Source organism: Lampetra planeri, chromosome 51 (assembly GCF_965212315.1).
Source record: "Lampetra planeri chromosome 51, kcLamPlan1.2.h2, whole genome shotgun sequence".
Lineage (NCBI taxonomy): Eukaryota > Metazoa > Chordata > Hyperoartia > Petromyzontiformes > Petromyzontidae > Lampetra > Lampetra planeri.
In genome coordinates, this window is record NC_136157.1 from 3,580,996 (window position 1) to 3,717,444 (window position 136,449).

At 46.9% G+C, this 136,449-nt stretch overlaps 2 protein-coding genes and 1 long non-coding RNA gene across 7 annotated transcripts in view; 1 reads left to right on the forward strand and 2 right to left on the reverse strand.

Moving 5' to 3' along the window:
* Nucleotides 1-12,250, reverse strand: part of LOC144734426 (guanine nucleotide exchange factor DBS-like) — a 209,555-nt gene extending 197,305 nt beyond the window's left edge. The window contains exon 1 of the mRNA XM_078616610.1: nucleotides 11,968-12,250. Within this exon, the coding sequence (XP_078472736.1) occupies nucleotides 11,968-12,028 (61 nt within the window). The 5' untranslated portion in view covers nucleotides 12,029-12,250. The remainder of the gene's footprint in view (nucleotides 1-11,967) is intronic.
* A 10,242-nt stretch (nucleotides 12,251-22,492) lies between these two features.
* Nucleotides 22,493-37,243, reverse strand: LOC144734453 (uncharacterized). The gene is made up of 3 exons (XR_013588518.1): nucleotides 36,875-37,243; nucleotides 36,276-36,465; nucleotides 22,493-23,818 (listed from the first exon to the last, which is right to left on the reverse strand). It is a non-coding gene; the product is annotated as an uncharacterized LOC144734453 (long non-coding RNA).
* Nucleotides 37,244-40,194: 2,951 nt separating this feature from the next.
* On the forward strand, nucleotides 40,195-121,605 carry LOC144734428 (ras-related protein Rap-2b-like). 5 transcript variants are annotated; one of them, XM_078616615.1, is made up of 4 exons: nucleotides 40,195-40,466; nucleotides 67,537-67,910; nucleotides 93,395-93,761; nucleotides 117,279-121,605. In XM_078616615.1, the coding sequence occupies exons 2-3, from the start codon at nucleotides 67,638-67,640 to the stop codon at nucleotides 93,680-93,682; spliced, it is 561 nt and encodes a 186-aa protein (XP_078472741.1). In that variant the 5' UTR covers nucleotides 40,195-40,466; nucleotides 67,537-67,637; the 3' UTR covers nucleotides 93,683-93,761; nucleotides 117,279-121,605. The 5 variants fall into 5 exon arrangements, with proteins under 5 accessions (XP_078472741.1, XP_078472738.1, XP_078472742.1 ...); XM_078616612.1 differs by lacking the exon at nucleotides 40,195-40,466 and adding an exon at nucleotides 63,282-63,660; XM_078616616.1 differs by lacking the exon at nucleotides 40,195-40,466 and adding an exon at nucleotides 63,282-63,660 and having other exon boundaries at nucleotides 93,395-93,613.
* Nucleotides 121,606-136,449: the final 14,844 nt, after the last annotated feature.

Consider the following 136,449-nt stretch of genomic DNA (forward strand, 5'->3'; position numbering starts at 1 on the left):
GGGTACGGGTACCCGTTTGCGATCCTGGTGCGGCCGGCTACGGGTAAGGAATCAAAACCCGTTTGCGACCTCTGCTCCCTGGCTACTAGAACGGGAAGCTCTGCACTCTTGGCTGGGAATGCCCTCTGGACCAGTTGGCACGTGACGACCTAAACACGGAAAAGACGCGCGCAGTGAGCAGCATCTCTCGCGTCGGTCGACTTCAGGGCTTTGTGTTCTTATTTATTTAATTATTACACGCTTTCTATAAACTCACTCTGTTGTTGTTGTCGTATCCTCAAATCTTGTAACTCAATTTTAACCCACTTCCCAATGTGGTATCGACTGCAAACTTGGTATACTTTTGTCATACTGATGACAATACTATATTCTATCATTAAAATAAAATAAAAAATATTTTTTAACATAATTTTTTTTAATGTTGTGTAATGTTGTGGCTTGGGTCTAAGTGTCCACGCTCAACTAACGTTGGCTGTAAATCACCACGGTCATTTACGTTATGACAAAACTCGGGGCCACTTCCTGGAGTCGTGGAGTTCTGCCATTACGAGTACGGTACATTTCATTAAAGCGTGTTTGTAAAAAAACTATTTTTAAATATTACTTATTTCTTTTCTAATGATTTAACGTTACAAAAGTAACCTGTTTTAGCTTGGGGTAGTATAAACTGACTCGAATATTTGTTAAATCGAGTTAAATTCATGATTTTTCTGCTTCCCTCCAGCTAGAGTTACCACCTTTTTCCACAGTCCAAATCCAGACACAATTCTCACTCAGCCTCGATCTATTATAACTCTGCAGTTCACTGTAATATAGTTCAACACAATACCACCAAATCTGGGGGCAAATCAATTCCCGTTATCCGTACACAGCAGCCCCTACCTCCAGCTGTTCGAGAGAAGGGAGGATGTAACAATAAGGAAGATGGAGCGACAATAACCGAACTGTTATCTCATCATCATATTAGAGTAAGCACACAACACGTACAATTCGAGTACGACGTTTCGCCGGTCATTACAACCAGCATCATCAGGCGGACAGCCTTACTAATTGGCTGTGTCGGCAAAACGTCGTCCTCGAATTGTAAATCTTGTGGGTTTACTTTCCAACACACCGGTGTGCTGAACTAGTAACGAATTTGCATGTTTTGTTGTCGTGACAAACCTTACTGGTTGGCTGTGTCTGGTGATGGCGGGTTAACGACACATTTATACTTTACACGCTCTAACCCAAAAACCTCATTTGTAGCTAGTGCTGATGATAACACATCACACCGGCCATCAATGTCTCCCCAGTGCTGATGATAAACACACTCCGCCGGGAACTAACTTGAGGCCGAGTTGACCTAGGGGAAGGCCGAGGACAAGCTCGGATACCACTTACATCAGCTAGGTCAGCTGTGGTCAGGAATCAAACTCACGTAAACCCGGTTCGCGGCACGGTGCGTTCACCATCGCAAAGCAAAGCCTGCTCCCCACTCACAAACACACACGTTCACGCACGCACAAGAACATTCGCTTGTAGAGGACAACGCTGACGCATAATCCACAGTGCTGTGTGTCACCACGCCCCATCCACCCACCCTGAGCCTTGCCTATGCTAATGAGCATTTGTACCTGCAGATGCCTGACACAATCACAGGGAGTTCGTTATTTTCATAAAAGCTAAGCGGGGAATTTGAGCCTGGATAGCGCTTGGATGTGTGACCACCGAGACAAGAGGCGGCTGTAGTGGGCGATGTGGACGGCAGAGGGCACTAGCAGCACCATATAGACTCTACCAGCACGTCGCCAACCCACAACGACCAAAGTGGTGAAGTATGGTCAAGTAACCCTCCCTGCCCTGCGTGGCGTCGGTAGTGGGGGCCTATTCCAGCAGTGGAATGACAAATCGCTCCGTACGTGTAAAGTTGTACCCTTTTGATCACTGTCGCACGACCATCTGTACTCACATCCATAATTTCGCCGTTGTATGTATTCGGCATCGGTACAGCTGTGCTCACCAAGACTCATACGGCAGCTGGTGGGTTAAGCCCCAATGACACAGGAGACGTGAGCTAAGCACGGCTTAACTCGTCATAACGCGCAACGGTTCAATTTCAGTTTAATTCGTGATTATATATTTTTTTTACCCCCCCGTATTATATTAACATACCGAGGCACAGAGGTGGGACAAAGTCATTGTTATGCAAGTCCAAGTCGAGTCGCAAGTCATCAAATTCATGACTCGAGTCTGACTCGAGTCCAAGTCACATGACTCGAGTCCACATCTCAGAGGTGGGACAAAGTCATTGTTATGCAAGTCCAAGTCGAGTCGCAAGTCATCAAATTCATGACTCGAGTCTGACTCGAGTCCAAGTCACATGACTCGAGTCCACACCTCTGCCGAGGCATGTGTTTAGTTTTGACCGATTTCAACGTTGACAAGGGAATGGTGCAGAAGGTGGAATCGTTCGCACCCTGGACTTCATCAAATAGGTTGTCGGTTCAATATCTACAGAATGGCAACATAACAACAATGGGTTAAATTTCTATTTAAAGCTTTCGTGACTGCAGGGATTCATCTTCTTGGTTCTTTCGGTAAAGCCACGTAGAAGGGAAATAATAAAATAATAAAAATAAAACATAATAATATAATATAGTAAAATAATATAAGATAATAAAATAAAATATTATTTTATATTTTATTATGTTTTATTTTTATTATTTTATTATTTCCCTTCTACGTGACTTTGCCGAAAGAACCAAGAATAATGGGTTAGATTGTGAACGCCCTCACCTCTCTCTATGTCCTTCATACCTGGCGGTATAAACAGAGCCGTCCCTCGGGCGACTGCCCCGGGCCCCACGCTTTGGGTGGGGGGGGCGTCCAGCGGTTCGACGACATCACGGCGGTATCGGATGTAATACTTCCAGTTAAGTTCGAAGGCGTCGGCGTTACCCATACAGCGTGACTTGCCCCGGACCCCACACACCCCGATGTCATACCGTGTCAACCCACGCGGTTTCAGCCCGTATTCTTGCACAGGCAAATTGAGTTTTCAGGTCCACACGGCGTACAGCCGTTTCAACGCAGGCAATTTTTTTTTTCAATTTGTGTTTCTCCCTTGTGATGGGACTTTGTAGGATGAACGTTGAGATTTATAAGGGCACGGGGTGACCAACAAGGTCTAAATTGTTCTATAATAAGGTAGGGCACTGATAAGGGGTTGACAGGTTATAGTATTTGAAGGCGTCAGGGTACCCATACAATGTGAGTTGCCCCGCGCTCCGCACACACCCCTCTACACCCCCCTTTGGACGGCCCTGGGTGTATCGGCAGGTCACGTGTGGTGGGGTAAAGTGTGGGTAGGTATACTGACCCCTTGACAAAACGTTTGGCCATCGTGGAAGAGTAGGCCAAAATGCTGTTAGTGGAGGCCAAGCCACCGGCAAATGGCGTGAGCAAACGATTGTAGGACCTCGCCCTTCTCTAGCGCCTATCACATTGTCACTGTGCTATCAACAGCCACCGACACACGACAAAGCTGCAGTATTTCATTGCACGATGAGCACCCGCTGTACCGCCACTCTTGAGTCAGAGAACAATCCTGGATGATGACACCACGGAACTTGCCTCTAAGTCATCACAACATTCACACGTTGGGGCGCATCTCAAAGGATTTTGTTTGTCACTTTTAGGAAGTCACTGGGAGCAATGCACTTTGAAATCATCTCGATTGAAAACTGATTTCTTTAGAACTGTGTTTAGTTTAGTTTGTTGTCCTGCACGCAGACCTCCAATTAGCACGATAGGCTATGTACGGTGTGAAAGAATTCAATGTACATAGACTCACACAAGGACTCATAGACCCACAAAGAGACCCATAGTGTGTTGTCCCCCCCCCCCACACCTGTGATTATAACCGTGATTATTATCACGGTTGGCTACGTACGGTGTGAAAGAAGTTCAACAAACGGACATACATTCGAAACCAGGACCTCAGAGTAATGCTGGTTCAGTGATCTGACGCAGCGAGCCACAACCAACCCCTTCACACTGAACTTTCGATTGATTATGTTCAGCGCATTAACCAATATTTGATCGGGCATAGGTTGAATGTGGGTCAATTTGTTGTTTGAGGATGTGAGCGGCCTGTTGTTTGGAGGAAGTGCGATGATTGATTTATCTCTCGCGCCGGCCAATTTTGGGGTCATTCAGAACAGTGAGCACTGAACACAGCACCCACAGCTTTGCGTTGCCTGCTCTAGAAACACCGCATGGTGTTCTCCGTATCATAAGATGATGCTCCAGAGAGCAAAAACACAACCCAAAGTTCGAGGTTATTTGAAAAAAAAACAAAATTAGGGAGCAAAAGTCGTCCCCTAAATTCGGGAAACAGGGGTGTAAAATACACTATAGGGTTAAACTACATTATGAGACCTCCTTTGCCAGTAGCAAGATATAGTAATAGGTTTTTACCCTTTTATCTAGCACCAAAACTGACACCTTTATACAAGGGATCATGTTTGCAATAACCACAACACAAGCAGTCAAAATGCAAACAAAAAGAGACACTACTGGCAAAGGAGGTCTCATAATGTAAATGCTTACCTCCGAGCTCTCAATACTTTGATAGTGCGCTGTTTTTGAGTTGTGTGCCTTTTGGCGTCATCTGGTCCTACACCAGTTGAGACTAGGCTCTAAGAAAAGCCGTCTCGGGTGTGGACCAATCAATTTCAAGGACAGTGCATATCATTATCAGAGTTGTCTCTTTTTTCGATTTAAATTTCGATTTAAAGCTTTCGTGACTGCAGGGATTTTGACCGCAAGTGTTGTAGTTATTGCAAACATGATCTCTTGTACAAAGGTGTCACTATAGGGTTAAACTACTTAACTAAAAACCTTTTACCAGGTAAGGCCCACTGAGCTGTACAGCTCTTTATCAGAAGTGACCTGGCCGCAAATGAAACCTCACCGAAGTGGCTAATCATCGTGTGGAAATTGATTGCAGCCAAATACTCAAAACGCACGTTTCTAAGTGTGGAGGGAAAAACTGGACGACACGGAGAAAAAAATACACGCAACTCCGGGGAGAACATGCAAACTCCAATTATACAGGCGTCAGGGTTGGGATCAAACCCATGACCTCCTGTATGCCACGAGAAGTAGATAACATCTCACCACCGTGGCACCCTACAAATATAGCGTGGAAGATAGGACAATTATGTGCCCTATAATCTGGATAATAGGGTAATTTGTGGCAGTGGATGTGTGGTGGTAATAAGGGCCACATACCGCATCATTAGACGCATCCATTCACTTAACTTTAAAATGTTCAATGTGCAATTTCCAAATAAAACTTTGATTGCCTCATGACACAATACACAATAAGTGCACCTCGTCTGGTACAATTGTGGTGGTGATGTCACCGCCACTTAGTGATGACTGTTTTTACGTATGCGTCTGAGGATGGATGATAGGTTTTAGGTGCATTAAACTAAACTTCGAGCACATATGATATCCATAGTACCATTTCCAATATTCCAAATATACTCAACTTATGCCAGGCTAGGTGCACTGTGAGACTAGATGTGGCCCACAGCTCTCGCATTAGTTTATGGGCACACCAATATGGTTACTTTTGGAGCTTCGATAAAGATTTCCCGTTTAGCCTTTCGCAGACTGTTTAGGGCAGGTGCTGTTATAGAGCACCGCTTAAGGGAAGCATTGTCCACGGCCGGGTTGATGTGGCCAGTACGATGCCCAGACGCCTTTGTCTCCCCAGTACTGATGTTTACACACTACTCACTTCATGGCTTTATTTTGGTGATTTCGAAAAGTGTATTGGTTTAGCCATGTTTGTTTGTTGTCGTACAGAGTTAGACTGATGGCCTTAATCTAAGTTGTCTTGTGGTTGTTGTTGGTTGTTTGACTTGCATCCCACTGGGATTTTTGCACACAGCCTTGGTGTACGGTGATTTTTTTCTGCAATATTTTGCTGTCTTTTCTTGGATTTTCTGTTTGCACTTAGTCACATATTCACTTTAAGATGTTTTTTGCTCATGTTTTTGTTTGTTGCGGTTGCACCCGATTCAAGAGCCGAATGGCTCACAGGGCTATACCTAATAAATAAACTTGAACTTGAATCATTTAAGGCACAGAATGTTCTCCGATATTACTCGCCGCTGATGTTCGCCATGGGCTTGAATCAAACTTTGGCTGCTGGGATTGCAGCGCGGTGCGTCATCACCCATTGTACGAAGCAGTGCAGTCACATCCCTCCCCATGCAACCTGGACGCTCGCACGCAACAGCGTGGGGAGCACTGCTAAGAACACCAGCCACCTCGGGGGCATTATTGCCATATGTTCCAGCACTCAGCAAACAGTAAGGAAACGGTGACTTTCATTGAGAGGCACTCTGTGGATTTCCACTCTCGTGCAATCGCCAGGATTAACAGCTGGTGTCTTAAGCCATCTCACGAATACAAATCCCTGCTGACATATTTATTTTTTACACAGCATCACGTGAACTTTGCAAGCAGAGATGGGCTCTCCGGTAATTTAATTACTCGATTACCATACCGACTACTCGATTAATTCGATAACACACAAATTGGGGGGAGAAATAAACAAGCCGCGCTTCTCTTCCCCGACGTGGTGATGACGGGTAGGGCCACGTGACATCATCGGTATCGTCATCCTCGTTTCTCTGGGCGTGGCTTGTGGGGGTTTCCCACCTTCAAGAAGCATGGACGTTGCCATCTTTAAAGAGGCCCGAGTAGTCGACCACAACACAAGTAGCTGCCGACACCTTTTAGTTGATCAATCAGCTGAATTGACTATTCGTCCCGACTCTAGATTGGAAGGAAGAGTCCCACAGCAACGAGGCGTGATGCTCTCGGGACAACACGAATTTAAAGTCTTCTTAGGTTTTTTCGGTAAAGTCACGTAGAAAGTAAAATAAAATAAAAACAAAAATCACAGTGATTTTTGTTTTTATTTTTATTTTATTTTACTTTCTACGTGACTTTACCGAAAAAACCTAAGAAGATGATTCCTTGCAGTCACGAAAGCTTCAAATCTAGAACGAATTTAAAGTGTCTCGCTGCTCAAGCGGGCAATGGGGCGGTTGCTCATCTCCACTGGTGGCCCTAGGCGAAAGAGCCGACAATTCCACGTTATTATGGTGAGGTCCAACCAGAGGTCGCAAACAGGTTTTGATTCCTTACCCGTAACCCGTACCCGGCCGCACCAGGGCCGCAAATGAGTACCCGTACCCGGCCGTACCCGTACCCTACCCGTACCCAGCCGGGTACCGGTAGGGTACGGGTATCGGGTACCTGATTGCGACCTCTGGGATGAAGCCATGTTGCAGGCGCGGGTGGGTTGATTCTAGGAATTTGAATTGTGAGAAGAGACAAGACGTTGGGAAATGAGTGACAAACATTTACTCACCAGTGACTCACGGTCTACCCGTACCCGTACCCGGCCGCACCAGGGTCGCAAACGGGCACCCGTACCCATACCCGGCCGGGTACGGGTAGCCGGGTATCGGGTAGGGTACGGGTATCGGGTACCCGGTTGCGACTTCTGGGTCCAACCTCACCGTGTGGAATATCTGCACTGTTGTCTTTCCAAAAAAGAAAAAAACGATACTAAATTTTATTCACCGCACGGAGATGGTAGGCTGGGTCGAGCCTTCGGCCGGGATTTGAAGTTGTGTCCTCCTCCATAACAGAGGTTTTTGGGTTAGATCACGTAAATATAAAAGTGTCGTTAAACCCGCCACCACCCGACACGGCCAATTAGTAAGGTTTGTCACGTAAACAAAACACGCCAATTCGTTACTGGTACGGCACACCGGTGTGTTGGAAAGTAAACCCCCAACATGAACATTTCGAGCACCGTGACGTTTCGCCAGTAATTACAACCAGCCTCATCAGGTGAAAGCCAGAGTTGTGGAGAATTCCTCCTGTTTCGGTCTTAAATCGAGGGGGATAATGCGATGTCGTCACTTGTGAGCCGACCAGGTGCGAAGACCAGAAGCTTTGTGGGGTTCATGTATGCATATCAATTACAATGGATATCCATCACCGGTTGGGTTGTCGATAGGGTAATGCACGCACAAGGCGAACGTCCTTCTGTGTGCGGATCAATCCCTCTCTCTTTATTTTCACGATCAGAGGAAACAAGAATATGCTCGGTGTGGTCGGCACTTTGCTTCGTTCATCATTTCGTTTTTTTTGTTTTTTTTATTCTTTGCTTTATGTAAACCACCCCCCTCCCCCTTTTTAAATGAGAAGATTTCACAAAAATGTTCACGCTCTGCTCTCCTTACCCCTTCCCTCTCTCTACCCCTCTCTCTCCCTACTCCATGTCTATGTCCCCCCTCTTGTTTTCTATGTAATATTTGTAATATTATCATTTTTTAATATTTTTTTACGACAAGTGCTGCATCTGCCTCAGCTCAGTGCCACTCAGCTGGCTCGTGTTGTGTGGGGAGCTACTGTGAATGCTATTATCTGTGCCTATCCGGAAAGAAAAAATAAACTCCTATATCCACGCGGTTACCGGAAGATAAAAAAAAAAGAAAATCGGAAATATGTCCACGCCACTTCCAAAGTGACTGCTGTTCTTATCCGTGAACAGATGTGGACAATAGGAAAGAGCTTGATCCCCTGTCCTCCCCCTGGGTCTCAAGTGTGTTTTGACCACGTGGCTTTAAAACAGAGGTTCTTAGCCTGGAGTGCACGCACGCCCTGGGGGGTGCGAGATGACCTTTCTGGGGATGCGAGGCATGGCCAGATTTTTATTTTTAGAAGGTAAATAATCGAAACACAAAGATAGCATCAAACTCTACGTATTTATTAATATTACACTTTTTGACGATTGGGAACCAATGGGGCTGGCAGCAAAGGTTGAGAACTCTTGGTTTAATACCGAGAAGAACAATCGAGACAGATTTTAGTCGAGACACAGACAACGCGGACTAGCGTGTCGCGTCTCATCACACTGTACCATTCATCCTTCACCGCACAAGGCTCCCCCTTCACCGCACGAGGCAAGTGGAAGGAAATAAATAAAATAAAAATGCACAGAGTCCCTTGTGTCGCGATGACCACCGAACGGCCTTTGGCCGCAGCATCTGCCCATAACGTGTCCCTCAATAAGTCTGTCTCTGCTACGAGGTCGTGGCTATTTCCTAAAAAAAAAAAGTCGGTAATTATTATTCTTAGGTTTTTTCGATAAAGTCACGTAGGTAAAACATTTAAATTTAAATTAATAAAAGTAAAATAAATAAAAAATATATATAAATAAAATAAAAAATAAAAATCACGACGTTTCGAAGGCAACACAAGCTTCTGTCTTCAGGTGGAACCGTCACAGCACGATAGCTGTATCAAGTAAAATTATTATTTGTTTTTCCTCGTTGACAGATGTGTCGACTTGTTGCAATTCACTCACTCGTTAACACCAGATGTGTGCGGCATTTGAAGGGCAAATGCCCCTTTAGCGTTACGGTAATCCCAACACAATGCCCCCCCCACCCCTGCATGACGCTGTATTAGTGGGTGATGTCAACAGGACAAAGCGTACGAGCAGACAGCTACAAATATCTGCTGGCAAAAAGAAATAGGAAGGAGCATTTGGAAATGGTCACGTATTTCGCATTTGTCTACTGCTGTTTGTTTATGTCATGTGCTGGCGGTGCTGCAATTAATGATGAAAGCGTTCGGCTCACAATCAGTTGGGCCTGAGTTCAAATCTCCTTCGGGGATACCCTTGGGCCCATCCTCCCCTATTTGGTCAATACAATTATTACGTCCCACTGGACCTCGTCACGGGAATGTGGAATTTAAACTTCTAGCACATCATTGACAGAGATGAGAACTGCCTCATGCTCATTTGAGCAGCGATTTTTGGACTTTTATTGCTGAAGATTACAGGTACCCAGAAAAAAAAAACAAGAGCGATTCTGCTGTGATCTGTTCATGGTTCGCACTCAGCACTTGGCAATCCAGAGGCCACCGATTCGATCTTCTGGCCCTGCAGATGAAACACCGGGGCCAAAAATCGAAATCCTTCCCGGTCCTGTCAAGCCGGCAGAATAAAGGGCACCAACCGCAATAAGTCAGTCGGGTAGGTCACGTGCAGTGGGATGAAGCGTGGGTACAAATCCACCGTTTCCAAGACAAGTGGCGAGCGTGGAAGAGTAGGCCAACATCCATACGAGAGGCGCTCCCGAGAGCTTCCTGCTGTGAAGGCGCTACTGTCAGCACTGGCGCGGGCAAGCAGCTGCAAGGCTGCACGTGATCCCTTTTTAAAACGGGAAGATGTCACGTAATTTCTGAAAAACTCTCCAAGCAGAGTGACACAAATGGTGTGGGTGCCTATCGTACCGCCCAAGAGAGACACGACGCAAGACACGTGGCTAAAACAAAAACCAAGAAACCTCGGAAGCAGAGTCACAATTGGGTAAAATAACAAAAAACACGCAGTCTCGGTTGGACAGTGTCACTTGAGAGAGCTTCCAACGAGTGGGGAACGAACGTGACGGCACCACGACAGTGGAGAGAGAGAGAGCGGATAGAGGAGCGAGTGAGGCTGGGGTAATGAAGTCAGGGCGCGCATGTGGAAGTGAGATGAATGTAAACCACAACAAGCACAGCGCCAATGGCAACAACAACAAAAGACCCCCCGTATAGCCTGTACCAGACTGTAGAGGCAAGTACTGTTAGCGAGCACCTGTGAAGGCCGGCATGGCAGACGAGGGGATGGGTGGCCAACAACAACGCCCGGCCGCCTTTGTCTCCCTAGTGGCAATGTTTACACATCGTACCAGGTACTCATGAGGCTGTGTCGACCTAGAGGAGGCCCAGGACCGGTTCAGATAATCGTCACTGTGTGTGTTGGCCGTGAGCGGGAATCGAACCCGGGTGGCCAGGTTCGTAGGGCAGCGTAGCGCTAACCACTACACCACCGCTCCCCACAATGGCAACATCACACAGACAGAATTTCATGCAGCAGTCGCATCAAGGTGATGATCACCATTATCATCATAGTGGGTTGTGATTATGATGAAGATGGTGACCCGTGGTTGTTGCGGTGGTGATGATGATGATGATCACACGTCATGTGGGCACTAATTATGGATGTGCAATGAGTGTCAACTTGATCTTAACGATGATGTCACTTTAAAGTCCACGCCATTAAATGGTGCAAGTGATGTGTCATACGCATCACATACACAGCGTTTACAATAGAATACAGCTGACATTATGATGATGATGATGATGATCCAGTCAATCTAATGATACCATAATAATAATCTAAGGTCAATAATTATAATTATTTAAGGTACATCATTATTATGATGAATTCAAGTCCATGACGACGACACTTTCAAGTTTGGCGTGCTAATTATGACAATGATTACGGAAATGCAATATAGCTGACATTATTACGACGATGACAGTCAAAGTCATGTTATTAACGTGATGATAATGATGATAATGACAAATCCAAGTCGATGATGATGATGACACTTTCCAGTTGTGGTGTGCCAATGCTGACAATGACAACGGTACTATCAAGTCAATTATGATTTAAAGCTTTCGTGACTGCAGGGATTCATATTCTTGGTTCTTTCGGTAAAGTCACGTAGAAGGGAAATAATAAAATAATATAAATACAAAACAATAAAACGTCGTGCGAATTTGTATTGTTTTATATTAACATTATTTTATTATTTCCCTTCTACGTGACTTTACCGAAAGAACCAATAATATATAAGTCAATGATGATGACGATGATTCTGTATACAAATACACACGGAGAGACACATCAAACGACTCGGCCAACAGGACAGCTGAGCCCAAATCTCCCCACTAAAGTCCAGTGCAGGGCGCCGTGGCCAGACAAGGAGAGAGACAGAGAGAGAGAAGATTGCCAAGGGCACAGAAAGTAACGCGGTAAAGACTCACCCACAGCGCGCGCGACGAGCTGCAGCCTGTGCACCAGCAGTTGCAGTGCCGTGATCTCCATCCCTGATGATGTCCAGCAGCGAGTGACCTTGAGGATGATGCCGGTTAGCTCGGGCAGGCAGGCAGGACGGTACGCACACACGCACGCACGCTCCAGCCCCACGCGTGCTTGCCTTGGGACACCCACGGATGGTTACGACCGTTGCTACCTCCAATGCTGCTGCTGTTCCTGCTGCTCCTACTGCTGCTGCTGTTCCTGCTGCTGCTGCTGTTCCTGTTGCTGCTTACTGCTGCTGCTGCTGTTCCTGCTGCTGTTCCTACTGCTTCTACTGCTGCTGCTGTCCCGCTACTACTGCTGCTGCTGACTGCTGCTGCTCCTACTGCTGCTGTTCCTGCTACTGATGCTGCTCCTGCTACTGCTGCTGCTGTTCCTGCTGCTGCTGTTGCTGCTACTGCTGTTCCTGCTGCTGCTCCTACTGCTGCTGCTGTTCCTGCTGCTGCTTACTGCGGCTCTCTAAAGACACTAAGTTGCCAGGCATTGGACCATACGTAGTGGGCAAAGCGCGCACGCACACGTGTTTGTGCACACGTGTGTGTGTGTGTGTTTGTGCACACGTGTGTGTGTGTGCACACGTGTGTGTGTGTGTGCACACGTGTGTGTGTGTGTGCACACGTGTGTGTGTGTACACGTGTGTGTGTGCACACGTGTGTGTGTACACGTGTGTGTGTGCGCGCGCGGCACGAGAGACCTGGCGCCGCGTTGCGTGCATGCGCGTTGTGCCAAGGGCGTGCAGTTGTGGTCGGGAGGGCTCTGTCGGTAGGGAAGGGAATGGAGGGGAGGGATGAGGGAGGGATGATAGTGAGGGAGGGGTGAACAGGACACACTGATTGTATTCTCATTTCACGCCGCTGCGACGGCGTGCGAGAAATGTTGGCGTCGGCGAACCCCCGAAGCTGAGAACGAACTGGTCGCTCCCGTGTGTGTGTCTCTAACAGCACTTGTCCCAACAGTCTGTTAAGGCTATACGGCGGATCTTTGTCTTTGTCTCTCCTCTGGCTCTCTCTCTCTCTACTTGTGGGGAGCGGTGGTGTAGTGGTTAGCGCGCCGTGCTACGGACCAGTTGACCCTCGTTCGACTTCCGCTCACGGCCAACGTCAGTGACGATTATTTGAGTCGTTCCTATGATCACTGTTTCATTGCTTTTATGGCTTTATTTTGGTGATTTTCGAAAAGTTTTTTGGTTTGGCCAGGTTTGTGTGTTGTACTACAGAGTTAGACTGATGGCCTGAATCTAAGTTGTCTTGTGGTTGTTGTTGTTGTTGTTTGACTTGCATCCCACTGGGATTTTTGCACACAGCGTTGATGTACGGTGATTTTTCTGCAATATTTTGCTGTCTTTTCTTGGATTTTCTGTTTGCACTCAGTCACTTTAAGATGTTTTCTTGTTCATGTTTTTGTTTTTTGTTTGTTGCGGTTGCACCCGATTCAAGAGCCGAATGGCTCACAGGGCTATACCTAATAAATGCACTTGAACTTGTTCCTGGGCCTCCCCTAGGTCGATTCCGCCTCGAATGAGTGCCTGGTGCGATGTGTACACACATCGCCACCGGTGGGAGGTCACACGTGACCCAAGCGTTGTGCTGCCCACTCACCCATTCATGTGTCACAGTGGCGACGTCTACACGAGGCGATACGGGGGATCTTTTTTCTCCGGAAAGGGGATGCCGATTCGCAACTCTCTACCAACTCGTACCGAGATTCAAATCTCCAAAACACGCTCCCAGTAACCAAACCACCCCCCCCCCCAACATATGCTGCCTCGAGATTGCTTGTAGCCACATCTCATTATCGTTCACATGCACGTGTGTCTTACATGTCCGTCGGTGTGTGTGTTGTCTTATAACGTTCACCCGTCTGCAAGTCGACATGTCTGTCTGTGCGTGTGTAATGGGGAGCGGTAGTGTAACGGTTAGCGCGCTGCGCTATCAACCTGGCGACCCGGGTTCGATTCCCGCTCACGGCTAACACCAGTGACGATTATCTGAACCGGTCCTGGGCCTCCCCTAGGTCGACACAGCCTTAAATGAGTACCTGGTGCAGTGTCGCAAACATCGCCACTGGGGAGACAAAGGCGGTCGGGCGTGGTGCTGGCCACCCACCCCCTCGTTCGTGTACCGTTCCGGCCTTCATAGGTGCTCGCTAACAGCACTTGCCCCTACAGTCTGTTAAGGCTATACGGGGGATCTTTGTCTTTGTTGTCTTATAACGTTTACCCGTCTGCAAGTCGACATGTCTGCCTGATCTCAAGTGGTCTCGTTCTTCGTTGCTGTGTGTGTCTGCCTGTCTGTCTGCTGTGTTCTCTGTGTGTTCATATTTCCTCGTTAGTTTTATTTTTTGCGTCAGTCATTCAGCGCTGTCCATCTGGTGTACCCGCTGGCCCTTATCTGCTTATATGACTACCTGGCTTCTTATCTCCCAGTTCATATGTTTATTTATGTACAGTACGTACTGTGTATGCCGGTGTGTCGGTCTTCAAGTCAGTGAGTGTGCATCCGTCTGTCTGTAAGTCTGTCTGCCTGTAAGTTTGTCTGTCTGTATGTTTGTCTGCCTGTAAGTCTGCCTGTATGTCTGTCTGTCTGCCTGTAAGTCTGTCTGTCTGCCTGTAAGTTTGTCTGCCTGTAAGTCTGCCTCTCTGCCTGTAAGTTTGTCTGTCTGTATGTCTGTCTGCCTGTAAGTCTGTCTGTCTGTCTGTAAGTCTGTCTGTAAGTATGTCTGTCTGTAAGTCTGTCTGTAAGTCTGTCTGCCTGTAAGTCTGTCTGTAAGTATGTCTGTCTGCCTGTCTGTGTGTCTGCCTGTAAGTCTGTCTGCCTGTCTGTGTGTCTGCCTGTATGTCTGTCTGCCTGTCGGGCTCTCCCCTCCTCCGGTCTCAGCGCCGGTCCGTGCGTCTATCTCTGGCCACGCAACCCGCCCGCGCCTATGACCTCCACTGCCCACCAGATTCGTCTCCGCATGGACCTCCCCTCCACCCCCCACGGCTACAGGAACCGGCGCCTCGTTGCTAGGCGTCGACCATCCCCGTTGCCAGGTGATGTAATGCTTCCTCCTCCTCCTCCTCACCCGCCCCGCCCCCCTTCTCGCTCTTCCCATCGCCATAGCAACCGTCACCACGGCAGCAGACTCAGACGGGCTCGGTGAGCCTGGCCTCTGGGTCGCCGCTGATAAGCGGAGTGACGTGGACACAAAAGGCAAAAGAGCCACCGCATAGCCTGTAAACAGGGGCAAGTGCTGTTCGCCACCACCTATGAAGGCCGACACGGCACACGAGGGGGTGGGTGGCCAGCATCACGCCTGGGACCGCCTTTGTCTCCCCAGCGGCGGTGTTGACACACCGCACTAGGTACTCGTTTGAGGATGAGTCGACCTAGGGGAGGGGCCGGACCATCGCTGGTGTTGGCCGCCCTAACCGCTGCACTACCGCTCCCCACACAGAGAGATACAAAATACACACATAGCCAGTCAGCTGCAGATCATAATAATGTTTGTTTTTTATATATATACAGGAACGGCTCACTGAGTCTCAAGATTCTTCATCAAGAGAGTCCTGCATGAGGATGTGCAGCCTAAATAATTCCCACGCTGTTATAAAGCGTGGCGTGATCCTGCGGCAGTGTAAATGTTTATCCCACTAGATTTTCAATGCAGATGGTCGCCGGTTTTCAAGGCAGTTGAAACCGATGGGGCAAATATCTATAAATTCCCATGATTTTTGTCCACTCAGTTGATCATCAGTTCATGTGTGGTTGGGGGGTAAAGTGTGGGTACTCCTCTCACATCTTCCAACACCTCTGACCAGCAAGGATTACGTTTGTTGTGCACTGCTCACTGATGTCCACAATAGCACCCACCATGGATGGTGGTTATCCATACAAACAATATCCAGGCATAACCCTGCACTCACAATTCAAATCAAGAGTCGTGTTTTGCCAATCTTGTCTTTGCGGTGTCATTGGCATTATTGCTTGCTTGCTTCATCCCACTCGTACAGCTTTGTTCACTCGATTAGCATAAATCTGATGTGAGCACGTGACCCGAATAAAATGCACGCATCATGAGCATAAGAATAGATGGAAAAAAAAATCATAGTTGCTTAATATAGATGCATTATTGCACGCATGCCAAGATATTTGCCACAAATTCAAAACAGGACCCTGGAGCAAAATTAGTTCTGGGGGGACCAGCGTTGTTTTATTGGATAACCAAATAAAGTAGAAATACAGAATTGTTATCACAGCATATTTAGCAGCCAGAACCATTGTAATACATCTTGCTGTCCATCAGAATTAGGCTCAGGTGGCAAATATCTCAGCGTCCCAATGTCACGAATGGGCAAGTTCCACTTAAGAGTGCACGCACACACACACACCCTGTAACAGCTGGCAATGCCAGGGGAATACAGCCTCGTCCATTTGCTGTGAATTGTGCACCTGCTCTCCTCTCTAGAAGCTGCACCGATGCACGGAGACCAACGTGCTATGATTGAACAACAAATAAAATAAACTGCCATTGGTAATGGTGCACAAATGTGCGTGTGTGTGTGTTGAACTTCTTTCGCACCGTACGTAGCCCACCGTGCTCATCGGATGTGCGGGGGGGAAGGACAAATAAAAGCGAGGAGTAATTGTCACGCGTACGTCTTTTTTTTTAAACAACCACATCTTTTTTCTTCTTGGTTCTTTCGGTAAAGTCACGTAGAAGGGAAAAAGTTAAAGTCTGAATGACGCTGTCTTTCCGACAGACCTGTTCTTCACCTGAGGACGTCTGCTTGCGTTGTGGCCGAAACGTCGTGAGAATATTTTATTATGTTTTATTTTTGTTATTTTATTATTTCCCTTCTACGTGACTTTACCGAAAGAACCAAGAAGATGAATCCCTGCAGTCACGAAAGCTTTAAATCGAAATTTAACCACATCTTTTATAGCGCACACCCAGGCTAATGGCACGGTCATTGAAAACCGTGAACAAAAGTAAGTGGGCTTGGGCAGGACACGTCACCAGATGAGATGGTGGCCGATGGCCAAAAATGATGATGGAGCGACAGCCAATGGACACAATTGGTTCGTTGTCCCGAGGGTAAGTCCCAAATATCAACGCAATTTCTCGTAAAATGTCTAATTTAATTGTATCATCTTGCTGAGTCACCGTGACCCCAGTTTTACAGACAGAAACACAGATCCGGGTGTGCTTGTCGAACTTATTTCGCGCCGTACGTAGCCAACCGCGCTAAGCGGAGGTGCGGGGGACGGACGGCAAACTAAAGACAAAAAGCAGTTCTAGAGGAAATTGGTTTTCAATTTAGATGGACAGAGAGATGTACAGATCGGCAGAGCTAATGTATTGACGCTTTCGAGCTCACTTGGAAAGCTTTAAAAACTCGGCACGTTCAGAATTATGGTCTTTATTCGTTCATCCGGGAGAAATCTGATGAGCTATGAAGCTCTTTTTACAGATGCCCAGTAGTTTTCCACAGATGTGCAGTAGTTTTTATTGTGTGTTTTTCAAGTATAAGTCTATCTCTATGCCCTTTCGTTCTGCTATAAAGAAAGTCTACTGCCCTAAATGTAATCCTATTGTAATGCTTTGATTTTAAGCGGGCAGTGTTAATGACAAATCTTTTAGTTTTTTTTTTACATTGCAAAATGGCATGGGTTAAATCTAAGCATGATGTCCCGTTCCTGCGAAGCAAAACCCGCTGGGCTGTGAGGTAGCCAGGAAATGGCAGTACAGCAACTTGGTTCATGAATCTATCTGAGTGGAGCTCTGAGCGTGTTCCACTTGTATGCGTAGGATTCTTCTGGACCCTTTGGATTTCACCCATTAACAACACTCATTGTGCAATTACTGTTTCCTGGGTTGTGTTGAAAAGGTCCGTTGGCATATATGGAGGAATATTTCCTATATCAGCCAACCAAACAGCATTCGTCTTAACAGACTCGAATATTCTGATGAGATGCAAAGCAAAAAAAACCTGTCCAGAGTTTGTCAACTTAATGCTGGAATACATTGGTCCCGAATACATTTAGGATGGACCTCAATTACATTTTGATGTGAAGAGACAGACTGTTGTCTGCTTATTACCTCATTAAGCCAAGGAATTTCCAAATGAAGGTCCCTCCTTTATCATGAAACTCAGGAAGGTTTTCCTGGACAAGTTCTCTTTCCCCAGCTGCTGCTAAAACCCTCGCCTCGGTTTTCATTACTTCTCACCTGGGCTAATGAAAATCTCTCATCTACCGATCTCCCCAAATCCCTCACGTCCACGCTACAAATGGCCCAGAATGCCACCACGAAACTCCTTACTTGCGCATGTAACATAGGACCACATCATTCCACTTCTCAAATCCCTCCACTGGCTCTCAACCTAATCTCATAAATCCACTACATCATAAAAATGGCCTCACGTTTTCACAAGGTCTTCTCCATGGTCACGCCTCGGCCTACCTCACACCTCTCAACTCACTCTACTCCCCTCGATGTGCTCTCCCTGTAGTAACCAAAACCTTTCTGGGGTAAATGCCTCAAGCAATCTCCCCTTCATGGGATGTCTCACCGATTCTGTCCTACTCCCCCTAACGTTTGGAAATCTCTGCCCTCAGTAGTCCGTGCTATGGACTCCAGTCTCTGCTCAACTTGCGTCCCCAAGACCTCCTCTGCCTATGAGTCTGCCATCCATTACAGGTGGTAGGTGTCTTAAATACCAGCCGAAGAAACAAAGCACGACAACCTCATACAACTGTATAGGTATTCATACTCTTTGGTTCTTTCGGTAAATTCACGTAGATACATTTGTTTTTTTTTATAGATCACGACGTTTCGATCACAACACAAGCGGCCGTCTTGAAGACGACGTCTTGAAGACGGTCGCTTGTGTTGCGATAAAACGTCGTGATCTATTCATTTTCTATCTGCGTGACTTTACCGAAAGAACCAAAGAGTATGGATTCCTGCTTCAAATCAATATTGTAAAGGTATTCTACCCGGTTTTGATGTCTAGTTGAGATTCCCAGCCAGTAGTTGAGTCTGCTTAAGCTGTAGTCAGTGCGTCCTAGGAGCTGTACCGAATATAAGGGTACCCCCGTAAATAGTATTATATAGTACATGAGCTCAAACATGTCATACTCTTAGTTCTTTCGGTAAAGTCACGTAGGTAAAAAATGAAATTAAAATGAATAAAAAAGAAAATAATAAAATCACGACGTTTCGGAGGCAACACAAGCCTCCGTCATCAGGTGGGACCGTCACAGCCAGATTTGCTGCATCAAGAGAGGCAGGGATTCAAGATGCAAGCTCTTAAATACAAGTTAAGGGGGAGGAGAGGGGGGGGGGGAGCTTATCAGAATGTGGTAGCCAATGAATGGAACGTATCGGGAGGGGGGGGGGTAAAAGATGTCCCTTGTTGGCACCACCTAAGGTGGCATACATTTAGTGGTTCCACTGTATGTATGTGGCCAGTAACGGTGAATTATGCGATGACCTTTTGAAATGGTTAATAAATCACATACATCGGCACTACTAAAGTTTTGCCAAAAAGTAAAGACTACATAGGCCCGAACCCAATGGGAACATTTTGGGAGCCTAACAATTTCCCAGATTTTGATAACCTTGTCCAAATTGAATAAAAATGTATCTCTTACAACAAGCGTTGCTTGTTGCTGACCGCTTTGGGCCTGTGCTCAGCAAAAATGATAGAAGAATACAATCTCAATTGGAAGTTGCTCAAATGTAGATATGAATGTATTCTGTTTCATTTACGGCAACTCGAGATGTGTATTCACAATTTACCGATGCATGTCCAACACTACTTACACTCACCTCCATGTACTCAATAGAGCGAGACCACCACTGCAATACGTGGTAGGTATAGTGTGTATAATTCTACGGCCAACAATAATGATGGAGTGACAGTCAAGGAATGGGACATATTCGAGAGGACATTTATTAGAAAAGATGGAATGACAACATCAGCTAGTGTGCAAATGCTCGGCAAATTATCGGAGTGCATCACAGAATCGTGAAAGATGTGCATGCTGACCTCGTCAAGGAGCATAAAACATCACGTGAACTCCGGTCATCCTCGCAGCAGAAGCTTTTGGCTGCTGGCCATTGTACAACGACGGTCACTGCATCGCGCACTTTCAGATGCGCTTCTGTGCCCGTCTGGAACGCTCTTCATTCCGATATTAGTAAGCCACTGTGGAGCTATGCACATAAAATCTAGATTGAAAACTAATTTCTTTAGAACTGCTATTTGTGTTTAGTTTGTTGTCCTTCCTCCGCACCTCCGGTTAGCACGGTTGCCAACGTACTGCGCAAAATAAGTTCAACATGCTTACAAAAAATGGCTAGTGGCGAATATATTTTAACCATTGTTTTTGCCCCTACCCACCTTCAAACCGCACTGACCAATGTGGTGAAGTATGCTCAGACAACCCCCCTATTGTGTGGGGATGCCTTCATCAAGCAGTGGAAAATTACAGTCCTGTCATCTTGATTACAAGGTACTCGTGGTGCACCGCCGAATTTATTTCCAAAATGTGACACTGCCACACAAGACTCTACTGCCACCATATGGAAGTGCACACATTAAAAGGGGTCATTACAGTCGTTGAGTTTTTGCTAGCCCAGGGTTTCTGCAATCAAAATAACAAGAAGAGCAGTTTCTTTTTTCGAATTCGGTCAAAAAATAAAAAAGCCTCAATTTTTCAAAAGGCGATTTGCATGTGAATGACGTTTTTTTGGAAGGTGATGATTTTCAGTATGCACCACATCTTTTACAGCGTCCCATTCACCTTGTATAGATCTGCACCAATCACAAGTGGGGCACGAAGGGCGAAGACTTTCAATAATTCCGAAGAAATGTCATTGGATCGTAATCTTTTTTTTTAATCATCACGAATCTTTATTAATCCTGGAGAAATCCGATGAGCCAATGAAGCTCTTTTTCGCAGATGCCCACTGGTTTCACAGGTGTCATAGCGTGCAGTGTGGTGCCAGGTTTGTACTACGTAGCAAGGCCGTAGCCATGGAGTCAACATTGGGGGGACCAGATCTTCCAGGGGTCTGGGGGTCCCCCCCAAAAAAAATTATCTAAATTTTAAAACAAAATTTCTGCCTTTTCCTGCCTAAAAATATTAAAAAATTCACCAACACATGGGATGGACTTTTTATTTATTTTTTACAATAATGTCTAATAGTGTATTATATTACGTTGCTCTGTTTTAGTTTTTTTTTTTACCATTTCTTGTTTCATTGTATGTAATGTTTGAGATTAGGGATTAATAATGTACAACCATAACCACAATCATATAAACATAAATCTATGCATTGATTTATATGAAGACAAGTCCAGATATTGTGGCCAAGGTTTAGCAATTTTATTTATTTATTTACATAGCATAGCAATTATTACTTTTTTTAATGTATAGCAATCTATTGGGGGGACATTTTGAGCATATTTAAATATTTGAATATTTGAGGGAATGTGTCCCCCCTAATATATATTATAATTACGGCCTTGCTACGTAGTACTTTGTCGAGTTTGGTGAACGTGAATGGCTCTGGGCAGTTCCGTGAAGGGCAGAATTATCTCCACTTGTTTTGAATGCTGTGGGCCGTTATTGCAAACAAGTTTGAGCAGCCTATGCCCCGATACAATTATGCAGACCCCTAAACCCATATTCTGAGCGCTCCAGCTCTGAGTGGGAGTGCTTTAAAACGGACAATGTATCCTTCGAGTGATTCTCACAAACTTCAACACGTTTCACTTCGCGACAAAACACTCAATTTCTTCGTGACTGCGGCATTACCTCGCCAAAACCATACCACGACTTTTTTTTTGCAATGTACAACAGTAAACATAATAAAACAGGCACATTGTACCGCATCAAAACATTCAATTGCATTTATCTATCATGCAAACGCACTTACAGAAGCAATTCAAAGCCAAGAAATAACACAAGTTCCAACCAGTAGCATTGCATTTTTTTTTATTCCAAGCTTCCCCATTGTAGCTCTCCAATGTGCTTTCTGACATGCCCCGAGTGCTGGGGGATTATTCGGCAAGGGAAGAAACACCCGACGCATTATATTATCACGATAGTTTTTGCCAGGTAAGCCTCACAGTCTGAAGACTCTTCAGAAAAGTCCTGACGAGTTTGTTGTTTGTAGCTCGGAGTGACGTCGCTCCGTGTCAACCCAATTGAGTGGCTGTTTTTACTGGTAGGAACCCACTGGTTCCACCAGCCCACAGGGGATTATTGTGTACGTCCGTCCGTCGTGCATCCAAAAATGGGGGGGTGGGGCTTGGTGGAGAGGGGAGGGATGGGGAGGGGCTGGGTGGGGAGGGTGGGGAGGGGCCGGGTGGGGAGGGGAGGGTGGGGAGGGGCTGGGTGGGGAGAGTGGGGCTGGGTGGGGGGTGGGAGGGGTGGGGCTAGGTGGGGAGGGGCTGGTCACCCCGTGGTGCCCTTATACAACTCAACGTTTAACCTACTCACGCCGGCTTGTGCCCGCCCTCACAGTCGGCCATATTTGCGGAATACACTACGCCGCCATTGACCCTGGCCATTGACCGAGCAACCCAACGTTCCCTCCGCAGGAATGTGGTAGCATTGCGATGTTTTTTTTTACCCACTACCATTTGTACTGGGACATTTTATCGATGAACGGAAATTAAAGAACCCGGAGGAAATCCAGGCAGAACATGGCAAGAACATACAAACTTTACACAGAATTGTGCCAGAGTCAGGAAAATCAAACCCATGAATGTTACCACTGCACCACATTATCGCCCACTTGGGAGCCAAACATCGAACACCATGCCAAACACCACGCAGGACAATCCCAAAAACACATCGAAGAGCTCGCTTATACACCACCAACGCAAACACCCATGCAGTACATTCTCCCTATGCTTCACACCTTTCGAGGTAATTCTTAGCCAGGCGTGTAGAGTAACACACTGATTGACGCCCTCCTGCTTTGCCTACGTTCGCTATTCACGTACTCAGCGTATCGATACCCAATCCCGTCTTACCGTGTGGTGCCTCGCCATAACGTACTCGAGATATACCGAATTAAACCACTAAAGCCCTAACATGTTTTACCTTCCACTGCGAACATTGAGGCACCAGATGGTGCCCAAGCGTTGGTGTGTCTAAGTGGCTATAGTCGAATTCGTGTCTACTCTATTAATAGTGAGTATTTGGTGACAGTATCAGGTGAATAGTGAGTATCTGGTGATAGTGTCACGTGGGTAGTGGCAGGTGTCTGGTGAGCGTTGAGAGTGATCAAGAGGAGCGGCAGAGCCAATGGTGGAGAAACGATTCAGGTGAGAACAGTTGAGAGAATGTCAGCCAATGGCATCCCTGTCAACCCCTTATCAGTGCCCTACCTTATTACAGACCAATTCAGACCTTAATGGTCATCCCGTGCCCTACAAATCTCAACGTTCATCTTGAAAAGTCCCATCACAAGGGAGAAACACAAAGAGACAAAAAAATGCCCGTATTGAAACGGCTGAACGCCGTAAGGGCCTGAAAACTAAATTTCCCTCTACAAGAATACGGGGTAACCCGTATGGGTTGACAGGTATGCAATGGGGAAAATAACCCCGTCTGTAGCACGGGCTAGTTGGTGACACTGTTGGCGATTTTATGAGGGCTCGGGTAGGGAAACTTGAGCGGCAGCTTCGCGTTCCTCTCGGCGATGGACCTCGAGCTCCTCCTGATACTCGTCAATCGCTTTCAGAGCTTCTGGTGTCGGGAAAGGATCGTCAGGGAACTGCTCAAGGGACGTCTGCAAAGACACACGCACACGTCCATTGGCGGACGTGACATTAAAGGCAAGTACATTCAAACGGTGCAGCCCCCGTTTTTCTCGTTCATGCCACTGCTGTCGGAAGGGCCTTCGCTTGAGGGAGCTCGATAAGACGGTGTTTTTGGCCTACTCTTCCACGCAGGCCGATGTTCTTCAAAGGAGGCGTGAGTCCTCACACTTTGCCAAACAGACCGCAGCTTGCCCATCAACTACGGCAGCGGTCCCCAACCTTTTTGGCACCAGGGACTGGTTTCGTGGAAGACAATTTTTTTTCACGGACCGGGGGGAGGGGGGGTCATCATTGGGTCTTTCCCCCTTTTCAAAGAAGCTCTCCAGCGACGTTTGTTTTTTACTCATGTTGGCTCGGGGCTAGAGCTTGTGGCCTTTCCAAAACGCTCACCTCCTGCTGTTCGGCCTGGTTGGGGACCCCTGAACTACGGTGTTCTCTCATCCACACCTGTTGGGAGGACAGAGGCGGGGAACATTTTGAGAAGCTTTTCCCACTGCGTCAACTGCCTCACCTGGAGATGCAAACTGGTGGAACCCCGCTGATCGCTACATCCAGTGCGCTCACTCCTACAACCGTGTCGGCGCCCCCCCCAACATCGCTCAAAAAATGCCCTCCAATGAAGATGACAATGCTCGTGTAACGGTCACGTGGTGGGGAGGTGAAGCACAGCTCACGTAGGGGACAACCCTTTTTTTATTTTCTTTCTACGTGACTTTACCGAAATAACTGTAGGGGTGTCAGGGGAAGGATTCCCACCAATAGGAGGGTTAGTGGAAGGGGTAATCGAGTAGATATAAGGGGAGAACGGGCAGGAAAGAAGGGGCCTTTGGCGGGTACGAGATTGGGCCGGCTGGGGACAGGTGTGGATGGGAGAAAAGGATTAAAAGACGAACCCCCTGCAACCTTGTGTCGGCTCTCCTTTACAGAACCAAAGACTAATTCCTGCAGTCACGAAAGCTTCAAATCAAGCTTGACAACCCTTTGCTAAAACAATTCCGTGAAAATGCAGCGGGGGCTCGGGAGAGCATGGGACTGGCTGAGGATGTGGACGAGAGGGATTCGGCGGCAGAAGAGGAGACCGAGGGGACGGGATTTTTTTTTTGGGGGGGGGGGGGAGTGGGAGGGAGATTTGAGGAAGCTTTTAGAGAAGGGGGTCGGTTCTTCGATGGCCCCGTCGCGACGTGGATTTAGGAAGGAAACCACCGTCGCGGTATTCACTGCGTGCATTGGGGATGTTGAAATTAGTGGGGTTTTTTTATATTTGATCGAATTAGAAAGAAATGCCTCTTCTTGTTAGTTTGGTAGCTGACCCCCCGGTTATAGGAATATGGGAATTTACCTGGGGGGGGGGAGAATTCAATGATCCGGAAATGATTTAGCAGATATTTCCAAACAGTTTGAGGATGAATTTTGACTGCAGGAATCAATATTTTTTGATTCTATCGGTAAAGTCACGTAGATAGAAAAAAATATATATATATAAACCACGACGTTTTTATCACAACACAAGCGATCGTCTCTTTCCTCCTGAAGACGCTCTCGCTTGTGTTGTGATCGAAACGTCGTGGTTTAAAAAAAATATTTTAATAGTATTTTATTTTATTATATTTTATATCTACGTGACTTTACCGACAAAAGAGTTTGAGGATGAAAGTAGCCCAATCCCTCTCCCTGCGTAGATACACACACGAACAGCATCATCACCATCACCAACATTCTCAGTGACATTTTTGTTCAAGCCATTCACACTCCGGTTTAAGTTTTGACCGACGCCGCGCGCGGCTCTTCAAGGCCTGTCGCTCCGTGACCATTATCCATCAAGGACCAACAGCGTATCTCATTCACCGCGTGCATAGCCGGGCTCTTTGAAATATCGAGCTTTGTAGCGGATTCGAACAAAAAAAACCGGTTCTTTGTTATGTTGGTTTTGCCGAGCCCTGTTCTAGAAGGTTCCAGAAAGGAATGATGAATAGGAATGATGATGTTATAAAGTTTCAGTTTAATTTCTTAGGATTTACCCTGTGAGCCATTCGGCTCTTGATTTGGGTTCAACCGCAACAAACAATAAAATTACAAGATACACCAAACAAAATGCATTGTACACAAATCTGAACATCACATACGTATACAATAAAATCCTACAGAAAAAGCACAACCCGTCCATGCTGCGTACAGAAAGTGCAAAAAAAATCCATAAATAAAAATAGGGGGGAGGGGGGGGGGCTGACGTATGCTGGTTGATGTTTTTGGCTGGTGGGAGGGGGGGAGAAGCAGCTAAGAACGAACTTGTTGTGAGTTGGAACAATAACGTTCCCTTCACCAAGGTCGAGTCACGTGCACCCCCAACCGCTCCTCGTGCCAATGGTGACATTCCTGCTGGCGTGCTGCCGGTGATGATGATGATTGGAAGGTTTTCATCTCAACTAGAAAGAGACCTGCAGCTCCTGACACTCGCACATCGACCCCTTGCTTACATCGCACACGCCGCACCGCCGAGTGGCACAGCTGGCGACGCGCGGCACGAAATAAGTTCAACATTCACCATTGGAACCTCATTTGCCAGTAGCAAAATCTGATAATTGTTTTTTTACCCCTTTATCTGTCAACAAAACTGACACCTTTTTTTTTTACAAGGAGTCATGTTTGCATTGACCACAATATCTGCAGTCGAAATGCAAACAAAAAACACAACTCTGATAATGTATGCACTGTCCTTGAAATTGATTGGTCCACACCCGAGACAGCTTTCTTTAGAGCCTAGTCGCACATGGTGCTGGACCAGATGCCGCCAATTTCAAGGACAGTGCATACATTATCAGAGTTATGTTTTTTTATTTGCATTTCGACTGCAGGTATTGTGGTCAATGCAAACATAACTCCTTGTAAAAAAAAAGGTGTCAGTTTTGTTGCCAGATAAAAGGGTAAAAAAAAACAATGATCAAGTTCAACATTCGTACGTGCGTACACACGCGAGTAGACTCGCCACGTGCAATGGTGGCCTTAAGGCGCTGCACGTGAACACCGAACAAAGAAGTTTTGACGGTGACCGCACCCACCGGTATGGAAATGCGTCTTGAGGTGCCGGGTGATGGCCATGGCAATGCAAGATTGCGTGCAGTCTGGCAGAGTGTGCATGATGAAGGGCAAGTCCACCACTGCCTTGGCGGTTGGTGGCGGCTTGCGCATGGCACCGGGCGCGTTCGGGACCCATGCGTAGAAGTCAAACTGCCCCGCGTGATAGATGTCAGCGGAGGTAAGGGGCACATGACAGGTGCGTGAACAGCAAACGCAACATCAGTACCGTTTGAAAATAATAAAACAGTGACTCCACTGCTTCTTCGTAAGTCCAACTTTACTACTGTCGATTCCAAACATGTTTTACGGCATGTACACTAAAATGGCTTTAAACATTGTTTAATCTCCTGTAGACGTAGATACCACTGGTTCTTCACGTTCTGCAGATGTAGATGCCACTGGTTCTTCGCGTTCTGCAGATGTAGATGCCACTGGTTCTTCATGTTCTGTAGATGTAGATGCCACAGGTTCTTCACGTTCTGCAGATGTAGATGCCACTGGTTATTCACGTTCTGCAGATGTAGATGCCACTGGTTCTTCACGTTCTGTAGATGTAGATGCCACTGGTTCTTCACATTCTGTAGATGTAGATGCCACTGGTTCTTAACGTTCTGAAGATGTACACACCACTGGTTCTTCATGTTCTGCAGATGTAGATGCCACTGGTTCTTCACGTTCTGTAGATGCCACTGGTTCTTCGCGTTCTGTTGATGTAGATTTTACTGATTCTTTATGTTCTGCAGATGTAGATGCCACTGGTTCTTCATGTTCTGCAGATGTAGATGCCACTGGTTCTTCACGTTCTGTAGATGTAGATACCACTGGTTCTTCACATTCTGTAGATGTACACACCACTGGTTCTTCATGTTCTGTAGATGTAGATACCACTGGTTCTTAACGTTCTGTAGATGTACACACCACTGGCTCTTCATGTTCTGCAGATGTAGATGCCACTGGTTCTTCACGTTCTGTAGATGCCACTGGTTCTTCACGTTCTGTTGATGTAGATTTTACTGATTCTTTATGTTCTGCAGATGTAGATGCCACTGGTTCTTCACGTTCTGTAGATGCCACTGGTTCTTCACGTTCTGTTGATGTAGATTTTACTGATTCTTTATGTTCTGCAGATGTAGATGCCACTGGTTCTCCATGTTCTGCAGATGTAGATGCCACTGGTTCTTCACGTTCTGTAGATGTAGATGCCACTGGTTCTTAACGTTCTGTAGATGTAGATACCACTGGTTCTTCATGTTCTGCAGATGTAGATACCGCTGGTTCTTCATGTTCTGCAGATGTAGTTGCCACTGCCGACATCTATTGCGCGGCAGTTGACCTTACAACGTTTCGTCTGAACAGGCAACTGGACATACGGACAGGTTTGTTCATATAGTGAGGGATAAAAGTATTTGATCCCTGCTGATTTTGTACGTTTGCCCACTGACAAAGAAATGATCAGTCTATAATTTAATGGTAGGTTAATTTAAACAGTGAGAGACAGAATAACAACAAAATCCAGAAAAACGCATTTAAAAATGTTATAAATTGATTTGCATTTTAATGAGGGAAATAAGTATTTGACCCCTCTGCAAAACATGACTTAGTACTTAGTGGCAAAACCCTTGTTGGCAATCACAGAGGTCAGACGTTTCTTGTAGTTGGCCACCAGGTTTGCACACATCTCAGGAGGGATTTTGTCCCACTCCTCTTTGCAGATCTTCTCCAAGTCATTAAGGTTTCGAGGCTGACGTTTGGCAACTCGAACCTTCAGCTCCCTCCACAGATTTTCTATGGGATTAAGGTCTGGTGACTGGCTAGGCCACTCCAGGACCTTAATGTGCTTCTTCTTGAGCCACTCCTTTGTTGCCTTGGCCGTGTATTTTGGGTCATTGTCATGCTGGAATACCCATCCACGACCCATTTTCAATGCTCTGGCAGAGGGAAGGAGGTTCTCACTCAAGATTTGACGGTACATGGCCCCGTCCATCGTCCCTTTGATGCAGTGAAGTTGTCCTGTCCCCATAGCAGAAAAACACCCCCAAAGCATAATGTTTCCCCCTCCATGTTTGACGGTAGGGATGGTGTTCTTGGGGTCATAGGCAGCATTCCTCCTCCTCCAAACAACGGCGAGTTGAGTTGATGCCAAAGAGCTCCATTTTGGTCTCATCTGACCACAACACTTTCACCTAGTTGTCCTCTGAATCATTCAGATGTTCATTGGCAAACTTCAGACGGGCATGTATATGTGCTTTCTTGAGAAGGGGGACCTTGCGGGCGCTGCAGGATTTCAGTCCTTCACGGCGTAGTGTGTTACCAATTGTTTTCTTGGTGACTATGGTCCCAACTGCCTTGAGATCATTGACAAGATCCTCCCGTGAAGTTCTGGGCTGATTCCTCACCATTCTCATGATCATTGCAACTCCACGAGGTGAGATCTTGCATGGAGCCCCAGGCCGAGGGAGATTGACAGTTCTTTTGTGTTTCTTCCATTTGCAAATAATCGCACCAACTGTTGTCACCTTCTCACCAAGCTGCTTGGCGATGGTCTTGTAGCCCATTCCAGCCTTGTGTAGGTCTACAATCATGTCCCTGACATCCTTGGAGAGCTCTTTGGTCTTGGCCTTGGTAGGAGAGTTTGGAATCTGATTGATTGCTTTTGTGAACAGGTGTCTTTTATACAGGTAACAAGCTGAGATTAGGAGCACTCCCTTTAAGAGTGTGCTCCTAATCTTAGCTCGTTACCTGTATAAAAGACACCTGGGAGCCAGAAATCTTTCTGATTGAGAGGGGGTCAAATACTTATTTCCCTCTTTACTTGATACAGCAATCGTGCTGTGATGGTTCCACCTGAAGACGGAAGCTTGTGTTGCCTCCGAAACGTCGTGATTTTTTTTATTTTACTTGTATTAATTTTAATTTTATTTTTTACCTACGTGACTTTACCGAAAAAACCTAAGGGTAAGATAACAGTTAACATGTTTCCTTGAATTGTGCAAGGTGTACATACGTACATTGAACTTCTTTCGCGCCGTACGTAGCCCACCGTGCTAATCGGAGGTGTGGAGCTTGTAAAAAAGGTGACGGGAGCTCTTGAAAAAGAAACGACGACGATGGGAGGGGGGAATTCCCAAGTGGAGCAAGTTGTGCGGGAAGAATCAAAGAAGAGAAGCGATTTGACATGGCGTACAACATCGCACACACTTGCAAACGACGGCGCTTCCTTCTCCCGTGTTACGGTAATTCACCCTGCGTTCAATGCGTGAATATACACCGAGAGGTTTAACGGATCGTTGCCCAGTTAATACATGGTGCTTCAAAAAATGTTAACACGTATATGGTATACTATCGTTTTTAATGAGAAATGAACGGATAATACACTGTAATATGATAACAAATGTTTGTTAATAGCTTAAAAAAGTAAAAAAGTCTACACTTGTTCGCCGTCATTGTCAACACATGCCTGGAATCTTCTGCAGGTGGTCTCCAGAGCCCGGAGGCACATTTCTCGTGGCATTGTTGCAAATTCTCGGCAGTGTTCACATTGTTTTAAGCACCCTGTATTGAGGACGGGAATTTGAACATCCATCCATGCGGCACATTTACATTATCCCACTTTTATTCACACTTGCTTTCTCCCAATCGGTTAAAATCTGGAACCCCAATCTGTTCAATATTCATTATCACCTTTCCACGACTGGAAGTTTATTGTCAATTAACTATATGCACTGATAATAATCAAGGAGGAAAATTGTACAATTTCGATCGTCAATACAGCCATGTGCAGCGGTGCAAAGTAAAGTGGGTGGGATTATTATTTCCAATGAATTTCAAATTACTCGAAAGGCCAAGATACAACGCCGCTCCACACGCACACGTGACATTTAAATGCATGCATCATGCTTCATGTTTGCCACCTAAAAAAGGGATTTGCAAGCATTTATCTTGTCTTCTCTTTGCCCGTGCTGCATACCCAAGTCAAATTAAACAACAGACGATTGCTGAACGCCGTTAATTTGTTTTGTTAACCGCATGTCCCTTTTAATTACTCGTCGCCACGAACCTACGGCCGACGAATCTGTAACTTAATGTTTACCGTGAATGGTTTTTAAAAGTAATTTGTCTAAGCCAACTTTTTGCGACTGAAAATCAAATTTTATGTAGTCGACTATGTTTGGTGCTCTGGTGTTTTTTGTCTATTTTGTTATGAGGTCGTTTTTTCTGTGACATCGCTGTTTTTTGTTCTTATTTATATGCACTTCATTGTTTTTACATAGTTTCTGCATTACCGCTTGCAGTTATTTTCGTGAGCGAAGGTCACACTTGAAGATGAAGGCTATCCTTGCGCCTTGCGTTCTCTCACACGGTCACACAAAATAAAACCTTGAAAATAATTGGGCACCGCAAGGGACCACCATTAACGTTCAAACTCTGCGCTTATGACGTTCGTGCACTGTCAAACCCTGTTACTGCAGGGGCCTTACTGGGGTGCCTGTAAATGTGTGTATGGCCTGCTACGAATGGCCAACCAAGGGGATTTGAAGTCCTAGTCAGCTCTGCGGAAGGAACAGGGTGTGCGAGGGAAGGACAACAAACTAAACCGAGAACTACATTTTGCGTGTGTGTTGTCTTTGTCCCCCACAACCTCCGATTAGCGCAGTTGGCTACATACAATGCGAAAGAAGTTCCACATACACACACTACACTATACACTATGATATACACTGCACTATACACTAGATACTACACTATACACTATTCTACACACTAGACTACTAAACACTACTCTACTATACACTACACTACTATATAATACACCATAATAGAGATGTTTTTGGGTTAGATCGCGTAAATAAATAAATGCGTCATTAAACTCGCCACCACCCGACACAGCCAACTAGTAAGGTTTGTCACGTAAACAGAACGTGCCAATTCGTCACTAGTACAGCACACCGATGTGTTGGAGAGCCAATCCACATCATTTATAATCTGAGATTGTAAATCATGCACAAGCTGAGAGATTGTTAAATCTATCTGAAATTTAATCATTAGACCTCCTTTTCCAGTACCAAAATATAATAATAGGATTTCCCCCTTTTTTCTGGCAACAAAACTGAAACCTTTTTACGAGGATTCATGTCTGCATTAACCACAATACTTGCAGTCAAAATGCAAACAAAACACATACTCTGATAATATATGCATTGTCCTTAAAGCTGATTGGTCCACACCAGAGACAGCTTTCTTTTGAGCCTCGTCTCAATTGGTGCTCGACCAGATTACGCCAAAAAGTGTACAGCTCAAAGACAATGCACTATCAAAGTAATGAGGGCTCGGGGTAAGCATCTACATCATTGGTTAATGCAGACATGCATCCTTGTAAAAAGGTTTCAGTTTTGTTGCCAGAAAAAAGGAGAAAACCCCTATTATTACCAATCTGAAATTGTAACTTTTGTGGCTTGACTCTCTATCACACCAGTGCGCTGTACTGGTGTAGTGCAGTCCAACCACGCGGAGACGAGGCATACGATAAGGGCTGGTTGCCGTTTATTAATACCCGCTCTCACACTGCATCCTACACTCACATAAGTGTAGGTGCACTCTATTCTCAGTCCTTCACTTGGACCTGGGATAACTATATATGTCAAGCCTACTTCGGCTACCCCTAGGCTCTCTCACCCGTCTGCCTGGGGCGGGGGATCAGCCAACACCGCCCCGCGACGAGGAGAGAGAGAGACCTCTTACAGCCGATCCTTACCCTGGCTCCCCACGACGACCAAGTGTCCCCCTACGTAACCCGTGACGTTACGTCATCCTTCGCCTCGCATAACTCTCCACCAACTGGCACTTCCTTACGCTCATCCCTCATTGGCTACTCACAGTACTCCTCTACACTAGTGTAGTGGCGTGACGCGCGCAGGGTTTGCAAACAGCAGTTGCATTCGTGCACGGGGATGCAAACAGTGAGGCCAGCTCAGGATAAGCAGGTGCAGGCGGGTGGCCTGGGTGACAGCAGACGGAGAGACGCCAGCAATTGGGGAAAGAGGCAGTGATTGGCTGGCTGCGAATGCAAACGCGGAGTAGGCGCCACGGAGGCGAGAGATAGTGGCGATAAGGGGGAGAGCACGTGCTTAATGAGAGCCATCTGAGGGCACTTAATGAGGAGGGGGATAAAAGGGGAACGTGTGAGGCAGTTGGGTTGAGTTGGTTGGAGATGAAGCAGTGAAGAGATTGAAGAGAAATCCGATAACCGGACCCTGCCATGGAAGTGTATGTTGGTTCAGGGCCACCGAAGGAAATGATTAACAATCCATTGCATGTATTGTATGTATGTCATGCCCTCCCTTCTCTATGCTTGCCAACAGCGGACACACCCGAATGGAACATCTGTGCCGCTGATAAACATTCAGATTGGCCTGCCTACAATCAATCCTGGGTTTAACCAGGCTGGATTTTGTGAGGAGCTAAATAAATCCTTGTAAGATGTGGACGCTGTCCCATCAGTGAGTTCCTCTGGCAGGGAAGGCTGCGTTGGCTGGGACATAGAGCCCGCATGCCCAACCACCGCATGCCCTAACGGCTGATTGGCCAGATAGAGGGGGATAAATAGGCGAGGAAAGGGGACTGATGTGCTACACGATGTAACACATTTCTGCGGAGGGAGCTGGTAGGAACGGTGGGTTGCTCGGTCAATGGCCAGGGTCAATGGCGGCGTGGTGTATTCCGCAAATATGCCCGACTGTGAGGGCGGGCACAAGCCGGCGTGAGTAGGTTAAACGTTGAGTTTTATAAGGGCACCACGGGGTGATCAGCCCCACCCCACCCAGCCCCACCCCCCACCCAACCCCACCCTCCCCACCCAGCCCCTCCCCACCCTCCCCACCCAGCCCCTCCCCACCCTCCCCTCCCCACCCAGCCCCTCCATCCCCACCCAGCCCCTCCCTGCACGACGGACGGACGGACACAATAATCCGCTGTGGGCTAGTGTAACCTGGCGGTTCCTACCAGTATAATGCTGAGTGAACTTGCCGATGACTGAGAACAGCGGTGTCAAGATCGGCCTCGGTGGAGGAGGCTCGTGAAGGACGCTACTGTGCAATTGGAGGCAGTCGCTCAGGCTCAGCAGTGCTGCTTATTTGCAAGGGAAGTTTATTCCCAGTGGTAGGGTGCAAGGACGGAGAAAGATCGAAAACGAGATTGAACACAGGGAGAAGGAGGGGCAGAGAGAGATACAGACAGAAGATTGAGAAGGAAGAGCATGAGGGGGTGGGGGGAGCACAACAAGAGATGAGAGAGTGGTTTACGTACTTTGCGAAAGAAGTTCAACATACTGTATAAACATACGTGGTGTACATTATGGCCATCTTAGCAAAATATTCACGTGGATCTTTTGGTATGAGGAGATAAACGCTCAGGACATGATGCCACCACCGTACGCCGTTTGGCATAAGCCAAACACACAATTGGAGAAGCGTACAGCTTCAAAGCACGAAAAGCCACCGGTGCTACATACGTGCGATTGAAGACCCCGTCAAAGTGGACAATCTTCTGGGTGTTAAAACGGGAATTGGTGGGCAAGTCCTCGAAGGATGCTGCGTCTACCCCAAGGGGAAGATCAGGCTGCCATAAGATCATCCACCTGTAGGATTCGCCGGGCATAGATCGCAGCGTCTTTGAGTCACAATCACAATCACACCAAAAAAAACAAAATTTCCAATAAATAATGTGAGCGATGCAAAAATCCTCATCGTCAAAGGACTTTCTCTTCAAGCACCTGCATTTTTTTCTGTTTCTCAATTAGTTTATTGCATCTCAGCTCCTTCATTATCGGCAATGTCTCAAGACAAAAACACTGGACAGTGCAGGATAGAAAACGGCAATTTTTTTACGTTAAAAGAATAAATAAAGAGATTAAATATAACTTACCAAAGTTTCATTTGAATGATGTGAGTTTTCTGAAATGGGATTTGTTTTAATGTCCAGTACTTACCTTCGTGCAATATTGTTGGATTATAACGGCAGCTTTATGCCAAAACTCCAATATGTATAAATACACGATTTGTAAACCCAGAAGAAGACAAAAGAGGGAACTCCCCCAGACACACTTAAGCGGTTGTGCTTTCGCTAAGTTGTCCCCACCTGAAGAAGGATGCTTGTGTTGTGCCCGAAACGTCGTGATTTAATTTATTTAAATTTTTTACCTACATGACTTTTCCGAAAAAACCAAAGAGTATAAAAGAGGAAACAATATTTGCTCTTCCACCACTTTGATAAGGGGCAATTCATAAATGTTTTCAATATCAGAAATGGTCGTTTATCAGCCTCTGTTGATGGCATTAAAATGTTCCTAAAATGTAGCAAATGTTCATGATCAAGATCAGGGTAGATTCGCAATTTCTCTGAACGTAGAGCTAAGACCATACAGAAGTGAAGAGTCAAACGGTCCTGATCGATGTAACTATTTTGGACTACACTAGCAACGCTCGGACTGCTACTACAAGATCACCTCCAGCACAGCAGCCCGTTTGTGTTTTCATGCCGGAGATGATTGGAGCATCCACGATGTCCCTCCACCTTTGGGTTACTCCTCTCATCCCATTGGGCCAATTCTCTCGCATTGCAATAGCTGCCCAGTTGTTCAATCAATGCCCAGGACTGCCTTAACCGGGGGAAATGCCCAGGTCTTGCAATGGCTCATTCCAACCCTGCATCGCTTCACTTATTGCTTTTATTGCGACTCAACACGAGCCCAATACAAAGCACCGGTCACAGTATAAGGGGGTGGGGGGGGGTAGAAACTCCGCCAGCATAAAAACACAACCCGAGACCGGCATGCCAGGGGGGCTTAACGAGGGAGGGGGGGGGCATTCGGGGCTCTCTGCCCCACCCAAGTAGGGAGTAGAATATGAAAACTTTGTATGGGGATGGTGAGAGATGGGGGAGAGAGATAACTAACATAGTGGGGGGGGGGGGGTAGAAAGGGGGCTGGGAAAGGGTGGGAATGGGGGGTGGAAGCATGCGACAAAAGACTGAAGTTAAAACAACTTACCCGTGATGATTGAGCTTATCATGAGGTATGCTGGCCACTGGCAGCCTTTTGTGGCCTTTAGCGCGGACTCTGACGTGTGGACCCCGACGATGCACATCACGTGAGAACACCCCTTGCGGGCGGTGTGGCGGCCCTCAACACTGATGCCTTAACGGCGAAAGTGGGCCCCCTCTGAAAATCAGTGAAAACCACTGATCTAAGGTGGCACATAGAGTGATCCGCTCCCACACATGTTCCCGGGAGAGGGCCGGAGCCTTTTTAGAACACCCATCGCCTTCCCGCCGACCACCACAACCCTTGCACCTTACCGGTCCCCTCCAGTAGATCCATGGAGCCGTGCTCGAACCAGGCAGGGCATCTCAGAACCTGGTTGCCTTGAGCCCGGACCTCCACGTAGCGACACAACCACGGGTCATTCATGAGGAACGCCTCCTTGTCCAAGCGCACAATCAAGATTTTCCCAAGGTCAACCTTGCTCTGAATAGTGTAGACATCAACCTGCCAGGGCAATGGCCAAAACAGACGGAATTTTTTTTTCTTAAAGAAAAAAGCAAGCAGTTGCACAAGATGAGATTAGTGAGTGCACGATAAAATGTAAAAAAATACAATAATTTATGATTGGGTGATGCAGTTGAAAAAAAAATCCAGGTTTTTAACCACGTTTTCTTTTTTTAAATGTCCATCAAATACATAGTTCTGGTGGCCACTAAAAAGCTAATTCCCAAAGTGGTACAGCATAATTTGCACCTCCGATTAGCACGGTTGACTACGTGAAGTGCGAAAGAAGTTCTACATCTATACATAATTTTATGAGACTTTACGGTAGCCCATTGTTTACTCCCACCGCAGATCTCACAAAACCTACAGGTGCCATTGAGTAAAGACAGGAATCGCAGGCGATATTCACCGCTCCACGGCAGAAGTCAAACCTCCACAGGTTTAGTTGCTGCCTCTTACTCTGGCCCGCAGAGCCAATGAGAGTGGCGTAAATGTAGTTCAGGGTGCCCGGTGTCTCCGGTTACCACAAGCAACTCGTACATCACACTCGCATGTTCTGCAGCAAACTGCACGTAAAAAAAGAGCCCAAAGCTTTGACCTCTACCGGGGGATCTGCATTGGCACAAGATGCCTGGTCCGCGTGCCTGAATATTTGGAGACCGAAGATCAAGGATCGTAGACGAAGGGTTTCTTCCCCGGGATGGACAGCCCCGATCGCTCACGGGAGTCGACTTATGTTCCCTGCTGCGTGGCCGAGCTCCGCCCATGGCCACGCCCCCTTTCCAGAACCCTCCAGAGGAACCTCGGTCCCCATCACGTGACCCTCACCCTCCCCCTTTCGAGGCCCCCCTGTCATCCCGTCCGGTCACGTGTCCTCCTCGGGTCACCCAGCCTGCCATGACCTTACCCGACCTTACCTTCATGTCCATCTTTTTAAAACACCTTGTATAACTCCATGCCTGCGCTAATAACCGCGTATCTGTTCAATGATACGTTAATCTGGCGTGTGTGTGTGTGTGGCATGTAAAATGGATGCATTCCCATGCCACCTGCCAGGTTTAAACGCAAAGTATTGTTAAGTAAAGCCCTTGATGGTGAATGCAGCAATGATTGTGTCGTTAATCACACGCTGGGCGCTTCTTTCTTCATAATTACTCTAATGAAAAAGCGCGGCGTGCGGAGGGTCGAGAGCAATGACTGTACTCCTTTAAACCGGCAGATACACGAAAAGGAACCCGTATTTTTGACAATGATAAGAGAGAGGCCCAACTTAACGACACAAAGCATTACGGCGGTGCGATGTGAGAGAGGCTGTATAGGCGTGCGGTAGTGTAGCGGTTAGCGCGCCGCGCTACGAACCCAGCAACCCGAGTTCGAATTCCTGCTCACGTCCAACACCAGTAACGATTATTTGAACCGGTCCTGGGCCTCCCCTAGGTCGACTCAGCCTCCAATGAGTATCTGGTGTGATGTAAACATCGCCACTGGGAAGACAAAGGTGGCCAGGTGCGATGATGGCCACCCAGCCTCTGGTGTACCGTGCCGGCCTTCATAGGTTCTGGGCAAACAGCACTTGCCCCAACAGCCTGTTAAGGCTACGCGTGGAGTTTTCTCCGGGTCCTCCGTTTTTTTCCTCCACATTTAGAAAAATGCTTTTAGATTACTAGGCTGCTCTAAATGTCCACGTGATAAGCCACTTAGTTGAGCTACAATATATTGTGGCCAGGCCACTTCTGAAAAACAGCTATATAGCTCAGTGGGCCTTACCTAGTCAAATAAATAAAGACGTTGAATAAATAATTTGAGTTTAATCTTTGCCTTGGTCTAAAGGTATGTGTGTGTGTTTATAGGTGCTCGCCAACAGCACTTGCCCCAACAGTCTGTTAAGGCTACATAGGGGATCTTTGTCCTGGAGGTGTTACTTTAACGCAGTACAGTAGCTTTAACGAGATGCTACGAGTGTCGCCTAATTGAAGTTACCTCCGTCCTCTGGGGATCACGGAGGAAGGTGTAAGGTAGGGGTGGGGGGGTGCCGAACTTGTCATTTTAAAAACCACGAGCTCGGCTCTAGGAGCCCGCTGTGCCACGTGACAGCAGCTGTCCGGTTAATGCGCGCAAGGTTTCCCCTTTTCGTCTTAAAAATGAACTCAAATTTGCATCGTCTGTGAGGTCCCCTTGGCTTAAGACATAAACCGATGGCCTTGCTGAACGAGCTGTCCCCTTGGCTCAAGTCCCCTTGGCTCAAGAACATCAACCGGTCTCCTTGGCTAAAGACATCAACCTACGGCCTTGCTGAAGGAGCGGTCCCCTTTGCTAAAGTCCCCTTGGCTAAAGACATCAACCGACGGCCTTGCTGAACGAGCGGTCCCCTTTGGCTAAAGTCTCACACCGTGCCCTTCCCAAATGCCAAATGCACAACCGCACGTACATCGCGCCCAGTGCCTGACGGAAAAAAACTAAAGATTAATTGAATTAGGTTTTCTAATGACATATCTGCATACACTCTAGTTTCAGTGTCCTTAAGTTATGCGGCTACGGCAATGGTGCCAAAATCCATTTGTCTGTATATTGTCGTAGGCTTGTAACCGCTCACTCCTGGACAAAGCCTCCCCAAAATGTTCTTCGATTACGTGGACTTGGTTGCTCCTGTCCGGAAGAACACTTTGACATCTTCTATTTTGCCTCACCGCCGTCTTCCTCCGCTCCTTCTACCTTCCTGCAGTCCCCACTCGTTCGTTGGTGTTTTGTTCCGTCTCCCATTCATTGGGCTCACGACTCGGCCTGCCCGTTTCAGCTTGACAGCGACCAGTCTTTCTGTCGAAAAACAAATAATAAGTAATTTTTAAAAAAACTTTTTTAAAAACACGCTTTTATTAAATGTACCGGACTGGTAATGGCAGAACTCCACGACTCCAGGAAGTGGCCCCGAAGCTTGCCATAACGTAAGGGACCGTGGTCATTTACAGACAACGTCAGTTGACCTTTGACAATTAGACCAAAGCCGAAACATAACATGTAAAAATTTAATTAAAATATATTTGTTATTTTTAAACAGGTCCCTGCGGGGTGGGCTGGTAGGAACGAATAACCAAAGAATATAAACATAATGTATTATGACACTTGTTTAGCCAGGAAAGCCTCAGAGAGTGTTAAGGATTTTGTAGGGTCCTGCCAAATGTTTGCAGTAGGGCGCGATGTTGCTCCACCTAATCGGACGATACGAAGGGAGAGTTTGAGGCCTAGTTCTAGGCTTTAGGCCTAGCTGTAGGCTTTAGGCCGCTGTGAGTTATTGTTTTTATTTAAATGTTTTAATTAATAATGTAAAAGCTTTAAATGTAAATGTTTCTATTTAAAAACATCAGGGAATGTAACATTGTTAAACATTAACTCCCTTTCACACACGCGGGGGTACGATACGAAGGGAGAGTTTGAGGCCTAGTTCTAGGCTTTAGGCCTAGCTGTAGGCTTTAGGCCGCTGTGAGTTAATTTTTAATTTAAATGTTTTAATGATTAATGTAAAAGCTTTAAATGTAAATGTTTCTATTTAAAAACATCAGGGAATGTAACATTGTTAAACATTAACTCCCTTTCACACACGCGGGGGTACGATACGAAGGGACAGTTTGAGGCCTAGTTCTAGGCTTTAGGCCTAGCTGTAGGCTTTAGGCCGCTGTGAGTTAATTTTTAATTTAAATGTTTTAATTAAAAACTATCTCAGCGAATTAAAAAACTCTCTCAGGGAATTATAAGGGAATGTTACACTTGTTTAGCCAGGAAAGCCTCACTGAGTCTAAAGGTTTTTGTAGGGTCCTGCCAAGTGTTTGCAGTAGGGGGCGATGTTGCTACACCTAATCGGACATCGGACGGACGGACGATATAATCAATTCATATTCATATCCCGGATCCGCATTCTTCCACCGCGCCAAATTATCACCGCCTAACGCCCGCTTCATGCACGTTTCTCACCACGCCTGCCATCTGAACCTTCTGCGAGCTTGCAGGTAAGACTTACATGTTCCTGCAGGTCTTACCACCTGTGTAACTGCGTTCATGGGGACTGAACGGGATCCAATTTTACGTGAGCTCCCAGGAGCGATATGTGCCCCCCCCCCCCCCGTATTCTATGAAATATTGTCCGGATCTTTTCGATTTAAAGCTTTCGTGACTGCAGGGATTCATCTTCTTGGTTCTTTCGGTAAAGTCACGTAGAAGAGAAATAATAAAATAATAAAAATGAAACATAATAAAATACAATTCTCACGACGTTTCGGCCACAACGCAGGACGGCTGCTTGCGTTGTGGCCGAAACGTCGTGAGAATGTTATTGTTATGTGTTGTATTTTTATTATTTTATTATTTCCCTTCTACGTGACTTTACCGAAAGAACCAAGAAGATTGTCCGGATCGTTTTAATTGTAAAAAAAAAGTTGAAATCCCCACCGCATACATAAAAGCATGAATCGGCTGGTTTCTTAAGACTGGCACAATGACAGACTTCCCTTAGACCTTCCAAGATAACTCTAATCTGCGGCAATATGAGCACCCATATGGCAAATCCTATTACTCGTGAGGCTATTCTGCTACTTATCTGTGGAGCGGGGGGGGGGGGAATCTTAGATAAGAGTTATTACCTCCGCTACGGGGTTCACAACACCCAAGATAATAGGATGAATTTGCCACGTGACGTCCCTTAACCATGAAAAAAATCCAGGTAGTAGCAGCCACACTGGAGGTGGTATTTGAATGGTAATTAGAACATTACGTCACTCTCTATGTTTGTACGTTGAACTTCTTTTGCACCGTACGTAGCAAACCGTGCTAATCGGAGGTGCGGGGGAAGGACCACAAACTAAACACGAAAAGCGGTTCAATCTAGATGACTTCAAAGTGCATAGCCGCAGTGGCTTTCTAATATTGGAAGGAAGAGCGTTCCAGACGGCCGCGGAAGCGCATCTGAAAGCGCGCGATGTGGTGACCGACTTTGTTCGATGGCTGCAGCCACAAGCCGCCGCCGCTGCTGCGAGGATGACCGCAGTTCACGTGATGATGGCTCATGCTCCTTGACGAGATCAGCTTTTTATTTTATGAATGTAGAAGCATCCGCCTCTACGTTACTTACTGAGGACCAGTTTAACACGTAGGCTTTCGCGACCAATGTTATTCATAATCAACGTTTTTGGGTTCAGATCACGTTATTTATAAATGTGTCGTAACCCTCCACCACCCAACACGGCCAATCAGTAAAAAAGTGTCACGTTGACAAAAGACAAATAGTTCACTGCTTTAGCCCACCGGTGTGTTGAAGCGTGAAACCACAACATTTACCAATTTTGAGTACTGTGACGTTTCGCTGGTAATTGCATCCAGCATCATCGAGCAATCGTTAATGTTGTGGTTTCACGCTTCAACACACCGGTGGGCTAAAGCAGTGAACTATTTGTCTTTTGTCAACGTGACACTTTTTTTACTGAAGACCAATATTCTCCCTTTATGATTGAAATGTGGGACACAATCTATATTAGCACATTTCATTAAAAGGCTATTCCAGCCCACGGGTTTATTATTAATGTATAGAGGTGCATTCCACATTCCCCCGATGTGCGCCAATGTTTTCATAGCATCACCGCTGTTGATCTCCCACAAGCAAGTGAAGAACAACCTCCCATACAGTCATGTATATCAATTCAAAGATCCACAGCCCAGCTTGTTGTGCTACCATCTGCTGGCCACGCCATAGCATACCAAGTTTGTCAATTTAAACAGGACCCTGCGGGGTGGGCTGGTAGGAATAATACTAATACCGGTACAGGGATATCGACCGGGTATAGAGGAGTTAAAAAGAAAATGATTTGTGCATGGGGGGTGAGCGATGACGTCCACACCCCCCTCCCCACTGACTCGCGCGCCCACAGAGCAAGGATTGCAACAGGCGATGTCATTGGCTGCGCCGGATGCGACGGCCATCTTGTTTAGTTCATTTAGTTCACGGATCGCAGGGGGAGCGGGCGGCCATCTTGTCGGACAGACGGACAGTCGGACGGACGGACGGACACATTAATCTATTGGTGGTCTGGTCCAGTATAAAATTCCATGAGACCCACTAAGCCTTGCCTCTGGAGCGGTGGTTCTTAGCCTTTACTGCAGCCTTGCACCCCTTTGGTGCTCAATCGTTACAAAAATGTACAATGTTAATAAACACAGGGGTTGAATGAAACAAAGTAGTTGTACTTAGGGGCCGTCCATAAATTACGTCACGCGATTTAGGACGGTTTTTAACCTCCCCCCCCCCTCGTCACACGGCGTCATAAAAAGTCAGACCCCCCCCCTCAAGTATGACGTCACAAAGCTCTGCCCCCCCCCAAAAAAAAAACATGCTTCAAATCGCTTTAAAATATTGTCATTGTAGTGCGTATTTAATGTGGCGCTGCACTCTGATGTTGTAGGAGAAAACATTTATCAAAAAGTCTATTTAATAAAGTAGAACGTGTTGTCTATATTTATTTCAAGTTGCGCATTTTGATGTGACGTCACATTTCTCAAACCCCGCCCCCCCTCGTCACACATCGTCACAAACGTCTGACCCCCCCCCCTTAGGTGCGTGACGTCATTTATGGACGGCCCCTAACGTGCCTGCGCTCAATTTGTGTTTCGATGATTTGCCTTCTAACTAAAATCTGGCCACGTTTCGCACCCCCCAGAAAGGGCATCTCGCACCCCTAGGGGGCTGCGTGCCCTCCAGGTGAAGGAGAGCCACTGTTGTAGAGAAGTGTGGCGGTGCACGCACGACCGGTGAGTGGCAAGCGACGATCCTCCAGGCTGTCCGCGGGGCTTTGATGCACATGCAGGTTGATACGGAATTAAACACATTCGTGTGCAGGGAGCTGGTAGGAACGTTGGGTTGCTCGGTCAATGGCCAGGGTCAACGGCGGCGTGGTGTATTCTGCAAATATGGCCGACTGTGAGGGCGTGCACAAGCCGGCGTGAGTATGTGAAACGTTGAGTTTTATAAGGGCACCACGGGGTGATCAGCCCCTCCCCACCCAGCCCCACACCTCGCACCCCCCACCCAGCCCCACCCTCCCCACCCAGCCCCTCCCCACCCCCCCCCTCCCCACCCAGCCCCTCCCCACCCTCCCCTCTCCACCCAGCCCGACCCCTCCCATTTTTGGATGCACGACGGACGGACACAATAATCCCCTTTGGGCTGGTGGAACCAGGTGGTTCGGACGTGAATCCATATTTTACTCATGATATTTAAGTGAGAAATTAAGTGTAGGTAAACCACCCTGATTAAACGACCCTACTCCCAAGCCCTAAATGTCCCCCCCTAAAAAAAAAACCTTATAGCTTTGTTTATTTTTGTTTAGGTTCCGGTAATGAGTCATATTGTATTACTGGTATCCTCCGGTTTTTTCCTCCACATTTATAAACATGCCTTAATAGTATTTGGCTGCTATAAATGTCCACGTGATAAGCCACTTAGTTGAGTTATCATTTGTGGCCAGGTGTCTTGTGAAAAGAGCTACGTAGCTCAGTGGGCCTTACCTGGTTAAAACAAAATATCTTCTTGGTTCTTTCGGTAAAGTCACGTAGAAGGGAAGTAATAAAATAATAAAAATAAAACATAATAAAACAATTCTCACGACGTTTCGGCCACAACGCAAGCAGCCATCCTCAGGCGAAGAATGAAACACCCCAAGCTTGGAGCGTATATTTAAGCTGGGTTAGAGGGGGGGGAGGTGGGAAGAAGAGCGCCTAAACAAAATAATTTGCATATCAAGAGGAATTCAGCATATGGAAAATGCGTAGGAGGTGGGCGGGGGGGGTTCCAAATCAATACTATGCCCGTGCATTATGCAGGATTAGCAGCATCAAAGGGGGGGGGGGAAGGGGGGGAGCATTAACAAAGGAAAGGAATGTTAATAGTATGTAGCTGTAGTTACTAAACAACCACGTAAAAAACTACAGTATAAACTGCATGACAAACTAAAGTATAAACTACATAGCATCATCAGTAAACTTACTATACTCTACAATAAGCTGAGTTACTAACAGTAAGTAATACATGAAAAATTCTACGTTGTAAAAAATTATATAATATGCTTCCATCTAAACTTTATTCTCTTACATCACACGCGTCTATACCGTACTATATACTTCCATAGGCAAAACCAACATTAAATTACATACTGTATTGCTATAAACCACCCTATACCTTATACATTTTTAATATAACACTATGTATTATTCTACCCACCCTAATGTGTATCAAAATGGTTTATTACGTCCTTCCAGTGATTGCTAAGCCAGAATCCATCTTCTCGGTTAAAATTGTCTCTGTGTTTGTAAATGTGGATCGCCTCATGTACGAATCTCTCATGATAGCCAGATGGCTTGCAGAGAACCTCTGTCTTGGAGAAGTCAATGTCATGTGAGCCCACTGAGTTGTAACAGTGATCTGCCACGGCTGAGGTGTTTGTCCTACAGTGTTTCAGGTCAGCTTTATGTTCACGGATGCGGTCCGAGACATGTCGTTTGGTTTCCCCAATGTAACTGCTACCACAGAGGCAACTTAGTTTGTAGACACCAGGGTACTGTATGTCTGGAACCACATCTTTTACAGACGGTACCAGATCACGGATTTTATGTACTGTGTTGAATCGGACCTGGATCTTGTGTTTAATCAGGATTTTGGAGATCTTTTTTGTGACCCCAGCAATGTAGGGTAAGGTGATGGTCTTGAAAGGCTCCTCAACAGGATCCTTCTTGGTGGTTGGAGTGATGGCTTTGCGGATTGTGTAGTCGGAGTAACCATTAGCCTTAAGAGCTTGGCGTACGTGTTTGAGTTCACTGGAAATGTGTTCATGGTCGGAGATGCATTGGGCTCTATGATATAGAGTCTTGATGAGGGAATTCTTCTGGGATGGATGGTGGTGGGAATCCGGTTTTAGATAAGCATCCGTGTGGGTGGCTTTCCTGTAGACAGAAGAATTCCCTCATCAAGACTCTATATCATAGAGCCCAATGCATCTCCGACCATGAACACATTTCCAGTGAACTCAAACACGTACGCCAAGCTCTTAAGGCTAATGGTTACTCCGACTACACAATCCGCAAAGCCATCACTCCAACCACCAAGAAGGATCCTGTTGAGGAGCCTTTCAAGACCATCACCTTACCCTACATTGCTGGGGTCACAAAAAAGATCTCCAAAATCCTGATTAAACACAAGATCCAGGTCCGATTCAACACAGTACATAAAATCCGTGATCTGGTACCGTCTGTAAAAGATGTGGTTCCAGACATACAGTACCCTGGTGTCTACAAACTAAGTTGCCTCTGTGGTAGCAGTTACATTGGGGAAACCAAACGACATGTCTCGGACCACATCCGTGAACATAAAGCTGACCTGAAACACTGTAGGACAAACACCTCAGCCGTGGCAGATCACTGTTACAACTCAGTGGGCTCACATGACATTGACTTCTCCAAGACAGAGGTTCTCTGCAAGCCATCTGGCTATCATGAGAGATTCGTACATGAGGCGATCCACATTTACAAACACAGAGACAATTTTAACCGAGAAGATGGATTCTGGCTTAGCAATCACTGGAAGGACGTAATAAACCATTTTGATACACATTAGGGTGGGTAGAATAATACATAGTGTTATATTAAAAATGTATAAGGTATAGGGTGGTTTATAGCAATACAGTATGTAATTTAATGTTGGTTTTGCCTATGGAAGTATATAGTACGGTATAGACGCGTGTGATGTAAGAGAATAAAGTTTAGATGGAAGCATATTATATAATTTTTTACAACGTAGAATTTTTCATGTATTACTTACTGTTAGTAACTCAGCTTATTGTAGAGTATAGTAAGTTTACTGATGATGCTATGTAGTTTATACTTTAGTTTGTCATGCAGTTTATACTGTAGTTTTTTACGTGGTTGTTTAGTAACTACAGCTACATACTATTAACATTCCTTTCCTTTGTTAATGCTCCCCCCCTTCCCCCCCCCCTTTGATGCTGCTAATCCTGCATAATGCACGGGCATAGTATTGATTTGGAACCCCCCCCGCCCACCTCCTACGCATTTTCCATATGCTGAATTCCTCTTGATATGCAAATTATTTTGTTTAGGCGCTCTTCTTCCCACCTCCCCCCCCTCTAACCCAGCTTAAATATACGCTCCAAGCTTGGGGTGTTTCATTCTTCGCCTGAGGATGGCTGCTTGCGTTGTGGCCGAAACGTCGTGAGAATTGTTTTATTATGTTTTATTTTTATTATTTTATTACTTCCCTTCTACGTGACTTTACCGAAAGAACCAAGAAGATGAATCCCTGCAGTCACGAAAGCTTTAAATCGAAATTTAAAACAAAATAGTTGAATAGTTTAATTTAGAGAGAGAAGTGAATGCGTTTTGTCACCAAACAAGTTTGAAAAACACCGCCCTAGAGCACATAATAAAAGCTGTGGGACCAGGATTTCTCTTCACGCACGGTCTTTCAATCGCGTTATTTCTCGTTCGTCCGTGTATTTTTTTTTTGCCGAGATATCGCATCGTTCGTATTTGGCCGACAGCAATCACTTCCTTGCGAAGTGCTTCTCTTGTTGGTATCTCAAACAAACGCCCATTTGTTCCCGACGCCTCGAGGCGCCGTACAAATAACAAAAAGTGATGATGACGGTGTGGCGACATCACGCAGTGGCACTGGCGGAGCCAGTGGGATGGGTTGGCACGTGCCCCCCCCCCCAATGATCCGATCGAAATCCCTAATTTCTTAGCAACCAAATACTCTGAAAGCATGTTTCTAAATGTAGAGGCAAAAGAAACGGAGGACTCGGAGAAAATTTCACGGGGAGGACATGCAAACTCTATATATACAGGTTGGGTCGAACCCACGGCCTCCTGCATACGAGGCGAGGGAGTTAACATCTCGCCACCACGGCGCCCCAAAATGGGTGGGGGGGATTTAATAAAGGCCGTAATTATAATAGAAATTGGGGGGGGGGGGGACATCCCCCCCTCCGCAATATTCAAATATGCTCAAAATATCACCCCCCAATATATTGCTATAAAATAGATTTCTGTTTATATGATTGTGGTTATGGTTGTACTTTATAAATCCCTAATCTCTGCCATTACATACAATAAAACGAGAAAAGGTAAAAAAAAAACTGAGCAATGTAATACAATACACTAGTAGACATTATTGTTAAAAATAAATAAAAAGTCAATCCCATGTGTTAGTGAATTTGTTCATATTTTAGGCAGGAAATTCGTTTTCAAATTTCGATTCTTTTTTTCTGGGGGGGGGACCCCCAGACCCCCTGGAAGATTTGGTCCTCCCCAATGTTGACTCCATGGCTACGGCCTTGGATTTAATGATCTGTTGTTAAAGTGTATCTATTGTTAACAAAAGGGATGGGCGGTTTAATGATCTATTGTTAAAGTAGCACAATCAGCAGTGGTGCAGAAAATGTGCAAAACAATGATGCGCTCATATGGTGCTTGATCATTCAAGACAAAACAATTACTAAAAATGTATTCCAAAATTGTATTACAATTATACCCCCCCCCCACCCCCAAAGACATATAGGCTCGTGCTTAAATGTAACCACTCATCCCTGGTTTCCTTTAATGGAGCATTGCTGAACTCATGAATTATTTAAGAATTCGCAGATCCCTAGCGGTAACTCTTCATTGTTCAGAATAGTAAATGCGGGCTTCTCACAAAGTTTTCAGCCAAGTGACGCGATTAGAAACAGCGGAGCCCATCCCATTTGCTGTTAATCTTCCTAAATTATGCACGAGTGTTGTTGTTTTTAAACATCATCTTAAGTACGCCTGATTTGTTGATTAGCCAGCCAGCTTCCCAACAGCTTAACCACACAATACATACTCCCCCACCCCTCCCGACACACATTGACAGCGTTGAAATTAAATATCGAAAATCTCTCCCGCTAGCGAGAGCTCCATCTAGTGGAGACAATTTCGCCAGCGGTATCGTGAGAAAAGCAACTAAATGGGTTGGACCTTTTTGTCCCTTCCATGTATATAATGCGATGGTGTACTATATGGATGGCGGTCAGGGTACAGAGTTGCAAGAGCGCAGTTTGTACGGCAGGTGGCGCATCGCTCACTTAGATTAATCTTAATTTGGGAGCTTTCGTGACTGCAGGAATTATTCTTTGGTTCTTTTCGGTTAAGTCACGTCTAAAAATAAAATAATAAATCAAAATAAAACAACACATTACGACGTTTCGATTGCAACACAAGCAATCATCATCAGGCATAAAAGAAAATAGCAACAAAAATCTAACTAGAAAACTATAGACCGACATACAAGCAGACAGACATCACGACGGCACACATAGAGAGGAGTATACAGGCACACGAAAATTAAATAACCTAGTAAAATTTTCTTTTTTTTAAATAACCTAGTAATATTTTACTAGGTTATTTAATTTCCGTGTGCCTGTATACTCCTCTCTATGTGTGCCGTTGTGATGTCTGTCTGCTTGTATGTCGGTCTATAGTTTTCTAGTTAGATTTTTGTTGCTATTTTCTTTTATGCCTGATGATGATTGCTTGTGTTGCAATCGAAACGTCGTAATGTGTTGTTTTATTTTGATTTATTATTTTATTTTTAGACGTGACTTAACCGAAAAGAACCAAAGAACACTTCGATTAACATGCGGGTTCTGTTCTTTTCCGACTTGGTTAAAAGATCATCCGTCAAACGCGGATCAACTGCAACCCCATAGATACCTGAATTCCTATGGTCATAATCAGCTGCCATTGGACACAATAACATATATCAGAATCTTCTTGGTTTTTTCGGTAAAGTCACGTAGAAGGGAAGTAATAAAATAATAAAAATAAAACATAATAAAATGATTACTTCCCTTCTACGTGACTTTACCGAAAAAAACAAGAAGATGAATCCCTGCAGTCACGAAAGCTTTAAATCGAAATATATCAGAATGTTTAATTACCCTGGAGAAATCCGATGAGCCGTGAAGCTTTTTTTCACAGATGCCTAGTCGGGGCGGGTCAGACGGTTACAACAACAAACAATACAAAAAAAACGAAAGGGAAACGAATCACTAACAAAATAAATACATAAGTAGATATCCAGCCTGACCAATTAACCACTCACACCCAGGGAAGTATTCGTTTACAGTTTTTCACTTTTTCAGTTTCATTTATGAGGTATAACCCTGTGAGCCATGCTGCTCTTGACTCGGGTGCAACCGCAACAAAACAAAAACATGAACAAGAAACATCTTAAAGTGACTACACGCAACAGAAAAATCCAGGGAAAAACAGCAAAGCCTTCCAGAAAAAGCACCGTATTTGAACGATGTGTGCAAAAATCCCAGTGGGATGCAAGTCAAGCAATAACAACCATAAGACAATGTACATTAAAGTTATCAGTAAATTTACTCAAGATATGCTTCCGCCCGCATCGCCTTTTGACTATCGTGTTCGCCCATCTAAACACTCTCCAGGCCCAAACCCGCTTAGCTTTTGTGATCCGGTGAGATCCGGTGCATACCATGTGATCCGATCAAAGGCAATTTTTTAAAACAGTACCGCAATCAAAATTACACGGCGAGATTTTATTCTCACTGAAACAACTTGAACACATTCCTGCGAATTGAGCTGGTAGGAACGTTGGGTTGCTCGGTCAATGGCCAGGGTCATCGGGGGCGTGGTGTATTCCGCAAATATGGCCGACTGTGAGGGCGGGCACAAGCTGGCGTGAGTAGGTTAAACGTTGAGTTTTATAAGGGCACCACGGGGTGACCAGCCCCTCCCCACCCAGCCCCACCCCTCCCACCCCCACCCAGCCCCACCCTCCCCACCCAGCCCCTCCCCACCTTCCCCTCTCCACCTAGCCCCACCCCTCCCATTTTTGGATCCACGACGAACGGACGGACACAATAATTCCATGTGGGCTGGTGTAACCAGGAGGTTCCTACCAGTATAATGCGATTATTCTCTTTCATGTTCCACGTGCAGTTACTGTACAATATTTGGGTCCTCCAACTTCTCCCATTAACATCCGAACAGCATGGAAGAGTAGGCCAAATATTATCTAGACCCTAGTTGAAGCCCTTATGTCAGCATTGGGGTGGAGCGAGTAATTCCAGGGCTGTACCTTTAACCACTTTTGCCTTGCTTAAGATGACACGAGGTCAAAGCATCCCGCTGTTCATTTATTCATTTCCATTGACATCCCTTAACCCAGTGGTTATTAACCTTTACCGCAGCCTTGCACTCCTTGGGTTCTCAACCGTTAGAACATTGTACAATGTTAATACATATGTTGAGTAGTTCCGACGGACGTAATCATAGACGGAGGTAAGTTAAGGGCTTCCGCCAGGGTTTATTAAAGCTTATCAATATTACACAGGGTACACAACTCCCAGGGGCTAGGGGTCCTACTCTGAGTCCGGGTCCCTGCCGGCTAGCTCCGGTCTCTCTCTCTCGTGTCGGATCGTGGACTCTGCCGACTCCACCGACCGGAGAGAGAAGCACTTCTACGGCTACCACCGGCTTCTCCCCAGACTCCTTATTCGATTCCTCTCTCTACCCCTGGTTCCCTCTTCACCCTGTTTACTCTACCCGTTCCCACAGTGACCCCGCTTACGTCACGGGGTATCCCTTAAGTACCCTAGGAGACGTGACGTCATCGCACTGAACGGCACACCTGACGTCACGTCCCCATTTTACTCCTCTACAAATACATAGGGGTTGATGAAACAAGGTAGTTACGTGCCCATGCTCAATTTGTGTTTCGATTATTTACCTTTAAAAAAATTCTAGCCGTGTCTCGCACCCGCAGAAAGGGCATCTCGCATCCCCAGGGGGCGCTTGCAATCCGAGGTTAAGAACCAATGCCTTAGCCATTGGTGGACATTCTACATTCATGTGGCTAGGCCAGCCTATCATCAACCACGGATGGCTTACCACTCATTTTAATTACAATACCCATGAGCTTTAAATATACATGAATTCAAATGTCACCCCATTGTATTTGTACCATTCACGAGTAGATTATGTGTGGTTTAATCATAGACTTAGGGCGTGTGGACAATTCAAAAACTCGTAAAGCCAATTCAATCGTTCCATTGTGGACGTTTTTTCAGACTCGAGATTGTGCAACTGAACATACATGCCTGTGGCTAAAAGCGCCAAAGCTAAATATTTCGTTGAAAGAACTCAATGGCCATTCGTATTCTCAGATACTACACTTAGTATGTCGATACAGTATCATGAAAATCGTTATCAGTCTCTGTATCTTTGCACATCACTGGAAATGCCATTTATTCTGGCAAGCTTCACAGAGTCTCACGACCAAGGAGGGATACAAACTCGGATGCTTGGGCTTATTATTTAAAAGAAGTATTTCATATATTGATTTGAAGCTTTCGTGGCTGCAGGAATCCATACTCTTTGGTTCTTTCGGTAAAGTCACGTAGGCAAAAAAAAAATCACGACGTTTCGATCGCAACACACGTTTCGATCGCAACACAAGTCTCAGGCGGAAAAAATAATCCAGCAGTGAAACTGCTAAACCAGCGAGAGAGCTGTTACAACAAGAGGTTGTTTATGTGGCGATGGGCAAGCAGGCAGGGTCTGAGCTGGAATCTAATCTCCTCCATTAACACAACTGACGTTATTCTAGATTTGAAGTTTTCGTGACTACAAGGATTCATATTCTTGGGTTTTTTAGGTAAAGTCACGTAGGTAAAAAATTAAAATGAATAAAAGTAGAATTTAAAAAATCACGACGTTTCAGGGGCAACATAAGCCTCATTCACTTGATGCAGCTATCGTGCTGTAACGGTTCCACCTGAAGACGGAGGCTTGTGTTGCCTCCGAAACGTCATGATTTTTATTTTATTCTTATTTGACTTTAATTAATTTTATTTTTTTACCTACGTGACTTTACCGAAAAGACCCAAGACTACAACTGACGTGCTTGCGTCTGGAGATGGAATTCCTTGGTAGGAGCTCTCATCCAGCAGTGGATTGACACGCAGGGGCTCCACATGAAACACGTAGTACAAAGACAAAAGCAACCCAAGCCAGAGTCAAATGTTTTGGGAAGAAGCTGTGATACGTTTGGTATTGTTTCCATAGCAATTCAAATAACACATGAATATTTAAAGGAAGACCTCATTAGCGCGACACAAAATACAATCAAGCATTATACAGTGTTGCATTTACTGAATATTACGTACAAATCAGGATTCTCAATGTCAGGCTAAGCAAAAAAACCTAATCAATAGGTGTGTGCTTAATTTTATAACGCTTGATTTTAATGACATCGGGATGCAATGCTACAGAGGTTAACACACCACACCGCATCGGCCCATAGAAAAATGTGAACAACTCGGGAAAACAAAAGTTACTCTGTGCACAGATCCTGGCAGTTTGGTCTGGGCGGTTATTTGGTAAGGGAGGATATTTGACAGTCAAATATGTGACGTTGTACTGTATGCATGTTGTAAATAAGTTGAGCAAAAGCGAGTTTGGCAGAAGGGCGACCCAAACAGCAGCTTTATATCTATCAGCAAAGCCAGCACATCCAATAAACTATAGAGAGGGGTGGTCAGAAAGCACCTGGGCTCACACGGAGTGGTGGTGGTATACGCCTAGGTTTTTTCGGTAAAGTCACGTAGGCAAAAATATAAAATAAATAATACAAATAATAAAATTAATAGAAATAGAATAAATCTCGACGTTTCGGAGGCAACACAAGTCTCCGTCATCAGGTGGGACCGTCACAGCTCAATTTACTGTATCAAGTGAGGAAAATTCCAAGAGACAAGCCCCTAAATACAAGTCAAGGGGGAGGGGGGGGAGGGGCTTATCTGAATGTGGTAGCCAGGGAATGGAACGGTGGGTTGGGGGCTAAAAGGGAACAATTGGTGAACCTCGACTCGGGGTTGTAACCGGTGTTAGCTGACAATCCAAATACAAAATAGCAGTACGCTGGGGATGTCAACACTCGGTAAAGTAGAATAGTAGAATAGTACCTGGTGGTGGTATAACGGGAAGTTCTCATGACAACAAGTTGGGCCACATAGTATGCCAAGAATGTATCATCGCATGAGAGTCAAAGCAATCGTGTTCAGAATCTAGGCAAAGCAAATGCAAAACCATATTTAACATGATTTTTGTTGTGCAGGCCTTAGGCATGAGATACATTCCACCAGTTCACTACATTTGACAACGAGTAGTAGCTTGTTTGCTATGGTGCTTGGGGCAACATCCCATATGACAAAACAAATAGAAAACATTGAATTTTTCAAGTATACTGAATATATGTTTAAGATAAAGAATAGTTAAAAGTAATTTTTATGTTGGCAATGTAAGTCATTTTCTGAGGTTTTAAGGTATTTACAACCTATTGGCGACTGGTATTACACCCCAATGAGATGCATATTCTGGGATCTCAGCAGCCAATTCAAAACAAGCGGAGTTCTACCAGCTGTTGAGAATGATGCTCTTTTAAATAATGATGCAGTGAGTATAATTACTAATTATAATCACTGCATCATTAAAATCACCGCATCATTCTTTAAAATAGCTTATTTTTGCACATTCTCGTCTAACATTGTTTTTCGGTGTTGTGTATTTTTGTGTAACACTTGCATAACATTGTTTTTAGGTGTTGTGTATATGTATTTTTTAGTGGTTTAAATGTGTTTACTATCTGAAATCGGCATACAAAGACACAAATAAATATCCCCCTGTAAAAAAGTTACTGTATTTATTCTACCGTACTTACCATTCAAATCTCGAAGACTCTGCAATGGGTTATGATAGCGGGGGGTGGGTGTAGAATTGTAGGTAGTTATTCATACTCTTAGGTTTTTTCGGTAATGTCACGTAGGAAAAAAATAGAAATAATAATATAAATTAAATAATAAATCACGGCGTTTCGGAGGCAACACAAGTCTCCGTCATCAGGTGGGACCGTCACAGCTAGATTTACTGTATTAAGTGAGGAAAAATCCAAGAAACAAGCCCTTAAATACAAGCTAAGGGGGGAGGGAGGGGGCTTATCTGAATGTGGTAGCCAGGGGATGGCCTGATGGTCCTCGAGAACGGGGCTAAGAGAGAACAATGGTGCACATCGGCTCATGGTTGTGACCGGTGTTAGCTGATAATAATAAGCATAACAGTAAGCAACACTGGTAAACGCTGGGGATGTCAACACTCGGTAAAGTAGAATAGTACCTGTCAAATAAGATGGTACAAATATGTGTAGTTAGGGTAAAAGGTAGTTTTTCAGTCTGAATCCAACTCCCCCCATCAGCTGTGATGGAGCTTTGCCGGATTGTCCTGGAACCGCCGGATAATGTTGGAAGCAGGATAATTGCGCGGCAGATAATCGATAATCGACTCTCCAATCCCACCCCCAACAACAACAACGCACCACACCGCCAGCAATTGAATCCACCCACAATAGCGTGGGGGCGCCCTGTTCAGATTAAAACCCAGATAATTTTTTTTAGCAACACCAGCTCAACGTTCTGACCTCTGAAACACCTCCACCACCGCAGGGAATGAACGGTTTAATCAATTAAGTGTTGGATACTCTTCAAACATACCAGTGGAATAGTGTGCCGTGTGCAGTATTCATTTTGGATCAAATAAAATAAAGCTTCAATATAACTACAGTACTTCATAGCACTGTACAGCACTTTAGTTTTTAATATGCTCAAATTCCCCGCATAACACTTAAAACATTAAATTATGCATTTCACGCATCGCCAGAACATACCCAATGACATGCATTAGTGCATGATGTTGTGGAGTGCAATCCCCTCCTATCCAATTAGGGATGCGGGCAGTCCTCGACTTGTGAACGGGTTACGTTCGTAAGTCGATTTGTTCGTATCTCGGAATTCAACAGTCAGTTGTATATACAGTGTTATAAAACGATTGTACAAACACGGGAAACTTTGTTAAACTCATGAATAAATACAAACATTGTACATTTGCATTTAATATCGTAATATATACTTTATAATGAATTTAACATAAAATAAAGTAACATTTTATCTTCATAATAAAGGTTTTTGGGTCAAATCGCGTTATTTATAAATGTGTCGTAACCCTCCACCACCCGACACGGCCAAACAGTAAAAAATGTGTCACGTTTTTCAAAGGACAAAATAATTCACTTCTTTAGCCCCCCCGGTGTGTTGAAGAGAGAATCAACAGCATTTCAAAAACCTTTATTATGAATAATATTGGTCGCGAAAGCCTACGTGTTAAATTTTATGTTCACTTCCTTTGAGTTTAGTGATAGAGTTTTACCCTTTCAACTGGTACAAAAACTGACACCTTTATACAAGGCATCCTGTTTGCTTATCATTATCAGAGTTGTTTCTTTTTTTTTACTGCTTGTGTTGTGGTTATTGCAAACATGATGCCTTGTATAAAGGTGTCAGTTTTTGTACCAGTTGAAAGGGTAAAAACCTATCACTATATTTTGCCACTGGTAAAGTAGATGTCCCATAGTGTAAATTACTTTGAGTTATGATGCTGGTGTGCTTGTCGAAAGTGGGGGGTGGGGGGGTGTGCATCTGGTGGGATGCTGGGACTCGTCACGCCTCGCAGAAGATCGCTCCGCCGAACAAAATAGTTCCATGCTTCGGTTCATAAGCACGGTCGATCGTTCGCAAGTCGGATGGTTTAAACCAGGGGTGGGGAACGTCCGGCCCGCGGGACGTATGAGGCCCGCGAAATCATTTGGGTCTGGCCCTGCCAAGGCAACCGCAGGCGGAACTCGAAATTCAATAAATCTAGGAGCAAACCTGGAAAAGCAGTTGCGAGTAGCAACATCATCAATACCAGCTAACATCACCACGCCTCACCAAAGAGAAGCAGTTACAGCCATCAAATTAGGGGTGAGTTAATTAAATGTTTGACCAAATATCACAGACAAATTTTTAAGTTGATAATTTTGTATGGCCCGCGAATGATGTTGTAAATATCCAAATGGCACTTGTCAGAAAAAAGATTCCCCACCCCTGGTTTACAATAATGACATTCTCATGGCGGTTTTGTTCATAAGTCGGACGTTTGTGTCTCGGCGACTGCCTTTACTGTCCAGCAGAGGTCCTATAACTTTCAAATCCCTGTAATTCGTGGATTATTGGCAGTTCGCGACGACGGTATCTGTACTCTCGTCATCTGCGGTGCACCACGGCAGATTGAAAACACTTTGCGGGCTACATACCGGGATCCGGAGAAGTGGAATCATGTTTATGTACCGAAAATTGGTTAGATATTAGAGCCAAAATTGAAACCGCCACAATGTATAAATTGATAGCGATCTCAAATCACCACGTGCGATGCCAGCAGCAGAGTTAAAAGAAACATCGTCGAAAAAGCCAAAGGCTCAATCAGCGATGGGTACATGAGTGGGAGGACCGTTTAAACACATTGCTGCGGAGGGAGCTGGTAGGAACGTTGGGTTGCTCGGTCAATGGCCAGGGTCAACGGCGGCGTGGTGTATTCCGCAAATATGGCCGCCTGTGAGGGCGGGCACAAGCCGGCGTGAGTAGGTTAAACGTTGAGTTTTATAAGGGCACCACGGGGTGACCAGCCCCTCCCCACCCAGCCCCACCGCTCCCACCCCCCACCCAGCCCCACCCTCCCCTCCCCACCCAGCCCCTCCCCACCCAGCCCCTCCCCACCCTCCCCTCCCCACCCAGCCCCACCCTCCCCACCCAGCCCCACCCTCCCCACCCAGCCCCTCCCCACCCTCCTCTCTCCACCCAGCCCCACCCCTCCCATTTTTGGATGCACGACGGACACAATAATCCCCTGTGGGCTGGTGTAACCTGGCGGTTCCTACAAGTATCATTGATCTGTAGATTCTGTACATCTCCAGTTACCACAAATGAAGGGACTGATTGAGGGTTGTGCAGCCTCTATTAGCACGGGTGGCTACGTACGGTGCAAAAGAAGTTCAACATACATGTATTTTACTTAGTGCCAATGCCTCTTCCCTTCGAACTTCACCGATGCGTGTTTATTAAAAAGCTTTGGCTCTGCATTTCCCTACACAGGCTTGTTGAATTTCCACTCTTCAACAAACTGCATCAGGGGAAGGAGTGTTCTATAATATTCCGTACTGCTGTGTTACCTTTAATTCACTGTGAAGCTCGATCTGGCCGTTAGGCATCTATTTGCAACCTACATCGCCCAACAAGATTCCTAAGGGCTTTTTCAATCTCCATCTGCTCTTACAGTTTGCCCACCGCATGGCTTCGGGTCATTGACCTCTGTGTTGCCACTCCAATAGCGTGCCCTGTGGTAGCCTGCTTCCCTCCATCCAGCACACGTGTGCCACCCATCAACAGCCGCCTTTTCCCTGATTACATCTGCAGGCCAGAAGCGGATTTTCCACTTGTTTTGCAGTTACATGTTAAACAGATAGCGTACCCACTGGCGTATAATACCCTGAGAGCGAATGCATATTTGAGTTGCTGTATGTTGTGTGTATTTGAGAGTTTTTGATAGTTATATTTGTTCTATAATTATTGTGAGGATTTTTTTTGGCCCAGTGTCGGATTATCTTTTCTATTTTCAAATTTACATTCATCAAAGTTGTACGACTAACGTTCATTTATTTATTTGTGTATTTATTTATTAAGCCAAATCACCTGAATGATGTCAAATATTCATCATTACATTTAAATTTCGAACGTAAAATCCCATTAGTAAAACAGCAATTTAACACTATTTTTTTTATTTTAGTAATGTAAGTGCGAGTAACGTCGCATATTATACAAATGACATCATGTGAAGGCACCTTTTGGCCAGATATGCACAACAGATGTACCTTTGAAGTGAAATCATTACTCGTTACCTCACATTTTCAGATCAATAAGAAGCAAAAAAGAATTATGGATCCTCTAAAATGTCATATCCAGGCCTGATGTTTGGATTTTTTTCAGTTTAATCTGAACATCGGGAATGGATCCCTATTTGTGTATATGTATGTGTGTGTTCTTCTTGGTTCTTTCGGTAAAGTCACGTAGAAGGGGAGTAATAAAATAATAAAAATAAAACATAATAAAATAATTCTCACGACGTTTCGGCCACAACGCAAGCAGCCGTCCTCAGGTGGAGAACAGGTCTGTCAAGTAGACAGAGTCTGAATGGCACGCTCCAGGCTTGGAGCGACTATTTATGCTCGGATGGAGGAGCGAAAAGCGTCTTGACAAAATAATTTGCATATCAAGAGGAATTTATAAAAATGTATGTGTGTGTTTTTGCTAAGTAACTGAAAGCAAGCAGCCTTTGTCCACTTCAGTCGGCTTGAGTGTGACACTTCACAAAGAGTACCGTACCTATAAAGCTGTCATATTTGGAATCGTCAGCTAAAAAAAAAAACACGAAATACTCATTTTCATCGACCGTGGTTCCAAAAGAACAATGTTTTAGTTTATTGTACTAAAAATTACTTGGGGCCCAAATGTGAACATTTTGGGTTTTAGATTTTTTAATCGGATTTTCTTTTGGATTCAGTGCCCTTCAAAACCTCCATGTGAACACATCGAGTATTCTTAAACATATATAAACTTTTGCATGTCTATATTCAAGAACAAAAAGGTTTTCCCCCCTAAAATTTACAGTTTATGATGTTGTGTTAACAAGCATCGGGTCAACTACACTTCACCGCACCTCGTATGTGCCAAATGTTAGCTTTATTTTGTAATACTGGTAGGAACCTCCTGGTTCCACCAGCCCACAGGGGATTATTGTGTCCGTCCGTCGTGCATCCAAAAATGGGAGGGGTGGGGCTGGGTGGAGAGGGGAGGGTGGGGAGGTGCTGGGTGGGGAGCGGAGGGTGGGAGGGGCTGGGTGGGAAGGGTGGGGCTGGGTGGGGGGGGAGGGGTGGGGCTGGGTGGGGAGGGGCTGGTCACCCCGTGGTGTCCTTATAAAACTCAACGTTTAACCTACTCACGCCGGCTTGTGCCCGCCCTCACAGTCGGCCATATTTGCGGAATACACCACGCCGCCGTTGACCCTGGCCATTGACCGAGCAACCCAACGTTCCTACCAGCTCCCTCCGCAGGAATGTGTTATTCCCTTCTCGAACATCACTACGTGTACATCAGTAGTCCCTGGTCAAAGTATGTGTGTATTATTATTGTACGTGTGAATGAATACAGCGGGAGTGAGCAATTGAGTCATACTTTGGCAATGCCAGGCTTGAACAAAACTAAAAAGTAAAAATAAAATATAACACATTTGATTTGTTTCCCGTGGATATGGAGGGGGTGGGTGGGGGTGGAAGTACAATTTAGATGTTGTGGGTTATATATTTTAAAATAATTAAGCATACACTTGTACCAATTGCCAAACGTGGTTGTTGGCGAGAACATCATTCACATCGTTTTAAACACCAGTCTGGGCAGGAGAGCAACACTAACTCGGTAGTTTTTTTTTTGGGTGGGGGGGGGGTTAGATTGCGTAAATATAAATGCGTCCCAAAAATACATTATAGATGATATTGGTCGCGAAAGCCTACGTGTTAAACTCACTGGGTAGGTGGGTGGGTGGATCTGGTGGGTGGGTCGGTGGGTGGGTCAGTGGGTGGGTGGTAGGGCTGAACGATTAATCGATTTCAAATGAAAATCGTAATTTGAAACAATGCGATTAGCAAATTGCAAAGGCTGCTATTTTGCGATTTGAAAAGTCCTATTACTTTCTTATTGGAATTGTTTTATTATAACTTTATTTCTATAACTTAACAATTGTTCTATGTTTGATTGTTCTATTTCAATTAAACATTTTTAATAAATACATGTTGGAAGCAATTCGTATATTTTAAGTTCTCATCCTTGTGTTAGTATAGAGCAATTCATATTTTGATTGCATGATGTGATAATGCTCCATCACATGTTTTAAATCTATTACACAGTGAATATTGAACTGAAGCTTGACTTAAAAAAGTGTAATTGCAAATCAAATCGCAATGTCAGAAAAATCGCAGTTAGAAATTTTCCCCAAATTGTTCAGCCCGAGTGGGTGGGTGGCTCTGATGGTGAGTGGGTGGGTCTGATGGGTGAGTGGGTGGGTGTGATGGTGAGTGGGTGGGTCTGATGGTGAGTGGGTGGGTCTGATGGTGAGTGGGTGGGTCTGATGGTGGGTGGGTCTGATGGTGAGTGGGTGGCTCTGGTGGTGAGTGGGTGGCTCTGGTGGTGAGTGGGTGGGTCTGATGGTGAGTGGGTGGGTCTGATGGTGAGTGGGTGGGTCTGATGGTGGGTGGGTCTGATGGTGAGTGGGTGGGTCTGATGGTGAGTGGGTGGGTCTGATGGTGGGTGGGTCTGATGGTGAGTGGGTGGGTCTGATGGTGAGTGGGTGGGTCTGATGGTGAGTGGGTGGGTCTGATGGTGAGTGGGTGGCTCTGATGGTGACTGGGTGGGTCTAATGGTGAGTTTGTGGCTCTGATGGTGAGTGGGTGGCCCTGGTGGTGAGTGGGTGGGTCTGGTGGTGAGTGGGTGGGTCTGATGGTGAGTGGGTGGGTCTGATGGTGAGTGGGTGGGTCTGGTGGTGAGTGGGTGGGTCTGATGGTGAGTGGGTGGGTCTGATGGTGAGTGGGTGGGTCTGATGGTGAGTGGGTGGCTCTGATAGTGAGTGGGTGGGTCTGGTGGTGAGTGGGTGGCTCTGATGGTGAGTGGGTGGGTCTGATGGTGAGTGGGTGGGTCTGATGGGTGAGTGGGTGGGTCTGATGGTGAGTGAGTGGGTCTGATGGTGAGTGGGTGGGGCTGATGGTGAGTGGGTGGCTCTGGTGGTGAGTGGGTGGGTCTGATGGTGAGTGGGTGGCTCTGATGGTGAGTGGGTGGGTCTGGTGGTGAGTAGGTGGGTCTGGTGGTGAGTGGGTGGGTCTGATGGTGAGTGGGTGGGTCTGATGGTGAGTGCGGGGGTCTGATGGTGAGTGGGTGGGTCTGGTGGTGAGTGGGTGGGTCTGACGGTGAGTGGGTGGGTCTGACGGTGAGTGGGTGGCTCTGATGGTGAGTGGGTGGGTCTGATGGTGAGTGGGTGGCCTTGATGGGTGAGTGGGTGGGTCTGATGGTGAGTGGGTGGCTCTGATGGGTGAGTGGGTGGGTCTGATGGTGAGTGGGTGGGTCTGATGGTGAGTGGGTGGCTCTGATGGTGAGTGGGTGGGTCTGATGGTGAGTGAGTGGGTCTGATGGGTGAGTGGGTGGGTCTGGTGGTGAGTGGGTGGGTCTGATGGTGAGTGGGTGGGTCTGATTGTGAGTGGGTGGGTCTGATGGGTGAGTGGGTGGGGCTGATGGTGAGTGGGTGGCTCTGGTGGGTGAGTGGGTGGCTCTGATGGTTTGTGGGTGGATCTGGTGGTGAGTGGGTGGGTCTGATGGTGAGTGGGTGGGTCTGATTGTGAGTGGGTGGGTCTGATGGTGAGTGGGTGGCTCTGATGGTGAGTGGGTGGCTCTGATGGTGAGTGGGTGGGGCTGATGGTGAGTGGATGGGTCTGATTGTGAGTGGGTGGGTCTGATGGTGAGTGGGTCTGGTGGTGAGTGGGTGGCTCTGATGGTGAGTGGGTGGGTCTGATGGTGAGTGGGTGGGTCTGATTGTGAGTGGGTGGGTCTGATGGTGAGTGGGTGGCTCTGATGGTGAGTGGGTGGCTCTGATAGTGAGTGGGTGGGTCTGATGGTGAGTGGGTGGGTCTGATGGTGAGTGGGTGGCTCTGATGGTGAGTGGGTGGGTCTGATGGTGAGTGGGTGGGTCTGATGGTGAGTGGGTGGGTCTGATTGTGAGTGGGTGGGTCTGATGGTGAGTGGGTCTGGTGGTGAGTGGGTGGCTCTGATGGTGAGTGTGTGGGTCTGATGGTGAGTGGATGGGTCTGATGGTGAGTGGGTGGGTCTGATGGTGAGTGGGTGGGTCTGATGGTGAGTGGCTCTGGTGGTGAGTGGGTGGGTCTGATGGTGAGTGGGTGGGTCTGATGGTGAGTGGGTGGGTCTGATGGTGAGTGGGTGGGTCTGGTGGTGAGTGGGTGGGTCTGATGGTGAGTGGGTGGGTCTGATGGCGAGTGGGTGGGTCTGATGGTGAGTGGGTGGCTCTGATTGTGAGTGGGTGGGTCTGATGGTGAGTGGGTGGGTCTAGTGGTGAGTGGGTGGGTCTGATGGTGAGTGAGTGGGTCTGATGGTGAGTGGGTGGGTCTGATGGTGAGTGGGTGGGTCTGATGGTGAGTGGGTGGCTCTGATGGTGAGTGGGTGGGTCTGGTGGTGAGTGGGTGGGTCTGATGGTGAGTGGGTGGCTCTGATGGTGAGTGGGTGGGTCTGATGGTGAGTGGATGGGTCTGATGGTGAGTGGGTGGCTCTGATGGCGAGTGGGTGGGTCTGATGGTGAGTGAGTGGGTCTGATGGTGAGTGGGTGGCTCTGGTGGTGAGTGGGTGGGTCTGATGGTGAGTGGGTGGGTCTGATGGTGAGTGGGTGGGTCTGATGGTGAGTGGGTGGCTCTGGTGGTGAGTGGGTGGGTCTGATGGTGAGTGGGTGGGTCTGATGGTGAGTGGGTGGGTCTGATGGTGAGTGGGTGGGTCTGATGGTGAGTGGGTGGCTCTGATGGTGAGTGGGTGGGTCTGATGGTGAGTGGGTGGGTCTGATGGTGAGTGGGTGGCTCTGGTGGTGAGTGGGTGGGTCTGATGGGTGAGTGGGTGGGTCTGGTGGGTCGGGCCATGCTGATTGGTGGTGGGGGGAGGGAATTGCAGGGGCTCGGTGGGGCGGTTCCCACTTGGCACGTTTCCTCCTCCTCTCCGTGCGGCTCCAATTCGCGTGGCTCTCATCTGAGTCTCCGTCAGAGCGCTCGAACGGGACGAGTCGTGCGGCTTGTGCCTGCGACAAATCTCCCTCTCTCCGTGCGGCTCGCTCGCTTAGCTTCAGCTCCCACCCACCCACCCAGCCCTCTGTGAGATCGGCTCTCGCAGACGTGGCGGACGTCTTTGTGTTTTGTTTTCGCCGGCGGATTACATCGGGTGAGATACGGCTCGCTCGCGCAAACGTCCGCGTCTGGACAATACAAGATCAGCTGTAGTGCGCGCTGCGCTGTGTGTGTTTGTAATCCAGCGGTCTTACACACACGGATAGCTCGTCCCTGTTCAAGGTTAAACACTGCAGGTAAGCGCTGTTTTCTAATCTTGCCGTGTGTGTGTGTGTGACGTTGACTATACATATAGACTGTATACCATTGTGTGTGTTGTGTATATAGACTATGTGTATGTAGCGTGTGTATTTTGGACGGGTTGTGAATTCGCGAGACGGTTGCTTAAGAACAATCATTGCAAGCAAGCATCATCATCAGTAAAGACATCGCTTTGCCGATTATCATCATCAGCTGCAGCAGTTAGCAACGCCAGCAGTATCACCATCATCATCATCGTCTTCAACAGCAGCAGTAGCAGCAAAGAATATAGTCAACAGCAGCGGCAGGACGATCAATCGTCGTCTTCGGCAGCAAAAGGACATCGGCAGCAGCCAGGACGACGCTTCAATAAAGCGCCTCTCGTAAATTAACAAGCCATCTGTCAAACCGGTGAGGCCACATTGCTGAAATATAAACACGAAACGTCGGTGGCCAACGTTGGTTGAACTTTGGTGGCCAACGTTGGTTGAACGTCGGTGGACAACGTTGGTTGAACGTCGGTGGCCAACGTTGGTTGAACGTTGGTGGCCAACGTTCAACATTGTTGGCCAATGTTGGTTGAACGTTGGTGGGCAATGTTGGTTGAACGTTGGGGGTCAACGTTGGTTGAACGTCGGTGGCCAACGTCGGTTGAACGTTTGTGGCCAACGTCGGTTGAACGTCGGAGGCCAACGTCGTTTGAACGTCGGTGGCCAACGTCGTTTGAACGTCGGTTGAACGTCGGTGGCCAACGTTGGCTGAACGTCGGTGGCCAACGTTGCCAATGTTAACAGAGATATAACCGACACGCAAATTACAACACACCGCATGAGTACACACCTTGCACCGCACACACGCACAGAGCCTGCGGTGTTAGAGACTTGACACATCTGAAGGCCACCGCGTCGTTGTTTCGTGTACACCGCCTAAACGCCTGCGAGTACAATAGCGAGCGCACAGCGAGACTACAGTGGGCTCGTGAACTTGTGCGCTGTGCACAACAGCAACAACACTGCCGCCGTGGGGTGTTACACGCTGCAGATAAACACACACCACGCAGCCCGGAGTGTGTGTGTGTGTGTTACACTCACTCGTGTGTTGCGTGTGGAATAGTGAAGCGAAGTACAATAACGCAGCAGCGCTTCTGCATTGCCTGCGTGTGTACGCAGATACCTCTCCCGCAAGCCGCTGAAAAGTCATTCAGAATACGATTTTTTTTTTAATCCGATGAGCTATAAAGCACTCACTCACTCTCTCTTACTGATTTCCAGTAGGGGCGGGTCAGGAAGTTACAACAATATTCAGTGTGTGTGTGTATGAGAACGTGTCACTGATATAACAGCACCGGGCTGTAATCATTACTGGGTGGGACCTCGAGATATTTACCATTGAATGCCCTGTGAACTTGCCAACACGTCTCGCTAAGCTAAGCAGGTGTTGAGCCAGGATATTGCTCGGATGGGCGACCCACAGTGCGTAAAACGCGACGACTGAGTCGTAGACTGCTCCCGGCTCTAGAGGGCAGTGCATCGAAGTCCATTGTTGTATTGTACTGTCCTATGCTACTCACGTCTTATGATCTCCCCGCCATCGAATCGCACTGACCGGCTTGGTGAAGCATGGTCACAGCACACGCCACGATGGGGAATCTGTCATCCAGCAGCAGACTGAGCAAGGGGGTGTACGTGATACGTAACATCGCCTAATACGCTAAGCTGTGTTCATACAAAGTATTAACACAGCTTAGTGCCTCGCACGGGCAAAGCAGCGCGGGTATAACGTCGTGTGTGGCAGGGCGATCGGGAGATTTGAGTACAGCAATGGATTCGGGAATCCATCTGTGCGGATTTGTTGAGTGCATGTTGCTAATTGGGCTTGCGACCGCTCGTTTGTGGAATTTGGCCCAAAGTCCGTCCCCGTTTTCGTATTGCAGGAACCCTCCTCAGTAGGCGTCGTCGTTTTCCGCAATTTGAAACTCGGTAACGTCGTCAGTGAACGAAACGCCGAATGAAGTTTTCTTACCGTGGAGGGGATGGTCTCTAAATTGTCAATTTAATGGGTCCTCTATGATTTGCTGAGCAATTTATATATCCGTGTGTGTGTGTTATGAGAGGATGCAGGGGTCTCTATCCCTCCTTTGCAGAGTGATTAATGAGACGTAATTCCCACGATTGAGGTATTTTATTTCTGCGTGAAACATTTCCGAAATAGATCTGCTAAGTTTGAACCAACATGCTGGTCTCACTATTTCGATGAAGTCCACAGTTACTCCATCTAAACTACACGTTAAACAATAAATATTTTACAAGGGTAAGGCCCACTGAGCAATAGAGCTCTATTTCAGAAGTGACCTTGGCCACAAATGACAGCTCAACGAAGTGGCTTATCAAGTGGAAATTTATAGCAGCCAAATACTCTAAAAGTCATGATTCTAAATGTGGAGGGAAAAACCGGAGGACCCGGAGAAAAATCCACGCGACTACGGGGAGAGAAACATGCAAACTCAAAATATGCAGCAGGCGTCAGCGTCGGGATCGAACCCACAACCTCCTGTGTACCAGGCGAGGTAGTTAACATCTCCTAGCCACCATGGCGCCCATCTCGTCTGGGAGATCCCCAACTTTTTTTTGTCATAACTGCAAAGGGTGGTGGTGATGGTGGCGGTTATAGCTTCAGGTGTGACATCTGGAACATCCTTCTCAACTCAGCTTTTTTTAGTTTCCTGCGTTATAAATGATTTTTAATGCTATAAAACTAAGCATATAGTTCACCCCTGTCCGAGTGTTATTATTCTGCCTCCCATAATGCATCGTGGTCCCGTCTACTATTCGTGGTTGACCAATTGCACCGTTTGTGATTTAACATTTTTTTTGGTAATTTACCAACGAGCTTCCGCTTCTCTCGCGCCCCCATATAGCTTGTCACCATATCTTGCATCATATTTTTTTGTTGTGTGATTAATTTCCTCATGGGTGTTACAATTCCGAGTAAATCTGTGTTTAGTGTAGTGTTTTATGAACACCTTTTTTTAAACACCTTTTAATCTCCCTTCGTTTTTTTCTCCGTGTGTTTTGTGCTTTCGGGTAACTTTGTCCCCTATTTCCAAAACGTTTGCCACCCCTACTTTGAGTGTACCGTTAACGAAAACGTCAGTGCTGTTTATCTGTCATTCAACGTGGTAACATCCATCCAATCGTTTTGCATCTCTCGGAAATTTTAACGGGTTTGCCTTCGGACCTGTCAAAATTCCATTCACTCAGAGTGAATTACATCGTTGATGTTAAATTGCCCTGTGCTTGCCCTCTCTTTGATGACACTTGAAGTGCCACTTGCATCTCATCAACCTCTTATCACTTCCTTTGTTAAATGTTGCTGTGCTCAGAAATCTCCGATTATCTGGGCGTTGTCAATGGAATTTTGCTTAAAATTCCTGGATTTGTCATTCCCCACTTCCATTTGATGGACTTTTTCAGGTCTACATAATGTTCTTGCTGCCTGTCGATTCTAATGTCCTCGTCTCCTGCTCCTCATGTAGACGGGGACACAAATTGACACGGAGTGAGATGAGAGAAACGGAGATGAAATCGTATTCGCATGCGAATTAGCTTGCTATGTTTATGAGCTTGTTACGTTTAGCCTTGCACAAGCGCCGTGGTGACATCACCGCCACTTAGTGGCGAACGGCGACTGTTATGTTTATGAGGATTTTACATTTCAAGCTGATATTGCAAGGTCTGTAATCTGTGGGGGGGGGGGGCCTTGAGCTCTTTGGGGACACTCAGCCTTTGCTTAGTTTCGCTTGCTCCCAGCACGGCCGCCACTGCTCACCGATAACCCCCCTCTGAGCCCACCGTTCCTCTTCTCGTCTCCAGGGACGATGGGACGTCGGTCACCGCTGCTCGAGTCATCCCAGCCACACTAGCCGGTGGGTGGGGAGAGACCATGATGTAGCCGGAGCCCCTTTGCCCCCACCATGCGGGAATACAAGGTGGTGGTGCTGGGCAGCGGCGGGGTCGGCAAGTCGGCGCTCACGGTGCGATTCGTGACGGGCAGCTTCCCCGAGCGCTATGACCCAACCATCGAGGACTTCTACCGCAAGGAGATTGAGGTGGACTCGTCACCCTCCGTGCTGGAGATTCTGGACACGGCCGGCACGGAGCAGTTCGCCTCCATGCGCGACCTCTACATCAAGAACGGCCAGGGCTTCATCCTCGTATACAGCCTTCTCAACCACCAGTCCTTCCAGGTCAGTCACAACCAGCGCACGCACGATTGTGTGTGTGTGTGCGCGTGTGTGTGTGCATGTGTGCGGTAGTGCAGCGGTTCGCGCGCCGCGGTACGAACCCGGCGACCCGAGTTCAATTCCCGCTCACGGCCAACAACACCGGTGGCGATTATCTGAACCGGTCCTCGGTCTCCCCTAGGTCGGCTCGGCCTCAAATGAGTACCTGGTGCGGTGTGTAAACATCGCCACTGGGGAGACAAATGGGGCCGGGCGTGGTGTTGACCACCCACCCCCTCGTGTGCCGTTCCGGCCTTCATAGGTGTTCGCTCGCAGCACTTGCCCCAACAGACTGTTAAGGCTATACGGGGGGGATCTTTGTCTTTGTATGTATACGGTAGTGGAGTGGTTAGCGCACTGCGCTACAAACCAGCAACCCGAGTTCGATTCCCGCTCATGGCCAACACCGGTGACGCTTATCTGAACCGGTCCTGGGCCTCCCCTAGGTCGACTCAGCCTCAAATTAGTACATGGTGCCGTGTGTAAACATCGTCACTGGGGAGACAAAGGCGGCCGGGCGTGGTGTTGGCCATCAACCTCCTCGTGTTCTGTGGCAGCCTTCATAGGTGCTAGCTAACAGCACTTGACCCAACAGCCTAATACAGGCTATACAGGAATTCTTTGTCTTTGTCTTTTGCCAACACAGTGGGGAGCACAGGTGGTGGCATCTGCTCGTCATCTCATTAATTTGACCCGTAACACTTTGCTATGTCCCACGTGACATCCTGCCAGCAAGCCTTTGGCACTTGGCCTCAAAGTGTACCTAGCCTGGGACAAGCGGTGTGACGACGTCACCGCCACTTGGTGATGAATCGCGGCTGTTGTTGTCATTGCCGTGTCTGTGTGGGTACATGTGTTTGTGGAGGGCGTAAGTAGGATTCCGGGCCATGGCCGACGTCGTGTATTGAGAACTTTCCCCGGGCCCTCCTTGGTTGAATCGACCTAAACTGAGTGAGCGGGGTGGCTGTGTGAAACATCAGCACTGGGGAGATAGTGGCCATACGTGGTGGTGGCCATATCAACCCCACTCACTTGTGCAACGTACTGGCCTTTCATAGGTGCACACCAACAACACTGGATGTAGGCTAGACGGGAGATGTTACCCCCCCCCCCCCCTTTGTGAGTAAGTGAGAGTGTGATTGATTGACGCCCACAACAACAAAGTGGAATGCTGGAGGTTGCTGGGTGGTTCGGAGGTCAGGGCACTGAGCTGACACCGCTGAGAACCTGGGTAGAAACCCCGTCAGCCGCCTGTGCTCAAAGTGTAGTGAGGGGTTGATGGTCTCGGCTCGGCCACCAATGACTGCACACAAAAAAAGCAAACCGTCGCGTCAAATTTGGTTCGGCACTTAATATGGACAAATTTCGGCTAAGAATTAAACATCGGTTTGAGTGTCATGCGGCAAACTGACCTCTCGTATACAGATTTGGGTGGGAAGGAGCTTCCCCCTCCTACTGTGTGTACCAGAGGCCAACTTTTGAAGAAATCTCAGAGCACTGATATCTGCTTCCATTGGTCGTTCTCTCATATTAAGGGTTTCCCTGTGATGTGGCACATCTCAGATTATCACGGTACGGTGCGAAAGAAGTTCAACATACATACATACAAATCCAATTGGATACTGCTAAACCGAGCAGAGTGTTGATTAGATAAAACACAGCGAGCAGGCACGGGGTTTGAAGTGCATGTTGTCCATTTGCCAGTCCTCTCAGTCAATTAACACGAAACATCTGGCTCTGTCCCATGTCCTGCCAGTGAGTTTTCACCATATCACGTGGCCTCACAGTGCACCTAGCCAGGCAGAAGCACCATGGCGATATTGGCAATGCATGGTGGTGAATGGCGGTCATTGTGATTGAGTTTGTGCAAGTGGTTTGTGCTTTGCGGCAAAACTCCCCGTGACGTGGGTTCGATTCTTGGTCATGCACTCATCAATGGTGGTATTCTGTAACGTCTCCCCTTGGGGGATTTATGAAACATGAACCATTGTCTCAACTACCGTACAGAGGGAGATGGAATATAATCGGCAACCTCTGGATTGCAAGGCCAGTGTGCTAATCTTTGCACCACGATACCTTCCCATTGATAGAACAGTATTTATATTTGTATTCCGGTTAGCACGGTTGGCTACGTACGGTGCGAAAGAAGTTCAACATACATACGTTCACGCAGTATTTCAATTTTTGTTGACTTAAATGGGCAGAGACCATGAGTCGAAATCCTCAGCTACATTATAAACTGTGATGTGAAGCCACAGTTAATTTTCCTTTTGTAAGCCCTTCAAATAGGATGTCGAACCATTCGGGCCAACGACGGGTACGTGAATGAGACCATTAAACAACGGAGAGGACTGTTCCTGGGGGATCTGTGTGATGTTTATAGCATCCCTTCCTGCAGCACAAACAAGACATTCTATATTTACCCCCTCACTCGCGCAGCCTTTGCTCTGACTGTACGCGGCTGTGGTTGCATTGACACGGCCGCGGCGGGTTGTGCACTTCGCAAATCCAGTGAGAGTTTGTATTTCTCGGGCGGGTGGAAAAGGGCACCGGTTCATGATCGTATTATTATTATAATTAGCACTATTCATTTTAACCCAGCCTCTCCACGTTCGCTTAAAACACACAACTTTTCCTCCACGCTCATACGAATTTGGGAGGCACTCCCCTCCATCGGGTGTCTGTTAAGTCAATGTTGGAAATTCCACATTTCCATGACCGGGATCATGGCCGCTATTAGAATTGCCGATTTTGACTTTCAAATAAAGTGGTACCTTGTTAGGAATATTAATATTTGTAGATCTCTTGTCTAGAAAAGGCCCACCTGGTCTCATGATACTTTTTTCAGGAGGGTCCTGCTTATAAGCCACTTCGTCGAGATGTTAACTCCCTCGCCTGGTATGCAGGAGGTCGTGGGTTCGATCCTGACCCTGATGCCTCCTCTATATTTGGAGTTTGTGTGTCTCTCGCTCCTTGTGGTCCTCCGGGTCCTCCGGTTTTTCCCTCCACGTTTATAAACAGGCATTTAGAGTATTTGACCGATATTTATTTCCACATTCATGAGCCACTTTGTTAACCTATCATTTGTGGCCAGGTCGCTTCTGAAAAACGAGTTTTATAGCTTAGTGGCCCTTACCTGGTAAAATAAAAAAATGCACAGATTTAGTTTTAGAATTCAGTCTATTGCTTCCCCATTCGTGATGTCCACCCCGTCCGTACCTTTGACTGTATTCAGTCATGGCCAGGCATTAGACTTCTTGTCTCTTTAATATTTGTGCCATCGCTCTTAATGCTACGGGACAAATATTCCCCGTTGAGCCTTCCAGACTACGGGGCCAAGTGCTGTTTGAGGGCACCGACTTCGACTGGCATGGCACATGAAGAGGTGGTGGGGCCAACACCATACCCCCAGGCAACCTTTTATTTTCCCAATGTGGACATTTACAACTCTGGGACCCGTTTGCCAGTATCAAGATACCGAATGATAAAAATGGCTTTTATTTTTTACTCTTTGCGAAGTAAATACAGGTGTTAAGACGGTCAAAATGTTTACGCTCGACATTTGCCAGAGATGTTATCCATGGCTGGGACTTGAAGTTATGTTGGCAGAGTTGTAATGCGGTTGCACAAATCAGAGGTCCTGTCCTGCTGCCCACCTGAACACGCACCCACAAAGACAAAGACGCACCACGTGGCCTACACAGGTTGTTGTGGCAGTGCTGTTGGTGAGCACCTTTGATGGGTGAGCATGGTGCACAGATGAAGGGGTGGTGTGGCCAGGACTACCCCTAGCCACCTTTGTCTCCCCAGTACTGATGTTGTTGACACTGCACCAGGTACTCATTTAAGACTGAGTCGACACAGGGGATGCCCAGGACCAGTTCAGATGTATCACCACCCATGTTAGCTGTGGCCAGGAATCGAACTCGGACGGCAGAGTATCCTCCACAATGCCCAAACCATTATGCTCACGTTCCCCACACACAACAACAACCGCCATTCGCCACTAAGTGGCGGTGACGTCACCACGACGCTTGTGCCAGGCCAAGTGCACCTTGAGGCCACGTGAAGTGTCGAACGCCCGCTGACAGGAGGTCACGGGGCAGACCCAGCAGGTGCCACGGGTCGACTGACCGAGATGACCGAGATGACTGGCTGATGCACCACCTGTGCCCCCTACTGTACCAACTTGCTGTGCTTTAGCCACCCGGCGCTCCGCTCGTTGTTGTGAGCGTCGCTCCTCCGCCCTCCGTTGTTGTTGGAGGGCGACTGCCTCCAACTGCCCAGTAGCGTCCTTCACGAGCCTCCTCCACTGAGGCCGATCTTGACACCGCTGGTACCAGTCATCGGCAAGTCCACTCAGCTCCACGTCCTCCTGTACCACATCACACACTTGCACACACAAACACATGTGCACACACTTGCACATGTGCATTATGCATTATCCAATTACATATCAGGATCTGTTAACGTAGCATAAATATAAAAAAAACTGAAACTGTAAGCAGTTAGTTTTGGAATATGAGCCACCTTGGAATAAAAATACATGCGTATATTATTACATATAAGACAATGTTGTTTGAAAAAAAAATACTTTCCGCCTCCCAATTGATCGCAGCGTAGAAAATGACAACAGCAGGATTGCATTTGTCTGCCAATCGATGTTCATCGCCAAAACCACATCGTGCCACAAGGCCATTCAATTCCCACGGCGATGTTTGTTTTACCTTGGCCTCCACTGCGCCCGGTGGATTTGCAGCGGCGGTCGCTTGGGCTGCAGTCTCACGCGAACACAGGCAGAGGAGGGCCCCCCCCCCCCGTGCTTCACCCCCCCCCCCCCACAATGATGTATACGGAGCCCGTCGTGAGTGAGAGATTGAGTGGCTGAGCGAATGATGTAAATTGTAATGATTTTCAGCACGAGGGGCGAAAAGCTGAAATTTGACACGTCGCCGAACGAGGCTTGGGATGTATCTATGCCGAACTTATTTCACGCCGTACGTAGCCAATCGTGCTAATTGGAGGTGCTTCATCGTTATAAGCCAGTGATTATCCACTGCTGGATGAAGTTCTCCCCACATCGGCTCTGGGGAGACATGCTTTGGTCCTTACCACGCGACTTTCTCATGTGCCATGCAGATCTTAATAGGTGTTCACTAACACCACTTGCATCAAAAGTCAACTAATCTCCATGGGCATCTTCTTAGTGCCTGTACATTCACGTTAATAGACCATCTGTGATCTTGTACGCTATGTAACAACGCAACAATTCCTCGATTCGAATGCATTTTTACACTCGTTCGTTATTACGTGTGAGAGTTGATTATTCCTGTTTTATGGAAAGTAAAAAAAACTGCACTTGAGATGGAAAAAATGTGAACTAGATGTGAATTAATCGATTTTTTTTATTTAATCGTGGCCTTTAATCATGAATATTCATCCGCTTGCACGGGGGAGGGGGGTGAATCATAACTGGGCTCGATCCATGCCCTGACGCTTGCTGTATATTTGGAGTTTGCATGTTTCTCTCCCCGTGGTCGCGTGGTTTTTTTCCAGGTCCTCAGGTTTTTTCCCTCCACAGATAGAATCAACGTGCATTTAAGAGTATTTTGGCGGCTTTACATTTCCACACATAAGCCACTTCGCTGAGCCATCATTTGTGGCCACTTCTGAAAAAGAGCTATACAGCTCAGTGGGACTTACCTGGTCAAATAAAAATAGTTACGTGTTTTTCTGAGTTTCGTTTTACCTGCCTAATATGTACCACATCCTGTGACTTTGACGCCGGGCTCGGCGAAGCTTTGCAAGGCAAGCACGGCGAGTAGATTCGCAACGAGCTTGTGTTGCAATCTTGCATCTAGTCCCTTCATATTACGGCATAAACAAAACAAATACTGAATGGAATAAAATGTGAATATCAAAGCCAGGACCCTGCTTAAAAGTGAGCTTTTGGGATTTCCTTTGTTAAATGAAGAGAAAGAAAATGTATTTTTGTTACGGTCAAATTATTTTTAACCGGGCAAGCAATGATGGCATCATTCATTATGTCATTAAAATTGGTCATCATTTGTATGCCAATTATTTCCCTGAGGCCACTTGGCCCCAAGGGAAGAGCTTGCTTAAGCACAGACATTTTTCATCTTGACAAGTGAATAGATAGATGATAGATAGGTGACCTTTGTGTATATATGTACGTAAGAGCCCATTTAAAGCCAGGGTCTCTCTTCATGGGTTTAAATAAGTGTAAAAACACAGCAAATTCCCAAATTTCAAAATAATAACACAGAAAACTTGATTAAAAAAAAAATACCATCAATTAATTAATTGTGGTTTGCAAAATTTGGCTCAGAACTTGACAATCTACGGACCACCATATGTAGCACAGGCCCACAGTCGCCCATGGCAACCTGTGTTGTGCACGCTGTTAACCCAGCAAAGTCCTCACCAGGCTTGGGCCTGCTTGGGTTCTGAGATTTGACAAGATCGGGCACAATTTGATTGTAGGCAAGAACGCTGTCACGGAATTTTAATGCCTCCTCTTTGTATTACACGGACTTCTCAGCCAACACGTTTCATTCTATCATAGCCTTGACAATATGCCTGCTTTTCTACACATGTACGCACCAAACTCTATATATTAATATATTTTTCTAAGTTTAGACGAGTTTTTTCTGGTTAATTTTAAATAACAAGTTGTCACCGGAGCAACGAGCTGTAAGTGATGGACTAATCACAGGGCCTCTCTCTGTGCGTTGTGTAGAATTGCTGATTTAATATTTCTCAAATATAACATCTATATTTCGTCAGCCACCTACGTCAATAATCTCACATTTACTGGGCCCTGAAATATAAAATATTCCAACTGATAAAAATATAAGCAATGGTCTCGGTGTATAAATAGTTTCAGGTACAGGCATTCCCCGGGTTACGGAAGGGTTAGGTTCCCGATAACGATCCGTAACACGAATTTTCCGTATTTCGGAAACTGAGCGCTGTCATCCATTTTATATCGCTAACTGTATGCACTTCCTACGATTCTTTAATTTCATCAAATATCTACCCTAACACGACCCATAATTCCACCAATGGAACATATACTGTATCCAATCGTTTATGAATACCACGAAACATTTTAACATTAATTGTTGACAGAAAGCAGTCCCTTCCGAATGCTCGTTTACCATGAATTAGGCTTGGCCTCGCCTTGACATACACACACACACGCACACAAACGTGTAGTAGCCTCGTCTACAAAGATCCCCCGTATAGCCTTAACAGACTGTAGGGGCAAGTGCTGTTAGCGAGCACCTATGAAGGCCGGAATGGTACACGAGGAGGTGGGTGGCCAGCACCACGCCCGACCGCCTTTGTCTCCCCAGTGGCGATGTTTACACACCGCACCAGGTATTCATTTAAGGCTGAGTAAAATAACTCATGAAATCAACTTAAAGTGAAGAAAACTAGCAATAGAAGCGTGGGGGAAAAAAATGTGTTCTAAGTGTAGAAAACAAACAATTATGTAATGCTACAAAAGGAAAATAATTAACGCTACGAAAAATTCAATTTACCTTCATCCGCGTGAAGCTTGGGCTCGGTGAAGGCGGCGTTTTGGTGGGCCGCCTCACACCTCGCTCTGCCGTATTCATCCGCAACCTCACCGTGCTGCACTATTTGCGCTTACGTAACTAATGCAAACGTTTCCACATATACTTTTTTTACATGTGATTTATGGGAGCATTTCCGTAAGTTGGGTCTTAAAGAATCAGATAGCTGAGCGAAATGATTATTTAAGTAATAAATTACTATAATTCTAGATTTGAAGCTTTCGTGACTGCAAGGATTCATACTCTTAGGTTTTTTCGGTATTGTCACGTAGGTAAAAATAAAAAATAAATAATGAAAATGATAAAAATGATAATAGAAATAAAATAATAAAGCACATTTGATTTATATTACAAATAAATAATACAAATTATAATAGAAATAAAATGATGAATCACATTATTTTATTTCTATTATCATTTTTAATAATAGATCACATTATTTTATTTCTATTATCATTTTTATTATTTATTTTTACCTACGTGACTTTACCGAAAAAACCTAAGAGTAATAAATTACTATAATTTGTATTCATTTCATAACTCAACGAATTGGATGACGTGTATATAGTTGGTCTTACCAACTGTGCCACTGGACGGGAGGTTATGGGCGATGCTTGGTGACATCTCAGAATTGTCAGTTGGATCACACTGGGCGTGGCCTGCAGGGGGTTTCCCACCTTCGGAGTTTAGCACTGCTGCTCCGGTGATAGTTTGAACAGGGAGAGGAATGTGAATTTGCTTACATTTCAAATACTAATCAAATAGCATACGCACACGCAGAGACTCGCAAGCCCAATTTTCTTCTTATTAATTCCTACTTTAATTTGCCACCAATGTAAACACGAACGAGTGGAGCACAGCGAAACAGCGATCACAAATCTAAGGGCCCATTTCCTATTATTAAAACATTTAAAAAAATAAATATTTACATTTCCACCGAAAGTACGGCCAGTCCGAGGTTTTTCCTTTCTTCCCAGGACGCCGTGTTCACGTTCGGGCAGGTCGGTGCGTGGCGTGTACTTGTTATGTTTGCCTTTGCTGCTGCTGCTGTTGTTGCTGCGAGCGCATGAGCCGCTGTGCTAATCGTCTTGTTAACGCTATCGGGCGCTGCTTTTAAAATATTAACGCCGGGGCACTTTTTGCATTCGCCAAGTCACAAGAGCAGCATTAAAACACCCCTCCCCCCCCCCCCCTTTTGCTTTACAGTTGCACTGCCACTACGTCAGGTCACAGTACGAGCTGGGATATTTAACATGTTACCGCTTCCACGGTGGGGGGGGGGGGTGGTTGTGGAGGGGGTGGTGCGGGTGGTGCTGGTGGGGGGGGTTGTGGTGCTGGTGGGGGGGTGGTGGTGGGTGGGGGTTGTGGTGGTGGGGGGGGGGTTGTGGTGGTGGTGGGGGGGGTTGTGGTGGTGGGGTGGGGGTTGTGGTGGTGGGGTGGGAGGTAGGGGGGGGGGCGTTGGTGGGGGTTGGCGGGGTTCAAATCCCAAGGCTGTATCCCAATCCCAAGGTTGTATCCCACGCTGGAGGAGAATGCAGCAACAGCCATTGTTATACCGTACGTCTATGTTCCCACGCTCCCCACCTTCACCAACCCGAACTGGCCAGCGTGGTGAAGCATGGCCATAACACACCCTCGAGGTTGCAAAGTTTGGGGAGGGGCCCTCCGTCCCCCACTCCCCGCTTCGTCCAGCGGTGGATTTGACAAATGTTGCGACAGTGTCTTTCTCAAAGAGACCCGGCTCATGAAATGTTACACGGAATGGATTTTCCTGCCACAGCGCTGCCACGGAGCGATGGTCGGCACACTGGACCCAGCCATCCAGAGGTCGCTGACTCAATAGGATTTCCCGACGTGGCACGTGAAACAGTGGGGGAACTCCCACCTCTTCCCAAGACACGTCGATCTGGCCAGTGTGCAAGAATAAGTGAAAATACCATCTGGGGGTGGGGGTTGGGGGAAGGTCCTTCCGGCAACAGTGGCAAGAGCATGCATAGTAAAGTGTTTTGGGTTAGATGGCGTCAGTGTAAACGTGTCGTTAAACCCGCCACCAACGGACACGGCCAATTCGTAAAGGTTTGTCACGTACACAAAACTTTCCCATTCGTTATTCCGAATTGTAAATGTTGTGGGTTTACTCTCCAACACACCGGTGTGCTGAACTAGTAACAAATTGGCGTGTTTTGTTCACATGACAAACCTTACTGATTGGCTGTGTCGGGTGGTGGCGGGTTTAACGACGCATTTATATTTACGCAATCTAACCCTTAAACCTCTGTAGTGGATAGTTATTCTTTCAGCACACTGGTGTGTTGGAGAGTAAAGCCGCAACATTTACAATTTGAGTACGAAGTTTCGTTGGTGATTACAACCAACTTCATCGGGCGATTTGCCAGAATTGCCGTTTCCAGTCTTAAACTCGAGTAGGGTGATGTCATCACGATGAGGTGTGAAGATCAGAGTGGGGTTATTGTAATCATAGAAACTACAATGGATTATGTTCGTCTGAGAATATGCAGTACATATTACTGTTTGCATTAGAGTCACAGCTAATCAACGTATGATAACCTGAATATGCATGAAATTAAATGGCGTGCTTCTGAATCGCATTCAAAATGCAGGGCTGCACCTTTACCTTTGCATGCCTGCCTATTGGGAACGCGCATCACGTAACGCAATTTGTTGAGGGACAGGTCGTTGTGCCCGGGTTGTGGTCACGGTGACTTTGGTGATGTTTAACAAAAAGCCAACACCACCACCCCACAGGGCAAACACCAGATCATGGCTGTGGTTTTCGCCCGACGGCACTCGTGAACAATTGAGGACCCTTCGTGTTCACAAGGCTGTGTAATAACACACAAAGACAATTTACGGCCCTTGGTCAGTCCACTGCTGGATGAAGGTCACTTCGCCGCGTTGGCCGGCACATGTTGGTGAAGCAGGGGGGCCCAGGTTCAGATATCGGTCGCCTGCTGGTGATGGCCAATGAACGAAGGCGGTGGTCACCGCATCGCGCGCTTTCGGGTGCGCTTCTGCGGCCGTCTGGAACGCTCCTCCTTCCGGTATAAGGAAGCCACTGGAGCTATGTCGATTGGGAAATAATTTCTTTGGAACTGCTTTTTGCATTTAGTTTGTTGTCCTTCTCCCCGCACCTTCGATTAGCACGGTTGGCTACGTACGGTGCAAAAGAAGTTCAACGTACAAACACGTTAATATTGGCGAGTTCATAACGCAGAGCATTAACCACTTCACCATTGCTCCAGCGAACAAGGCTGTATTTAGAAAATAGTTCAAAATAATGGAAATGATGAGCTTGACAATTTCACGTTATGCGTAATGTTTCCCAACGCCGCACTGTATTTAAGGTTTGCGTAATCGATGCCGAATCTCACTATACAGCCTTGGCTGTGTAGTCATGCAGGCATTGCAATAGAAGCCTTTTGTATGACAAACAGATGGTAAAGACCGTGGCCTGCATCTTACATCTCTCCACAACAAATAGCCACAAGTGCTTCGGCAGAGGTTCCTGGTGATTGGCTTTCCAAAAGTATTTATTTAACCGTCTCGGATGACCTTTTTTAGACAGCTCCCGGCCAGGGAGAAATAGCACGAAAATTGCGTGTGCTTTTTTTTTTCTTCTGCCGCCAGTGAGGTCCCGTGTGACGACGTTACTGCCGACCCCGCGACCTTCCTATTGCAGGTCCGCGCATCGCATGGATAACTTTGCGAGGAACGTCACACATCCAATTACACACCGGCTCTGTGCTTAATCTTAACCCTTTCCCGTTCCGAGACATCTGCAAGTTGCAGGGTGGGTTCCGCTCACCGCTGAATCTCGAAACGCGCAAGAGGTTAGCGTAAATTTTATTTAGAGGGGCATAGCGCCGTTGTTTTTAAAGACGTTGTACTCACCGTAGAGAACTCTAGCGACACGACCACACTCTATGATGGCTGGCGCCAAACTGTGCCACGCCCTCCCGCACGTCATCGGAACGAAATCGGTTAGTGCTTTATTTAATACGAATGTTTACGAGTATATACATTGCGACGTTTTTTTACCAGGTGCTTGTGAATTGTCGTGATGTACAAACGGACAGACCTGTTTTCTAATTGAATGCAGGCCTCCCCACGCAGTCTCAGTCAAAGAAGTTGTTAGACCATAAACTGAATACTAAACTAAACGATTTTAATTTTACTAGGTATGGTCCACTGAGCTATATAGCTCTTTTTCAGAAGCGACCTGGCCACAAATGATAGCTCAACAAAGTGTTTTATCATTTGGAAATTTATCGCAGCCAAATACAGTAAAACCTTGGATTGCGAGTATCTTGGTCTGCAAGTGTTTTGCAAGACAAGCACATTTTTAAAAGAAATATTAATTTCATAAACGGGCGAGGTCTTGCAATACGAGTAGTACGTATACACTTTGTCTGCCGAGCGTCACGTGATCACAACTGATTTACGAGTGCTTTGATATACGAGTGCTTTGGATTACAAGCACGTTTCCGGAATGAATTATGCTCGCAATCCAAGGTCTAACTGTACTCGAAACGCATGTTTCTACATGTGGAGTGAAAAACCGGGGAACCCCGAGAAAAATCCACGCGACCACGGGGAGAACATGCACAATCCAAATATACAGGCTTCACGGTCGGGATCAAACCCACAACCTCCTGTATACCAGGCGAGGGAGTTAACATCTTGCCACCATGGAGTCTCCATACCTCACTGCCTTGGTCAGTGCCAGTTTGTGAGAGGATTGGGTGAAGGGGGGCCAGTTATGTGAGCCGTGGCAGGAAATCGAACTCGGGTCGCTGTGTTCTTTAGTGCAGTGCGCGAACCACTGCACCAACGTTCCACCACCAGAATCGTGTCATTGGTGGAGAAGACATTTTCTGTCGAAAATAAATGCCCAGTGTAGATTACGAGTAGATTGTAAATTAGCAGCCAAGAATGTAGGTCGGAGAATGTCATCAAATCTGGATGAAAAAAAAGAATTGTTTCTAAACGCGTATGCAATTTAATTGTTTCTAAATGGGTATGCCAATGTTAGCAGGGGTTAGAAGCTTGAAATACAGACCGAAATTATTGGAACACCTTCCATGTTAGAGCTGTGTTAGGTATGGGATCCAAGATGGCACCACAGTGGCAAGATGTTGACTACCTCGCCTGGTATGCAGGAGATTGTGGGTTCTATCCTGACCCTGACGTCTGTATATTTGGAGTTTGCATGTTCTCCCCGTGGTAACGTGGATTTTTCTCCGGCTCCTCCCGATATTCCCCTCCACATTTAGAATCAACGTGCGTTTCGAGTATTTGGCTGCTAAAAATTGTTCCACATGGCGATAAGCCGCTTCGTTGAGCGATCATTTGTGGCCAGGTTGCTTCTGAAAAAGAAAGCTATACAGCTCGGGGGTGGGCCTTACCTGCTAAAATTAAATAGGTGAAGAGAGATTCTGGTGGTACGAACGATGTCACTATGCCTCATCGTTACTTCCTATCAAAGTCCAATCAGCACGACCACCACCGTCTGGCTTTGGGGTTTTCCTCTGAGTCACCAGCCTGTGGTTAACCAATCCAATGTCTGTCTCGGTAGCCAGCCCTCCTGCGGCCCCGCACACATATCGCGCTCATCGCAATCTTCCGATGCCGATTACATCTTGAGCTCTTTATTGAAAAGTGTGGGACATAATGAAAGCGGATGATGCTTTCGGAAGTGTCCATTCATCAGAGCAGAGGAAGTGTTGTTTTTTTAGCGGAAGATATTGCACGAGTGCTGCGGGATGAATGAATAGTGTCGGTGTGTCGTATCGGCAATAGGCATCGTCTAAACCCACCTGTCGCTCTATAAAAATGGAAGTTAACACAATCGCTGCATTTAAGAACATAAATTATTTATGAAGCAAGCCCTTTGTATCAGTTCGCGGGGAACACCTGTTTTAACATAAAAAAAATGGGGATAGTTCAACATTTTTTTTTACATTTTCTGCTGTGATACGCAAAAACAAGATGAAGTCAGTGACTTTCCGCTTGCGCAAACAATAGGTGATGCTCTTTTAAACTAAAATAAACTTTGTGTCCCACTGAATACATGTTGAACTTCTTTCTCACTGTACGTAGCCAACCGTGCTAATCGGAGGAGCTCCGTAGCTCTTGTTCAGCAACGACCGGGCCACAAATGATAGCTCAACGAAGTGGCTTATCACGTGGAAATGTCTAGCAGCTGAATACTTTAAGCACACGTTTATAAATGTGGAGCGAGAACCCACAGGATCCGGAGAAAAATCCACGCGACCACGGGAAAAACACGCAAACTCCGAATATGCCGCAGGCGTCAGTGTCGGGATCGAACCCACGACCTCCTGTATCACAGGCGAGGTAGTTAACATCTCGCCACTGCGGCGCACATTCTGTGGTGGAAATGCCATTCCCATGTGTTGGCCAATTTCTCCAATGACAACCGCTCTTAACTTCTCTCAAAGCACCATTCCTTTTACAGTTATCATCATCATCATCATTATGTATTGCCCGATGTCACGCCTCGCACAAGTATAGAACAGAGACTGGTGACCCTTGGGGGGGTGCACCATTGAACAGGGCACTGTATGTAGGAAGTAGAATGACAATGTCAAACGGTTTCCATCAACACCGATAACATCCTACACGCCGTGGAGTAAAATTCGAGAGAAATTACAAAACTCTCGAGGTAAGAAAAGAGAGAGGGAGAAAACAAATTCTCTACGTAGATTCATTTTGCGCGCAACAGGACTTCTGGAGTTATTCTGTGCCACACCTAAAAAAAATAAACCATTTAAAAAAAACCTGCCAGGGTGGCGTTTTAAGCCTTGGGGCCGTCAGCCTGGACTCGCAGCGTAATAGGCATTCTCCCCCCACAAAGCGACGCTCAGCGGCGTGACTCACTCGCTCTGTGAATGTGATGATCATAAAAATAATACAACGCCATCACCCTTGCGTCGCACACATGCCAAAGCTTTTTTGAGCAATGCTGCTACAAAGATGACCACATGCGCAGCGCTGCCCCTGCGGGTGAATCACAGATGGCAGTAACAGGTCAAGGTGCGGCCTTGCTAATTAATTTTGCTCGACAACACTGCTGGTGGAAGGGCAGAGGTCGCAAACGGGTTTTGATTCCTTACCCGTGCCCGTACCCGGCCGCACCAGGGCCGGGTACGGGTACCCGTTCCCTACCCGTACCCGTACCCTACCCAAAATGAGTGATAAACGGCTACTCACCAGTGACTCACGGCCTACCCGTACCCGGCCGCACCAGGGTCGCAAACGGGTACCCGTACCCGTACCCAGCCGGGTATCGGGTAGGGTACGGGTATCGGGTACCCAGTTGCGACCTCTGTGGAAGGGCCTCCGCTCGAGGGAGCCCTAGAGAGCCACTCTGTAGGGTGCTTGGCCTACTCTTCCAGACGGGGTTATAGACGCCTTGGAAGAGTTGAGACTACCCCACCGTTTACCCCAACACCACACGTGAACTGCCGGTCGACAGTCTCTGGTGTAACCATTTGTCGTGCTGGGTGGACAGAGATTGAGGGGGGGGAATTCAATGAAACTTGCCCCATTGTTTGAACTGTTGTGCCTGGAGATCGAACCGGCGACCTCTGACCACCATAAGAGCCCTGCGGTGGCGAGATGTTAACTACCTCGCCTGCAATGCAGGTGGTCGTGGGTACGATCCCGACCCCTGTATGTGTAGAGTTTGCATGTTCTCCCTCCCCGTGGTCGAGTGGATATTTCTCCAGTTTTCCCCCCTCCACATTGACAATCGACGTGCGCCTTCGAGTGTTTGGCCGCTATAAGTGTCCACACGATGATACGCTGCTTTGTTGAGCTATCATTTGTGGCCAGTTCACTTTAAAAAAATAACTATTGTAGCTCAGTGGGCCCCTTACCTGATAAAGTAAAAACATAGACGCAAAAAGTGAAGCGTTGTCGCTTGCATTGTGGTGGTTGAACACAATGTGGGTAAGACGACCGTGTTTGGTACCTCAGTGAACCTCACCTGGTAAAGTAGAAAGTTTAGTTTCTAGTTTAGAGCTCTTGAACCTTATCGCGGGACTCTGGGGTCCCGAATAAACAGAAGTCAAAATCGTAATAATTTATTTGTTTTTGGCGACTCCATCCCACAGCGCACGTAAACGCCGCGACCCACCTGGCGCGGATCATTTTGCTGTCGTGTCGTCAAAGCGTAGCTGCGAGGATGAATACGCAGAAGAAACAAAACTTTGATTAGCGTATCGTGTAGAGCTTCGTCGAGAGGAATAGATTGCCGTATCGTTCGCCTTCAACGGACATGAAATGACGTCGCAACGCAGTTTGTGCGAGAGCCGGGGGCTTATGGGACCCCGGGGTCCTGCCATAAGGTTCACTTGAGCATCTTTGAGTTATGCGGCCGGTGTAACCCGTTAAACGTTACTGTTGGTGACCAAGATCCCTGTTCAGATTCAAAATACATTGCGTGTATTTTGAGCTCAGGAAATTGGATTTCAATCGATGCATCGTTGCACTCTTCCAGAGCACCGTAGGTGTTTCCACTCGTCAGTCACGCTCATCAGCATTGATATATTTATATATTTGCATTTATATATTTAAATGTGCATTGGACCAACTTCATGTATAGTGCGGCACTTTAGAATGGCAAGTCGTGTAACTGTCGTTTACCCCGCTGATCTCGTCAAAGAAAATCAACCATCATCACGCGAACTCCGATCACCCTCGCAGCAGCAGCGGCGGCTTCTGGCTGACCCGTCAAACAAAGACGGTCACTGCATCGCGCCCTTTCAGATGCACTTCTGCGGCCGTCTGGAACGCTCTTCCGACATTAGGAAGCCACTGGAGCTATGCACTTTTAAATCATCTAGATTGAATACTCATTTCTTTAGAATTGCTTTTTGTATTTAGCACAGACGTGTACAGTACTGTATACTTTAAATACAACAACCCTGAATACTATACCCTTATACAATGCACATCACACAGTTAACAGATCACCATTTCATATCAACTCAGCCCATCATCACCCTGCTGCCGATGATACAATCTGAATCGCTTCGTGCGAAGACAAAGAGTTGTGCTGATGATTGACTTGCACCTGTCACAGGGACGTGAAATTCCTTCCCCTCTCCACGTGTGTACGAATAAGAAGCACTTTGACTACAACAACAACAACAACACATTGCCATAATGCTTGTGTGTGCGCAAACTGTGGTGTGGTGAGTGTTTCCGTGCTGGGTGTGAAGTCGGGTGTTAACGTCTGTGGTATTGTGCACGCAAGTGGCTGGTCCCACGCAGGATTTTTAGCATCGTCTCGTAACGCACCATGGGGGAAGTTCTCTTTACGGGGGGGATGGGCACTGTGACTACAGCGAATGAGGTTGGCGACTCACTGAAGGATTGCAGCGCCGTTACATTCAGTTTGAGCTGGGTGATTACAATGGCAGGATCCACGTTATCGAGACTCCGTCCTCTTCATATAGCGAACAGAGGTGGCTGTGTGGCTCCCATCTCCCGAACTGCTCTTGTTACCGGTCCGTGATGTACGGGGCGACGTTGTGACGTCTACCGAAGTGTACAGCTGCGTTCGCACTCGTCCCAATCGGCATGTTCCTACTCGACTACAGGATGTTGGTCAGATTGTTTGTGTTGCGTTCATCGCGTCCGTCTCGCTCGCGTTGTTTGCCCCGGGAGAAGGCAGGATTGTTTGTCTTGTTATAAGCATCGACATTGCCGGGGATACTGTGTGGGCAGAGCTTTGGAGGTTGTCGCGTGTCCTCTGTGCAGCAGCAGCAGCCGCGGGATCTGGCAGAAGGAAGATTGGCGAGGTGCGATGGCATCGGCCCGCGTCTATGGCCAATCGGGCATCTTGGTCGGTCTACTGGACATCCATGGGTGAAGTGTGCAGGGTGGGGGGGCACGGGAGGAGCAATGCCCCCCCCCCCCCGCCAAAACTGAACACCCTTATTAATTTATTTTCAGTAGTGTACGATTAAGAAAAAAAATAAACAAGTTGATTATATGCACCCGTGATTCCTAATGTGCGGGACAAAGCGAACCCTTGCCCCCCCCCCCTCCCAAATATAGAAGTCAAACTCCCACCTATGTGGACATGTGTGAAAAAAACTTCGTAGCTCATCGAATTTCCCCAGGATAAATATTTCTGGTTTTAAAAAATAATAATTCCGAGTTATATTATCACCGATGGGGGCTTCTGGTACGGGGACAAGTCACATGCGTGGTAATGCAGGGGCGTGGTGGGGGGGCTCCGGGAGTGGCAGGTGGTGGCCCCCAGAGCAGTTTTTTTTTGTTACCATCGACAGAATACGGGTGAACGCCTGCGGCGGTGCGGCCAAGTCCACGGTGGATGGAACATGCTAATGGCTGCTTTAAAAATAACACCCCGCCAGGGACCCCGGAGTACAGAAAAAAAAACTGCGTGAATCTAGGCAGGAAGCGATGTACCGTTCGTGCCCCCGCCAATGTATTTCGTGGCGAGGAGGCGTTTGGCAGACGCGGGCGGAGCAGCGGAAGGGGGCTCCGTTTCTCGTCTTCTCAGGGAGGGCAGGAAGCTTGAAAGTGGAAAACGCTCGTTTATATCGGAATATTAATTCATACTTGAGAAATCCGATGAGCTATAAAGCTCTTTTTCGCAGATGTCGGGTTGGGGCAGGAATAAATGCTTCAACAACAAGCGATAGAAAAATACGATTGGAGTGCAATGAAGGTAAACGAATCACCCACACACACGCACAAAGACAACTTCACCATCCCAATCCTACCAGGGAAAGCTCCACCGAGGCATTAACGCCTTTTTCACAAGTGACCTGGCCGCAAATAAAAGCTCAACAAAGTGGCTTTATCGTTTGGACTTTCATAGCAGCAAAATCATCTCAATAATCACCATTGCATGTTTCTGAATTACGTGGGCGCTGTACACGCTGAACTCCAGCGCTTAGCGGCGGCGGCAGCAGCAGCAGCCACGCAGGAGAGAGAGAGAGCGCGTGGCGGAGGTGAGCACAGCAATGTTGTTAACGTCATCGTAATTTATTGCATCGCTATAAATAATGTGTGTTTATTATTATTATTTACACTATTCAAGAACCCCCCCCCTCCCTCCAAAAAAAACCAACGCAGACATCCGAGAGGGAGCGGAGGTCACGATCGCGGAGGGCTCTTGGGGGCTCTCTGTGCCCCCCCCCTTTCATCGTGGGGGGCAACGTGTGGCTATCTGTGTAGAGAGACATGCGAGATGCATGCCACGGTCTTTGCCATCGGTTTGTCATGCAAAAGGCTTCTATCGCAACGCGTGCGTGAATGCACGGCCGACGCTGTACCGTGACATTCAACATCGATTGAGCGAACCTTGGGTACAGTGCGGTGTTGGGAAACGTTACGCAAAACGTGAAGTTGTCAAGTTCTTCATTTTCATTGTCATGAATTGTTTTCAGAATGCAGCCTGGTTCGCTGGAGCAATGGTGAAGTGGTTAATGTTCTGCGCTATGAACTCGCCAATATTAACGTGTGTGTCTATGTTGAACTTTTTTTGCACCATACGTAGCCAACCTTTCCAATCGGAGGTGCGGGGAGAAGGACAACAATCTAAACACAAAGAGCAGTTCCGAAGAAATGTTGGCCAGTGAGCAATGGTGTCGGACCCTACTAGCAAAACGACGATATCGTACTGAAGTTGAGTCCCTATTTGATGTATGTATGTTGAACTTCTTTCACACCGTAGGTAAGCCAACCGTGCTAATCGGAGGTGCGATCGAGAGCGTCGTATTTGCAGTGGGGAGAGGGAAGCAGGGGCGGAGTCGCCATTATAAATAATGTTATTCGTGTTCAAAATTGCATAAAAGTTGATATCGTGGAATGCACCGTTAATGTTATGATAGTTTATCGTATCGTTAGATGACGTGAATGTCAACAACCACTCAAGCGACCGCAACCGTACGCCACAGCAGCCGTCGAAAACAATCAACAAACTGTCCGTCCCAAATAAGCACGCCAACGACCACAAAACCGTGAACGACCGCTCAGACAACCCACACACCACAGCACTCAACTCGACTCAAAGGACCACAAATAAACCACTCGAGCCACGAATCGTCAGGTCACCAAAAAGCGCGCCGCACGAAACTTGCACGTGGAAATGTAACCCCTAAAACGAAACGGCGAAAGCGCGGCGATGCCACCCGGCCTCGAAGAAGACGCACACGCATGCAGACAGGTGACTGCTCGAACACAACTGCAAACCGCGGGAGATCTCTCCTTCCAGCGGCCGTGGCGGCGGAGAGTAATGGCGGGATCGCACGGCTGCTCGCTGTCATTCGTGTCATTCTTGCAGAAATGTACACCCTCGGAACCCCAGGATTTCGAATGTGTGCAACACAAAAGATGTTTGGCTGCAATTTCTGGAGCATTTCTCTGCCGCAGCATTGATCTGGGCAAACTGCATTGGCCCCTTGTGTGGATAAGAAGTCGCGAGAAGGGATTTCAGAAGTGGTTCTTTGGTGTCTCCTTAAGCGGGCTATTCTTCTACATGGTGGTGGTGGGGGGGGGCCGGTGGTGCACCATCTATCAAAAAAGCCTCTTATTTTGGCGTAGTGCTGATAGCACCAGTAGCACAAATGTAATAAAATTGGGATGAAGACGAAAAAAAACACGCGAGAAAACCTGCGAAAAGATTAATAATATATTAACAGCGTGAGTCATTGCACAAACGTTCCTGTGGAAAAATGAAGGCTCCCTTCCCGCGTGTAATGATAGGGTTTAGGGGGAGAGAGAGAGAGGGAGGGAGAGCTGGGTGGGAGACAGATAGGCAGGCAGGAGACAGACGTGCAGGAACAAAGGGCACACAAAAGGCTGCTGTCCAACACGTGCACCCATGCGCTCCTTAGCATAAATGCATGGCTCTCATTCGCGTGCTGTTGAAGTGGTTTTAATAAAGGCAAAAGCTTAGGGCAGCTCTGAGGGTCTTTCAGTTTCGTGTGCTGCTCTGCTGCATACGTATGGACGTAAAAACGCTCGCGCGCGCGCACGCAGCAAAAACGACAAAAAAATTGCACAAGCAGGCAAGCGCTGACAACTTAATGCGTTCGTACGTGCACCACCCACTTGAATGTGGTGTTGATGAGGCGAAGGATTATGGCGATGATACATTTGGATGACGATGATGAATATGAGATAATGACAATGAAGATTGTGATGCGCATTCGATGTGATATGATACAATGAAGCTGGAAATATTACAATAATTTCTGATGATGACGAAAGATACTTGGTGAAACTATTAGAGGATAATAATTGGAATATGATGGGGATGATGAAACTATAAGTTGGTGATAATGAAAACGTGTTGACATGTTTTTAAGTGCCATTGGTAATAGCACACAGTACGAAGAGCAGTACTGCTGTGTGGACACTAATGATTAAGCTGTTTCATCAGAGTTGCATTAGGGTGTTCCTGCACACACTATCCATAACAACTTGGGCCCCATCCTTCCAATTCCTCTGGGTAGTGCCTTTTCACACCCTTAACCCCATTCAAGGCCCACTGGCAACGACCTGGTATTATTACTGTGGGTTATTAAGCCCTTATATCATAATGTACTTGGCAAGGCGGTGGAACAGTCGGAAGGTTGCATAGCTCTCCGATGCGTTTTCGTGTCGGTGATGTCTGACATTTCGCTCCCAGCAAGTTGTGCGAATTGTCGGACATCGTGCCGGCTACAAGTGATTCAAGCTCAAAGCACGCGGGACAGCGGTTGCGGCACAAACGCACAAACGTGTCCGCAGTAGAATGTTGCATATTCAGATTCCGGTTTGTGGCCCCATCATCAGCTTCCCCCAAATGGGTCCGAAAGGCAATGACTACTTTGTGAGATGTCAGAAATGATTCACCCTGTGGAGAGATGTGGCCTCGTCATGGGAACGTGGAATTTATCCATTGTTCACTGACTTGCGATCCGCGAATCACATCTGAAACTCTGCACGACTGCATCGAGAGAGAGAGAGCGAGAATGTGATGAGATAAAGTGAGAATTTAAAGTAAATTCATTTATAAACTATTATTTAATGCTTTAATATTAATTTTTATTTACTTTATGATTATTGCTACCAATTTTTATGTAGTTGCGTTATTATCATTTTCATGTGTTTTAATAGCTTATTTATTTATGGCAATGCATAAAACAATATATAGGTTTTTGTAGGCCAATATCATTATCCTTCGAGTATTGCTAATTCAAGAGCATCTCCGGCACGTATCCCTCGATGCGAATAACGAGGGAACACCGGCACTGATGGAGGCACGGCGGTGGTGCCGTGGTTAGTGCTCTGCACCACTGAACCCGCCAGCCTGGGTTACATTGCCAGCCATGGCGAACATCGGTGGAAAGTCAAATCTGAACCTCTCTTGAATCTCCCACCCTGTTGCCTCTCCACACTGGCCAGTGTGTGGTGAGGTACGGTCATACAACCGCAATGACTAGCACGGCATGGAGAGTCCTTTTCAATAGGGTCCTGCATTTCTGGATGTTTGGCAATTTCCATGTTTGCGTGTTTTGGTCGATGGGTGGGTAACCGGTGTGCGCCCAGAACATACCCAGGCATACAGGGGGACAATACTCAGAATCAGAATGTTTATTTAGACTGGGCAGCTTGAGGTGCCATGGTGGTGAGATGGAGAAGGTCGTGGGTTCGATCCTGACCCTGATGCCTCTATATTTGGAGTTAGAAACATGCATTTAGAGTATTTGACTGATATTTATTTCCACATTCATAAGCCACTTTGTTGAGCTATCATTTGTGGCCAGGTCGCTTCTGAAAAAGAGCTATTATAGGTCAGTGGGCCTTACCTGGTAAAATAAAAAAAAATAGTTATTGTGGAATAGTTTCATCTTGGCACCATAGGGAGCCGGTGGTGGTGTGGGTGCTGTCTTCATCAGTAACGATAAGAGGATATGACCCCGGGTGCTGTTAATGGAAAAGCATTCGCTTCCTTAGTGAAACACATGGAAAAATGAGAAACTGTCAAACGCTATGGATAGCGTAGGAGACATTGGCATTGTGCAGAGGTCAAGATTCCCACTCAGTCCTGTCTGCCCCGCTTGGTTATTATGTTTTTCTGATTTATTCATCGTGTGGAAAACGAGACAATAAAAAAAAATCTGCTTTCACCCCCAACGCACCGCCGGTTCTTGGCAATGTTTTAAGAATAAAGCTGCCCGATTTTGGATGTGTTTATTAATCTCACCGGGGAATTCACGCAGCTGTGCGTTCTCACTTCTGCTCTGCCCGTGTGTCTCTTTAAAAAAAAAAATGCAAATTTGTCATCGTGAAACTCAAGTGTCTTTTTCATAATTGAGGGTCGATGTCCATGATAGATGCTTTTCATCTTTCATGATCTTCGTGGTCTCTAAAAGAGTCCTGACCAGCCGCTTGCATTCTCTGCCCAAATTATCCATATTCTTATTCCACGACCCTCTTCCCTAACATTTTCCATTGTAGGATCATCTTTGTGATATCTCCAGTTGTAACCTTCTTAGGATATGCCCCACACAAGGCACATTTCTTCTCGTTGGACCTCTCAGTAATTCCAGCCCGTCGCAATTCTTTTTGAGAACATCTTCATTCTTACTCTTTATTCTCATGCCAGCTTACTCTTTACCATTCATCTGCAACACCGCATCTCAGCGGCACCTACCATCGTTTAAACCTGAGCCTGTTCGCCCTGTGTTCCTTCGTGTGGGTGGGCGGGCATTGGGGGGCCGAGCACATTTGCGTGCGTGGGAGCACTTTAGCTGGTAGCCCCATTGTGCTGACAATGTATCATTGTGCCTATGTAAAAAAAAGCTTTGAAATAAGCAACACGACTATTTTGAAGATGAAACCCCAACTCGCCGCTGCGCATTCAAATTTTGGATGCCCCGTGGTCAACGGGCGTTGGGGTCCGCATGATAATGTTTTTTTTTTACTCGAGCGGCAGACGACGATGATGACGATGCGGCGAGCGCATCGACCACCCCCGACGCCCCCCCCCACGCCCCGCCCTTCTTTGTGTGGGCGAACCGAGTGGGTGGCTTGAATGTGTGAATTTGATATTCGTGTGGGCTGCGATGAGCCGGTGGTGGGGTGGGTAGGGGGGGGCGGATTGGTGGTTGTGTGGCTCCTGCGAGCAATTTTTCAAGAGCCGGGGACAGCGTGTGCCGCGCTCGCTCGGCAAAAAGTAACAGTGGCCGCTCGTTTGTGCGATCAAAATGTCTCGTCCGCCCTGCGTGACTGCGTTTTGTGGTCGTGTTGTTCGTTATAATTTGTCGACGAATGTGTAACCCCCCATTGCCTTTCGTTATTCATCCCTTGCTTTATCATCTTTTTTTATATCAATCTATCATTTTAAAGTCGCATTAATAATAAATGTTGTCCACTATCATGGTCAGGACCACGTAAACAACCGCAATTGTCAACGCTGCCATCATCATCATATTCACCATCACTTTAAATCACGCCACCACCACCACCACGATCATCATCGCTGCTGCCACGACAATTATCACCACCGCAAGCACCATCAGCACTCCCTCCACTGCGATAACTACCATTATCACCGCCACAATATGTAATAACAATCCATCACTTTAATGCCCTTGCAATGCACAACCACTCTGCACTATTCCCGTCGGCTTTGCTCGCATTGGAAATACCTTGATCACCATTGTCATCATCATCATCATCATCGGCCATGGTCAATCCACCATCATTGCAAGTCCTCTGGTGCTGGAGTGTGGTTGGCATGGGCCCCTGGTGCAAGGAATTCAATGTGGGGGGGGGGGCGGGGGGGTTGCGCAATGTGCCCCAGCACGTGGGCCACCGGTGCAGACGCACCACGTTACGTGCTCGATGGCGACGGCTATTGTGTAACGGGCGAATATTTTGCGAAATTGCTATGCACACAGCAGCGTTCGTTGACGGTAATGCTCCACGTTCATTGAGCTGTGGGGCAGTGGTCATCCTCGTTGGTCGCTCTTAAGCCAGTGGTGGAAATTCCGCATTCGCCACGGCGAGGACCTCACACGCGTGATTCCCACAGGTATCCCGAGGCCTCAATGGGCAGTTCCCATGTTCGCCCTGTCCCCCACGAGGAGACGTCTGCAAGTTGCAGGGTGGGGTCCTGTTCACCGCTGGATCCCGGAACGTGCGAGCGGCTTGGCGTTCATTTTATTTAGAGAGGCGTCGTAGCGCCGTTGCTTTTAAAAGACATTGCAATCACCACGGAGAACTGTAGCGACACGACCGCACTCTACGATAGCTGGCGCCAAACTGTGCCACACGCCCTCCCGCATCTCCTTGTGGGAGCTTCGGTATCGATAAAGTTATTTTGTCTGAGTTTTTTCTTATCAGATTGAGAAAGGGTTAACTGACCTAACAATCAGTAACCGATCGGTTCCCTTTATTTTATTTTAGTTTTTCTTCTGATTCCGTACGTACAAGTACGTCATCGGAACTAAATAAAATAAGAAGTTTTTTTTAAGGGTTAATAACATCCCCAGTTCAACGCGAGTGGAACATTTCCAATCACGCGCCCTTCCGCATGATCTTGTGGGAGCCTCGGTACGTCTTCCGACCTGTACTGATATAAAATAATTTCATTTCGACTTTTCTTCCGATTCCCGTACGTACGCGTACGCCGTTGCAAACCGAGTCTCCACCTTCAGTGTGGAAAGGGTCAATAACATCCACAGCTCATCGCGAGCGCAACATCACAATCACACTGGACGATGCCCCCCCTCCCGTCTCTCCCTCCCCCCACCGCCGCCGCAGGACGTACGAGGCCTGCGCGAGCAGATCGGCCGCGTCAAGCGGTCGCAGCAGCGTGTGCCGCTGGTGCTCGTGGGCAACAAGGCGGACCTGGCGGGCCCCGGCGGCGAGCGCGAGGTGGCCGAGGCGGACGGGCGCGCGCTGGCGCGCGAGTGGGGCTGCCCCTTCCTCGAGGCGTCGGCCAAGACGCGGCAGGGCGTGGACGAGCTGTTCGCCGAGGTGGTGCGCGAGATGAGCTGCGTGGGCGAGTCCGAGTCGCGGGCGCGCTGCGCGCAGTGCTCGCTGCAGTAGCGGCACGCGCCGGGGCGCGGGCGGGCGCACGCACGCGCGGGGAGGGCGCGTGCGTGCGTGCGCTCACACACACCTGCAGGTTGGTGGTGGCGGACTTTTTTTTTCTGTTCTTGTTTTTTCTCACCGATTTTTTTCTTTTTTTTACGGGGCGTCACGGTGGCGAGATGTGAAATCCCTCGCCTGGTATGCAGGAGGTTCGTGGCTTCAATCCTGACCCTGATGTTCTCCACCGTGGTCGCGTTCAGAGTATTTAGCTGTGATAAATGTTTACATGATAAGCCACTTTGTTGAGCTATCATTTGTGGCCAAGTCGCTTCTGACAAAGAGCTATGTAGCTCAGTGGGCCTTACCTAATAAAATAAAAATAGTTTATAGTTTTTTGTATGGAGGTATGTTGAACTTCTTTCGCACACATTGGAGCAATACACTTTTAAATATACAGGGTGCTCCAGCTGTCTTGTGACCCCACATTTTAAATGTTTTATAGAATTAAGTGGGTGTCACAAGACACCTGGGCCACCCTGTAGATTGAAAACTCATTTCTTTAGAACTCCTTTTGTGTGTTTAGTTTGTTGTCCTTCCCCAAGCACCTCCGATTAGCACGGTTGGCTACGTACGGGGCAATTGAAGTTCAACGTACATACATACAGACACCCATAGACTCGCACACATTGGTATGTTTTATGGTTATATTTTGTATGACTATACTCCACCATGCTGCTCAAGTTCCTCAGTATGGGTTGGTGGAGTGGATGGGGGGGGGTATGCAGGACGAGTTCAAAACAATCACCACTGATGTTATGTACGTATGTATGTTGAACTTCTTTCGCACCATACGTAGCCAACCGTGCTCATCGGAGGTGCAAGGGAAGGACAACAAACTAAACACAAAAAGCAGTTCTAAAGAAATTTGTTTTTTTATTTAGTAACACATTCCTGCGGAGGGAGCTGGTAGGAACGTTGGGTTGCTCGGTCAATGGCCAGGGTCAACGGCGGCGTGGTGTATTCCGCAAATATGCCCGACTGTGAGGGCGGGCACAAGCCGGCGTGAGTAGGTTAAACGTTGAGTTTTATAAGGGCACCACGGGGTGACCAGCCCCTCCCCACCCAGCCCCACCCCTCCCACCCCCCACCCAGCCCCACCCTCCCCACCCAACCCCTCCCCACCCTCCCCTCCCCACCCAGCCCCTCCCTGCACGACAGACGGATGGACACAATAATCCCCTGTGGGCTGGTGTAACCAGGAGGTTCCTACCAATATAATGTTGTAGTGTGTAGCAGCGTGGTGTATAGTCTGTAGTGTATAGTGTAGTATATAGCAGTATGCTCGAGGTGCGGTGGAAGCAGAACAAACTAAACACAAAAAGCAGTAAACAAGAGCCCGCTACAGAGTGCGAGCGACGACGGGCAATGGGAGTTACAGATGTTCCGCGAACGACAAGCCCCTGAGGCCGCCAGGTGCCCTCGGGGCAGGGGAAAGGTGGCTGGGAACACGGCCCTTACTAACGTAGGAGCAACGTTCAGGTCCGCGGCCTTTTTCAGTTGGGGGGGGGGGGACGTGGGGGGGGCGGTAGTTGTGCTGTTGTCGCCGTGTGTGTCGATCACGATCAGAGCTCACCCCATTTGAGTTCCACGTCTGATTTGTTTTGGGTTTTTTTGGCAGGCATTTGCATGGTGGGGTAAATCGCAATCGACGTGACGTATTTCGCTACGTCGCGCCTTGCGAAAGGTGTAAGGCGAGTAGTCCTGCATTGCTCACGGAGTTAATAAGCACGGATTGAAGAGGGCACTCGGGGCTGTATCGCGCGTGCCGTTGCTTTGCATGCTGGGAGCTTCTGAATTTAGATTCTGTGACAGCTTTCACTTAAAGAAAAAAAAAAGTGGAGCGGCACTCATCTCTGTTGGCAGCTTTTAGCTAGTGGAGGAAATTCCACATTGCCATGGTGGGGGACAGTTAGGCTCTCTATAGGAAGACCATTTTTTTGGGGTCTTTCGGTAAAGTCACGTAGATCGGTTCAAAGAAAATAACATGAATACGTTTTTGTTATTTTTGTTATTTTCTTTGAACCTATCTACGTGACTTTACCGAAAGACCCCAAAGAATATGAATTCCTGCAGTCACGAAAGCTTTGCCAGGAAGACCATTGTTGAAATTCCACATTTGCATAGCCGTTGGCAATAACCGGGCACAATGGTTACACATTTTAAACAAACATTATTTTGGTGCCTACGAGGTGGAAATGTATCAGGACCACAGAGCGATGAGTGTGTGGACTGTGAATGCCTTGGCTTAATGCGCCTGGCTCTCAACTGATATGGAAGTGCATTTATTTTTCCGACCCAGCCCATTTTGTCCATTCTCCCTTTGCTTCCTGCCACCAAGACTTTATGGGTTGCGGGCAGCAGGGGAGAGAGGAGAGAGAGGAGAGAGGAAAAAAAACAATAAAGCTGCCTGAGACATAAACCCATTTTGACGGTGTCCAGGGATGCGAGCAGGCAAACTGAAAAGTGGGTTTCTTTCTCACCGAACGCAGCCCTAGAGGCAAATCAATACCTCCCGTCGTCCCTCGCCACTCACACGGCACTGTGGCCAGCGCCACATTCCCCGCACGTGCGTGGCGAGAGCACGGCTAATGCAGGGGGGCGCGACGACACGTCAATGCTCGTGCAAAAAATGGATGGTGTTTATTTTCAATTGAAATCCACGTTGTGCGTGCGTACATTGAACTTCTTTCGCACCGTACAGAGGGGAAGGGCGGCAGCCCTGCAGTTTCTTGCTCGTGCCGCTGTTGGCAGAAGAGCCCTCTAAGAGAAGGAAATCTCCAATAGGGTGCCCCCTTAGGGCCTATTTTGGCCTCCTCTTCCACACTGGTTCTGCAAACATCGTGGAAAAAGTTGACGGATTCTGCTGTTGCATCGCGTTTACGATGCCGGGTGGGCTGAGGCAAGGGAATTAAGAAACTTTCCAGCATTGTTTGAACCGCCAAGCCGGGAGACCGAACCAACGGCCTCTGAATTGCAAGTTGAGTGTCATAATAACCATTACTCCACGGCACAATCCTACGTTGTATGTACCGGGGTTCATATGACACGCACGCAGCCACTGGTGCCCACTGCATTTGTCACAATGTCAAAAAATATAATAATAATAAGAATCAGTTGTTGGATTTTATTTTGCGAGGGGTTTATTTTCCAGTTATTTACCAATTGGGAAACGCGCGTTCGTGTAAAGAGAAGGTAAAGTGATTCACATTAAAAACTGTCACAGTTTGCGGTACACAACCTCGTGTCAAACAATCGCCATGAAAGTTCAAATTCACAGAATTAAGTTTTGAAGTCACTTGAATGGGACTACCTTGCACCTTCTGAAAATGCCCTTCTAATAGAAATGTTCTCCACGTGGCAGTCAACAGAGGTTGAGATTTACTGAACGAATAAAAAAATAAATGTTCTATCATGCTTTGTTTTGAATTGTATTGTCATTGGTGGCCAGGCTGAGAGACCATCAGCTAAGTACACTTGAGAAACCCACTTTAAATAAGGCTGCCTGTAACCTAGATTCGATCTCGCCCCTAGGTCAAGGGTCTGATATGGGCGTTTATATAAACCTTCTGGTCCACCTGCAATGAGTTTGATGTTGTCCAGTCACCAGAAACTGCACAAAAATCCATTTAACTTAATTCAGCGTAACCTGGCTTTGAGGTTGAAAGTTTACAAAAATATCGGATGACTGACACGCAGTCTGAAATTAGCCAGGCGTGCACACTGCTGCCCACACACCACTCCCTTCATAACTGTGCCACGTTGGCCACTTTGATAGGCATTTGCTAACCTTTTTTTCATGGAATTATCTTTCAGTTGTATTTTATTTATTTATCATTTGCAGGTTGTCGGCCTGATGCCCCCCGCCCCCACAATCCATTGCGAACAGTCAATTACAGTCTCTCCTCGTTGTGATGACAGCTCGGTAGAAGAGAGGGAATTCTTACATCAGGGGGCATGGAACTTCCTTGTTTGCGTGACAAAATAATAAGGGGGCAGGGCCCTTAGCAAAAACAAACACTTGGGGCTTCATGAGTGTTTATCGACATCCCAGAGGGAGAGCCAAGCAGGTCTTCAACAAAGTAAAGGGCATTTTTTGGTGATGATATTTTGCTTTTGCTAATTGCTGTGCCACAAAGCACACTTCCTTTCACGATTAATAATTTACGCGCTTCTCGGAAATGTGCGCACACACGCACGCACACACGCGTGCGCACACATCGTCCACGCGCACAAGCATGCGCGCGTCGCAAACGCAACCGCACACAAGCAACACGAACTATTCTTTACAAAAAACCGTGGTCAGGAGAGTAAATTCGTGAGCAAAATAAAATAAAAATTCAATAAAGGGTAATGTTCCCACTATCAACTCCGGTGGAGTAAAAGCCACATTGCTTACTCTAGCCAGTGACTCTGTGTGCTTAAATCGCAGACCTGCAAACCTGTAACAAAAAAAGGTTTTTGCTCGCTAAGTGGACCCAAGGCATCGTTGCACCAAAATTCCAACCGAGCGAATGGTGGTGGCGTGTGTGTGTGCGGTGTCGTAACATTTTACATTTGCCACACGTCCGCGGGCGCCTGTGGAAACGAAAACTTCACAGGACACGAACAGCGAACATCGTGGCGCTCAACGCACGAACGATTTCTGTTTGGCTTTTCAGTCAATACCAATTTAAGTTACGTACGCACAGTGTGTGTGTTTTTCAATTTTTTTTTAAAACGTCCTCTTATATTTATTTATTTTGCAAGCTTTTAGGGGAATATCCTGGTTCAAACTGGCCCGAGCCACAAAGGAGACCAATTCTCACCGCTCGCCATTCATCCAATACCTTCATTCTTCCACTGCCATTCAAAATATAGCCCACCCAGGTCTCAATGCAGTGCGTTATCCAGTACCTTGTGGACGGTTGAAACGTGTAAGTATTCTACAAGTTCAAGTTCATTTCAGTTTAAGCAGGGTGAGGACTCAAGAGACCAGGATAGTCTCATGAGCAAGACAAGACAAAGATCCCCCGTGTAGCCTTAACAGACTGTTGGGGCAAGTGCTGTTAGCGAGCACCTATGAAGGCTGGAACGGCGCACGAGGCGGTGGATGGCCAACACCACGCCCGGCCATCTTTGTCCGCCCAGTAGCGATTTTACACACCGCACCAGCTACTCATTTGAGGCCGAGTCGACCTAGGGGAGGCTCAGGACCGTTTCAGATAATCGTCGCTGGTATTGGCCATGAGCAGGATTCGAACTTGGCTTGCTGGGTTCGTAGCGCAGCGTAGCGCTAACCGCAGCACTCCCGCTCCCCCACGGTAGTGTAGCGGTTAGCGCAAGAGGGACCCGGGTCACCGACGTGGCCAAAGCAAGAGAGCAATTGAAATAAAGTACTGCGTTGGAGCAAATAGAAATTGGGAGTCGGGAAAAAGAAAACAACGCTGAAAGTTGTTTAATTGTGTGGAGCCAGCGGCGTAGCGCTACAAACCCCGGTGGTCTTGAGTTCCAATTCCTGCTCGTGGCCACCACCAGTTAACAAATGATCTGTAGCTGTCCCTGGGGCCCTCCCCTAGGTCGATCTATTGTCTAAAAAAAAACGATCAGAGACCGGTTTTGTCCGTCCGTCTATTATATACAAAGACCCCCCTATCAGTGACCAATCCGTCATTCCGTTGGACAAAAGACCTGTTCATGGACTCTAGTCTTGTCACTATTGTTACAGGAAAAGAGAATGCATATACAGTATATCAGAGGGCTAATAATGTAGCTGATTGTTAGTTTTAAGAAAAAAACTATACTGAAGAAATCGATTCTTTAGCTAAGGAGAAAGAGTCAAAAGGTAACTAACTTCATAACGATGTTTTTGGGTTAGACCGCGTATATATAAGTGTGTCGTTAAACCCGACACAGCCGATTAGTGAGGTTTGTCACGTAAACAAAACGTGCCAGTTTGTTACTAGTACAGCACACCGGTGTGTTGGAGTATCGTGATGTTTCACCAGTAATTACAACCAGCATCATCAGGCGAGAGCCGGAGTTGTGGAGAAATCCCCCTCCTGTTTCGATAACTAAGTTCCATAATAAACAGCCACGTGTGTAAATATGGATGGAAGTTTTTTGCCAAATGTGAAGCCAAGCCGGGCTTGGTCAAATCAGATGAACCCAGCAATGCCTGTGATCCATGTATAGATAACCCACGGAAATAATCGGGAGAAACGAGATAAAACCACCGCTTTCATTCAAAACCTCTACAAAACTCCCACCAATCTCAGAACACTCCTGAGCAATACTCTCCTGACACCTGGGCTCAACATCGCTCGTACAATGTTCACTCAACTGGTTGAACACAATGCACACGACCGGTTGCTGTAAGTGAGTGACTATAACACATTCCTGCGGAGGGAGCTGGTAGGAACGTTGGGTTGCTCAGTCAATGGCCAGGGTCAACGGCGGCGTGGTGTATTCCGCAAATATGGCCGATTGTGAGGGCGGGCACAAGCCGGCGTGAGTAGGTTAAACGTTGAGATTTATAAGGGCACCACGGGGTGACCAGCCCCTCCCCACCCAGCCCCACCCCTCCCACCCCCCACCCAGCCCCACCCTCCCTACCCAGCCCCTCCCCACCCTCCCCTCTCAGCCCCTCCCCACCCAGCCTCTCCTCACCCTCCCTTCTCCACCCAGCCCCACCCCTCCCATTTTTGGATGCACGACGGACGGACACAATAATCCCCTGTAGACTGGTGTAACCAGGAGGTTCCTACCAGTAAAAGCATGCCGTATCTCTAAATGGATCACCGTGGATGTTGCAGGGTGGCACGTGAAACACGGCGTGGTACAAATTGCCTCCCGTCAGAAGAAATGAATATCGTTTCGTGGGATGTCAACAGTGGTCATTCTACGGACGACCTCGCCGCCACCAATGGAACGTACAATTTCCACCACGAGATCGCAGCTACCAGCAAAAACGGGGGCACCTCCCCCCCCCCCTCGCATGTGTGAGCCGGGAGACTGATCGACTTTTGACTGCACGATATTTGCTTTCTCCCGCCTACCACGTGCTTGAGCACGCGTATTACAATCCGCTACACCGTGCAGGCAGTGAGGGTGATTTCACCATACTTCACTGCTCCGGCCAGTCTGAGTTGGTGAAGATTGGTGCGGTGGGGGGGGGGGGCATTACAGAGAGAGAGTTAAGTGGGGTTATACTCTACTGCCCCATAGCGCTTAACTGCACCTACCGTACAAACGTGGTGGTCACCCATCCGAGCATTACACCCACGTGTTAAACCCTGCTTAGGCAGCGCGGGCTGGCGTGGTTGAGGACGCGTTACAGACGATTTGGTCACAGGCACTGAAAGGTACGAATGGAAAAATATTGTAAATGTTTCGGTTGTAACTCTCCAACACACCGGTGGGCTGGACTAGGAACGAATTGGTACGATTTGTTTACTTGACAAACCTTACTCATTGGCTGTGTCAGGTGGTGGCGGGTTTCACGACGCATTTATATTTACGTGATCTATTCCACAAAAACCTCTCTTATGGAAAAATATTGCATTTGTTTCCTCAAACAGATACAGTGCAGTGTGTGTGTGTGTGCGCCGTTTTCAAATGAATCAGCCTGGGCATACAATCCTTGCTTTAGCGTTTCTAGAACATTTCAACGACTACCCAAGTTCGATACGGACCGAGTGACTTGGTCGACTTGTTAATTTATCTCCGTTTTTAAAAAGAATGAAGTTGCGGTGTGAGGTCATCATCGGCGCTCGGTCAACAACAACAAACAACACTTCTTCTGCTGCCCGTGCATCCCACAGCCGAGTTGCCATTGCTGCCACTCTGTGGGTGGCTGAGAGAGAGAAAAAAACCCAAAACTGTATTTGGCTGCTGAGAGTTTTTGATAAAATGGGCATTTCCGTCTGCGGCCTTCAACGCTCGACGAGCGGAAACGATGTGGCCCGATTAGAGGGGTTGGGATGTACGCGCGCACAAACTCCCCACTGCAAGAGTTGCCACTTTTTTAAACGTCTTCATCTTCGGCGAACTCGTAGTAAGTAGTGGGATGTTTCAAGCAACTGCGTGTTTTCACGCAAACGTGTGTATGTATGTTTTGCATTCAGTTGTGTTATTCATAACGTTTTTGGGTTAGATCGCGTTATTTATAAATGTGTCGTAACCCTCCACCACCCGACACGGCCAATCAGTAAAAAAGTGTCACGTTGACAAAAGACAAATAGTTCACTACTTTAGCCCACCGGTGTGTTGAAGAGTGAAACCACAACATTTATAATTTTTGAGTACGACGTTTCGCTGGTAATTGCATCCAGCATCATCGGGCAATTTGCCAGAATGGTGAGGCTCTGCTCTTGCTCCCGGTCTTAAATGGAGCAGCAGCAGGGTGACGTCATCATTTAACCCAAAAACGTTGATTATGAATAATATTGGTCGCGAAAGCCTACGTGTTAAACCAAATTAAGTTTTGTTTTCCACAATTTTCACTGATTGACATTGTGTCCGTTGAGATATCTGACAGGAGGAGTATTGCAACCACCGAGCCCCCTCTTTTCGGCAGAGAATGGGACTACGGAAATGGATATCACAGAACTAGTATTGAGATCCCTTCAGGTGACACCTCTCGGTTCTCACGGTAGGGGAGTGGCACGTCCCCCACTCGCCGTGCCACAAGGGAGGACAGACGAACCTCGGCTAGCCGGACTAGTGCAGGGGTAGTAGCCCTTGGAGAGTCCAGCTCCGCTGCTAAACCTAATGGCATTCCATATAATTAAAGCCCCGTGTGTATGTGTTACATGTGTCCGTGTCCAGTGCGTGTGGATTTTACGATATACAGCAAAAAGTAGTCGCTGTGTATTCCGTGGTGCACTGTATTACTGTGTAGTTTGTATTGTGTTAGTTCGACTCCGCCTCAAATGAGCATCTGGTGCGGTGTGTAGTAAACATCGCCACTGGGGAGACAAAGGCAGCCGAGGGTTAGGCTGGCCACCCACCCCCTCGTGTGCCGTGCCGTGCCTACCTTCATAGGTGCTACTCGCTAACAGAACATTGCCATGGTGGGAATCCAGTGTAGTAGTAGTATAAATAAACATGTACGCATATCTGTCAACCCCTTATCAGTGCCTACCTTATTACAGACCAATTCAGACCTTATTGGTCACCCCGTGCCCTTATAAATCTCAACGTTCATCCTACAAAATCCCAACAAATAGACACAAAAAATGTGTCCGTATTGAAACGGCTGTACGTTGTATGGACCCAAAAACTCAATTTCCCTGTACAAGAATACGGGCAACCCGTATGGGTTGACAGGTGTGCGTATGAATCAAATTTGGACTGGAAACGGGTTTTGTTGACACGAATGTGGGATGCCGAGTCTGTAGCCCATGAATGGCTGTTTTTGAGCCACCCATCCAGGTTTTCATTAAATGCATACCAACTGTAGCACCGCCTCCGATAACGCCATTTCCTTATAACGCTCTTTGTCCTGGAGGAAAATTCCTATACAGATGAAGCCCTCCCTTATATGTAAATAAGTAGGCATTGGCATTGCCCGTAAGGGGCATGTCTCTGCCCATATATGGTCTTGTGGAACCTGGATTGAGGTGTCTATTGTATAGATTCAGCTCAGTCGATCCAGCAGCCACAGTAGATTAATTAGCGTTTCATCGAGGGTTAATCACGGCAGCGACTCATTGGCAAGCTGTCCGTGGATCGAGTAATCTCATTGGCTAGTGTGGCTTCCAGCAGAACGCGTCTTTACGGCAGACGGTGGTTTCTCTTACACAAGCTCCGAACGAATCCACTGGAAACTACATCACTTTTTGTATATTTTTTAAAATGTCATCATTAAGAGTCAACACTTTTATTTATAAAATTTGTGAATAAATGTATGTGTACAGTATCATTATTAACTGTATTAGCAATACCCCAAATGATGCCCTCATATCCGTTCAGAGGCCAAAATAATTTTCGCGGTCGAAAACGCATCTCCATTGGAGCTGTGTTAAAGTGACTTCCTATAGCGCTGTTTCATACAGCGCATCCTGGGCGCTGTCGGATGTATGCCTGTATTATACAGGGTTCACAAGTGCGTGGGATCTCGGTGAGTTTCAATGTGATCTTGGTTAACAGTAGGGGGTTGCCAAGATATACAGGGTGCTTAAAAAATGTGCTTAATGTGAACACTTCTGAATTTGCAACAACACCACAAGAAATGAGCCTTCGGGCTCTGGAGAGCACCTGGAGAAGATGCCATGTATGTGTTGACAATGAAGCTATAAACATACATTTGTTATGTTACAGTGTTCTGTTCTTTTTTTCATTAAAAACGATAGGCCCATATGTGTTAACTTTTTATGAAGCACCCTGTACGTTTTCCCCAAATGACAATTGTCACAATATCAGTTTCCGTAAATTTAATTTTGAACGCACGTGTTTCTCGTGGGTTACTTCTCGAAGGATCTGAGCCATTATCGAGTCTTAAGAATGGAGTCCTTAAAACTTTATGTAACATTTCAAGGTGGTAAGTGTTGCTTGGGGTTGCACTGTATCCAGATAACATCAAATCCTGGCCACAGACTGGCTGGGCTGCTGAGGGGAAAAAAATAGGAGCTGTAATTAAATAAGCAATGCTTAATGCCCGTTTGGATGCGAAATCTTCACTCTGCAACCATGCCAGATTCATACAAGACACACACTTCCTATTGTCATTTAAACAAAAATGTACGTGTGGCACAACACGGATTGTCTAATCGGCTCCTTATAATCTGAGATATTTTTTTTGCCACACAGTACGTGCAAATTGAAGCAGAACTCTCCGCTCCACGTAACTGTGAATATCTTCTCGCAAGCTCGTAATGGTCCTGCCAGGACGCTTCAATCGGCACTGCTGAGATTGTGAGTTTGAATCCGGGTTTAAGCCACCCAACGATTAAGCCAGCTTCTCATTGTAGTGAGTAGTATAGACAGTGCAGTCTGTTCACCTATAACGTGGTAGTTTCGTTCCTGAAGGACACCGCATTATGGGAAAATCGCCATATAATAAATTACAATATAGGGTAAATCGCAGTCCGCGACAACACGTGAGATGCGCATGCAGGCTGAACAAAGATTGAGGCGCGTGGGTAGCATCTAGAAGCATCCAGCAGCAAGCATCCCGTTCACTCAATCGCGTTATACTGGTAGGAACCTCCTGGTTACACCAGCCCACGGGATTATTGTGTCCGTCCATCGTGCAGGGAGGGGCTGGGTGGGGAGGGAGGGGTTGCGTGGGGAGGGGCTGGGTGAGGAGGGTGGGGAGGGGCTGGGTGGTTAGGGGCTGGGTGGGGAGGGTGGGGGTGGGGAGGGTGGGGTTGGGAGGGGAGGGGCTGGTCACCCCGTGGTGCCCTTATAAAACTCAACGTTCAACCTACTCACGCCGGCTTGTGCCCGCCCTCACAGTCGGGCATATTTGCGGAATACACCACGCCGCCGTTGACCCTGGCCATTGACCGAGCAACCCAACGTTCCTACCAGCTCCCTCCGCAGGAATGTGTTATCCAATTCACATCCACGTTGTCAAAAAGTGTGTTCCCTATTACATTGATTGCGTTATATCCAATTCGCGTTTTGAAAACATGTCTTACAGGAGAACAGACTGTACATTTATTTGCCTCGATGGTGCTATCATCGGCATCATATCTGAATAAGAAATGATAATTCGTATCTCTCACACAGCAGTGCAACCCCTTGTGTGAGAGAACGACCCACGGAAGCGGTTATAACAGAGCCACCGTTGTGGTTCCTTGCAGTGACCTTTGGGTCCATATAGTCAAGGGTAGGCAGCGCTTTCCCAGCCATTCTGCATATCAATACTCGCATGGCAGTAAAACCGATTATATTATAATTTTTCCAGAGCTGCAATTTAGGCTAATTATGTGAAGTGCCATATTTAACGTGATGAGGTTTTTTTGTGTGTGTGCAGTAATTGGTTACTGGGCTGAGAGTTTCAACTCACGACACTTGAGAACTCGGTTTAATCACAGGTGGGCTGATTGGATTCATTAGAATCAGAATATTTATTTATACGGGAGGAATCCGATGAGCTATGAAGCTCTTTATTCACAGATGTCCAGTAGGGACGGGTCAGAACGTGACGAAAACAAGCAATACAAAAGCCACTTTAGGAGTGCAAACGGTAAACAAATCGCAATAAACAAATTAAATTCTAGATTTGAAGCTTTCGTGACTGCATGGATTCATACTCTTAGCTTTTTTCGGTAAAGTCACGTAGGTAAAAATAAATAATAAAATTAATAGCAATAATAATAGAAATACAATTATAAATCACGACGTTTCGGAGGCAACACAAGTCTCCGTCATCAGGTGGGACCGTCACAGCTCAATTTACTGTATCTATTATTTCTATTATTTTTATTATTTATTTTACCTATCCGTGACTTTACCGAAAAAACCTAAGAGTATAAGCAAATTAAGCTAAACATTTTTTATGTTACTTGATTAAGCTCATTGAAGCATTCACTTGTTTTTCAGAAGCGACCTGGCCACAAATGATAGCGCAACAAAGTGGCTTATCTCGTGGAAATGTATAGCAGCAAAGAAATCTAAACAATCTAAACGCGTGTTTCAATATATCCATGATCTCATTGGTGCCAGCTCAGCACTGACCTCGAAGCCATCCGGTTTTTATTATTATTCATTTTCAATTCACGTCAGCGAATCTCAACTGCGAGGAATAACATTTACTTCTCATTGCAGTGCTATTTCAAATTCGCGAGGTTGTGTTTATTTGTATATTCGTGGCTTGTGGCTGGCGACGATTCGACAAGAATTCGTGACGTCACGGGCGCGACGTGGACAAGTGACGAGCGCGACAGTTGCCCACGTGACAAATGTTGTTTTCATCACGTGCTCGTATGGTCGACATTTATTGATATTTTCGCTTTCGAATACTTTCATGCCCGTCATAATTAAACGTACGTTCATCCACAGATTAATACTATGCAATATATGTTTCCATTCGTACAAACATTCGTACAGTTTATATGTTTAAACGTAATGTATGTTTACCAGAGGTGTGGACTCGAGTCATGTGACTTGGACTCGAGTCAGACTCGAGTCATGAATTTGATGACTTGCGACTCGACTTGGACTTGCATAACAATGACTTTGTCCCACCTCTGATGTTTACACCCCACAAATCCCTATTTTCCTTTATACGCTTCAAGTATTCACATCTGCACCATTCGCCACGAACGTATCCTCGCGAATATTAAGGCTTCACTGTATTAAAAACAAGTGCACCATCAAGTAGTGCTTGGCATGTTGCATTGTGACTGAAGTGGCTTCGTGATGTAACCTTCCAGGGCCCTGTCCCTTGGCGCGATATGATGCTGTACTGGCAGTGTGAGGTTATCGATGATTGTTTTTATTTGATCATATCCTTAGAGGACTCGTACAGTTATAACTCCTCTTGCCTTCATGCTTAATTTCACGTTGTCATGGTGTGTGATTCCATTCAGCAACTCATTTATTTTTTGTCATTTTTATTTTGTATCATTATTCAAGCTTGTGAATGCAGGAAAGCCTCACTGAATTTCAAGACTTTGTCAGCAGGGCCCTGACATATTTTCACAGTTGGGGGGTTGACATAACTCCATGTCCATAATGGAGGTTTTTTTTGGTTAGTTCGCGTAAATTCAAATGTGTCGTTCAACCCGCCACCACCCGACACAGCCAATTACTAAGGTTTATCACTTAAACAAAATATATCAAATTAGTTACTAGTTCAGTACACCGCTGTGGTTGAACTCACAAAATCTACAATTCCAGTACTGTGACGTTTCGCTGGTAATTACAACCAACTGCATCAGGCGTCAGCCAGAATTGTGGAGAAATGTGACGTCATCACTTGGAAGCCAATCAGATGCGAATACCAGAGCGCGGGGTGGGGGGGGGGTTAATGTATTCATATAAATTATAATGGATACCTATTATCGGTTGCGTTAGTCAGCCTACGTTTTAAAATAACTCCGTGTAATGCGAATTGAGTAATTTACAGGGCGTGTTTCAGCATTGGGATGTTTGGCCATTTTCAGTGATTTCGTGTGATTTTTTACTTTTAACTATGGGAGGAAACTGGAGAAACCCGGACTTAAGGGGTGGTCCATAAATGACGTCACGCACCTAGGGGGGGTCAGACATTTGTGACGATGTGTGACGAGAGGGGGGGTGGGTTGAGAAATGTGACGTCACATCAAAATGCGCAACTTTAAATAAATATAGAATTGTTATAACAACACTAATTGTTATAACAACTCCTACAACATCAGAGTGCAGCGCCACATTAAATACGCACTACAATGACAATAGTTTAAAGCGATTTGAAGCATCATGTTTTATTTTCAAAATGTAAATATGGCTTTGGGGGAGGGGTGGGGCCAGAGCTTTGTGACGTCATATTGGAGGGGGGGGGGGGTCTGACTTTTCGTGACGCCGTGTGACGAGGCGGGGGGGGTCAAAAATCGTCCAAAATCGCGTGACGTCATTTATGGACGGACCCTAACCCTCGCAGAACATGGTGGAGAACATACAAACTCCATGGAGAGAGGTGGTGCCCGGGTTGGATATCGAACCCATGTTTCTTGCCGCGTGGTGGCCGCGAGCGTTAGCACTGTGCCACCCTTCTTCCGCCCCGCTTTGCAATGGCCGCAGTTGACTTTCCCTTCCTGTTTCTTTCCGTTTGTGACACAGCGCTCATGTGGGGAGTCTCCTTTAGCCGACTGTGTTGCAACGCCTCGTTGTGCTGTGCGCCCTCATTTGTTCTCTCTGTTGCCTCCGCCATCGCGTTTGTATCGGAGCCATCTGTGCACATCTAGTGCAACTCCGTCAACCGTTGCACCGTCACATTTTTGTTTCCGTGGTGGAAATATCTTGTTATTTCGGCAAAACTGACTCGAAAATCGTTGGTAAGTACGCACAAGATTTGGTGCATGTATCTCGAGCATGAAGATATGTTAATCAACCGAGCTGACACATTGATTACATGCCCAACTATGAATAATTGCATTTGATAATGACTGGGAATGCACAGTAACTGGTGATTCAATTCAATGACTGGGATATAATTTTAATACTGTACTGTAGCACTGGTACGTTGCCATGGTGTAAATGGTTAGCACACTAGCAATCCAGAGATCAAGAGTTATTTCTCCTGGCACGGCAGTTAAAACAATTAAACATTTTTCTTGAATCCCACCCCCTCTGTCCACCCGGCAGTATAAATAAGTGCACCACAGTGAAGCGATCAGCAGCCTCCACGTGGTGGGGTAAAGTGTGGGTACTCCCATCTCTTCCAAGAAGTCTGCCCAGTGTGGGAGGGTAGGCCAAAATACCCTCCAGAGTGGCTTTCTAAGGCTCCCTTTAAACTATTTTATTTTATCTTCTTGGTTTTTTTCGGTAAAGTCAGGTAGAAGGGAAGTAATAAAATAATAAATATAAAACATAATAATTATTTTATTATGTTTTATTTTTTTATTATTTTATTACTTCGCTTCTATGTGACTTTACCGAAAAAACCAAGATGAATCCCTGCAGTCACGAAAGCTTTAAATCGATATTTAATTTTATTTTACCACTGAAGGCCCACTGAGCTGTATAGATCTTTTTTCAGAAGCGACCTGGCCATAAATGGCAACTCAACGAAGTGGCTTATCACGTGGAAATTTACAGCAGCAAAATGCTCGAAACGCGTGTTTCTAAAAGTGGAGGGAAAAACCGGAGGACCCGGAGAAACATTCCACGCGACCACAGGCGTCAGGGTTGGGATCGAACCCACGACCTCCTGCATACCAGGCGAGGTAGTTAACATCTCCTAGCCACCGTCGTGGAGGAAAATAGTTTGCTTATGCCACCGGTAGTGGCTTAAGCAAGCTATTTTCTTGACTTGCACCCTGTTACCGTTTTGCTTGATCTGGGTAGCACACGCTGCGTAAAGTGTGTGTGTGATAAAACCAAAACGCTCGGCTCCCGGATCCCCTCTGAGTTACACGAACGATCTCGCGCGGTCTGAAATAATCTCGCCTCCCATATTTAGGGAGGAAACAAATAAACGCAGCAATTACCGCTTCAGACTCCCCGGCTTTTATAAACGATCTGCCCGGTCACGTCGCGTTGGTGACCGTCCCGTTATTTATTTTATTTTTTTGTCCCCCCGCATACCAGCGCTCTTCCTCTTGTTGTTCCAAAATGGTCATAGTCTGGGAGCTTGAGGAAGACCTGCAAGCCAGATGGTGGCGCTGATAATTTCGAAGCAGACCTTGGTGGTGGCCGGGTGTCGACTGGGCCCAACAGCTGGGGAATTGGGCAGGAGGGAAGGAAGCGATGGGGAGGTGTGGTGGTGGCATCGATGGCTTTGGCCGTGACAATCCCTTTATCTTGATTGTCTCCTGAATGTTCTAAAAACGAAAGCAAGGATTGTACGTTTTGACTGAAAACGGAAAAAAATTTGTTTAGTTTTTTGCCCTTCCCCCACACCTCCGATTAGCAGGATTGGCTTCGTACGGTGCGAAAGAAGTTCACCAAACATACATAATGAAAGTGCGTCACATGCACAGCCGACTGGGGACCGAGGTACAGTACAACATCCAGTATACCATGACGGTTACACGATGCCCGGAATAGGTTCCTGGGCAAAAATTAAACTCGAACTGCATTGCACGCTTCTTTCTTTAGAGCTGTTTTTCGTGTTTAGTTTGTTGTCCTTCCCCCCGCACCTCCGATTAGCACGGTTGGCTACGTACGGTGCGAAAGAAGTTCAACATATATATATACAGGGAACAAGGTTGACTGTGTGAGGGTAGGCGAGGTTAAGAATGCATTGCAGGACGTGACATAGTTGGGAAATGTGAACTTCTAGAGAAACACGGTCATAACCCACGGCAGATACTGCACTGGGTGTGGATGGTTAATTGGTGAGTGTTGGCTATGCTACGTGTATTTGTTTTCGGGCAGGAAACCATACGTGGGACGTGTTTGCTACTTCTCAGCAGAGCTCACTCGATTCCCGAACACGCCTTCTGTGGCTTGACCTCACATTTAAACGGAGTTCCTTCCCCGTCTCGGGTCATTCATGCATTTCATTCTTTCTTCTGTTCAAGTGACTGATTGCGTTAGTTTATGAAGTCGTACTTTTCTCTGAAGTAAATCGGCGGTAATTTGTTGTCGTTCAATTTGTTGTCGTTCATTTATTAATACACTTTGAATTTGTAATTCAGATTTGGTTTGGGTTGCGGTGAATTAGTTCACTTACTGAATGGAATATATGAAGTTGCATTTGAATTCCAACGTACAGATACGCTTCCATACATATGCGTCGATAGAATTCCATGAAACCGCACAGAAACTTTGTGTTGCATACATGAAGGTATCAGAAACACTACTGAAACGTTACTTTAATCTACGCGAGGCTTATATTGGTATTGTATTGGGCGGAACGGTGTCGCAGTGGATATCGCATTGTGCTCTGAGCCTGGCCACCTTCAGTTCGATTCCCGGCCATGATTAACGTCGCTGGTGACATCTGAACTGGTACATGTGCCATTCGCTCCGAAGTGGCGGTGACGTCACCACGGCGCCTGTGCCAGGCCAGGTGGACTGTGAGGCCACGTGAAGTGTCCAAGGCTCGCTGGCGGGAGGAGGTCACGGGACAGACCCAGGTGCCATGGGTTGACTGACCGTTTACCCGGCCCCACACACTGACCAGCATGGTGAAGTATGGTCAAACAACCCATTGAGCCGACACAATCAAGGGAGGCCTTCATTCAGCAGTGGATTGATAAAGGGACGTTCATTATTTTTCCTTATTAAATTATATACGTAAGTATATGTATTATTTATATACGTTACATAGCTATACATCGGCACATGCGGTATATATGCTCGCGCATAGCAGCATGGTGTGACCACATGTACAAACAACGTGGGTTGTAAAGTCGCAGGCTTCCTGCGCACCGAGGAGTTTTTCGTGTTCCAGTTTAAAGTCACTCTTGAAAGAGAAGTGCCATAAAACCCCTTCGCCAATCAGTTTGGTTGGCTTTGAAAACAAAGTTGAAAAATATAAATAAAGAATATGGTGCCACTTGGTTATTTGAACAGAGTCCAGGTATGGCCCACCACATTCCAGAATTGGCTCGCGAAAATTCCAGCGTACCTTGAAGACCAGAGGCCATCTGGTGATGATTTATCAACTCGGCTGGCTGTGTCTGGCCCAACTTCAAACCCCAGGTCACTCTCCGTTGTGATGTGTACGTATGTTGAACTTCTTTCACACCGTACGTAGCCAACCGCGTGCTAATCGGAGGTGCGGCGGATGGATATTGCTTAATGCTTGCTACGGTACCGTCATCATCATTACCACCGTCGACAACACAAGCATCAATTTCGGAATCAGGATCACAGTTGTCATCATTTAGTCAATGGATTCTTCAAATGTATTCATAATATTATTTTTATGCCGAGGGTCTGCTGCTGCTGCTGTGTCCTGAACAGCGCTTTGAGATCCTTGATGAAAAGCCACTACATAAATGTTATTTGTATTATTGCCACGGTCAACAACAGCATCATTTTTACCAACACTAACATCAACATCATCATAATCATCATCACCAACACAAGCCCACTTAACTTATTAGGGTCATCAACATCAAAGTCAAAGTGTGCCTCGATGTTCAAACGAACATTTGGGGCCGCTAACCTCTGTCGGTATTCCTCAGAGAGTGGCTGAAATTCCACAGTCCTTTGCTGGAGACCAGCCATCTTTCCATCTTTCACTTTCCACCAAGCGGCACGCCGTTTACCGATCTCGGAGGGTCAATGACGACGAGCGGAGTTCATTCCAAACCCCTTCATCACTTCGACTGCCGCCGTCGCGACCATCGCCAACACCTCTTCCGCGTCTTTTTCGAGCGAACGCATTCCGAGAACATTATCTGTAAGCCCCTTTGTGTCCGCGGCGTCGTGCTCATTACTTGCCGGGTGACATTAAGTCCCACAAAGGCAGGTTTGCGCTGGGGTTTCTCTCGCTGAGATGCAGCGCAATGCTCGGCTTCGCGAGCCAAGTCTGCGGAATGTGCGTACAGCGCAGGAGCCGCGAATAAATGTTGTCCTACGTCCCAAAACGTCGTGAAAGTGAATATTGGTCGACGTCTGCTTCGCCAGATTGGTAAACAGGTACGAAGAGGATAAGCAGGAACATCTGGTGTAGGTGCACTTGCCTGGGTGAGGAGTCAGCAGCATGCCTATCCAGTTTTGTTAACAGTTCCGTGAGCTCATTTCGGGCTGAGTGGACCTAGAGGAGATGACCGCCACGTTGCAGAAGCTGAGACGGGGGCATAACATCGACCTTTTCTCGAACTCTTTCCCTCGTTCCACTTCGTTGAGCCCACAAAAAACACAGCTGTGTGTAGATGTCGCAGTAAATTAAATTATCCTCCGTGGAGAAGGCGTAAAATGACCTGTTTGTGCATGAAATCATTTGCGATCCCCCAGCTCCCAAGTGGGCAACGGTGCCATCGTGAACTTCGTGGTTGAGATGCCCCAGAGCAGGAGAGCAAAAAATTAAACGTATGCTCAATCGAAAGCAGTTTCACACACACACACACGCCCTGCCCTTTAAAGTACACTACTCGTGCATGGGAAAAGGTCATTGTGACTCGACGATTTATATTTTGAACAGCGTTGGCTGGTTTTTTTCTCTCCAATTTATTATTGCAATTGTGCTGTCGCCGTCATGCTATACGACATGGAGATATTTCCACTTGGAGTTATTGCACTGAGAACCACCGCCTCGTGTCAACGAACAGTCCCAGACCAGTGCGCAACTTGCAAGGTTATCCCATCAAAGTCTGATCTCCGATAGCGCGGTAGTTTGTTGCCTTCCTGAAGAACACCGCGTTCTGTAAAGATCTAAAAATGATGAGTAAAACATAATGTAGGGCACAGCACAGTCCGCGATATCACGAGATGTGCACGCAGGCTGAACAAAGACTGGGGCGCGTGGGTAGCATCTAGAAGCATCCAGCAGCATCCCGTCTCGTGCGATGACGCCGCACGACCGCTTATTCCTACTCGTGCGACGTAGTTCTGTTCGCTCAGTCGCGTTATATACAATTCACATCCGCGTTATGAAAAAATGTGTTCCCTAATACATTAATCGCGTTATCCAATTCGCGTTATGAAAGCACGCGGCATAGGAGAACAGACTGTAATTATTTACCACTCGTAAGACCCTATTTTACTTTCTTCTCAAGAGACTAATTTTGTGAAAGCAATGGCTCCAAATATTACAGAGGGGAGTGTTAAGAGATTTTAATAAGGTGTATTGCGATTGATCGGGAGGTGCGCAGAGATTTTGGAATGAAATGTATTCTCTCAAGATTCTCTCCTGTTATTTTCGTGGCGAATATATTAAATTCCTTGTACCAGGGCCCATGCCAACCACACAATGTTTGTTTAAGATGTTAGTCAAATATTCTTCTTCTGCACTGCTACGAGAGATGATTACCTCGCCTGGTATGTAGGAGGTCGTGGGTTCGATCCCGACCCTGACGCCTGCTGTATATTTGGAGTTTGCGTGTCTTTCTCCCCGTGGTCGTTTGGATTTTTCTCTGGGTCCTCCGTTTTCTTTCCTCTACATTTAGAACCAACATGCGTTTAAGAGTATATGGTTTATATAAATGCCCATGTGATAAGCCACATCTTTGAGCTATCAATTGTAGCCGGATCGGTTATGAAAAAGAGTTACATAGCTCGGTGAGCTTTACCTGGTAAAATAATAATTTAGTTTATTACACCAATTTTACAGTTGAAACAGTGGGGCAAGTATTATAAATCCCACCCTTCTTCCAGCTCTGCCCACCCAGAAGTATAAATGGGTACAACACAGTTAGTCCATCAGTGGGTCACGTGTGGTGAGGTAAAACGCGAGTGCCTCCACCGCCTCCCACACATCTACCCAGTGTAGAAAGAGTAGGCCAAGGTACCACACACACCGTTATAACGACTCTCTGTAGAGTCCCCTGCAGTGGAGGCGCCTTCTGCCAACAGTGCCGTGAGCAAGCGATTGCAGGGCTGCACCTTTAGCTGTTTTCACCCCTTTTGCTTTCCGCACACCGCTGCCAGCACGCGACTGTGCCCTGTGCTTTGAGCCCGAATCCATTTTAATTCGCATTCAATGGCCCACCGACGTTTCTCTCACATTGCTGCTGGGCCACTCCTCGAAAGCCTCACGCCACGGCCGGGTCAAAGGACTGTAGCCCAGGCGCCTCCAGAGATGAAGTGAAAAGTTATTTCGTTTGTGAATGCTGAATTTTATTTGTTGTTAGCCTTGTAAAAATAAGAAAATTATTTCTTTAACTTTGTTTTCATTTTTTAAAATATTACTGGGGGGCCTCACAGTAGCTGGAGCCCAGAGGGCTTCAAAATCTTCATCCGGCCCTGCCTCTCACCCCTTGGGAGACGGGCAGCGCGGAGCGAAGCGGAGCCGGGAGCGCGCACGGGACGCCGACTGGATTTGTTTTTCGATTTAAAGCTTTCGTGACTTTACCGAAAGAACCAAGAAGATGGATTTGTTTTGTTTCACTTGAACTGTGCGGTTCGGGTTAAGGGATATTACAGTTGAGCTCGTAAGAGGCCTTCGACACAAAGTAGGTTAGTAAGTAGGTTACACTGCAGCTAATTCGGCTGTGACGGTCCCACCTGATGACGGAGACTTGTGTTGCCTCCGAAACGTCGTGATTTTTGTTTTTATTTTATTTTCATTAATTTCGATGTTTTACCTACGTGACTTTACCGAAAAAAAACCTAAGAATATGATTCCTTGCAGTCACGAAAGCTTCAAATCTAGAATTAGGTTACACTTAGTCTCTTGTTACTCACCCACCCACTTTCTCTCGCACCCGTTCGCTCTCTGGCCAAAGCCTCCAGGCATCTTCTTGGAGATCCCCACGATCTTGCCCTGATGTACATTCTGATTTTAAGGCAGCCCAGAGTGCCTGAAGGGGTACATTTTGATGTATAATTGTCATTATTTTCTTACGTGGTATATGTGTGCTGGCTTTTTTGTGTGTGCTGCTGTATGCACGTGCGTCTAGGTTGTATAGCCACATGTCTATGGCACAAGCGACGTGGTGACATCGCCATCACTTAGTGGTGAACGGCGGTTGTTGTTGCACACACGCATGGGACTGCGTGTGTGTGTGTGCGCTAGTGTAGCGGCTATAGCCCGCTGCGCTACAACACCAGTAACGATTATAGGAATGGTTCCTGGGCCTGACCTAGGTACCTGGTGTGGTGTGTAAACATCGCCACTGGGGAGTCGAAGGCAGCCGGCAGTGGTATTAGCCACCCAACCCCTCGTGTGCCACAAGCAGCATTTGCCCGAACAGTCTGTTAAAGGCTATATGGGGCATCTTTGTCTTTGCATCTGTCATTGTATGTGTTTTAAACATGTGGCGAGTGGTAGTGTAGTGGTTAGTGCACTGCGTTACGAACCCAGTGACCCAAGTTCGATTCTCACAGCCAAACTCTGTGGTCCTAGGACTCCCTTATGTCAACACAGTTTCAATGGAGTATGTGGCAGTGTTTACATATCAGCATCGGGGGAGATAAAGGCAGCCGGGCATGGTTTAGGCCACACCACTCCTTTGTGCCCGGTGCTGGCCTTAACAAGTGACTCATTTACAGCACTTTATCCTGACAGTCTTAAAATGCTACAGGGGGCGGGATATTTGCTTTTGTGTGTGTGTATATATATACACTTGTATAAGTATGTCACTCTGTGTCTATGCACGTGTGCGTGCATCTGACCATGGGTGTGTGGTCAGATCTGGCGACCTCTAAGTGCCATCCGCCAGTCAACCCATAACAGCCGAGTCTGTCCCGTGACCTGTGGGCGAACCTTTGATCCTTCACGTGACCTTAGAGTGCAGCTCGCCTGGCGCAAGGCTGTGGTGACATCAGCGTCACTTACTTGGTGAATGGGCAGCTGTTGTTGCATGTGCACCTCGGTTAAATGCGCGTCTGCACCACCGCCAACGCACCGTCGCCAACTGACTTGGGCAGTCACACACGGATCGTGGCAGGGCTGTTTGTTCTAAATTGAAAACTGATTTCATTAGCAGAGCTGCTTTGTGTGTTAAGCGCTGTTGTCCTTCTCCCGCCCAGCACCTCCGATTAGCACGTTTGGCTACGTACTGTGCAAAAGAAGTTCAACGCAAAATAATAAAAATAAAACATAATAAAATACTTTATGTTTTATTTTTATTATTTTATTATTTCCCTTCTACGTGACTTTACCGAAAGAACCAAGAAGATGAATCCCTGCAGTCACGAAAGCTTTAAATCGAAAAAAAAGTTCAACGTACATACGCGTGTTTGTATTTGCGTGCCAATCTGCGCGTGTCCATGTCTACCTTGCGTGTACTTGCACATGCCCGCGTCCCTGTGGCTGTGTTAATTTCGACCTGTGCGTGTGTACGTGTGCGTGCGTGCGATGCAGGCAGGGAAGTAAACGGGACCAGTTTGGACGAGCCAAACCCATCGGCAGAGGAGCGGCATGTGGGGGGGAAGAGGAGGAGGAGGAGGAGGGGGAACCCTTCACAAGTGTGGCCGTGTGTGTCGACGGCGAACATTTTATTTCCGGCCTCACTCCACCTCCAGCTCGTCGTCACGACCTCGCTTCCTGCGCTCGCTTGCCGGGCTGCTCAAATGCCGAGGAAGTGGAAGCTTCCGTTGATGATGAGAAAACCTTGTCACCATTTGTTCGGGGGGGTTTTTCCCCACACCGCCCCCTAAACACACACACACACACACAACCTCCCCCCCCCCACACACACACACGTTGCTCCCCACGCAAAAGATGAAACTTGCAAGACGATTTGAATGCATATGAGAGGGGGAGGGGGGGGGGGAAACAATAAAACATAATTTTTCATGAATGACAAACGGCAAGAATTTAACGGTATTTTATTTAGCCTGGCTGTTGTCGGTAATATTTTACGCGTCGAATTCTGCTTATCACCCGCTTCTCTCCCCCCCCCCCCTCTGTATTTTAAAGCAACAGTCGGGGTGTTTTCGTCTTATAATCCGGTAGTCGCGTGCGTGCGTGCGTGCCAGATTTGTGTAACTCTATTGACATGCGGCAACACGTTTCGAGCGTGTCTTTACTTTCTGGAGAGCGTCTTTTAATTGCTAATCCCCTTAGAATACAGGTGGCCGTTTGTTGTTTTGGGCCATGCACTCATGCGGTTGGCGACGTCGATGATTTTTTGTTTCGCAGCGTTCCGTTTTTTGCCACGAGTCGTCGCCGGGAAAGTCGCTCGTTCCGTAGGCACCCCCTCGGGTTTTTTTTGTCCAGCTTCCACATCCCCCCCCCCGCCCCCAAGTCAACCCCCAAGTTGAACTCTTTCGGGAGCCTCCCCCTCCCGATTTCCTTTGTTTTCGTTTGACTGCGAGCGCAGTGTGAGATGCGGGCGCCATCCCACCCGCACTCGCGTTTTGCATCTTTAAGCGGATCGTGAACAAGAAGGCTTTGATTGTTTCTCCCACCGGATGAGTTGGTGGCATGGACAGGGTCAGTGTCTCCACTGGACAATAGATACACTGTTGAGGTCAGCCAGCATACTGCTTGCTTGCCTGGTGTAGCCTCTGAATTGAAAACCCATTTCTTTTTTTGTGTTTAGTTTGCTGTCCTTCCCCCGCACCTCCGTTGAGCACGATTGGCTATGTACAGTGTGGAAGAAGTTCAACATGCATACTTAGACTACTCGGACAGAGTCCCATATACTCACGCAGAGACCCATAGTTTGGTGTCCTTCCCCTGCACCTCCGATGAACACGGCTGGCTACGTACGGTGCGAAAGAAGGTCAACATGCATACGTACACAGCTTCCTCATCTTTTTAAAGTTACTTTAGATCTGTTTGGTGTGCCGCAAGGTTTTGTTACAGTCAACTATGAATTATCTGGGGTAATGGTTGTCGGGAGGGGGGGGGGGTGAAGATGTATGATGTGCCATTCTTTTTGCTTCTTTAAGTAATCGTTTTACTTTGCTGACGCGAGCAGTGGACGATTAGACCAGCGCTCGCTTCAACGTGCGAATGAGCACGGCTGATATGAGAATTGAGAGCTTATCCACCTTCATTTCTTATATTGTCATATTTCAACTTTTGTTTCGGGAGATTTCGCCTGAACATTATATGAGGTCCCTCGAGTGAACCCGTTGCCTGATTCTTTTTTTTTCCAATAAAGAAATCAAAGTACTGGTTCTGATTGACAGTTTAAAAGCCACAGTTTAAAAACCGCCATTGCAAGTTCACCACTCCAAATTCCCTCAGCCTTTTAAAAATTCATGATCGTCTTTTTTTTGCTCTCTCTCTCTCTCTTTTGACATATCCTTATTGCCCCTCCCGCGTAGACATTCCCGTTAGGTTTCTCAGGCCCGTATCATCGATCTCTGTGAAAGTAAATATATCGGTCGGACACGATGCAATAAATTTAGCGGTTGCAAACAAAAAAAAATCACCTTTCCCAGCACTTTCCTCGCTCTGTTTTACAGCTCACAGGAATATTGCCGTGCCACCGACAGCACGGTCATAGGTTTAGACGGACTAAAATGATATTAGTTCTTGTTGTCCAATTTTATCCTCATCATGCTCACGGTCTTCTTCTCAGCGTTGTGGCAAGTGCGTGCAAGATCACGCGTCCAAGTTGTTTAAGTCTACGAGCCCTGCTCGGCCCGCCGGAGAGCGGGCGTCGGGTGAAGTTGTTCACGGTACGGTGGTTCCATCGTTCCGGTTCGGATGGCCACAGTCACACTGTGTGGGTTGCCTTTAACTCTCCACGTGTCGAGGAGGAGAAGTTGTTGTTCTGAAGCGGTTGATGGAGCACCGTAGTTTTCTCGGCAGATCAAAGCCATGCACCCGGTGGTCACGTGATGACACGGAGGGCCCAATTCGGACCTGTCGCAGGGCAGTTCGAAACCCTCCTCCGTGTGAGAGAACGGTTCACGGAAGCGGGTTTCACAGAGCTACCTCTGAAATGCCCCTTCAAGGGACCTCTGACCTGCACAGTTGAGGGCTGCACTCTCCCCCCTCCCCCGCAACAGGACAAGAGGTCTAACTGAGAAACAGCAACAGCGTTGATGACAGCGGCGAAACTGGCAGTGTTGCTTTTTGTGCTCCGTATTCAAATTCGACGGGGTCATTTTTTTTATTTGATTTAATTTCGTGCCACTTCACAAGACGCCCCCTGTAACCAGGGACGAGGAGTAGCTTGAACCTGGAGGATTGATCCGATGATCGATGTCCTGAGTAGCGAACGCTTAAACAACGAAACCCCCCTCCCCTCTCCCAAGCAATAATGAGAAGTAAAGTGCCAATTAAATGATAGATTCGTGGCTTCGAGATGGGGGCTCAAGAACTGCTGATTTAATCTGACGAGGGTTGTTGCACAGGAGGCCTAGCTGATGCTGGCTGCCCAGCACTGCAGTTGCATCGTCTCCACGTGGCAGCGCTGTGAAAAATCCCGATTGTTTGTTTGTTTGAAGAGAAGTACACCACACGTGTAAATCAGGAGTTGGGTGTCTGGGCGTTCCACGGAGGGCATCGGCATTCCGGGAGTCGACAGAAACTGCGCATTATCTTGGCTGGCAGTGAAATGGTGGCATCGTGATTGTGGCAGTGTGTTGTTTGTACGTGCGTTGACCTTCTTTAGCGCCGGTACATACGTAGCCCAACCGTGCTAATCGGAGGTGTGGGGGTGGGGGGACAAACGTAACGACAGCAGCAGCTGCTGTGCGCGGCTTTAGTTAGGAAACTGTCACGTGGCGTTAATGAAACGCGATGCTTGAGACAGACTAGCCACGAAGAGGGCCGCGCTCGAAATTTAGATGGGGGTGCGGGGGGTGCCGAAGTGAATAATGGCAGGCGACAAAGAAAAGCAGAAAAATGACAATTTCACGGACGCAATGATGACGTACTTTTTTTTTCCAAAAAAAACTTACGCGAGTTAAATATTTTCACCTTTTTTTGTTTGATTCTCCTCGAGGCATTGCGTACAACGAACGGACGTTGGAGTCCAAATGCGTTCGTTGTGACAGTGGACAGCCGTGTGGCCTGTGCGCAGTCACTTGCCACGGATTGTGTTGCGTGCCACGTTGAGAATTTGTCATAAGGGGCCGTCCATAAATGACGTCACGCACCTGGGGGGGGGGAGGGGTCAGATTTTTGTGACGATGTGTGACGAAGGGGGGGGGGGTTGAGAAATGTGACGTCACATCAAAATACGCAACTTTAAATAAATATAGAATTGTTATAACAAGACTCCTACAACATCAGAGTGCAGCGCCACATTAAATACGCACTACAATGACAATAGTTTAAAGCGATTTGAAGCATGTTTTATTTTCAAAATGGAAATATGGTTTTGGGGGGGGGGGCAGAGCATTGTGACGTCATATTTGAGGTCTGACTTTTTGTGACGCCATGTGACGAGGGGGGGGGGAAATCGTTCAAAATCGCGTGACGTCATTTATGGACGGCCCCTAATTTGTGAATGAGCCATAATCCCACCCACGGGAAATGTTCCACATGAATATGTTATAAAACAGATACAATTGTTTGGCATACAGCCGTAAAGCTTTTAACTCTTTTTGTTTGCACAAATTGACGACCTTTGTGAGCCTTATTGTGAACTGTTCAATAACGATGATCGCAGTGATTGAACGGCGACATTGCAATTAACGGCGCTTGTCATGAACCTTGTTCATTCTTCTGTTTTCATTTCGCGAGTTTACATCCACCATATTAAAACCTCGTGTGATTTTTATTATTATTATCGCGTATAGGCATACGCATTTCTGTTTGTTCGTATTCACACCACCAATACCATCAGCACCACAACGCGGACGGTGATGCGGACAAGCGGTAAGCGAGTTCGCCGCTCGTTGCAGAGGGATCCAACGGTTCAACTCCAGCGGCCGCCCTGATTAATACTGCGGGGTATTTTCATAATAATCTGACGCGCCACCTTGCTTCACAGTTTCAGTTTAGTTGCAGTTATTAAGTAAAGCCCTGTGAGCCTTGCGGCTCTTGACTCGGGTGCAACCGCAACAAACAAAAACACGAACAAAGGACATCTTAAAGTGACAGTGGCCGTTAGAGAGCTTGTGCCGTCATTTTTCCATGAACACTTGACCTATGCCTGGTACAATGACCGGCATAATTACGGTGAAGCTCCTCGTGGCCACTACGGTCATCGGCATAATTGTATTTCAAACGTTGCACAGCAGCACGGCTTATACGGAGCTGGCCATTGTGAGTCCGAAGATGACCGACATGAACTCAAGTAAAAAAAAATGTCTCGCTGCCCAAATGAACCAGGGGGGGGGGGGGGTGGTTAGAGTTTCTCTCCGATGGTGTCCCTGTGCCATTGGTGAAAATTCCACATTCGTATGGCAGACGCATTTTGATTCCCCACAGACACTTCGCTATTGCATTTGGCCCCGGAAGGATGATGAGGGGTGTCGCCGACCAATCACGGGTGTGAATGCTACGACCAATTTGCCATCTGGCCGGATATAATTTCACTCGGACAAACACGGACGCACGTGCAAGCGCGCGCACATTATCTGTCTGCATCATATTGCATTAATCTACAAACACGATAACTAAAACCATATCCTTTACCTTTGCATGGGGAGTTGCGTCGTCTCGAACCATTACGTCTTCCTTTCCTCCTCCCACGCTAGGGTGAACAAGTCTGTGCATTGATTTTTGCAGCTCAGATTACAGTTCTTCGATTCTCTGGCTTACCTTATTGATGTGGCAACTGTGTGTGGGTGTGTGCCTGTGAATTCAGTAAACGGCGTTGCATTTGCTGGGTCATGTTGCCGGCATGCCCAGCCACCGTTTGCCCAAGCAGCTTGTGTTTGGTCATGTCGAGGAGGACAAACGAGGTGTGGCAAGGATTGGAGAGGACTGAAAGCTTTCGTGACTGCAGGAATTCATATTCTTGGGATCTTTCTGTAAAGTCACGTTTGAAAGACCCAAGAGGAGAGGAAATGTACTGATGTAGTACCGGAGGACGTGCAGTTAATGGGACTTGTCGAGGACTGGTACAAGCGGTGTCAAGATCAGCCTCTGTGGAGGAAGCTCGTGAAATGTGTTTTTTTGCACAGTTCGGGGCAGTTGCCCTCAAACAACAACAGAGGGCGGAGGAGCGGTGCTCAGAACAGTGAGAGGAGTGCCATGCGGATGAAATGCGACTAGTTGGGCACAGAGGGGGGGGGGGGCGTAAGTCGTGCATCTGCCAGTCATCTGTCAACCCACAACACCTGGCCCTGCCCTGTGTCATGCCATAGAGCCTTCACCACTTCATGTGGCCTCAAAGTGCACCTAGCCTGGCACGATCACCATGGCAGCATCATGGTTACAGAGTGGAAATGACAACTGTTGTTGCTCTTTGCAAGGGGTCAAGTCGGACGGATACCTGCTGTGGAATTTCCATGGTGTTTGTGTCACAGAAGTTCAAGACAACGGGCTGGGTATTCTTTGGGTCTTTCGGTAAAATCGCGTAGATAGGTTCAAAGAAAATAACAAATTACAAAAAAACTACGACGTTTCGATCACAACACAAGTGATGTCATCTTCCTGATGACGGCCGCTTGTGTTGCGATCGAAACGTAGTTTTTTGTTGTTATTTTTTAAAATTATTTTTGCACCTATCTACGTGGCTTTACCGAAATACCCAAATAATATGAATTCCTGCAGTCACGAAAGCTTTAAGTCAACATTTAATGGGATGGGTGTTGGATTACCCGTGGGCGTGTGAATGAGATATGTGCCCACCTAAGAGCAAGCATTCACATGCGGCCATTGTTCTGTGCCTCAATCTGATGGCAGTGATGATGGAGATGCTACTGGTAAAAAAATAATGTAGTATTCCTTTATTCACAAAATTCCTTTATCCGCATTTTTTTAAATGTGCAATTGTGAATATTGATCCGGTGGTCAATTTCACGCTACCATTATCTCACAGCAAATCATGGGGGGCCTGCATTGGTAGTGTTGGCAATCGCCTCCTAAAATTCTCGTGTGAGACTGGGAGAGAGGTGTGCTGCTTTACGGACCTTGCTGTACGATCAGCAAGGAGTTAATGAATCAATCATTCTTCGCCACTGCCCTTGCCGCATTACGCACCACGTTAACCGCACGCTTAACTTCTAAATACCGGCGTCGTTTAATACATTACCTGCACGCGACTTTATTCAATGCTCTGTTCAGTGTAATGTGCCATATTATTTCCGTGCGTGTGTGATTGCGCGTTAAGTGTGAAGTCGTTACGCTTGCAGCAATTATCACTATTTCTGCATCTCATCTTCACCTTCAAGTTCCAAGCCAGCACCACCTCATCCGGCTACAGACAATTTCGAGCAGGTTGCCAGAAGCCATTAGCAATCTCTTTTCCAGGATCCCACTATTTTGAAGCTAGTTCCCCGAATACATATTTAAAATCTTGCTGGGATATCCCGCACGTATCACGTTTGGGTACGCACGGTGCGAAATACGTTCAACACACCAACATATATTGACATTAAAGCTTTCGTGACTGCAGGAATTTATATTCTTTGGGTCTAGAACCTATTTACGTGACTTTTACCGAAAGACCCAAAGAATGCACCTACATATTAAAAGCCCTGGAGTTATTTTGTCAGTTGCGTAACTCAAGGCCACGTATCCACCTGCAGCCTCTCCCCTATTAATTTATCGTGTGAGATATTCGTCTTCGCATGATACGCTCCGGTTTTATTTGTACCTCCCGAGGTGGCAACTCGTATGGTGGAAAGTGCTGAGAGGGAGGTGAAATCGACCGTATAAAGTACTTCGGTTGAGGTTAAGCATCGGCGCAGTGTGTGTATGTAAAAGTCTTCGGCCGTTTGCGGGGCTGTCGTTAATGGTTGGCCGTCTTACTTTCAGAGCCGACAGAAATCGTTACCGATTGATATCCCCCCCCCCTCTCTCTTAGTCAGCACCGCGGTAAAACGTGCGCCGAGGGGGTACATGCCAGGTGATGTGTGCGTCACGACGGCGGCGATGATGGCATCGGAGGGTTTTATTTTCTGCCGCCGTTCATTTTTTGCGTTGTGCACAGAACTGTAAAAAAAAAAATCAGGGGGTGGAGCAGTCGAAACCTCATTGGCATTTTTCTTATATATTCCTTTTTTTTAAGCAGCAGGCTCACTCGTCGATTCTTTCCCGAGTGGCTTCTGTGTAATGGCACAGGGTGCGCAGCTGGGCGTGTGCACGCGGCGTTTAATAAAGCACGGAGGGAATTGGGACGGACGCGCTGAAGTCCGTGCCACTCGTTCCCGAACGCTTTGCCTTGGCGCTGCGGTCACAAGCGCGTGAAGTTGTTCGGGCACGGTCCAATTCTGTTGTTGTTGTTGTTGATGGAATGCGCCCGACAGCCGTTATTATACTGCTGCGGGAACGAGCTCTGAAACCCTCCTTGTTTCCGTGCACATGCAGCAGCAGCAACAACAACAAACAACAACACAAAACAAAGACGTATCCCCGGTAATGGTTTACACAAGAATGACTGTGGCAAAGTGATGTTCGCGAGCACGCCGACGAAGGCCGGCACGAAGGGGTCGGTGTGGCCTCAGATCACCACCCGCGCCACCTCCCTTGCCTCAACATTGCCGAAGTTTACACGCGGCACTGTGTACTCGTTTTTTTAGGCTGAGTGGACCTAGGGGAGGCCCATAACCGGTTCAAATAATCGCCACTGATGTTACCCGTAAGCCAGGAATATGGAACTCGGGTTGTTCTGGAATCATAGTTGCATGGTGCTAAACAAATAAAGACAAAGATCCCCTGCATAGCCTGCGCTGCATGTCAGGGCAGGTTATAAAGGGCGACGTGGTGCACACAAACACACACACACAAGCGTGCCAGCGTGGCAATTGCCAAGTGACATGAGAGGAATAGAGACAGCTGATGTTGATTTAGACAAACTTCCCCAGGAATGTTTCGGGTAATAAGAACGCTTAATCTCGGAACCGTTAAGGGTCACGACTTATGCGACACCAGGGTTTGCTTCGTTTCGCTAACTTTTCGTTTTGCTCGGTTTGTGCACGCTGATCCATTTCGAGATACCCCAAACGTACACAACAGGGATGAATTCCGCAATCGTAAATGTACGATTGGGGGCTGTTAAGCGAGAGCAACCTCGTACACGCAGCGTGTTCTGCTCGGCTCGTGCAGTCCGCGTTCTTTTATTTCTACTCGGATGATTTTAATGCTCAACGCGTTTCAGAGAAATTGCATTTGCAGTATGCAAAACCGGCTTCCTTTGCGGTGGGTGGGCATTACGTCCGGATATTTCCTACAATGGACGACGCTGTGTGTGCGTGTGTGTGACGGATCTTTGAATTTTCATCCCATGCTCCCACCTTCAGCCTTTCTCTGTCGCTCTTGTGCGTGAGATATGGAGCCATCTATTTCGCAAGCGCAGTCGGCCATCACCTGTTTGAGAAGATAGCGAATAGGTCGTTGGAAACCAGTGGGTTGACTATAAGCGGATCACCCTGTACAATATTATGTACGGTGCGAAAGAGGTTCAACATGCGTCGGGCGCCATTGAATACCGTGCTGTCTTTACCGCATCATAACAAAACTGTTAGTCTACAAACGATGAAGGTTAATGTGAATATGAAATGGGCACTTGATTAATTTCATAATAATGATTAGCAAGAAATGTAATCGCCAGTTTAGACAGGGTTTTAGGCTATACTAGATATAGCCAGCGTAAGGCATTGATAACCACAATTCACAAAGGCAGTGTGGAATACATGTTATACGTTGTTGCTGTATTGCATGGAATGGATCCGTGGTGCTTATGATTGGCTCTCGCCCATGAAATCAACTCAGCAGGTCACGTACCCGGCTTACTGATGAAACTCGAAATGTCAAAAACCATACTTTTAGTTTTTTTTGGTAAAGTCACGTAGGTAAAAAAATAAATAAATAAAAATGAAAACAACTTAATTAAATCACGACGTTTAATTTAGTTGTTATCATTTTAATTTATTTAATTTTTTACCTACGTGACTTTACCGAAAAAAACAAAAAGTATGGATCCTTGCAGTCACGAAAACTTAAAATCTAGAATGTCAAAAAACAGTCCACAGTTTTTCCCGTTGAAACAAATGCTGCGGGGAAACATTGATTCAGGATTCTAGGCTGATGTGACATTTTTTTTATTCTTTGGTGGTGAAGCAGACTACAGTCTGTTTGAATTATTTATTGTGCGTTACCCATAATTAATGGGGTTCTTTCGTGCTGTCATGGTTAACACTGGACTTGCAACCCAAAGGTTTGCCAGCTCGAGCGCCAATCGAAAATACAATTAAGACAATGCCAGAGATTGCTCTACGTACACACATATATATACTGGCAGCATTTTATAACAGAATATCAATTTCACAAGTGACCACAATGCCCACCGTTCTAATTAAACGTCGGCGTGAATGGTGTTCAAGTTACCGTGTCAAACCAGAGAACACTATCTCACACCACGAGCACACCACACTGCCACGGCATCCCAACACCGGGCGCTTCTGCGGAGGTTTTGGTTCTGTACTTCCATGGCTTTTTCAGAGGGGCAATTGTTTTGCAAGACGACCACCAGTGCCACCCCCCCCCCCCTTAGCAAAATCTGTGTGGATTGTTGCATCCGAACGAATTTTTTTTTTATTAAATGGCCACCCATGACGGACAATTATGGAGGTTTGGCAATGGCGGTGAATGAACTGCGCTATGAGCTTGGCGACTTCTGTTCGACTCCTTGCCATCATCTTCTTGGTTCTTTCGGTAAAGTCACGTAGAATGGAAATAATAAAATAATAAAAATAAAACATAATCAAATAATTCTCACGACGTTTCGGCCACAACGCAAGCAGCCGTCCTCAGGTGGAGAGGAGGTCCTTCAGACTCTGTCTACTCGACAGACCTGCTCTCCACCTGAGTCTGCCTACTCGAAAGACCTGCTCTCCACCTGAGGACGGCTGCTTGCGTTGTGGCCGAAACGTCGTGAGAATTACTTTATTATGTTTTATTTTTATTATTTTATTATTTCCATTCTACGTGACTTTACCGAAAGAACCAAGAAGATGAATCCCTGCAGTCACGAAAGCTTTAAATCGAAATGTATCCTTGCCATCTCTTATATGCACGTCAAGTTCCGCCTGAACGCGTCCCGAGGGCCCTCTTCATAATTCCGCGCTGACCAGCCTGCAGCGATTATCAAACAACCTTCGTGAATGACACTCCATGGAGAGGCCTTCATTCGGCAGTGGATTCGGTGCCATGGTAGAGAGATGTTAGCTACCTTGCCTGGTATGCAGGAGGTCGTGAGTTCGATCCCGGCCCTGACGCCCGCTGTGTATTTGGAGCGTGCATGTCTCTCTCCCCGTGGTCGCGTGGATTTTTATCTGGGTCCTCCGGTTCTTCCCTCCACATTTAGAAACATGCGTTCAGACTATTTGGCTGCTATCAATTCCCGCATAAGCCACTTCGTTCACCGATAATTTGTGGCCAGGTTCTTCTTAAAAATATCTAGTGGTAAAATAAAAAGAGTTTAGTGTCATGGTTTGATCAATTGTGGTAAAAATACATATTAGCAATGTTCCAACATTGAATATTTCTAATGGGGACAAATCCAATAGATTAACATTTTCAACAGTTACCCAGCCACGTGGTTCAGCAGTAGAGTGAGTGGCTAACAATCTAAAGATTGCAAGTTCAAATCCTGGTTGAAGGTTGACTCGGCCCACCATCCCTCTGGGGTCGATAAAACGAGTACCACCGTGGAAAGTCACAACAGTGGTTGTCCTATTGATCGACTCGCTCCCACCATAGGAATGCAAAATATCCACCCCCTGGTTCGGTTGTGAACAGGAGATGATCACCAATGCCTCAATGATCGTTTGAGCAGGGAAATCGGTGACCTTTTTTTTTTTCCACCAAATGGATTTGGAATTACAGAGTAAATACGAAGTCCCGTTGTCCTCAATGTTCGCCCAATATACAGGGTGCTTCAATCAAATGTTGACACTTCTGAGAATTTGCAACAACACCAGAAGAAGTGTGCCTCCGAGCTCTGGAGACCACCTGGAGAAGATTCCAGGCAACGTGTTGACAATGATGGCGAACAAGTGGGAGACTGACTTTTTGAAGCTATAAACATACATTTGTTATCATGTTACAGTGTATTATCCGTTCTTTTTCCGTCCCATGTAAGTGTTAACATATTTTCTTAAGCACCCTGGATAGTTTTCTGTCATAAGACAATGTTATTGATTGACATCGGTGAGTTTTCTTGTGATTGTACACCACTGGCAAATAAATTCCTTAACTCTTAAGTTTTATTACACAATACTCTAGATGATGCTCATGATTATTTTTTTTATATATAAAAAATTCTAACGGCTGTCGAATAAACATATAATGTAACAATTGTGCAGCTAGTACACCAACTCCTGCTGAAGGCAGCGCTTACATTTAATTCATCTTAGAGGTCGTCAATGGCTTTTTCACAAACCCAAACGTAACGTGAAAGGCATGTCGTCGCCTATTAAGCATTGTGGCAAAGGCCTAATTGCAGTATTGTAAATCATGTGATTGTTACACGCACATACATGTGCGCAGACACGCACGAACGCAAACGACCATTCCTCCAGTACTTGCTCACGCAGTAATAATGTAATATTTTTGGCATGACACTTTAAATCTACGAATGATACAGATCATGTATTTTTTTCTATTGACAATCTAACTTGCTCGTTTCATATTTATAAGCTCTTAATCTTAATCTAATGTGCTTCTGTAGTAATTGTTTTTAACATGGTCCTGCCTTTATTTTTTTGTTAATAATCTGAATCTTGAATTTGTAAATTGCAATGTTTCAATGGCCAATTGTTTTTATACCATGTCATGTTTTGAGGTGAAATCTTATTACATTAAAACAACTTCATTTAAAAGCTATTAAATGAACATATGTAAAAAAAATGTTGTCATGTTTTTTTTCTCCCGATTTTATTCCAATAAAGTAGTATCATTCTACTATTCAAAATATTGTATGCCTTGAATTTCCTGGCTGGCTACTGGCTGGGCTCCCCTCCATCCCACATGGATTCCTGCAGTCACCAAAGCTTCAAATCAATAGGTATTATCTTGACATTTTATGACGTAAAAAGGCAACATTGCAAGAAGAGCGTGAAAACGACAGCTGTCTGTTATTTTCCCATCGCAGAGTGACGGGTTCTTCTCTCGAGGGTACATCCCCCCCTGCAAGGTTTGGCTCACGCCACTCCAAGGTGGAAGGGCACCTCCACCAGATGGAGCTCTAGAAACCCCATTTGGAGGGTATTGGAGCCAACTCCTCCACTCTCGCCAGGTGCCTTCGAAGAGGTGGCAAGAGCCCACGCTTATCCAAACGACCTCCGGATTGCAAGTCCGGTGTGCTAGCCATGACACCACGACACCATCCAGTCATATATTTGGACACTTTTACATACTGCCAGTAGGGGCATTTACTGCCATCTATACTGCTGGGAATTAGCACCTGTAACTGAGTAATTTCTCACGGAAAACGACCAATCTAAGAGTCTTACGTGGCCGGAAATTACTGCAGTTATCGTAAGCACAGCTGCTGAAGTTGGGCTATTGGCGGGGAATGTCGGTGGCATTTTTGCACACACTCCGATCGATTTAACCGCAAATCTGTCTCCACGCTCTGCGCAAGAGTCCCCCGATGGCTCTTGAGCTGGGCGGAATTCTGTGCCAGGGGAGTTGATCATCGGCGGCGGGGCAGAGGAGGGATGGCACGAAGCACCGTGAGCCAGAGGCCGTAAATGGGTTTTGATTCCTTACCCGTACCCGGCCGCACCAGGGTCGCAAACGGGTACCCGTACCCTACCCGATACCCGGCTACCCGTACCCGGCCGGGTATCGGGTAGGGTACGGGTACCCGATTGCGACCTCTGGGATGAAGCCATGTTGCAGGCGTGGGTGGGTTGATTCTAGGAACTTGAATTGTGAGAAGAGACAAGACGTTGGGAAATGAGTGACAAACGGTGACTCACCAGTGACTCACGTCCTACCCGTACCCGTACCCGGCCGCACCAGGGTCGCAAACGGGAACCTGTACCCGTACCCGGCCGGGTAGCCGGGTATCGGGTAGGGTACGGGTATCGGGTGCCCGGTTGCGACCTCTGCCGTGGGCCAGTCTCGTGAGCTGCTGCTGACAGCTGCTCGCTTTGCTCCGGACGAAGCACCTCCCACTGAACGTTTGTTCATCCAGCTGTCCGCAGTGAGGCTGACTCGCTGCACATGTTTAATTGGTGGTCACCAGTGCTTGGCACCAGGGGAGTCCGATGCCCGAGTTTACGCGTCTTAAACATTTGTGCGGTGCTGTTCAATTATTACCAACAGTAAAAACGGGGGTAAAGGTGCAGCCCTGCAATGTCTTGCCTTACGTCACTGCTGGTGGAAGGGCCTCCACTAGATATGGAGAGCCACTCTGGAGGGTATTTTGGGCTATTCTTTGGGTTCTAAATTTGAAGCTTTCGTGACTGCAAGGATTCATATTCTTAGGTTTTTACACAACAAAAGCTCATTCCTAACAGCGTGCTTCAGCCGCACCGAACCTCACAAAAAAAATAATATTCAGGGCCTACCTTGGCTCCTCCCACCCTCAACCAGTATATATACCAATACTGTTTCTTGGAATTTCTCTCACTTGATACAGCTATCGTGCTGTGACGGTTCCACCTGAAGACGGAAGCTTGTGTTGCCTCCGAAACGTCGTGATTTTTATTTTATTTTTATTTTACTTTAATTAATTGTAATTTTTTACCTACGTGACTTTACCGAAAAAAAAAACCTAAGAATATGAATTCTTTTGGTCTTTAGGTAAAATCACGGGGATGGGTTCAAAGAAAATCAAGCGACGTGACTTTACCGAAAGACCCAAACAATATGAATTCCTCCGGTCACGAAAGCTTTATGTCCATATCTATTTTGGCCTACTCTTCCACACGGGCCAGACGTCTCTGAATAGTTGAGAGTACCCGCACTTCACCCCACTGCAGGCGGACCTGCCGATTGACAAACTCTGGTCTAAGGGGCCGTCCATAAATTACGTCACGCGATTTGCACGATTTTTGACCCCCCTCCCCCCTCGTCAAACGACGTCACAAAAAGTCAGACCCCCCCTCAAATATGACGTTACAAAGCTCTGCCCTCCCCCCCCCAAAAATAAAACATGCTTCAAATCGCTTTAAACTATTGTCATTGTAGTGCGTATTTAATATGGCGCTGCACTCTGATGTTGTAGGAGAAAAAACATTTATTAAAAAGTCTATTTAATTAAGTAGAACGTGTTGTCTATATTTATTTAAAGTTGCGCATTATTTTGATGTGACGTCACATTTCTCAACCCCCCCTCCCCTCGTCGCACATCGTCACAAATGTCTGATCCCCCCCCCCCCTAGGTGCGTGACGTCATTTATGGACGGCCCCTAACCATTTAATACTGCTGGGTGGAGAGCGATGGGTGGGCCGGGGGGCGTGGTGGTACAACATTCAATAAACTCGCCCCATCCACGCTGGCAAGGAAGACTTGGAAGTCAAGTCAGCCTTATTGACCCATTCATACGTGAGGTACATGGCAGTGAGATTATTTGTCCCCGTGTCGCTCTCTCAGCTTGTGCAAATTAACAACAATGTAAACAGCAGCAACAATATTTTAAAATATATATTTAAAATGTGTAGTGGATTCAACTGAGTCGCAGACGTACTCTTTGGAGGCAACACATATTTTTTAACACTAACACATTAACACAAAGGGGTTACTGCCCCTTTAGCAGATAACCTATGGTGGTGTACCACCAGGCTAACTACGCTAGCTACTGGGAGTAGCTACAACGGACAGGACCCTGCCTTGGGTCCTTGTCCACGTGTTTTTGACTTCTTCTTGGACGCAGATCGTAGATCTTCAGATGACAACAGCAATGCTGAACCCCGGTCCCTTCGGGGACCCGGTGTATATTCTCCCGGGTCGTGGCTGGCCCCGCCCTTGGCCACGCCCACCTTCGAGAACCCTCTCGTCGTTTCTCGACCCTTCCCGTAGGATCTCACCCTGACACGTGACCACCCCCTAGCCCCCACCTGGGGCCCCTGTGTAGATATTACCGGTCACGTGACTTACAGGGTCAACCAGAGTGCCATGGCCTGGGGTAGCCTCATCCCCTGGCTGACACTCTCACACTCCCTCCTGTATGGGGTCAGCACTGCACGCCACGCGTGGTGCCACTGAGCGCTATCCCAGTGCTCACCGAGCCCCCTCTAGGGCTGGTACTGCACCCACCTACGGGGTGTCCGTGATCACGATGCATGGCAGGCCGTGCCTCGCTAAAGCCGGCACCACACAGTGACATCCGCGATGTCACTACAAATGTATTAAAAACGAAGTAAAATCGCTGTGCAGATGACAAAAGTGACATGTGCATAGCAGAAATATGGTTCCCCTGCGGATGAGCTTCATAAATTGTCTTGTTATGCGCAATGTTCGTGTTGGGTTAATGTCTAGTGCAGTCGGTTGGTGTGGGAGGGGGGGTTTGAATGGAAGAGGTGAGAGCACCCACGCCTTTTCGCACCAACGCGTGGGCTCTGCCGACGACTTGGTGTATCCAATAATCACTGCTGCGAGAGGATCGAGTTGGGAGCCTTGGAAAGAAATGCGTAGCCCCGTGTTTGCAAGCGCTGCGCCGGGGAAATTAAAAAGTGCTCGGCTCCACCCCATTGGCACTCCTGGGATTCGTTGTAGTATATATGTATATTCTTAGGTTTTTCGGTAAAGTCACGTAGGTAAAAAAAAATTAATGAAAGTAAAATTAAAATAAAATAAAAATCACGACGTTTCGGAGGCAACACAAGCCTCCGTCTTCAGGTGGAACCGTCACAGCACGATAGCTGTATCAAGTAAGATACATTCCAAGAAAACAGTCCTTGTATATATACTGGTTGAGGGTGGGAGGAGCCAAGGTGGGCCCTGAATATTTTTTTTGTGAGGTTCGGTGCGGCTGAAGCACGCTGTTAGGAATGAGCCTTTGTTGTGTAAACTATATATATACACACGGTTGTGCGAGTTTGCAATAATAGAATCGAGCGAATTGAACGATGAAATAGGCCTCCACAAACTGAAACTCGGTCCGGTTGCAACGCATCACGCGATGTCGCTCCTGCTGTGTGGGGTTGTTTTTTTGTTTGTTTGTTCTGGATGGACCTGTTCGTGTTGACTGTTGTTGCACGAATAAGGACGCGAATACTGAGCTAAGCAGCAGCTGCCGGTGAACGTGACCGGGTCGTCTTGTTTCCGGCAGCGGACATTGAATAGTGCCCATTGTGTATGTATTATTGTTAGTAGTAGAGTATAAAATTCGTTTACCCAGAGGTTAAAAACTAAATTCAGGAAGAGGTCCTGTTATGTTTCACGCTCGGCGAGCAATTAAGATCAAGGCCGTAGCCCATGGGGTCCACATTGGGGGGACCACATCTTCCAGGGGGTCTGGAGCCCCCCCCGAAAAAAAAATATTAATTTGAAAACTAATTTCCTGCCTAAAATATTAAAATATTCACTAACACATGAGATGGACTTTTTATTTATTTTTTTAGAATAATGTCTAATAGTGTATTGCATTACATTGCTCTGTTTTTCCTTTTTTTACCTTTTCTTGTTTCATTGTATGTAATGCAGAGATTAGGATTAATAAAGTGCAACCATAACCTGGGGTACGGCAACACAACTGGATAAAACCACACGCAGAACTGCAGTACACCGTGATACTCGAACCAGTCGTAATAATAATGGCAATTTGTTAAGTTTAGTTATGATTATGATTACATTTGCTAATGATTATACTGGTAGGAACCTCCTGGTTACACCCAGCCCACAGGGGATTATTGTGTCCGTCCGTCGTGCATCCAAAATGGGAGGGGTGGGGCTGGGTGGAGAGGGGAGGGTGGGGAGGGCTTGGTGGGAAGGGAGGGGCTGGTTGGGGAGGGGGAGGGTGGGGAGGGGCTGGGTGGGGAGGATGGGGAGGGGCTGGGGTGGGGAGGGCGGGGCGGGGCGGGGCGGGGCTGGGTGGGGGGAGGGTGGGGAGGGGCTGGGTGGGAGAGGGTGGGACTGGGTGGGGAGGGTGGGGGAGGGGCTGGGTGGGGAGGATGGGGAGGGGGCTGGGTGGGGAGGGCGGGCGGGGGCGGGGCCGGGTGGGTGGAGGGTGGGGTGGGGCTGGGTGGGGAGGGGTGGGGTTGGGTGGGGAGCGGCTGGTCACCCCGTGGTGCCCTTATAAAACTCAACATTTAACCTACTCACGTCGGCTTGTGCCCGCCCTCACAGTCGGGCATATTTGCGGAATACACCACGCCGCCGTTGACCCTGGCCATTGACCGAACAACCCAACGTTCCTCACCAGCTCCCTCCGCAAGAATGTGTTTTCGGACGGCGGTGCGTGGTTGCCTGTCGTAGCATAGCAATAATTATTAAAACATATTTTTTATATCAATATATTGGAGGGGGGGGGGGGTGTTCCCAGAGTGCTATCACTGTCGCTAATCTCAAACCATGTGCCATGTGTGTTGCATCGACTTCCCTCGCGTCTACCTTTTCGCCGGCAGCGCTTCAGTTGGCCCCACGAGGCCGTCCACCTTCGATTAGCTCGGTTGGCTACGTACGGTGCGAAAGAAGTTCAACATGCATCCCTACACTATCTCACTCACCAAATTGGATAGATCAGTGGGCCTTAGCTTAGAAAGCTGTCTCTGGTGTGGACCAATCAGTTTTTAAAAAACAATGCATCAATTATCAGAGTATGTTTTTTTGTTTGCATTCTGACCACAAGTATTGTGGTTTAATGCAGACATGATTCCTTGTAAAAGGGTTTCAGTTTGGTGTTTTAACATCTTAACAGCTGTTTTGTTGCCAGAAAAAAGGGGAAAACCTATTATCATATTTTGGTACTGGCAAAGGAGGTCCCATGATGACGTGTGGGGTGTTCACGTAGGTCAACACAGCCCTCAAATGAGAACCTGGTGCGGTGTGTAGTAAACATCGCCACTGGGGAGACAATGGCGGCCGCGCGTGGTGCTGGCTAACCACCCCCTCGTGTGCCGTGCCGGCCTTCATAGGTGCTGCTCGCTAACAGCAATTTGCGATCTTTGTCTTTATACACATACGGGCGTGTGTTCGGGAAATGAAATGCACGTCGCACGCCTCCGCGTTATGGGAGGCTTCACAGGCCTGACAATGCTATTCCACGAACTAAGCTCATCTGGCTTCAACATAGGGCCCGTTTTCCCAATGCAAACTGTTTTAATTTCCACAAAATAAGACGTGCCACAATTGCCAATTCCCAGGATCGATGAAATTAATTGGGTATTTCACACTCTGGTGCTTCGTTTGCATTTCTCAACAAGTCCATGACAAAAAAAATCTCTTGGGCTCTGAGAGCATTTAAAGGTGGCTCCCCGCAAGTGGAGATTAGTATCGCCTATTAATAGAATTGCCACGGCGGGTTTGAGTCGCAGTGAAAACGATGGAGTTTTCCAG

Excerpts from the sequence above, each read along its gene's own strand:
- LOC144734428 (XM_078616615.1), top strand. The coding sequence starts at position 67,638 with ATGCGGGAATACAAGGTGGTGGTGCTGGGCAGCGGCGGGGTCGGCAAG. Across the intron at positions 67,911-93,394 it reads TCAACCACCAGTCCTTCCAG|GACGTACGAGGCCTGCGCGA; the intron begins GTCAGTCACAAC and ends CCGCCGCCGCAG.